Raw genomic sequence first — 133,999 nt, 5'->3', positions numbered from 1 at the left:
GTACACTAATCGTAATATATTCAATCCAAGTGACCCGGCAAATAATAATATAACATAATCTAAACCAAGCCTTCATAAATCACATTCAAAGCAAAACTTACGACTGAATATTTAGTGACTACGAAACCCTGCGTTGGAATTGAATGAAGCCATTTCTGTCTCATTACATCCTTTTTAGGAAACTTGTTTCCTGCTGTGTGATTTCCATTACCTTTGGTGCCCAACACTTTATAACTACAATGAAGATGAAACTACATAAACGTATATTATGTACATAAACGTATATTATGTAAATAACGTATATTATGTGCATAAACGAATGTTTTGTACATAAACGTATATTATGTTATGCTATATTATGTTATGTTCACACAAACACAGCTTAGTAACACACAACATGATTTTTATATACTTAAATAATAATCTGGTAACGATCACATTCCGCAACGAGATTTTTTATATCCAACACGTTGTTAATATAACGCACGACACCTGTTAACTTTCGCCGCTTCTCGATACCACAACTTCGAGTTCTCCAAGTTGTTCGACCTTCTCTTCTAGTTGGTGAAGCTGGAGCGCCAGTTCTTTGACAGCTCATGTAAACCGAGACCGAGTAGTTTTTTCGTTTTATGATTCGATAAGATAGTTCAGCGTAGAAAAACCTTGAAGAAGGATGTGTCTGATAGGCCGGAAACGTATGCGATCTAACATTATAGCCCGTTCTTTAGTGCAGAACGTTGTAGTCTTAGGACTGCGTGTGTTTATGTTCTCTCTCTTACCAATACCTTCCAGGTACCGATCCTAGACTCTAGAACAATACTTTAGAGTTGATAGCTTGGATGATTTACGTAAAAATGTGTCGAACTCAGTTCATCTGGAACTCCATCGCGTGTAAAAATCAGTCTTTTCTTGTTCTTCTTAACTATATGCTATTGCATTACGGCACTTTGAAATCTGTTACTATACATTGATAAGGAGTGCTAAGCTCCTCGACCTGGTCACATCTCGAGCACTTGGACGGGTTAGGACTTGGAAAGCTCTATTCATTCACAAGGCGTGGAGTGTAGCGGTCTTCTTTTGATCGGTTGGAGATTAATTCTCTAACGGTGCTGCAGGACGGATTGGTCAATGACTATGTGAGGATGGTCTTTTACCCTAAGACGGTGAGAATACTCTGTGAACCCATAAGCAGAGAGATGGGTCGGAAATTAAGTCCTATGCTCGAGGCCTTAGAAATATGTAGAGCTATGTCTTATGTGTTCGAGAATTAACTGTGAATGGGAGTACTTAGTAGTCATCTATTCATGTTCGCAGTGATACTCGCAAAGTAGAGGATGGATGGTTTAGCTATGATACTGAAATTGGGGAAACATGCTTTCACGTGATTGGCCAGTGTTGGAGTTACTGTAAAATTCTTCGCGCTATCAAGTGTGTTGCTTAATATTACAGTACATCGGCGGCGTCTTTCCCATCCCATCCATGCATTGGTGCACTGTTGGTTACCAGATAATGACTGACTGACAACGCTTGTTTGAGTTGGGAAAAAGTTTTGTGGATAGGTGACAACTTCTGAGGGTTGCTAGCAGTGAAACAGTGATCACGTACATGAGTGCAAAATGAGGAATCACTCGAAATGGAACGTGGAGCCATCATCTGTTCCGCCACTGTGACATATGAGTTTAAATGTAGCGGTCGTGAATCCCTTCTGGACGGTAGTTTGGAAGCTCTCCACAACGCAGCCAAACTCTTCTACTTTCCTTATATTGTAATTGTCTTTTATTTAAAATCATCAAGTGTTATGCTATGCGCGGTAAGTATATGATATAGACCATGCGATGTCTAGTTTTCTATGAGAGGCCGTGGATCGGAGCGTCTTAATGTCAATTTAGAACCTAACACAGGAATCGAAATCGTGGTAGAAAAAAAGTAAATCTACATCTACATCCATACTCTGCAAGCCACCTGACGGTGTGTGGCGGAGGGTACCCTGAGTACCTCTATCGGTTCTCCCTTCTATTCCAGTCTCGTATTGTTCGTGGAAAGAACGATTGTCGGTATGCTTCTGCGTGGGCTATAATCTCTCTGATTTTATCCTCATGGTCTCTTCGCGAGATATACGTAGGAGGGAGCAATATACTGCTTGACTCTTCGGTGAAGGTATGTTCTCGAAACTTTAACAAAAACCCGTACCGAGCTACTGAGCGTCTCTCCTGCAGAGTCTTCCACTGGAGTTTATCTATCATCTCCGTAACGCTTTCGCGATTACTAAATGATACTGTAACGAAGCGCGCTGCTCTCCGTTGGATCTTCTCTATCTTTTCCATCAACCCTATCTGGTACGGATCCCACACTGCTGAGCTGTATTCAAGCAGTGGGCGAACAAGCGTACTGTAACCTACTTCCTTTGTTTTCGGATTGCATTTCCTTAGGATTCTTCCAATGAATCTCAGTGTGGCATCTGCTTTACCGACGATCAACATTATATGATCATTCCATTTTAAATCACTCCTAATGCGTACTCCCAGATAATTTATGGTATTAACTGCTTCCAGTTGCTTACCTGCTATTTTGTAGCTAAATGATAAAGGATCTATCTTTCCGTGTATTCGCAGCACATTACACTTGTCTAAATTGAGACTGAATTGCCATTCCCTGCATCATGCGTCAATTCGCTGTGGATCCTCCTGCATTTCAGTACAATTTTCCATTGTTATAACCTCTCGATACACCACAGCATCATCTGCAAAAAGCCTCAGTGAACTTCCGATGTCATCCAGAAGTTCATTTATGTATATTGTGAATAGCAACGGTCCTATGGCACTCCCCTGCGGCACACCTGAAATCACTCTTACTTCGGAAGACTTCTCTCCATTGAGAATGACATGCTGCGTTCTGTTATCTAGGAACTCTTCAATCCAATCACACAATTGGTCTGATAGTCCATACGCTCTTACTTTGTTCATTACACGACTGTGGGGAACTGTATCGAACGCCTTGCGGAAGTCAAGAAACACGGCATCTACCTGGGAACCCGTGTCTATGGCCCTCTGAGTCTCGTGGACGAATAGCGCGAGCTGGGTTTCACACGACTGTCTTTTTCGAAACCCATGCTGATTCCTACAGAGTAGATTTCTGGTCTCCAGAAAAGTCATTATACTCGAACATAATACGTGTTCCAAAATTCTACAACTGATCGACGTTAGAGATATAGGTCTATAGTTCTGCACATCTGTTCGACGTCCCTTCTTGAAAACGGGGATGACCTGTGCCCTTTTCCAATCCTTTGGACCGCTACGCACTTCTAGAGACCTACGGTACACCGCTGCAAGAAGGGGGGCAAGTTCCTTCGCGTACTCTGTGTAAAATCGAACTGGTATCCCATCAGGTCCAGCGGCCTTTCCTCTTTTGAGCGATTTTATTTGTTTCTCTATCCCTCTGTCGTCTATTTCGATATCTACCATTTTGTCATCTGTGCGTCAAATGTTTGGTGATCTACAAAAGCGTGTTTGAAAACAGTGTTTGAAACAACTAAAGAGGACAAGAGGGAGCGTCTCATACGATCATTCGCCTAGAGTATATGTGATCAGGCTTTGAAGTGGCCTCTGCAGTGTCTGTACGTATTTAATAGGATCGTGTCCACATAGGCATCTGATGTAGCAGTTTGAGGTGAGGAATTGGGAACACCATTAGGAATGCTTGGATGGCTGCAGTCTGCACTATTCTGGGGAAGTATTGTAAAATCTGTTTCTCCGCGCTGGAGGTCCGCCGCAGTTATGCGTCATTGCATCCGCATCGATGCCTAGGAGACTTGCAAATTGTAAGATAAAGAGGACAAGAGGGAGCGTCTCATACGATCATTCGCCTAGAGTATATGTGATCAGGCTTTGAAGTGGCCTCTGCAGTGTCTGTACGTATTTAATAGGATCGTGTCCACATAGGCATCTGATGTAGCAGTTTGAGGTGAGGAATTGGGAACACCATTAGGAATGCTTGGATGGCTGCAGTCTGCACTATTCTGGGGAAGTATTGTAAAATCTGTTTCTCCGCGCTGGAGGTCCGCCGCAGTTATGCGTCATTGCATCCGCATCGATGCCTAGGAGACTTGCAAATTGTATGAGCTTTTACAGTGCGTAATTTTTCTATGTTGGGAGGCTAGAGAATAACTATGACAGCATGTTGGGCTGATTGATTTGAATGGACAGGGATCCGTAGTACTTGTATCTACTTTGGGGACGTACCACATTGCGCGCATTTTCATCGAGTGTTCAAAATACGTTCCTGTTGCAGTAAGTCAGATCGTTCTGTTTCTACACGGGTTGCAGAAGGTGGTGGATGTGTCTTTCTCTGGTTTCTGCTCAGTTCCGACTTAAATTGGAACGAACACTTGTGGAAAGCTGTAGAAATGGGTGCGACTGTGAGATGTGCAGGGTGTGACTAAAACCAGGTTGTAATTTTACTGTAACAGACAGGTTCGAGGAAGGTGCCTCGTTTAGAGATATGAGAGTGCCAGAATTCACTTGTGGGTGTGAGCCTATGGAAGGATGTGCTTGAATGGAAAACCTGATTCCAAATGATGGACATAATTTCTAACATATAGTGTAACATTAGAGATCTGGGAAGCTAGTGTACATTTTTTCTCCTTAGGACCTCAATCGGCACATCATCTGCTACTACTGTTTGTGCTCCTTCTCAATCAGTCATCGCCTATAACTAGGCAGATACATCGCAGAACTTCTGGTATGTTCTCGAGACAGTATGCTTTGCAAATACTAAAGAATTTTCTAGTTAGGGTGGTGTGAAGGAGTCGCAAATACCTCTTACATACCATGTTCCTTATCAGAATCACTTTGAAAGTTCATTGATTTTATGACGAGGTTGCATCGTTGGCTGATAATATGAATTTGTACAATCGCCATCACGGTATTTGTTCAGAAAACACCGCCTCATTCAGTGGTAATGTCGTACTTCGATTTGTAAAGAGAATATAGCAATTAACATGGATACTTGTGTGCACCTGTAGAAAAAAGACCGCTTGTGACAGTAACATGCAGTAGTTGTTGGGATCGTGTTTTTTCTTTGACATCTGGTCGATTACGTCTATGTCAGGGTGGTAGGACTCACAGGAAGAACGTAAGAGACATGCTCACCGATCGTTGATTTTCGGTCAGTATCGTAGGCAAACAGTTATTGACGAAGTATTATACGTAGTATTAGTGCTGGGTGCGTGATATGTTCGCATTTGAGCATGAGGTTTATAAAGTTTGTTTTTATGTAAAGGAAATGTCTATGTCCTGTCGTAAGGTGGGTATGGATTTGACTTGGAGTACTGTGATGGCAAAGGGAAGAGTATATCCAGTAGTAAGGAAGGCACAGATATTTCCATTTCCAGAACAACAGCCATCAGTGGGGTGTATTTCCGATACTTTGCTCATTGCCGAATGCCATTCAATTGAGACCACGATCATAACATTTAATTGTAAGTACAATGATAGAAGATATATATGTGGTCGGTTTTCTAGAGTTTTTCGGTGTATGCAAAGTCTGTGGTGGTGTTGATTCACGTTCGCCGTATCAAAGGTGAATTATCTGGCACAGCATCAGTTCTTGATGAGTAAACGCATATGCACCGCACTCACAATGGAAAACAACGCCACAGCAAAATTACTCGACGGATGATACGACACTCAGTGTGAAAATGACATTGAAAGCGTGAGTGGAAGCACGAACGACCGTACACAATAATGCGTGGAGCATTAACGGCTCAGACAACAAATATATTTTGTTCGCATGAGCACAGAGGTTGGCAATGTTGCCAAAAGGACAAGTGGCCGCTCTTGCAGCGTTCTCATGTAAATACTTAATGAATTATCATTCCGTATGTAAGCCATGTATTTCCTGTAATATAAGGTATAAGCAAGACAAGCTGACATCTCCAACCCAATATAAAAACAAAAATAGGCCGACAAATAAAGGCAATTGTACTCCTTTTGGAAAAATTTTAATTTAAGCTGTATGAATGTACTTAAAACACTGTACGCCTCCATTACATGTCACCGCACAGTGTGGGGGCAATTGTATACATAAGGAAAATCCCCAACACGCTACGACAAAAGTTAAAAACCTGTGATAATAAACACTAGCGAGAGCGCTGTAAGTGTCAGAAAAGATGTACCGGAAGGCGAATGACAAATGATGGAAATTTCATTAAATTTTTTTGTCAATTATTTAATAGACTTTGTCTTTAGTTCTCGTAGGGAGAAGACGTATTCTTGTGAGAAGTGTGTAGTAGATATTGTATTAACTGAATAATAATTTTTATGAAAATATGAAGTCTAAGGATTCTTGTTAGTGCAAAACCACGAAAGTTTTCATTTCCTTCCGCGCATTATGCTAACATCATGTCATTGTAGCTGCCTGCATCTGAAGAGGAAGTCCGATAAAAATTAGCATTGTATTCATGGTCAAAAATGAGAAGTACTTAGGGCGGAAGAAGAAATATATATATATATATATATATATATATATATATATATATATATATATATATATATATATATATATATATATATATATATAACTAATTTACGGAAATCTCAATGGCGTAGAGAACGCAAAAATCGACGTAAGTTCACACTACTACTGACTTACATTTTACAAGAGTTGTGAATTAAGATCGAAAGATAATCCATTTAATTCAGTTCATTCACTTCAAAATTTATAAAAATCAAATTTGGTACGGTTGTAAATTAATTTGCACATCGGCTAACAATGTACATCGGTTTCAGTTCGATTTCACATGATCGATGTTTTCGGAATCCATGCTGATTGACATATAGGACGTCATTTTATTCAAAATCGCTCATTATATTTGAGGTCAGAATACGTTCCAAGATTCTACAACAAATCGATACAATGAAATTAGACGGTAGTTTTGCAGATCACTTCTACTGCCATTCTTGTAAACGGGTGTGACCTGTGCTTTCTTCCAAATACTGGAGACAGTTCTTTGTCCGAGGGATCTGCGATAGATGAAGTTAGAATAGAAGCTAGCTTAGCCGCAAATTCAGTATAGAATCTGATAGCGATTCCACCGGACCCTGGAGCGTTGTTCAATTTTAACCATTTCAGCTGTTTCTCAACTCCACTGACACTAACACATATTTAACTCATCTTTTCGATGATACGTCTATCAAATTGGGGAAATTCTCCCAGGTTTTCTTTTGTAAAGGAACATTTGAAGACAGAGTTAAGCATTTCTTGTTTTGCTTTCCTATAGTGAGTTTAATTTCCTGACTCATTCGCGAGTACTAGACACTGTAACTGCCCTGTTAAATTGTTAAAAGCTTAGTCAGCCGGTGTCGTAATTTTGAAATGAGAGTTCGTATGAATGTCACGTAATAAACATTTCATGTGAAGCGCTGTTGCGACAGAGGCAAAGGTTAATTGTGGAAACTAAGCCACTGAATAACGTTATCAAGGAATGCACTCGACTGACTACACAAAATAAGGGCACATACATTCGCGAGTGAGCGGTTCAAAATAAGAATCAATACTGTAAAGGAAATAGGTCATAAGTATAGTTACATTGGTACACACTCAGTTGTATGCGAACGTACATTCAAAGTATTATCATTCCTTGTGGCCTGGGCAAAAATAACTGTAGTTAAAATGCATTTATTCGTCTAAGAAAGGAAATAATTGGACTTTGTAATTAAATGATAAGAAAGATTGCAGTTTCTGAATGTCGCAGAAAATACGAGCTAAATATTGAAACTGACACGGGGGGCCACGAAGGGAAAGAGGTGAACATATTCAGGTACCTCTGTTGTTAACCAGCGCTGTCGTCAAGATCGTCGTCTCCATCTAAATTCTCCATTCAAAATTAAAATAATAATAACCTTCCAGAGTTACAGGACCTGGGATCCATAGTACCATAAATGAGAAATTGCTTTCATTATTTAGCGGAATTGCACCAGAAATTACACAGCACTTCGTTTGTACATATTCTCACCAGGACATGAGAACAGCACAAGGTAACTATTACTAAAACTAATAAATGAAGACCATAAATCTTCTTTTGTCCATCAGTGTTGAATACTTTTCAAATGAATCTTTGGTATGAGAGTCGAATAATTATCTGTACCTTTTGTCAATAAGAAAAAAATATTAAGTTCTTTTATAACACTAACATCGGTGTCACAACAGGCTCTACATAAGACCAGAATTTCTTTGGGTTTCGGGAAAGCTCATTTGACAAGGTTCTGCTATGGTACTCATTGAAGGCTTCCCACAATCCTCTCTTGACAGCCAAAAGCGTTTCGTTCAGTATCTCTCTGTCTATAGGCCTAAGCTTTGTTTTACATCTGTTATGCAGTAATCTCTGTTTCTTTAGAAGTTTCTTTACAATGATTGTTACCATGGAGGGTCTCTCCTGCTCCCTCCTCCCCTATTATGAACTGTTGTACTAGGCAGGCTACATATCTATCCAGTGCATGGTCAACTGCTCTTTTCACCCTTGACGTTCCATATGCGGTCTCACAGATCACTAAAGTTTATTGTTACTCTATTGCTAATGTATAATGGTGGGGTAGGAGATTGCAGCGTTGTGGAGTTGCTCTTTCCTGAAGCTGCTGTGGTTTCTTTTGTCAGTAGCCACTTGAATATGGCGTGGACTTGTACCATTACTGCTTCCCTTGTGCTAGAGGTCTCTGGGATCATACCTGGGATGATGTGTTAGAGATTAGATTAGATTTACTTTCATTCCAATTGCTAATAAGTGAGGAGGTCCTCCAGGATGTAGAACATGTCAGAAAAACAATAATACATGATAAATATTTACAGCTAAAGCAAATAAGTTAATATACCTTCCACAGGTCGCAAGTGGAATGATCGTCTTTTTTTTTTTAATGAACACTGTATGAAACGATCATTTTACAATACTCATTTACTATTATCAGATTAATACACTGAATTTAAAATTTTTAAAATATGTTTTTATTTATAAGGTAATAAACATATAATAAAACTACTACAATACTTATTTACAATGAACACATTACTGCACTGAAATGGTGCAGTAGTTAGATTATATATATACACAAATCAGTTGATTCTACTGACAAACACATCAATGGAGTAGAGGGAGTTGGCCACCAATAAATCCTTTAGGCTTCTCTTAAACTGAATTTCATTGGTTGTTAAGCTCTTTATGGCTGCTGGCATGTTATTGAAAATGTGTGTTTCTGAATAATGGACACCTTTTTGTACAAGAGTGACTTTAAATCCTTGTGAAGATTATTCTTATTTCTAGTATTGATTCCATGAACTGAGCTGTTAGTTTCAAAAAATGATATATTTTTAATGAAAAATTTCTTTAAGGAATAAATATATTTTGGGAGCAGTAGTTAGTATCCCTAGTTCCCTAAACAGGCCTCGGTGGGATGTTCTTGAGTTCACACCACATATAATCTATTGTACGTTTTTGTGCCAGGAAAACTTTAGTTTGGCTTGATGAACTACCCAAAAAATAATCCCCTATGACATTATGGGGTAAAAGTAAGCACAGTATGCCAGCTTTTTCATTTTTATATCCCCTATGTCTGACAGAATTCGCATTGCAAATAGAGATTTGTTTAAACGCTTCAGAAATTCTGTGGTGTGCTCCACCCAGTTGAATTTATTGTATATATATATATATATATATATATATATATATATATATATATATATATATATATATATATATATGTATATATGTATGTATGTATTTATTTATTTATTATCAAGCTGTAATACCAAGTATTTAACACTGTCCACTTCTTCTATCTGCTTGTCATCATATGTTATGCATATACTCGTGGGACACCCCTGACAACTTCTGAACTGCATTCAGTAACCCGGTCTACATCTACTATTCATGCTATGGACAAAATGGTTTGAGGTATGTTTCGGAAGTGATGCTGGATCAGATACTGACAACGAAATTGAACGAGTTTGTCCTTCACAATACTATAAAGACAATAATCAGGTGAACTGCTTTAAGTGTTGAAGAAGGTTGTAAACTCGTTTGTGACACCACAGATAAAAAGCGAGACAACTAGTTTCACATACCTTGTGAACTTCATGCATCCTTCACCATGTTTTGGGTGTAGCAGACCCAGGAGTACATGTTGTAGAACGATTGGAAAAACTAAAAACATGCTCCAAATATGGCCCAATACAGAAGAGAAAAAACTCTTATATTTGCCATTGTTGCAAGTAATCGACCTGACTTGAAATCTGCACAAAAATTTCCAGCGAGTGCAAAGAGAACCCCTGAGAAGGAAACTAAATACCTAAAAAGTAATAGTATAATTTTCATTTTTTGAATGTTTTGTGGGAGTTTTTATGTTTTTATTATTACTTGAATAATAAACAATAAAATTACTGCAAGAAGTAGAATTTGGAATGCAAAAATTTGGGTTTTCACAGTATTAATGTTATCATGTAATATTGTTTTAATTTTGTGCCGTTTTTTAGTACGACTGATGACCTCAGAAGTAAAGTTGCATAGTGCTCAGAGCCAGTTTTTTAGTAAAAATTGACTTTAAAATTTATTTGAATGTATTTTTGGATGGTATTAATGCAAACTTTTACATAAATTCTGAACTGTTCCACTGAAATTTCTGAATGCAACTTTTATGGCTATTTAAGTATAGCACTCACTCAGACCACACCTGAGACAGTGTGTTTTAAACTTGAGCCATAGTTCCCCTAAACCTCCTGTTCTGTGCTGAAAGCTTCAAGTTCCTCATTGAAATATGACACTATGGCTTTTTTTATGTAGTTTACTGAACATACATATCTTTCTACTTGTTTTAGTTGTCTTACGTACTTTGACAATCATTGTTGCCACAACCACCTCACGGTCACTGACACCATTTTCGATATGGACAACCGCAAAGGTGTCTGGTCTATTTCTTGCCATTAGGTCTAATATATTTCCATTATGAATGGGATTCTGATCTAACTGTTCTAGGTAGAAGACATTTAGTAATGTTTCGTAGGATGTAGATTTCAAGGAGCTTAGAAAAGCAACTAAATTCCATGGTTGACTTGCTGTGTAGTGTATGATCTTAGAAATTGTCACATTAAATTCAAACAGTGTCACCAAGCCATGGGATTTCTCCTATATTGTGGGACATTTTGACAAGTATTTTTCAGGAAGGGGCAAGGGATTTTTTTTGCAAAAAGGGAGATAAATATGGGACCTTTAACCGCTGCCTCTAATGTAGTGTAGTAATCGTTATGGCACACAGCAAAGATAAACATTTCACAGAAGTTAAGTACGCAACACCCGCCAGCTGTCGTTTGTACAACTAGCAGTCAGCATTATCACTGTGGACAGAATAGGTTTACATACACAAAGGTAACACACATACACTGTTGTAGGTAAGACTGTCACATACCGCGAAAGTACGGTAAAACAACACATGGAAGTAATTATGTGACACCTGTTCAACCAGCAGTCTGCACTCCCTTTGTAGGAGCTATGGTTAGTTCAAATTTCCTTTCGTAAGCATCACTTAAATGCACCATTATTTATGAATGAGTGACACTTGTGAAACATTGTCGAATTTCAGAATAAACGATGCATCTCAGAATGCAAGTTAGACAGGAGACTAAGTCAAGCTGAAGTGGTTTAATTTGCTCAGTTCATTGTCACCTGAAGGTATTACCTGTTGGTTGCCTCTTGGACTTAGAGTCTAGTGTGTGAATCTTGATGTTATTAAATAATATTTTTCTGAGTGACTTGTTTTGTACACGTCTGAGAGTGTCGGACTGTGATCCTTCTAGTGCAAAGAAATCGAAATCCGGGTGCAGTGAATTAGATCTGGAAAAACATACCAAAACTTTCTATTATTTGAACTGACAGATTTGAAGGGTGTTTGGAGGCTGCTGAAGTCGACAACAGACAGGCGTGGTGTAAAGCGATTAACGTGATTGTTACTTGTGGTAATACGAACTCGAAAAACATGCTTCTCGAGTTAAACACATTCAGACGTTACACCTGTGCAAAGTAACAGAACTTTTGTCTATTTATTTACGAAAATGTGTGATCAAAGCAAACATGCAGAAAAAGTGAAGACAGCTGAAATAAGAAACTTTCTGGCAAATTAAAACTGTGTAATGGACACAGGCTCGAACTCTGAACATTTCTCTTCTGCAGGCAAGGCAAAGGTCTCGAGTTCGAGTCTCAGTCCCCTAGTTTGCCTTGCCTGCGCAAGGAAAAGGTCTCGAGTTCTAGTCTCGGTCCAGCACACAGTTTTAATCTGCCAGGAAGTTTCATATCAGCGCAAACTCTGATGCAGAGTGAAAATTTCATTCTGGAAACATCCCCCAGGCTGTGGCTAAGCCATTTCACCGGAGTATTCTTTCTTTCAGAAGTGTTAGTTTTCAAGATTCGCAGGAGAGCTTCTGTGAAGTTTGGAAGGTAGGAAGCTAGGTACTGACAAAAGTAAAGCTGTGAGGAGAGGACGTTGGTCGTGCTTGGGCAACTCAGTTGGTAGAGCCCTTGCCTGTAAAAGGTAAAGGTTCTGAATTCGAGTCTCGATCCGACACAGTTTTAATCCAGGAACTCTCATACCAGCACACAGTCCACTGCAAAGTGAAAATTTCATTTGGGAAGCTGAAAGAAGATTATCAACTTTCTTCGCAGGGCATAATATTTCGTTTTCAACAATGTAGCATCTTGTTCCTTGTTACTGGTAAAATATGTTTTTATTGACTCCGACATTGTTTCAGAGATGACTTTACGCAGTATAAAGTGTACTAATATAGTGAAAAATGTTATTGCAGAGGTGGAAACTGGTAAAAAGGTTCAGTTACTAAAGGACATTAAATTTTCTATTCTGGTGGACGACGGTATGGATGTATCAAATAGCAAACATAAGTGTATTATAGTGAAATAATTGTCGCCAATTGACGGTTGTGTGAAAACACAACTTCTGGAATTGATCCCCATGGATGCCAAAGACTGCTTGGCAGAAAACCTATTCATAGCTCAGGAGATTATGTTGAAAGAGAAGGATATTCCAGTTGCAAATTTAATTGGCATGGGTTTGACAGTGCGTCTGTAATTGTGGTAAGCCGTACTTCTGTCATAACAAGACTTAGAAATGTTGTACCAAATCTGATTGTTCTCTACTGTATATGCCATTCATCTGCTTTAGTTGCAAGGAAAGCATGTGAGAAGCTTCGTAGATCCTGTGAAGAGTTAATAAGCTCTGTGGCGAGCTACACATTTGGCAGTGCAAAGTAATGTGCAATTTTACAAAAATTTCAAGAATTGTTTGGAGTCAAACGTAAAAAGGTGCTGAATTATGGGGTACATGATAGCTTGTTTTACATGCGTGTCTTGTTCATCTGCTGGAAAACTGAGATGTATTTTTCCATTACTTCCAGTTAGCAACTGTTGAAGATAAATTAAAGTCTGCAGAAATGATTCATTGGGAAGAGAAAATTTGTACACTAAATCTTAGATGTCGTTTCTAAAGTATGTTCTGGTTTACTTCAACAATTTTAACGTCCTTTTACAATTGAGGGAAATATTGATTCACAAGGTTTTGGAAGATTCTTTGCGTCTATTTCAAAACACTGGTCAGAACTTTCTAGCCCGTGTGTCATCACTGACATGCACAAGGTTAATAAACTTCAGCCATGCCATTGTCTCACATTAGAATCAGTGTATCTTGGCCCGAATATGAGCAGTTAGTACAAACTCTCCCTAGAGAATGTAAAAAGTGAATTCATCAACTAAGACTTAAATGTCTTGACTTCTATATCACAGCAACCGAAGAAATGTCTACCTACACATGATTTTTTTGAAAACTTGAAATTCATGGAGCCAAATATTACATTAATAGTAGACAGATCGTCCCAGATAAATGATGTATTGTTTGTTGCATCAAAGTTTGAAGGATTTGATCTAAATCCCTGAGCAGTTGAATGGAGAAGTCTTCCATTTGTGCCTGAGGGAAGGAAGAAGGAACTTTCAGAAATCGACTTGGATTATATGTGGAGTGAAATCTCAAAGTTGAAAGAGTTCCACAATCAGCTGCTTATTCAAAATATCAGTTAACTTGCTAAGCTGTTTCGTTCACTTCCACAATCTAATGCTGTAGCTCAAAGAATATTTTCTATTGTAAGTGATGTAAAAACAAGAAAACGGAACAGAATTGAAACAGAGAATTTAAATTCCATATGTGTTGTGAGATCTTCATTTTAAGCAAACGGAATAGATTGCTCAACTTATCAAGTGGAACAAAAACATCTCAATTTTCACACTAAAAAAGGCTTGTATGAAGTGACAGCACAGTCTAACATAACAGTCGCGACACTCACTGCTGTAAAAGTTGTTGCCGTTTGACAGATGGATCGACATTAGCGCTCCAAGCGGCAGGTAAGGTGAACGTCAGACGCATTGTAAGTATAATGTTTGTTTACATCCATTTCCTACGTAATTTCCGAATTATTCGAGTTATTTTCTTGCCTCCAGGAGTTTGTTTAGTATCGGAAGGCATATATGTTTCTATTAATGATTCTAAAATAAGCGCAAGTATGGACAAAAACCATGAATAGAGTGGCAAGCTACAACACATTCGTGAAGAAACACTTGTGACATTGGACAGAATTGCAGCTTACCACGTTGATATCAAAAGAATATAAACACACAGATTCACATGTAAGAAGCACAGACATGTATCTCTACATGCAAAAGCGATCGACAGCTCGTTTATCGTTCTGTAGGCCTACTGTTGCCTGTGTGTCACTGTTGCCTGTTGCCACAAGTACGACCCTAATCTTTATATTATTCAAAGTGGGTAAAGCAACTGCCAAATAGTGGCAGAAATATGCTGAAAACATTATAATGAGCTGATTACATTACATTTCACGAAAAACCAAATATTTGATAATTTTCAAACAATCTGTCTGTTGGCACTTTCCTTGTCCCGTAATAGTTTCGCTCGATCTGCACATTCTGACACTTCACACGCTTTTGTAAGACATGAACAGCTGCACTTAATCTAAGCACTTTATCGTCAAAGCACGTCTGTGGTGACGATTCGCACGAATCTGGCACTGATACATGGAGAGCTGAACTGGCTGCTTCTGTGTCATACGACTGTTTTACAGCTTTAGATTGACTGTCGAATCTTTGTGGCAGTTTCCTCTTCATCGTCAGTTGAGGTGGCTTATTTAGGATGTCAAACAGTGTGGGTACTGCATTTCACACGAGTTTGTTATTGTCTGCGTTCATGAACTGTTTTCTTCGAAATGTAGCGGACAAAACCTAATATTATTATGCGGATAAACTGGGTCTTTCTTCATAAGGTCTTCTCGTCTGCTATTAACAAGCCATTTTCTGCTCCTAAAACGATACATTCATCATTTATACACATATAGTTTGCAAGTGAATCCTGACGATACAGTTTAGTAACATGATGGTATATACGTCTCAGGATCCTTAGGAAACCTAAAAAGAGACAGCTGTGGTGTCTTCTTCCTGTTGCTGCAATTTATTGCGCTACAAACGCTCCCGATGGTATAAACCATTGTATAAATCAAAATAATCAATCACTATTCGCTTTCACGATCGCGCCGAACTCACAGCTCAACCTACAAGCCGCTTGGGGCGCTGCTGGCGCTGTAGGCAACAAAATCGAGGCGAAGTGTCGCGACCATGGAGGTATTCTTATCTCCATGGTCGAGACTGTTATGTTAGACTGTGGTGACAGTTTAAGTGTGCGATGGGGACTAAATGAGGAAAACTTCTGTGTTTCGGGAATAATATTTCTACAAAGGGAAAACTGTATCAACTGAAACGAGAAGCAACCAGTTCAATAACGCAAATGCTGAATTTACATTATATTATGTAGTGTTGCAAGGGCTTTAGTAAATATGGTAGTTGTGCACCCTAAACACTACTACTAGTTTATATTCCTCCTTGTGGAATCGTAGTCCATTATTTCTCTCTCTCTCTCCTTTTTTTAGGCATCAGATGTCTTTCTTTAAGGCCCGTCCACACGCAACGATCTGTCTGCGCAAATGTCTGCGCACATCACATCTGCGCAGACAGATCGTTGCGTGTGGACAGATGATTTGCACCAACCTCAGGTGTGTGCAAACCTGGGAGTTGGAGTTGGAGGTTTGAGCGAAACCTCTCAAATCTGTGGGTTCAAACCACATCTGCGCAGACAAGTTGGAGCGTGTGGACAGGAGATCGCCGCAAATCTGGCGCGAAACAGCTGTTTGCTCAGTCTAGTGTTTGTATTTGTGCGCACAGGGCATTAAAATGGCTGATACTCGTCAGTCTTCTCGGGAGTTTGTAAGTGAATTCATTGAAATATATAGAAACCACCCATGTCTGTGGAAGATTAAAGTAAAGAATATAGTGACTGAGACAAAAAGACAACAGCATACAATGCTCTAATTGAAAAATTGCGGGTATTATTTCACTGAACTCTTGTTTCGATATTGCAGTTGAAAAATTTTGTAGCTCCTTCCTGTTGCTAGGAATCTTAATGTTACCGCCAGGCGTTCATGAGGAGAAATTGCCCTTCTCTATACAAGTATTTTTTCTCATAAGCAAATAATTTCGCCAGTCGTTAGGTTCGCCCTGCAACTCTCGCAGTAAATTTACGTGAGAAAACTGCTTTCGCTTTAGCAGCCACTGTCTATACCTTTTGACCACTTTCTCTGTTTCCTGCGGTTGGTCTGAATGTTTTTTACAACACAAGTTGCGAACACAGACCACGACAGAACTTCCTCCATTTCTATATTTCAAAATAACGGAATTAAATTTTTGACGTTTACGGGGAGCGTAGTCGCTTGCCACTGATATTTCTTTTCTACACCGACAGATGGCGGGCGAGTAATAGATTGGGGTTTGTGTCGTGTGAACACATCACATTTGCAGCGATCTTTTGCATGTACAGACATCTGCGCCGATGTCTGCGCAGACAGATCGTTGCGTGTGGACCGGGCTTTACCACGGGACAGAGACGGGACATTTTCAGTACCCGGTTGAGATTTTTGAGCTTCAGTAGTTGGCATGACGGAATTCAAATAGATTGAGCGCGAAGTCACAAATGCCAGAAAAAAAATTGTTTACGAAGACGGTGTGTGATGTCGTTGGGACGTAGTGAATTGTAAAAAGAATAATGTTGGAGAACAACGTGGTAGATGTGAAAAACATGTCTGGTTCGTATGAAATTTAATTCGGTAATTAATGACTGTTTTTAAGATATCTGCATCCGTCATGCATGAAGCTTTCCTGGGCGTATGATATTTTTGAAGTTGGGTGTTCTACTTCTCGTAGGATGTACGTATGATGTGGAACCTATTAAATGTTTGCTAAGATGTTTTGTTAACACCAGTTCACATACGAATACGATATAACCAGTGTTGTTGTACAGTGAATAAATAAACTTCGAAATATGAATTTTTGTTAGGCCTAGTTAAAAGACAATTTAGTATGTGGTACAACCGTACTGTTGACCCTTTCGCTAAGAGTCACACAGTCACCACATACTTCTAGGTCGTGAAGATTTGGCACCAATAACAATTGACGCAGTGTCATCATCTTCATATTCTTTATCTGTGAACAGAATGAAAGGAAGCTACAGTAAATAGTATGTCACACACATTAAAGAAACATATGAAGTTAACATATTTCTTTTAGTTTCTACTTGCAGTACTCGCGATTTCAAAGATTACTCTGGTTACAAATATTAGATGACACAAAAGCTAGTAAAAATGGAAGTTTAATGGCCACAAATGGGAAATATTTTCAGTGTAAGTGGCACTGCGCCATCTCTTTGCAAAATAGCAATCTACTATTTCAGAGTGGACTATACTATAGCTCTTGTGGTCTAGTCTTACATGTTATGACAATGGTGAATCCTCAGTTTGGACATGCCACATCCTCACAATTGCTACAGTGTTCACATGAAGTTACTTCTGTCAAAACCGAACGAGGTGGCGCAGTGGTTAGCACACTGGACTCGCATTCGGGAGGACGACGGTTCAATCCCACGTCCGGCCATCCTGATTTAGGTTTTCCGTGATTTGCCTAAATCGCTTCAGGCAAACGCCGGGATGGTTCCTTTGAAAGGGCATGGCCGATTTTCCTTCCTCATCCTTCCCTCACCCGAGCTTGCGCTCCGTCTCTAATGACTTCGTTGTCGACGGGACGTTAAACACTAATATCCTCCTCCTCCTTCTGTCAAGGCATCGTGATCATTGGGAAGATGGTCTTCCTTGTGTCAGAAACTAGAATTATGATAAGGCTTATGGTGAAGAACATAGATGGCATCCATATGCTTTTGTCTCCTTCATTTAGGATAAACATGCTTCATCTCATAGGTAATGTGTAGTGAGGTGTAGGATTCAATGAAAGTGAACATTGTACTTTAGTAGTGTATTCTCATTTGTCGATTTGGGAACCTACGAAAAATAGAATTTGGCCCAGAAGCAACAAAAAACACGGGAATGCAACATAGGTATACAGCCCGCCCCACCCCCTGATCTCAGGCTCTACTTTTGTTATGTTATCACAATATCCAATCAATAAATAACAAACAGAAGTTGAAGTCGGTCAGTCAACAGTTTCAGGGTTGATGTTACTTATTTCACAGAGCACTGGCTCAAAACTCAGAACATGTCATTCTTCAGCTTTCCAAATTATGGAGTTGGTAATGGATTCTGCAGGTCTGACAGCAGGGAAGGGGGGGGGGGGGGGCTGGTTTGGAGGCTGTCTAATACTTGTTGAGGAGGACATAGTATTCAGCATATGCAACAAAGCTGACCACCTAAATATTTAAAAAACATTTTGAGCATTATGGTGTAGAAATCAAGCATCTGAATGTAATAATAGTCTGTACTTGCCATTCTCCTGATGACAGCATATCCCAGTTTCTGAACACATTTTAAACTTGTGTATTTTTACAGATTCAAAAGTAAGAACATATTGTGTGGTGATTTTAACATGAATTTTGGTAACATTTTACGTGCAGCAAATCATGTCGTTAACCTACTAACAACTTTCGATATCCAGAACATAGTATAGGGTCCAACTAGAATAAGAAAGCAATTCAAGCAGCTGTATAAATGCAATAGTCTTATACCCATAATCTTTCCCATTTATTGAAGTCCTGAGCTGGTCTAATTTACTCTATCAGCGGAGCGTGTTATGGCTGAGTTTAGAACAAATAGAAGAAAAGTCATTACCTACTTTCATCTGCAGAAGGCAGATAAGAAACCCTAGCAGTATTGACATGTTTAAGAATGTCCTTCAATCTCAGTCCTGGGATATTATTTGCAAGGATGAAAATGAAGGTTAGATTAGATTCGGATTTCTCTCTGTAGACCCAAAAAGAGATGATTTTCATGGGTGTGGAACATGTCAGAAAGTATAACATAAAAAAACATAAAACATTTTAATATAATACTTATGACTCTGATCATTTGCCAGATTGTCAAAATGGGTGAATACATTACAGTAAACTGGAACTGCTAATATCTACAGAATTAATACACTTGTCAGAATGAAACTTTGTTAAGCACATTTATCATACACAAAATGCCTAATCTTTCCAGTTGCGACAAAGTGCCATCAAAACTGAAATCTGACAACTTTACTGAAGCTTGCCTGACAGTCCCTGTTAAGATATTCATCTATAGAGTAGGAGGAGTTGCCTATCAAAAAGTCTTCCAAACTCTGCTTCTACTGTACTTTATTTGAAACCAAGCTTTTAATGATTGCTGGCAATTTATTGAAAATATTTGTTCCTGAATTTTTGGTCCCCTTTCTGGACCAAGGTAAGTGATTGTAACTCTTTATGTAGGTTGCTCTTATTCCTACAACTGATACTGTGTATTAAGCTATTTATTAGAAATAGAGATATATTACTTGCAACAAATTTCATCAAGGAATAATTATACTGAGAAGCAGTGGTTAGAATACAAAGTTCCATCAACAGGTTCCTACATGATATTATTGAATTTACACCACAAATGATTTTTATTACATGCCTTTACTTGCTAAAATCATTTGGGCAGTTTGATGAGTTATGCAGAATAATACCCTGTATGACAAACAGAATGAAAGCAAGCATAGTATACTAGTTTTTTTGTATTTATATCTCCTTCATCTTTCATCATTCTCACTGAAAAACAGACTTGTTTAGCTGCTTCAGCAATTCTGTGGTATGCCCTTCCCAACTGAATCTATTATTGAGTTGTAATCCAAGAAATTTAACACTGTCAACCTCTTCTATTTGCAAGTCTTCTTATGTTATATACATGCTGGAAGGAATACTCTTACAGGTTCTGAACTGCATATAGTGGGTCTTTTCAGAGTTCAGTGAGAGCGAATTAGCTTTAAACCATTTATTAATGTTGGTGTATATTTGATTAGCAGCCATTTCTAATTCTGTACTTGGCTTGCTACTTGTTGCAATGTTTGTATCATCTGCAATTAAAACAAACTTAGCACCTGGCAAAGTAACAGGCAAGAGGTCATTCTTGTACACAAGAAAGAGCAGTGGGGCCTTGAGTGACACCATATGTAATTAATTCCCAATCAGATGAAGACTGGCAACTTACTGTACAGATATTTTACGACAACACCCTTTGTTTCCTGTTAGTTAGATAAAACTCTAATCATTTCGCAGCATTGCTGGTAACACTGTATTCTTATTTACTTCCCAAGAGAATGCTGTGGTTCACACAGTTGAAGGCTTTTGACGGGTCACAGAAAATGCCAGTGGCCTCTGATTTATTATCTAATGAATTAAGTACATTCTCACTGTAAATGTAAATAGCTTTCTCTATATGAGGACCCTTAAGAACCCCAAACTGTGACTTGGACACTATATTATTTACCATGTGCGTGAACTGTTCCAGCCCACATTCTGCTCGATCTATTAAAAAGGAAAGGATGATTCAGCAGTTCAAAATTCTTGACAGTCTAGCCTACTCTGAGGCCCGACAGTAATTTGACCATCTCCACCTTTGCTTCTGTTGGATCCTTTCCTCCTCCGTAGCTCTGTCATGTTCCCTTACCTCCTCCCAGGTGTTCCTGTTCCCTCTTTCTCTTCAGCTGGAGAAGAAACTATCTTCCCTGGCACCCACTGGGGCTGGGGCTCTATAAGACAAGAAGCCTGTTACTTCGTCAGATGCGGGGACCCATGCTGTGGGGGCCTCAAGGTCATTCATTCTCTTTTATTATCCTGAGACTACTGCGACTCTTGCCTAATGGCTGGGGTGGCCAAGATTTAAGGCCTACGCCTGATTGCCAAAGCACTCAGCCTTGCTTCGCATTTCCCCCGCTGCTCCACCACACTGTGCATGAGGAGGGGGAAGATGGGGAAACAGAAAACTTGCCACATTTAAATGGCTGTATAGTGGTACTGCGTATGGCTGGATCTTAGGTTTCTCATTTCTCAACAGTATAGATCACAAAAAAAACAAGGTGTCAGTATTAATTATGATTGGTGCGCTGAAGACATGACTTTTATCTGGTACGATCTGTCGGCTTATGGACAGATGCAGACAGTTTCAGAGTTTTAAACTCAAGTTGCCATGTAATTGTGACTTATTTAGTTTCATAATCGAAAAAGGTCTTTCTTGTAAACAGATGTGACATTGACAGCGTCTTCAAAATTTTGATGAAAATTTTGTTGTAATTCTTGCAAGGACACAATGAATTCTTCAAACCTCATGCTTCCTTTAACACCAGTGAGCTTAGCAAACTGGATTGCCTTTGTCAGAATTTGTTCCTTCTAAAATTCGATTTTCTTTTTAAATGGCCCTCCATCAAATCAGAAAGAAGTTACCGTGTAATGTAGTGTGCAGTCAAGGCCACTTAAAACGTGAAGTCTTCAATACATACTGAATGTTCTAATTTTCGTTCCTGCACTCCTTTTTTCTTCGTAAATTCAACAACAATGAGATATAACTGGAAAAATTATTCCAGTCATGCTCCTTGACTTTGCACTTTGCAGTAATGTACTGTTCATTTGCATTGAAAACTGTTGCAACTGACGGTGGAATCATGGGTGTCGTTTCAGAAATTTTACTGTATGTACCACCAATTTCTTCAAGTGCTGTGTCTGCAAATTTAGTACAAAGTGCTTCTTGACGTCCAGAACAATGGATCCTGTCTGTCGATCGTTGTAGTTTTTGCCTTTTTTCATTGTCAGCTAAAAGTTTTAATTCCTTTGACATTGTACGAAACTGTCATTTTGTAGCATATAAGCAGCACCTGTTGCATACGAGAATTGAGAATTCTCATCCCTCTCTTCTGTTATTACCATTTTTAAAGGATTGTGATGATAGTTCACTAGACCACTTCCTTCTGTGCAAACAGTCTGACACCGCTATTCTGTCAAACTCAAAGAGTTGTGTAGACTGCAAAATTCTGCACTGCAATGATAAATGAAATGTCACGCTGCTTTGTGTGCTTCAGACACGGACCAAGCAAACCTGAGTGACTGGCCAGGCCTTGGCCCACACACACTGCTCACGTGAAGTTTGGCATGTTGTGGCTGGCCCTGGCCTAATGTGCAAGTCTCAGGACAACCACCCACCCGCGATTTCCAGCAGGTGTGATGGACGCTGATTCCACACAATGACTGATTCTGGCACATTTAATGTTCATCTGGCCTCTTATATTACTTTCCTCCAATGGAACTGTAATAGTGTTAATTGTCTCCTTCTGGAACTGCAGTACCTTGTTTATATATACTCTGTAGCTTGTGTTGTATTACAAGAATCTCCATTTTGTGGATACTCAGTTCCCGACTCTTCATGGTTTCCAAGTATTCTGCCGGAACCTGGTCGGGTCTTTGTGAGCATCTGGTGATGCCTATACGTTGGTCAGCACTGACATTGTTAGTTCCTAGGTTTCTTGTCATACTGCACTGGAAACTATGACCATTTTGGATCCATTTATACTCTGCGGTATAGATATGCAACCTTCATCTCCCCCCTCCGACTGGCCTTCTATGCTTTCTGCTCAAGTGAAATGTAGGGCAAAATGGTCAGTGAAAAGTCATTTAAGAGCCACTGATAATTACTGAAGCATTTTGTTGTGCACCCAGTCCAGCACAGTAGTCATGTTGATGCAGATAGCAAGGGCACTGGAGAGCTCCCATTTGTTAAATGGGACATTACAAGGCTCCGGGCAATGTGGAACAGAGATAAAAGAAGTCATTCCAAATGATGTTAAAGAAGACTGAATGCAGATGCATAGTGGGCCAAAACATCCCAAAGGTGTTCTTTGGGATTCAGGTCAGGACTCTGTGCAGGCCAGTCCATTACATTGATGTTCTTGTTGTATAACCACTCTGCAACAGGTCGTGCATTATGAACAGTTGCTTGATCATGTTGAAAGGTGCAATCGCCATCCCTGAATTGTTCAATTGTGGGAAGCAAGAAGGTTCTTAAAACATCAATGTAGGCCTGTGCTGTGATAGTGCCATGGAAAACAACAAGGGGTGCAAGCCTCCTCCGTGAAAAACACAATGCACCCTGACACCACCATCTCTGAATTTTACTGTTGGCACTACACACGCTGGCAGATGACCTCCACCGGGCATTCGCCATACCCACACCCTGCCATCAGATCGCCACATTGTGTCTTGTGATTTGTAACTCCACACAACATTTTCCCATTGTTCAATCATCCAATGTTTACACCCCTTAAACCAAGTGAGGTGTCGTTTGGCATTTACTGGTGTGATGTATGCCTTATGAGGGATCCCACCTGTCGGCTTTGACCCGTGACATAAGGCTGTTGTGGTGCATGACGTCACGATGGCGCGGAATTTAGTTTGTGAGAGTGCCGTGTTTGTAGGTGTCATTTTGATGCGATCAGTGGTGCTCTCTGGTGGTGTGTTATGTGATGGTTTTGGTTTAGTTTGCGAGTGTGGCGTCGTGTGTGAATTTTGGTAAATTGCTGTTTTTATGTCTTTGGTAGGTATGGATATGACTGACAGGGTCAACAGTTTTCGGTTGTCAGCTATGGAGGGGGACAGTGCGTTGTCTCTAATACAATTTCTCCAACTATTCGGATTTTTGGATGAAGTCGTGAAGTGTTCAGTATGATGTGAAGAAATGAGGCTTACTTAAAGTTCCGGCGTCTCGGACCAGGGACAGCTGTATGTGGAGATGTCGTAAGGATAACAGGTTAAGGGAAGTGTTCGATCCCAATGTGTGGCTGTGAACGTTGGTATTGCTATCGGGAGATGTTTTTGAGCCACATAGGTCAAGGGAAGTGTTAGGTCCTAATTTTTCGGATCGGGCGCTGCTATTGAGATATATAGGTTAATGGAAGTATCAGTTTCCAGATGATGTGTGTTTAGTGGTATTTGGGGAGTTTTGTGATGTCGGTTTTTTTCGTCGTTTTGTATGGGGGTGGGTGTCTAAATCTGTTTATATTTAGTTTGTCCCCACCCAGAAAACCGCTATTTCTCGCGCTTGTCCTGTTAGTGTCGTTAGGCTTTTTGTGGAACGTGTGTGTGTGTGTGTGTGTGTGTGTGTGTGTGTGTGTGTGTGTGTGTGTGTGAACTGCATGTTATATGAAAAATATTTGTTTGAGGGTGTCCAGATAATTTTGATCACATAGTGTGCATAACAACTTGTATTAATTTGGACACAGTTGGCTTCTGGAGTTTCCATTGATCTGAAAAGGCATTTGATCTAGTCCAGTGGCTATCAAACTTTTTTGCTCAGGAGTCAACATTGACATTGTGGGGTTTCAGTTGGTACCGCATATATAGTGGGTAATATTATTAGTTGGTAATCTACATAAATTAGTGCGTAATTAACCCAAAATAGAATAGCAGTAATAAGAGCACAAAAAGTTGGACAAAAGCCCCAAAAGCACTGATCTTTGCGTTTTGGCACCATTCAGAACAAGTAGTGTTGACTGTGCCCTCTTTCAGATTGCTGCCAAACTCAACAATCTAACAGTTGTGACACTATAGCTGTGTGATAAGAGTTGTTGGTTTTACTATATATGTGAATGACTGATTGACAGCAGTATTTGTAGTTAAATTTGAATGCTCTGTTCAATATTAGACACAATCACAAAAGTGTGCTAAATTATTTAAATGCCAATTTTTGTCTACACATGCCATTATATTAAACAGCTTTAATTAATTTAATGTTACTTTCTACAAATAAGTACTGCATTTGAGAATGATATTTTGTGTAGTGAACATGTTACTTCCGTGTCAATAGTGGCTGATTGGTACGACTTGTGCATGCCCATGAGTTGTCATAACTGGAAGTTAACCAAGAAAACATCCCCTCACTACGTCCTCTAACACCACAGACGTCACCCTAGTTATCCCTCTGCCTCTGAGGTAAGTGTCCAGTTTAGTGTAGCTAATGGCTGAATTCACCAATGTCCATTACAATTAAGCACATCTAAAAAAATTTGTTGGTTACTGAGCAGAAAGCTACAGTCTTCGGAAGCTCTTTTTGGATTCAGCTGTTAGTTGCTAGACGCTCATTATTGTCAAATGAGGCTTGTAACTGCTGGCCACATAAATACTTGAGTTGGGCCAGAGTTTCACAACCACTGATCTAGTAAATCACACAGTGCTCCTACATAAACTGGATGCTTAAATTATAAGAGAAGTCTGTAGTGAATGGTTTGTCATATCTATCAGACAGAGAGCAGCTGGTAGAAATAACAACACATGATATAAGAACAAGCTATTCAGATACAATACCTGTTACATCAGAAGTCCCACAGGGCTCAATCTTAACCCCTTCTTCTTTGTCTCTATTAATGACCTCCTGGAACACCTATCCACAACACCTGTGTCATTTTGCCAATGATACAAACAATCTATCTTGTAACAGTTCTCCACAGTAGATAAGAGCCAACTTTGTTGACAGCTGTGAAAGGCTTCTATACTGGCTCTTTGAAGACAACCTCTTAATATAGGGAAAAAAAAGCTCATACATTATTTTGTCCATCAAAGATCCATACACCACACGTAGAATCCTCGAAAGAGCCATACCTAAAGACTGAAAGTAGCACACACAAGTCACACCAGTTCCCAAGAAAGGAAATAACTTATCCTCTGAATTACAGACCCATATCAGTAATGTTGATTTGCAGTAGTATTTTGGGACCCTTGCTATGTTTGAACTTTATGAATTACCTCGAAGAAAATGATTTTTTGACAAATAGCTAACAAAGATCCAGAAAATGTTGTTCTTGTGAAACACAACTAGTTCTTTATTCTAACAAAGTAATGAATGCTGCCAATAGATCTCAAATTGATTCCATATTTTTAGATTTCTAGAAGGCTTTTGACACTGATATTCACAAGCAACTTCTAATCAAATTGCATGCCTGTGGGTTATCACTACAGTTGTGCAACTGTGTTTGTGATTTCCTGGCAGAAAGATCACAGTCCGTAGTGATTGATGGAAAGTCATTGATTAAAACAGAAACAATATCTGGCATTGCCCAAGGGAGTGTTACAGGCTCTCTGCTGTTCCTCATCCATCTAAACGATTCAGAAGACAATCTAAACAGCTCCATTACATTGTTTGCGAATGATACTCTCATTTTCCACCTAGTAAAGTCATCAGGTGATCAAAATCCATTGCAAAACAATTTAGGCATAATATATGTATGGTGCAGAAAGTGGCAGTTAACTCTAAATAATGAAAACTGTTAAGTCGTCCACATGAGGACTAAAAGGAATCTGCTAAATTTCTGTTACAAGATAAATCACACAAACCTAAAGGCTCTAAATTCAGCTAAATACTCAAGGATTACAATTACGAATAATTTAAATTGGAACAATCACAAAGATAATGTTGTTGGGAAAGCAAACCAGACTGTGATGTATTGGCAGAACACACAGATAATGCAACAGGTTTACCGAAGGGACTGCTTACATTACACTTTTCTGTCCTCTTCTGGAGTACTACTGTGCAGTGGGGGTCCACATCAGACAGGAGTGACGGAGGACATTGAAAAAATTCAGGACAACTCGTTTTGTATTATTGCAAAGTAGAGGATAACGAGCCATTGGTACAATAAGTGAATTGGGGTGGCAATAATTAAAACAAAGGAATTTTTTTGTTGTGGCAGGATCTTCTTATGATGCCTCACACTTGTTTTCTCCTCAGTGTTAAAATATTTTGTTGGTGCCCACCTACAAAGGAATAAATCATCATAAAATAAGAGAAATTGGAGCTTGCATGGAAAGATTTAAGTATTCATCTCTCCTGTGCACTGTTAGAGAGTGGGATGATAAAGAAATAGCTCGAAGGTCTTTGATGAACCCTCTGCTAGACATTTAATTGTGAATTTCAGAGTAACCATGTAGATATAGATGTTAATTATGAAGGATTGAAGGGTATTGCTGGAGCCTTGAAGTGTTAGATGACTTCATAATGGAATACTTCTAACAAGGGAAACTTCTCATTGCACCCCTCTCCCCCTCGGATTTAGTGGTAAGAGGACCCAGTGGGCAGCCCATCAAAATCTGAACACTGATCAAGCATGGAAACAGGAAGAAGTTGTACTGGACTCTGAAGAAAGAGGGGGTGGGGGTGGGGAATGGAAACAGTGAATGGTCCAAGAAGTAGCAGTGCAATATAGAGCATCTGGGGAAAGAAGTGGCATCGCGGTTACAATGTTGGACAGCAATGGACGAGCCATTTTCAAACCTCCCTCGTACCTCTTTTTGTTCCTCTTGCTGTTCATCCTATTCAAATTTGTGTCTGTATTGTGGTGTAACATCCATTTGCAATAACGAGGTTTAAGGTAGGGACCTGTGATAACAGTTGATTCTCCACAACTATTCTGTTAGTCAAAAGGAAGCAGCTTTTGAATGGGAACCGCAAACATTTGATGACAAGGTGACAAGTCAGTCAAATCCTCCACCAGGAAACATGTCTGGCTACGAGTGGGAGCCTCGCTAGTTCACGACAGTTAGTCTTAGCCCTGATGACGACCATGGAGGTAGTGGTCGAAAGCTTGGAGTTTTATCCTGAATTGACGCGGCATGTACACGGAGAGATTTTTATTCAGGAAACATGTCTGTTGTCATATACGGCATTAGTGACAGTATGTGGGTCATACAATAGGAATCTCTTATCGACGCACGTAATTTGTACGACTGGTAAATGATCGAGGTATGTCATTGCCCGATATAGGTGTTTGTGTGAGCGTGATCACTCCCAATGGCACAGTTTCTGTGTACTGTGAAAACACATGCTTTTAACGTTTTTGGAGTTGTGTTCCGTTTTGGAAATCTTGACTCTTATTAAATACCTTCGTTGTAACATAGTTCACACCCGTTTGTATGTTGTTTCAATTTCTGTGATACGTCTATGTGGTATCTTGGCTGCTCTCACTATTCACCCCATTTACTTGTGACGTCAACGTATTCTTACCACGACTCATTTTCAGTAATCAATGTACAGTATGACAACTGCCAAGACTACAGAAAAAGGACAAATGTTTCAATGACCAGAGGGACAGTTCATAATGTTGAGGAAGGGCACGAGATAGTTTTTAATACTGCTCACCCGCGTGGTGGTAATGCAATGCCGTAACCACTTAACCAACACGCCATTTTTTTTCCAGCTACTCTATAAGCACTTCTTGTTCTTGGACCATTCAGTTTACATTTTGCTTTTTTTCCATAGTTCAGTACATCATCTTCTTGTTTTCATGCTTGATCTGTGTTCAGTTTTCGACAGGTTATCCACTGGGCCATCTTACCACTAAATCAGAGAGGGGCTGCGATGGGGAGTTTCCCTTGTAAATGAAACTCACAATTCGCCTAAATTATCTAAACTGTGGAGATGCAAGGCCTTAGAGGACTATCCTATTGTGGCTGAATTGCATAATATTTTTAACTTATGTGAAGGCATGGTTACATACTCTGTTGTGATGGATACGGATCCTGAGGAATTGTGGGAGAAATGGAAAACCATGGGTGTCATGAAAGTGTAGAACTACATGCGGAGAGTTGGTGACATGCTCAGTCATCTGTGCCCCGGAGCTAAAGGCAAGCTCCTGTCTTGGTTCAGTCAAGTCTTGTTTGATGGACAGTAGTTCACCACTTGGAAGGAGGCAATATTAATTCCATTCTGGGAAACGGGCAATTATCTTGTGTGGGTAAGACCCTAGAGACTTAGTGTAAGAAACCACCAGAGAAGACCACATTTCAGTTTCAGCCAACTAGAGCTGTTTGAAATTGTAAGTACAATATGCACTTTTTAGGCCTTCTGATTGACATTAAATTAACCTGGTTCCTGTACCTGAAAGACCAGTGAACAAAGAACTTCAGATCATTGAACAGTTTGAAATACCTCAGTGGAAATGCATGGAGAGCCGACAGTCTGGCCTCTTGCAGTTTTGTAGTATGTCTGTCAGACTGGCTCGTCATATCCCGAGATCATCTGTGCTGCTGCTAGTGCAGTTTCAGTGCAACCATTCTGCTCTTCACAGTTTAATTCCAGAGATGTCTATACAACAGTCTTTGTTACACGGAAACCAGTTGGATGATGTGATTTTTTAACTTGAAAAAGTGTAAGAAACCATTTTGAGGTACAACATCCTGCACCAACTACATGAATGGCAGCTACCTGGACATCTGCCACTTATCGAATTCTTCCTCGAGAACTGATGCTTTTGGTATTGCGTTGGTGGTGCCTTGTATGACCATTACATTCAGGAAACTTGGTGTCCCCCAAGACCGTATACTCAGTTTTGCACTGTTTGTGATAGTTATCAGTGGCATCTCCTCCACACAGGAGCCATGTAAGTGATCTATGTTGGTGGGTGATTTCGCAGTCTTCTTCTACTCTTCCTCCGATCTTGCAAAGACAATAAGGGATGAGCATCAGGAGGCTGGAAGCTTGGGCCATTAAAAATGGTTCTGTGTTCACACCAGAGAAGACCACATTTCAGTTTCAGCCAACTAGAGCTGTTTGAAATTGTAAGTACAATATGCACTTTTTAGGCCTTCTGATTGACATTAAATTAACCTGGTTCCTGTACCTGAAAGACCAGTGAACAAAGAACTTCAGATCATTGAACAGTTTGAAATACCTCAGTGGAAATGCATGGAGAGCCGACAGTCCGGCCTCTTGCAGTTTTGTAGTATGTCTGTCAGACCACGATTAGATTATGGCAGCGTGGGTTATGTATCAGCATGTACTTCCTACCCCAAGACGTTAGATGCTGTCCACCATGAGAAGAGTAGGTTATCGATTAGTCTCTCAGACCAGACCAGTTCAGAGTTTGTGTGCAGAAGCTGGTAAACGACCACTCTGGATTTGGCGGCACCTCTTTCTGACTTGACAGGCCATTAAAATCTTAACATTGCCTCAGTCATTAGCCCACACTAACTTTGAGTGGTTGTTCAGGAATTGGTCCCATGTGGCCAAGTCATTCAGTACATGTGCTACTGACTGTCTCACAGATCTGGCTGTATCAGACCTCAGAGTATGTGGCCAGGACTCGAACAGATTGCCAACTTAGTGTCTTCATAGGCCCAAAGTGATCTTAAGCTTGACAAAGTAGAAGGAAACTTTTACATCACACTACTTTTTTTTACGAATCTGTTTTCTTCAGTTTTAAGTAAGTACCATAGTTTTATCATTGTATGTGTGGATGGCTTCTAGCATCACACTACTTTTTTTACGAATCTGTTTTCTTCAGTTTTAAGTAAGTACCATAGTTTTATCATTGTATGTGTGGATGGCTTCTAGCAAGGGAATGCTATTGGTTGTTCAGCTGTTTTGCCAGATAGGATTTTCCATCTACACATTCCCGAACTCTACAAATTATGATGTGAGGCTATATGCATTATTTTATGTGGTAATTCCACGTCAGTCCAACACAGAAATGTAATGGTTTCAACCTCGAATTTGTAGATGTATGGTGCCATTGTGAAGTCAGTCACAGACGAACTAAATTCAAAAATTATGTGAAATTTGCTCATGTCAGCCTCAACATAATAGTCTTGTTGTTTCTAATCCAGATACATCAATGACACTTACCATTGAAAAAGTGATGAGTAGGTGTGCCTTGTGAGAGAAAGAGTTCACGTTGCTTGAAAGAGATTGTCGTGAAAGTAGATCTGCCTTTGTCAGCAATACCTTTCAACAAATTAAGTATCTGATCAACACATGACTTCAGGATACTCATACTTTCGCAATAATACTGACCATCTCATCATTTGCGTAGCCTGTTGTATAGTTAGTTTATTAATACTGATAATGTGTATGCAACCATTGAAATGCTTTCTCTTGTCACGACGAGTCAATTAAAACATTGTTATTTGTGAGGGCTTCTCGACTGTCTCTAGCTTGCAGTGGAAATGTGATATCCACTTGTACTTAGTATAATGGCTCTTATTACATCCATACCCAAGCAATGACAGTGAAACTTATGTACTTCAGATCTTGGACACTTTTTACCAGGAGCACAAAGGGGTCATACTCATGGAAATGACCCCTTTTTGACTTTTTGTAATGTATCTTAGAGATACGCCAGGATAACAGGCAGCAAGTAGATAACCTTGTTTTATTTTCCTGCCGTTCTTTTAGATCATGTGATTTTATAATATTCCTTTCTTCCTTATTCACTAACCTCACGATGAATCGTCTGTCCCTTCTTATGATTTGAAAACATGTAGAGGCAGAAGCTATAATCCGAGTTGGTAATGGCTCACCAGTTACTGAACCGTTCATTGTTCTGGACAAAAAAATAAACAAAAAACATACACTGATATATGAAACTGAAAACTATTATGTACTAATGAAAAGAGATGGAGCACTTAAACGATAAAAACTGCAACACTACTCAGTGACAATAAAATTCTGTAAGGCTGTATTTTTCGGATGGGGAATTCTTCCACTGTGCATATGCATCTTACCAAAGCGAGCATATGGCAGGACTGTCTTCCCACTCCCTGCCTCATCCCACCACACCCGCAGTGCTCGCATGGTGTAAGTCGCATGAAACTGTGCCACAACCACGCAAGCGCATGGAAGGGCGTCGTGCTCATCAAATAGTGCATAGGACATTGCTCATTAATGCATAGTTTCCTCCCCTGTATGCTCATCTTTTTAGAGATGGTTGTGGGACGTGGCTGTTCAATACAGGATCTCAAATTAAACATCTTTCAGCCATCTAGTTTCCAACCTTATTTTATTTGGCAACCGGTTTCAGCTTTTTACTACACGATCTTCAGGCATATCGCAGCTGAGGTAGTCTTTCTACACGTTGATCAGGGGCCTGAAGATGGTGTAGTAAAATGCTGAAACTGTTTGCCAAATAAAATAAGGTTGAAAACTAGATGGCTGAAAGGTGTTTAATTTGACATCCTGTTTCAGTTTTATTTACTGACATTAGAGAAACCCTCAGTTTATCTGGAGATCTGCCCACCACCCTTGCCGACACTGCCACCAGTGTTACATGGATTTTGAAATTTCGGAAACTGTTGGGCCTTATCCCTGATGTGCTGAGCAGGGGTGTTCAGCATGCTGTGCCAAAGCAGTTAGGCATTTTTGATTGGTTTTCAGTGTAATAGTTCAGTACATCGTGATGGCAGTTTGTCATTGCTAGGTGACTCTCCTGCATTATAAGCAGCTCTGCCTGTGGGGACACACGTGGTCTTCCCAAGCAAATAGCAAGCTGACACTTAGTAATGGTGCTGATGACCTTGCTGCTGAATACCTCACTCTTCTTCTTCTTCTTCTTCTTCTTCTTCTGTTTTTAGTTCTAAATGCCTTCAGCCACTTAGATTCGGAAGCAGTGGGAAATAGTATGTGCTATAACAGTGAACTGTTTGTCAAAAGAAAACCCTAATAAGTTATTTCTCATTAATGAAAGCAAAACATTAAAATAATAATGTTCTGGCACTTGACTTATTTAGTGTCTTGCTCTTGCTTCCAAATACAGTGTTGTTAAGACTGAACTACAATCACTTAATTTTGTAAACTCTAAAATGTTCTTTGTTCATGATTGGTTCATTCTTATACCACAGATCCTATGCATATGGGTGGCCAAACAGTCATGTCTAGTATAAAAGTAAAATACACACATCAAAAAACGTTTTGCACCCCCGGTTCCTAGAACTCCGAAAGATAGACGTTGACTAGGGATATTGTATCACAGACACATTCTCTTTGACTGTGCCGGCCGGAGTGGCCGTGCGGTTCTGGGCGCTACAGTCTGGAACCGAGCGACCTCTACGGTCGCAGGTTCGAATCCTGCCTCGGGCATGGATGTGTGTGAAGTCCTTAGGTTAGTTAGGTTTAATTAGTTCTAAGTTCTAGGACCTCAGAAGTTAAGTCACATAGTGCTCAGAGCCATTTGAACTATTTTTCTTTGACTGTTCAGAGATGTCACTAAACCCGCCCAAAGATGTAAACAACTATGCATGAGTAGCGCCTATTACATGGAGGGGGTCCGACAGCTGATCAGTTCCAGTCATTCCACCAGAAAGGCTTGTGTTGTCAGTAGTTCGACCATGCCTAGACAGTCAGTACTGCGGTTTGATCGTGTCCGCATTGTTACTTTGTGCCAGGAAGGGCTCTCAACAAGGGAAGTGTCCAGGTGTCTCAGAGTGAACCAAAATGATGTTAGGACGTGGAGGAGATATAGACAGGAACTTTCGATGACATGTCTCGCTCCGGCTGCCCAAGGGCTACTACTGCAGCGGATGACTGCTACCTACAGATTATGGCTTGGAGGAACCCTGACAGCAATGCCACCAATTTGAATAATGCTTTTCGTGCAGCCACAAGACTTCGTATTAAGACTCAGATTGTGTGCAATTGGTTGCATGTTGTGCAGCTTCACTCCAGATGTCCATGATGAGGTCCAGCTTTGCAACCACAACACCATGCAGTGCAGAACAGATGGGCCCAACTACATGCTGAATGGATCGCTCAGAATTGGCATCATGTTCTCATCACTGATGCGTGTCGCATATGCCTTCAACCAGACAATCATCGGAGACGTGTTTGGAGGCAACCTGGTCAAGCTGAATGCCTTAGACACACTGTCTAGCAAGTGCAGCAAGGTGGAGGTTTCCTGCTGTTTTGGGGTGGCATTATGTGGGGCCGACATACGCTGCTGGTGGTCATGGAAGGTGCCGTAATGGCTGTACAATACTTGAATGCCATCCTCCAACCAATAGTGCAACCATATGGGCAGCATATTGGCGAGGCATTTGTCTTCATGGAGGATAATTCGTGTCCCATTGTGCTCATCTTGTGATTGGCTTCCTTTTGGATAACGTAGCTCGACTAGAGTGGCCAGCATCTTCTCTAGACATGAACTCTATCAAACATGCTTGGGATAGACTGAAAAGCTCTGTTTATAGACAACGTGACCCACCAACCACTCTGAGGGATCTACGCCGAATTGCCTCTGAGGAGTTGGACAATCTGGACCAACAGTGCCTTGATGAACTTGTGGATGCCATAACAAATACAGGCATGCATTAATGCAAGAGAACGTGCTACCGGGTATTAGAGTTACCGGTGTGCACAGCAATCTGGACCACCACCTCCGAAGGTCGCGTAGTATGGTGGTACAACATGCAGTGTGTGGTTCCCATGAGCAATTAAAAGGGTGGAAATGATGTTTATCTTGATCTCTCTTTCAATTTTCTGTACAGGTTTCGGACTCTCGGAATTGAGGTGATGCAAAACTTTTTTTGATGTGTGTATTTCTGACATAACTTTTTGGGTAAGAGATTTGGAGCAGACACTATGTACACATGAGAAATTTGTTCGCTTACTCATTCTTACAGCTTCTTGAATCATCCCTTTCTATAAAGCAGATGAGGAAATAATTGAATAAAAATAGGAAATGATATAAAGCCTGACATTGAAACGTTTAATCAGTAAGAGCTTTTTGTTTAATTCAGAGTGCACTCTATATCAGAGATTGAAAACTTAATTTTGAAACATTCTACAGTCTGTTATGGAAAAGAAGTAGGGCCTATGTGCAAAAAATTAATATTGAAAAAACAATTCAAAAACCATGTGTAATATGGAAGTAAAAAAATAAAGGGAGAAAGTTTCCAGGTAAGAGCTTTGGCCAGAATGACATGCTGGAAGCTCTGTTCACCAAATTCAATAAATACTTCCTTAATACAGTGGTGATGGATAAAGAAATTTCTGTAGTTACACATAAATGTTTTCAAACCAGTCTGTGTATATAATTAGTTCTTTGCACACAAGAGTGCTTGGATGCCATGTTCCTCCATGAACAGCGGAGGTGTAAGAGTAGCACATTGAACAGGGCCGATTTATTGTTAAATTTTGTTCATGAAGCTGGGATTGGTTAACAGCTGGTAACTTTTTAACGAAACTGACCACACAGTAATCCTTGTAGTGGTTATGGGGAAAAATAACTTATACATACTTACTATCTCCAGATTGTTTGCTTTTAGAGGACTGAGTGTTGTGTTGTTCTCATCATTTCATCACTGACTTGGAAATCACCTAAATGATGTCACATAAAGACTTGCACTTGGCAGCGAGCTGTCGCACAAGAGAGAGTTATCCATATTACCATAATTTTCTCGCAGGTGAAACTAGTGCTCTTACTGTGTGTGTTGAATGTAAGAAACAACTTCATTTCCCTCCTTGCCCACCTTGCTTCTCTTTGTCACATATTTTCCTGTAATGGAACCCAGATATCTTCTCTGGAGTGTGAGGAGCAGCTATAATTGGATTGTGGCTTTCCCCATCCACTTGTGAGCAGCTTGTCCACCTTTGCTTCTTTCCCTCCCTTCCTGATACTCCATGATTTTATTTCTGTCTTATTGTATCATCTTAGTATCAGGCTTCTGAGGATTTGCCTTTTGCATCCTCCTGAGGGTTTTTCCTGGTCCAGTACATACAGTATGAAGGGACGGATGACCTTGCAGTTTGGACCCTTTAACTCCAGCAACTAAACAACCAACCTCCACTTGTCTCTGTGTAATGGCAGTCATACTTTTTTAAAATGAATATAGCTGTATACCTCTAATATCTAAGACCACCCGTCTCCAGCCATCCTGATTTAGATTTTCTGTGATTTCCCTAAATCATTTCAGGCAAATGCCGGGATGGTTCCTTTGAAAGGGCACAGCCGATTTCCTTCCCAATCCTTCCCTAACCCGAGCTTGTGCTCCGTCTCTAATGACCTCGTTGTCGACGGGACGTTAAACACTAACCACCACCACCACCATCTAAGACCACCCAGAATCACAAGAACCAACAAGAGTATAGTGTCATGAATATGTCTTTACTTACCCTCTCTCATCATGAATGTCTACTGTCTAACTAGCAGATTTATGGTCTTCCTTTCTTGTAATTGGAAGTCTTACAGTATCACCATATCTCAGAACCTTCCTAGTGATAAACCCTACCTTAAGTCACACGTAGAACTGTTTTGGTCACAATTCTAGCATGATCAACTTCTATCCTCATAGAGCCCTCTGTACAGATGTTGCAGAAACATCACTCACCATAGCTTGCCCTATTGTGGACTATTAAACAACTAGTAGGTGCTGCCTCCACTCATATTTCTTACAGAGCAATTCATAGTGGTTCCACTGGAATCACATTTGGGAGGATGGCAGTTCAAATCTGTCTGGACATCCAGATTTAGGTTTGATAAGGTTTCCCTAGATGGAATGAGGGTAGTAGCTGGTTGGTTGCTTTGAACTGGACGTGGTCAATTTCTATCCCCAAATAAAGGTTTGCTCTGTCTCTATGACCTCATTGTTGGTGGGGTGTTTAACGCTAATGTTCCTTCCTTTTTCATATTTCTGGGGCTGAATAAAATCTTATTAAACTGCCACTCAGTAGTTTGCCAAACACAATTGTGGTAAACTCCTACATGTATTATGTCCCAATCCACCACAGTTGTCTTGTCAGTGATTGCCAGTGTGAATTCAGATTTGACTTTATTCCCTGTGTGTTTAGACATTTCCATACTCAGCTTGTAAATTTCTAGCTAGATTAATATTTGGAAGAAACTGGGCAAATCTGAAGACACCATGGATGAAGATAACTTTGGCATCACAAAAGTAAACATACTCGTGAAGCATTTCTGAATTCCATCTACACTCCTGGAAATTGAAATAAGAACACCGTGAATTCATTGTCCCAGGAAGGGGAAACTTTATTGACACATTCCTGGGGTCAGATACATCACATGATCGCACTGACAGAACCACAGGCACATAGACACAGGCAACAGAGCATGCACAATGTCTGCACTAGTACAGTGTATATCCACCTTTTGCAGCAATGCAGGCTGCTATTCTCCCATGGAGACGATCGTAGAGATGCTGGATGTAGTCCTGTGGAACAGCTTGCCATGCCATTTCCACCTGGCGCCTCAGTTGGACCAGCGTTCGTGCTGGACGTGCAGACCGCGTGAGACGACACTTCATCCAGTCCCAAACATGCTCAATGGGGGACAGATCCGGAGATCTTGCTGGCCAGGGTAGTTGACTTACACCTTCTAGAGCAAGTTGGGTGGCACGGGATACATGCGGACGTGCATTGTCCTGTTGGAACAGCAAGTTCCCTTGCCGGTCTAGGAATGGTAGAACGATGGGTTCGATGACGGTTTGGATGTACCGTGCACTATTCAGTGTCCCCTCGACGATCACCAGTGGTGTACGGCCAGTGTAGGAGATCGCTCCCCACACCATGATGCCGGGTGTTGGCCCTGTGTGCCTCGGTCGTATGCAGTCCTGATTGTGGCGCTCACCTGCACGGCGCCAAACACGCATACGACCATCATTGGCACCAAGGCAGAAGCGACTCTCATCGCTGAAGACGACACGTCTCCATTCGTCCCTCCATTCACGCCTGTCGCGACACCACTGGAGGCGGGCTGCACGATGTTGGGGCGTGAGCGGAAGACGGCCTAACGGTGTGCGGGACCGTAGCCCAGCTTCATGGAGACGGTTGCGAATGGTCCTCGCCGATACCCCAGGAGCAACAGTGTCCCTAATTTGCTGGGAAGTGGCGGTGCGGTCCCCTATGGCACTGCGTAGGATCCTACGGTCTTGGTGTGCATCCTTGCGTCGCTGCAGTCCGGTCCCAGGTCGACGGGCACGTGCACCTTCCGCCGACCACTGGCGACAACATCGATGTACTGTGGAGACCTCACGCCCCACGTGTTGAGCAATTTGGCGGTACGTCCACCCGGCCTCCCGCATGCCCACTATACGCCCTCGCTCAAAGTCCGTCAACTGCACATACGGTTCACGTCCACGCTGTCGCGGCATGCTACCAGTGTTAAAGACTGCGATGGAGCTCCGTATGCCACGGCAAACTGGCTGACACTGACGGCGGCGGTGCACAAATGCTGCGCAGCTAGCGCCATTCGACGGCCAACACCGTGGTTCCTGGTGTGTCCTCTGTGCCGTGCGTGTGATCATTGCTTGTACAGCCCTCTCGCAGTGTCCGGAGCAAGTATGGTGGGTCTGACGCACCGGTGTCAATGTCTTCTTTTTTCCATTTCCAGGAGTGTAGTTATGGAAGGAAATAAGAAGAACAATAATAACAAAGATGATGTGACTTACTATACGAAAGCGCTGGCAGGTCGATAGATACACAAACAAACACATACATACACACAAAATTCAAGCTTTCGCAACCAATGGTTGCTTCATCAGGAAAGAGGGAAGGAGAGGGAAAGATGAAAGGATGTGGGTTTTAAGGGAGAGGGTAAGAAGTCATTCCAATCCCGGGAGCGAAAAGACTTACCTTAGGGGGAAAAAAGGACAGGTATCCATTCGCGCGCGCTTGCGTGCGCGCACGCGCGCACACACACACACACACACACACACACACACACACACACACACACACACACACACATTTCCATCCACACATATACAGACACAAGCAGACATATTTAACGGCAAAGAGTTTGGGCAGAGATGTCAGTCGAGGCGGAAGTGCAGAGGCAAAGATGTTGTTGAATGACAGGTGAGGTATGAGTGGCGGCAACTTGAAATTAGTGGAGATTGAGGCCTGGTGGATAACGGGAAGAGAGGATATATTGAAGGGCAAGTTCTCATCTCTGGAGTTCGGATAGGATGGTGTTAGTGGAAAGTATCCAGATAACCCGGACGGTGTAACACTGTGCCAAGATGTGCTGGCCGTGCACCAAGGCATGTTTAGCCACAGGGTGATCCTCATTACCAACAAACACTGTCTGCCTGTGTCCATTCATGCAAATGGACAGTTTGTTGCTGGTCATTCCCACACAGAAAGCGTCACAGTGTAGGCGGGTCAGTTGGTAAATCACGTGGGTGCTTTCACACGTGGCTCTGCCTTTGATCGTGTACACCTTCCGGGTTACAGGACTGGAGTAGGTGGTGGTGGGAGGGCGCATGGGACAGGTTTTACACCGGGGGCGGTTACAAGGGTAGGAGCCAGAGGGTAGGGAAGGTGGTTTGGGGATTTCATAGGGATGAATCAAGAGGTTACGAAGGTTAGGTGGACGGCGGAAAGACACTCTTGGTGGAGTGGGGAGGATTTCATGAAGGATGTATCTCATTTCGGGGCAGGATTTGAGGAAGTCGTATCCCTGCTGGAGAGCCACATTCAGAGTCTGATCCAGTCCCGGGAAGTATCCTGTCACAAGTGGGGCACTTTCCCATGTGGAATGTTTCTTTCGCCCCTGGTGTAAAACCTGTCCAATGCACCCTCCCACCACCACCTACTCCAGTCCTGTAACCCGGAAGGTGTACACGATCAAAGGCAGAGCCACGTGTGAAAGCACCCACGTGATTTACCAACTGACCTGCCTACACTGTGAAGCTTTCTATGTGGGAATGACCAGCAACAAACTGTCCATTCGCATGAATGGACACAGGCAGACAGCGTTTGTTGGTAATGAGGATCACCCTGTGGCTAAACATGCCTTGGTGCACGGCCAGTACATCTTGGCACAGTGTTACACCGTCCGGGTGATCTGGATACTTCCCACTAACACCAACCTGTCAGAACTCCAGAGATGGGAACTTGCCCTTCAGTATATCCTCTCTTATCGTTATCCGCCAGGCCTCAACCTCCGCTAATTTCAAGTTGCCGCCGCTCATACCTCACCTGTCTTTCACCAACTTCTTTGCCTCTGTACTTCTGCCTCGACTGACATCTCTGCCCAAACTCTTTGCCTTTACAAATGTCTGCTTGTGTCTGTGTATGTGCGGATGGATATGTGTTTGTGTGCGCAAGTGTATACCTGTCCTTTTTTCCACCTAAGGTAAGTCTTTCCGCTCCCGGGATTGGAATGACTCCTTACCCTCTCCCTTAAAACCCACATCCTTTCATCTTTCCCTCTCCTTCCCGCTTTCCTGACGAAGCAACCATTGGTTGTGAAAGCTTGAATTTTGTGTGTATGTATGTGTGTGTTTATGTATCTATCGACCTGCCAGTGCTTTCGTATGGTAAGTCACATCATCTTTGTTTTTTTATATATATATATATATATATATATATATATATATATATATATATATATATATATATATTTTTTTTTTTTCTGAGGTGTCATCATAAAGGTTTAAATACAATGACAAAAAATCAACCTGCAACCATGAAACTTGATTATGTTAATCCTCCTATATATATTCGCTCTTCAATGTGACAATTTTTTTGCAATGATGGATGACTTGGCAAAGACCTTGATAGTAAAAGTCTGTATTTTCTCTGTTCACGAAAGATCCACCTCGAAAATCACCTCATATCAGAAAAATTTGTGAATAAGGCAGAATTAAAGCCCAAAGAAGTATGACTATATCCTGTGCAGAATGACCTGGTGCATTATCCTGGAGTGCAAACACACCCCTTTGTGAAACTTCCGGCCATGCTTTATCCTGTCATCCTCCCACAGTATCTTCATAATATTTCAGGGATTTGGTGAGGTGGTGGTAGCAGTGCCCTTTGTCTCTCTCTATAAGGGCTCCTGTAGATTATAAGTTCAGATGTAGTAGCTGTTTATTCTAATTGTACTCCTGAGTATTGAACATTCTTTACACAAGTAATATATACCATGCCTAAGCAGATATTTTTCTGAAATTTTGCTTGGTGGATTTCTTTACATTTAACATAATATTACCTGCTCTAAGAGTATGAGAACATAAAATCAAGACCCTATACCAGGGGTCTCCAAAATACGGCCCGCGGGCCGAAACCGGCCCGAGAGGGCCGGCAAACCGGCCCGCGTTAGCTGGTTGGATGTCCCCGCCCGCAGACTAAAAAGTTTGGAGACCCCTGCACTATACTAAGGGTAAACACAGTGGTCAAAGACTGTCACCCTCCCAGCAGATTTGACACTGCATATAGTCCTGGTATTGACCACAGTTTGGCACAAGTTTATTAAGTCGAACCTAATTAGTGATGATTAGATCCCATAAAACTACCAAATTGTAGGGATGTTAATTGCTGTGTTTCATCCGTTGGCAATTTAGTGGCACAGTTGATGTGCAGAAAGGTGCTTCAGTGTTCATCATTTCAGAAAAGTATGCATACAGCCCTGTGAATACAGCTGTCTTTGAAGGGAGAATTGTCCACAGCATATTCATTGTGATGTTGAAGAAAGGGCAACACTAGATCACCGAGAATGTTTAAATAAGCCTCATGGTCCATGCCCTTGTAATGTGAATGAGTGGGCTTAAGTCATGGTTAAAAAAAAATGCTGCGGCCAAAACTTTACTGAACCACCTCTGACTCAAACTACATCTTTCAATCATTGTGGTTTAAATGCCTCATTGGGCCATTACTGCACTTAATACCTTACATTATTTGAAAACTGGCAAAATTATGACTCGGCAGACTGCACTATGTGCCTACAGCCACCTACTGGCCAGTTTGTCGTTTGGCCAAATGAAGATTGTAATTGATAAGTCATGGCACTTGTCTCTGGTCCATCCCTGGTAGGATATTTTCATGACTGCTGTCCTTTCACTGTGTTACATGGCTGCAAGTGGTACCCCAATCCCTGAAGATTCATTAGACTGTGCACCTTTTACACAATTGAATTGAGCAACTTCATTCACTGTGTGATCATGGATGAGTCTAAACTAAAGGTCTGCAAAGTAAGGATTTTGCTCACATATACTCATTCGAGCACACCACACTCAGGCACAGCTTGTTAGGTAATGAATGCTTGAAGCGACAAGGGTACAGAATAAAGAAGTGCTGTGGGGCAAAGGCCACCCAGGCTGGCACACTCGCCACTCCGATGGTGTAGCCATCATAGCAGCTCTGAGTGCAGGCTGGGCTTGCTTCTGTTATAGTCCCACCAAGTGGTGGAACTAAACTCATATCATTTTAGTTGTGCTGTACACCTATGTTCCTATGAGGTAGCATTTAATGCTGTAAACAACAAATAAAGTTTGTAAATGGCAAAAATCTTGCAGACCACATCAGTTGTTTGTGCCAGAGTTTGTAGCTCTCCTCAAAGCAGTGAAGCTCACATAACACAAGGTGGGGGGAGAGAGAGAGAGAGAGAGAGAGAGAGAGAGAGAGAGAGAGAGAGAGAGAGAGAGAGAGAGAGAGAGCTGATTGAAATGAGAAATTTACAGCAGTGCTATTTTTAAGGAAAATTTAAGTGCATATGGAAAGGATAGGTAAATGGGAGGTGGAGGTGGCATATTTGTTGCAGTAGACAAGCAACTCCAGTCCTCAGAGACAGAAATTCCAGCTGCATGTGAAATGGTATCAGGGTAGGCAAAAAATAATTGGATCATTCTATCACCCGTCAGACTCATCTCCTGATGTAACTGAAAACTTTAGAGGAAAATTCAGTTCACTTGGACCTAAGTTCCCCAATCATAATGTAATCATCAGTGGAGACTTCAATCATTCCACCATCAGTTGGATAAACAAGATTTTTGTAGTGTGTGTTGCAAGACATCCTGTGAAACATCACTAAATGCCTCCTCTGAAAACTACATAGAACAGATAATTCGGAGCCCCACTTATGATGGAAATACATTGAATCTACTGGAAAGAAACAGACCAGACATATTTGAGAATGTTCACGTCAAAACTCACATTGGAAATGACATCAGTGACTATGACACTGTTGTGGCAACAATGTTTGCCAAAGTACAAAGGACAACTAAAACAAGCAAAGATATATATGTGTTCAGTAATCAGACAATGGCAACTTCAAGTAGCAATATCAATAGTTTTGCAAAAGACACGTTGCTACGTACCGTAAAGAAGGCGCGTCAAGTTGCAGATAGGCACAAGTGAGGCGCTCCTATAAAGCTTTCAGCCACAACCTTAATCAGTAAAACACACACACACACACACACACACACACACACACATACACACACACACACAATGCCGACTCTAGCATCTCAGCCCGAGATGTTGGAGTTGGCGATAGCACGCATGCGCATTTTACTGATGAAGGCTGTGGCTGAAAGCTTTGAGTGTCTTTTAATTGTACCTGTGTGCAACTTTACAGTGAGTAGCAATACATTCAGTAAACTAGATAAAAATCAATAGTGTCAGATCTCTAGGAGGAACTTGAAACTTTCAGCACAGGACAGGAGCCTATATAGGAACTATGGCTCAAGTTTAAAAGAATAATTGACCATGCACTGGATAGATATGTATTCAGTGGAACAGTTCTTAATGGGAGGGACCCTCCATGGCATACAGTCACTGTAAAGGAACGGACATTACTGCATAACAGGTGTGAAACAAAGTATGGGGCTACAGATAGAGAGATGCTGAATGAAATGCATTGGCAGTCAAGAGTGTAAAGTGTGAAGCCTTCAGTGACTACTGTAGGAGAATATTTTCAAATGATCTTTCACAAAACCCAAAGAAATTCTGGTCATATTTAAAGGTTGTTAGTGGCACCAAAGTTTGTGTCCAATCCCTAGTGAATGAGACAGGAACTGAAATAGAGGGCAACAAAGCAAAACTTGAAACGCTTATCTCTATTTTGAAATGTCCCTTTACAAAGGAAAGCTGAGGAGAATTGCCTCAATTCAGTCCTTGTACCACTGAAAAGATGAATGAAATAAGTATTAGTGTCAGTGGTCTCGAGAAACTGCTGAAATCATTAAAAGCGAACAAAGCTCCAGGATCCAGTGGAATCCCTATCAGATTCTGTGCTGAATTTGCAGCTAGCCCCTCTTCTAACTATAATTGGTCATAGATCCCTCAAACAAAAAGTACAGTTCACACCTGTCTACAAAAATGGTGGTAGAAGTGATCCACAAAACTACTGTCCAATATCCTTGACATCAGTTTGTTGTAGAATCTTATAACTTTTGATTTCAAACATAATGAAGTGTCTTGAACAGCATGACCTCCTTCATGCCAATCAGCAACAATTCCGAATACATTGATCATGTGAAACCAAACTCTCATGTCGCTTACATGACACGCTGTAATGTTTGGATCAGGGCATCACATAGATGCAGTGTTTCTTGATTTCCAAAAAGCATTTGATTCCGCACCACACCTACACTTATTGTCGAAAGTACTATTGTATAGGGAAACAAGTAAAGTTTTTGACTGGATTGAGGACTTTTTGGTAGGTAGGACACAGCATGTTATCTTAGTTGGAGAGTCATTGTCAGGTGTAGAAGTAACTTTAGGTGTGCCTCAGGGAAGTGTGTTGGGACCCTTGCTGTTCATATTTTATATTAATGACCTTGCAGACAATCTTAATAGTAACTAGAGACTTTTTGCAGATGATGCAGTTATCTATAATGATGTACTGTGTGAAAGAAAAGCTGCATAAATATTCAGGGAGATCTTGATAAGATTTCCAAGTGGTACAAAGACTGGCAACTTGCTTTAAATGTTCACAAATGTAAAAAATTGTGTACTTCATAAAATGAAAAAAAAACACAGTATCGTATGCCTAATATCAAAGTCACTGTTTGAATCGGACGGTTCATACAAATACCTATGTAAAACACTTTGTAGGACATGAAATGGGACGATCACATACGTCTTAGTCATGGGTAAAGCAGGAGGTAGACTTCGGTTTATTGGTAGAGTGCTCGGGAGTGCAATCAGTCTATAATGAAGATTGCTATAAAATCATTTGTGCGACCAGTTCTAGAATAATGTTAAAGTGTGTGGGATCCATACCAAATAGGACTAACAGGGGATATTGACATATTGCAGAGGAGGGACAGCACAAATGGTCACAGGTTCATTTGATCCATGGTAGAGTGTCTCAGAGATTCTGAAGAAACTGAACTGGCAGACTCCTGATGACAGACGCAAACTATCCTGAGAAAGACAACTAGAAGTTTCAAGAACTGGCTTTAAATGATGACTCTAGGAATATACTATAACCTCTACATATTTTTGACATAAAGAATCACGAGGATTCAATAAATCATTCTTCCCACATTCCATATGTGCATGGAACAGGAAGAAACCCTAATAACTGGTACAATGGGATGTATCCTCTGCCATGCACTGCTCAGTGGTTTCCAGAGTGTAGATGTTGGTGTTCTGTAAAACTTCCATGTCGGTTCATTGTTACACGCAATTGTAGCCAACATAAATTCAAGTGTAAGCTGGTATGCATTTGTTGTATCCATCAGTGAACATCAATATATAGGGTTGGTGCATAATTTTGTAGCATTTTTCCACAGGTTTTAATAAACGCAACAGATACACATAACAGAGAATTTAGACGTCAATAATGTATTCTCCTTTACTATTTACAACAGTCTGCCAGTGTTGGCATAATTTTCCTATTCTGCAACTGAAGAAAACGGTAGTTTTGAGACAAAGAACTTGTTGAGACATGCTCGGTGCGGATTTTCATCCGGAAACGAAGTTCTGTGAAGGTTGTTAGAGAGCAGAAAAGGTGAAAATCTGAGGCCACAAGATCAGATGAATTAGGTGGGTGTGGAATGATTTCCCAATCCAACTTCTGTATAGTGTATTTTGTCATTCTATCATAATGCCGGTGGGTGCCATCATGGATCAGCACCGCTTCACGCAGTCTTCCTGGTCGTTGTTTTTAGATTGAATCTGCAAGACATTGCATGTTGTTGACAATAAATGTCAGCAGTGATAGTTATGCCTTGGAGAAGCAATTCGTAGTGTACCACAACATACATATAGATGTGAAGAAGGAAAAAGAAATCTGTTCCACCAAATGCATAACATAATATTTTACGGATTCATGCAGGTTTTTATATGGCGAGTTGCTACTTTGTTTGGGCTCAACCATGCCTTTCTTTTCCTTAAGTCAGCATAAAGACACAATTTCTCATCACCAGTAACAATACAAGACAGCAATGATTGTTGTTGTTGTTGTTCATGAGCCAATTAATAATGAACAAGCAGAGATGCACCTGTGGCCACCTGCTGATTTTTGTGATTTTGGCTTAGAGCGTGCAGCTTGCATACACCAGATTTTTGAATCTTCCCCACTGCATGGAAATGTTGCACAATGATGGGATGATCACAGTTCATAACATTTGGCAGTTCTTCAGTACACTGATGTGGATGATTGTGGTTTAATGTGTTCAAACAGTCTTCATCAAACCCCAAAGGTCTTCCTTAATGTGGGGACTAACTAATGTTGTAATGATTCTCCTTAAAATGAGAAAACCATTTTCTTGCCATGCTGTGACCAGTTGCATTGTGCACATACGATACAAATGTTTCTGGTTGCCACTGCTGCTGAATATGTTGGAAACCGAAGAATGTCAGAAATGTTCAGATTTCTCCACTTGGCACTCAATTTTCTAGTGTCCACAGCTCCACTCACTATCTTCAAATGACAAAATGACAATATGTAAACACAAAATAGCTACAGTGGATTACAAATAAAAAATGAGAATGGATAAATGAACCTGTAGCAACTTGAATAACAACATGCAAACTAAAAATGGTATGAACTTGTGCATCAACCTAATAGGAACGCAGGTGGGCAGGTGTAGTGGAGCTGCAAAGCCTGGTGCTGTAGATATCTGGAACAAGAGCAAATAATTGATCTGCACAAAGAATCTTTATATTTATGTGTACCCAACTTTGATCAATCTAGAAGTACACTATGTAATCATTGTCCATTATTCACAATAACAGACTCAACACACAGTTGGAATGTCACAATTCTACGCCGTCTGCTCTCTAGCTTACGAGAAACTGCCCCTGGCTCCTGTGGGGCTGTCATATCTCCATTTGCAGAGGTCACTCTTTATCAGCATCCGGTGGAGGCAGGCCCAGTGTACACACATCATTGGCTGCGGTGGTCTCTCGCATGATCACTATTGGCATCCGACGAAATCTCTCAGTGTGTTACCAACTGTCACTAGGTGCTACCTGCAATGCTTTCAATGGCAGTGACAATACAGCATTCATTATTTTTTGTTAGTTTCTGTGTTTGAGTAGTCTTCTCTCCAGCATATTGTGTTAAGGATAATCTTAGCTTTCAGAATAACTTTAGTGTTAATAGCTACTCTCTTTTTCGTTTTGTAGTTAACCTAAATATTACTGGGCCATTACATATTTTTTGAATATGGGCTTTTGCCAGACTTTTGGGCCATTTTGTCAATGTGACTAACATGAACTGTTTTCATTATAGAATGCCAAGTACAAACCCAAAATATATGCCACATGAGTAAAGAAAGAAATGGAAATAAATAAATATGACAATGGCGATTCCTGCAGTTGGAAATGAAACTGTAATGAAGGCTGCTAGAATATTTAATGTACTAAAATTGATGTTGCAAGCATTTAGCAAGTCTGAAGTATCTCCTTCAAAACTAATCTCACAGAAAACTGGGAGAAAACTTGTACTTACTGAATAATTGGAAAAGAAACTAGTTTCTTACTTAATTCACATGAAATGGAAATTTTGTGACTTTGGGCGTGGTGACTTACGTCAAATGGCTTACCAGTTAGCAACATGGATTGGCCTAAGACATGCGTTTAAGAAGGGATAAACAGGAAGAGCTTGGACTCTATTTTTCAGCATCATAAGAAATGTACAAGAATCAGTTGCTTTATTGTTAGCAGAGTAGTTTGCTGGCAGCATCAGATGTAACTATAAGATTTATTGTACGCATTAACAAGCTAAACAGAGTTACACAAACTATTGCAGTATGCAGTCCATGGAATAAAGAAGACAACATGCAGTGCAACACAAAAGATATTGACACAACCAAGGCATAGATTCTAAATTCTCAGACCCCACTAGAATCCTGCATGCAAAAAAAGACAAAAAGATGTACATTTCCATTTCAAACCCTTGTAGCAACAGATAATGGTGAGACTTTGTCACAGATTTTGGCATCATATCTGCCAGCTTTTGGTCTGAAGATATGTGCTCTTTTATTGTCAATTTTTTTAAATTCTGGGGTAAAGCCCCTGAACCCCCATACCCAATTCTCTTGTCTCCATTACTAGTAGCTTCTTTTCAAATTTCTGTATGTATCTTTGTCATATTCAGACTTAATCGGATCTTAAAAAGTTAGAATATTTCATTACCAACTAAGACTTTCTTGGGGTCTTTTTCCATAAATTTTTTTTTATTTTTCCTGCTATCTCAAGGTTATATATATTCTACCTAACAAATTTCTTATTGTAGGTCCTCTTTTTTGGCAAAAAGATGTATGAGAATACCCATTTTTTATTGCAGAATCAGATTCTACATAAAAACCTACATGCATTTTGTCTTAAACATTTGTTTTGATTCTTGGTAGTTCGCACTGTAATTCAAGAAAATCCATGTTCATTTTTGCGTGGAAAAAGTGCCTTACCCAGTCGCTCACAAGTTATTGGATAATCGCAAACACTTCATCCTCCCGCCTGGCACCTATAGTTCTGTTCTTGTTACTCGTCGTTCCATGAAGGACATTGCCACATAGGCATGCAACCTCAAATTCAGCTCTTGAGGTTGTGAAATCACCCAGCATGAAGGTAACATTGCCATCCCCCTGTCCAGCTGTGCGAAGAGACATCAAACTCTCACCTCAAGGGGCAAAGCCACCAGCTACACAACCAGTAGGCCAGAAAGGACAGAAGGAGTACTTCTGTGAAGACTTCCTATGTCCCTCCAGCCAACCAACACCCCGAGTCTTCCTCTAAGCAGAACGAAGTAGTCCACTGAAGGCAAATGTTCTTCTCCTTTGTCGACTCAAAGATCCTCTTCAATGGTGTTGCCACGTGGTTCTTTAGCCCGATAGGCCTCCGTATCGCCAATGTATACCACCAACCATTTTTCAGCATTGGATTCTGCGGACCGTCTGCATAAACAAGCTGATGCTTCTGTGGACCCCATGGAGCAGGATCATCCTACTTCTGTGCCCTGTAGTAGAACTCTTCACAGGCTGTCACTTGGCATCTGCTGAGGTGACACCCCTACATCTCTTCCTCATTACGATTCTCCTCCAATGGAATGTTTGCGGCCTTCAGTCACACAAAGAGGATTTATGGCTGCTTTTAGCTTCACAGTGTCCCCTTGTACTCTGCCTTCAGGAAACAAAATTGCGCCCTCACGATTGCTTTGAGCTTTCACATTTCCTCCCAGTTCGTTTTGACTTCCCCTCTGAGGTCGGCATCCCATCTCATGGGGTCGTCATACTGTTCATATGGGATGACATTCATAGTCAACCCATCTCCCTGACTGTCTTCAAGCTGTTGCAGTTTGCCTTTTCCTTCCTCGCTTGATCTTTTCCCTTTGTACCATTTACTTCCCTCCATTACTTGATGTCACAAGGGCAGACTTCCTTCAGCTTATTGGGAAGCAGCCTCCCACATTTCTGTTACTCTGTGACTTTAATGCACATCATCCCCTTTGGGGTTCTCCCAGGACCTGTCAGTCAGGTGCCGTCTTGGCTGATCTTCTTAACCAACTCAACCTCTTCTGCCTAAACACTGGAGCACCCACTTTCCTTTCAGACTCTTCGAACACCATTTGGACCTCTCCTCCATTGCCTAGCTTGACCGTAGTCTTGAATGGTATGTTCTTTCTGACTCCTACTTCAGCAACCATTTCCCATGTGCTATGGGTTTGTTGACTCCTACCCCACCTGTGTGCACACTCAGATGGCAGCTTACTAAGGCTGACTGGCGGGTTTACTCCTCCATGGTGACCTTCGAAGCACAAGATTTTCCCAGTTGTGATGACCAGGTGGAATATTTCTGAAACATTATCCTTACTGCTGCAGAATGTTCCATTCCTCGCACTTCCTCTTTAGCATGCCCCATTCCTCGCACTTCCTCTTTAGCATGCCCCATTCCTCACACTTCCTCTTTAGCATTCTGCATCTCAGTCCGTTGGTGGACTGCGTCATCCCACGACACAATTCGCTCACGGAGATGTCCTCTCCATGTTTTTAACTGTAATCCTACGATGGCAAACTGCATTCATTATAGCATAATGCGTGCAAAGTGTTGTCACATTCTTCGGGATAACAAAAAAGCTAGCTGGATTTTATTCACTAGTTCTTTTAACAGTTCCACTCCTGCCTCTGTCGTGTGGGCCAACATCCAACAGCTCTCTGAGACCAAGTGGGACCAAGATCCATTCGCCAATTTCCATCCTGACAGTAGCAGATGTTGTTACTGTGAACCCTATTGCTATCTCCAACACATCTTGCGGAAGTTCCGAGCTCTTCCCACTAGCACCCTACCTTCCTTCATCGAAAACAAGTGGAGGAGACTCTGGTGTTACAGTTCTTGTGAGTGCTGCAATGCCTCCTTTACTATGAGGGAGCTAGTTCATTCTCTCAGTTCATCCCAATCCTCCGCCCCAAGGCCAGATGCCATTCACATTCAGATGTTGCAGCACCTTCCTCGTGCAGGTAAGTACTTTCTGCTTAACACATACAACCGCATCTGGGCAGAGTGCACATTTCCCGGACTTTGGTGTGAAGCCACTCTCGTACCCATACCTAAGCCCGGTAAGGACACGAACCCTCCTGCTAGCTACTGCCGTATCTCTCACCACCTGCATTTGCAAGGTGATGGAACAGATGATTCATGTCTCGCTGGTATGGTGGTTAGTCGCATAGTTTACTAATGAATGCACAGTGTGGATTTCGAGCTCGGCGTTATGCAGTTGACCATCTCGTTATTTTGTCAACCCGTGTCATGAGTGGTTTTCTGTGGAAATCTCAGACTGTGGCCGTGTTCTTCGATTTGGCGAATGCCTAAAACACCTGATGGAAAACTGGTATCCTTTGTACTCTTTACACGTGGGGCTACTGTGGCCACTTGCCCTGTTTCCTTCAAGTTGTGTGTGGGTTCTGCCTTGTCAGACACCTTTATCCAGGAAAACAGTGTGCCTCAGGGTTCCATCTTGAGCGTCGTCCTCTTCACTATCACCATTAACCCTATCATGGCCTGTCTCCTGCCGGGCATCTCCGGCTCTCATTTTTTTGACGATTTTGCCATATATTGCAGTTCTCCACAGACCTGTCTCAGTGAGCGCAATCTTCAGATATGTCTTAATTGTCTTTACTCCTGGAGCATTGACAATGGCTCTCATTTTTCCACTGACAAAACTGTCTGTATCAATTTCTGGAAGTGCAAATGGTTTCTCCCACCATATTTACATCTTGGGCCTGTTGCCCTTTTGTTTGTTGAAACTATGAAATTCCTGGGGCTCATGCTTGATAGGAAACTCTTGGTCCTCCCATATGGCTTACCTGGCAGCCTGCTGCATGCAGTTCCTCAATGTCCTACCTGTCCTCAGTGGTACTTCCTGGGGTGCCGATTGAACCACCCTCCCCCATTTGTACCAGTCCTTTGTCTGTTGAAACTAGACTATGGGTGCTGTGTTTATGCATCTGCACATCCATCCCTCTTACGCTGTCTCAGCACTATCCACCATCGTGGCATCCATCTGGCCACAGGTGCCTTTTACACTAGCCCAGTTGAGTGTCTGTGTGCTGAAGCTGCCGAACTATCACTATCCTACAGCCTTGACTTTCTCCTCTGCAAGTATGCATGCCATTTGTTTGCCATGCCTGGCCACCCATCCTGTACCTCCTTCTTTGACGACTCCTTTGATTGCCAGAATGGGACTCGTCCCTCTTCTCTGTTACCTCCTGGTGTCTGCTTTCGGCACTTGCTGCGGTGGCTTAACTTCACACTACCTGCAACTTTCCTGGTGGGTGTGAACCCTTGACCACCTTGGCTTCGTGAAGTGGCCCATTCATTTGTTTCCTAAGGTCACTACTCTAGCCTCGGTTTATCGCCTTCAGTTTCACGATCTTTGCATGGAACTTCGCAGTTGTACCTTTGTGTACAGTGATGGCACTTGAATTGACCGTGGGGTCAGGTGTGCCTTTGTCATTGGGGCTGTGTCTTTTGATATTGGCCTCCAGCACACTGCTCAGTATTTACAACCGAGCTCTTCGCCCTGTATCGGGCCATGAAGTACATCCAGCGACACGGACTTTTCAGTTGTGTCCTCTACTCAGACTCGTTCAGCGCCCTTCAAAGTCTATGTGCTGTACACTGCCCATCCCTTAGTGCAGTGAGTTGAGGAAAGCTGTCACTTGTTCAGTCTTGGTGGAGCCCATATGATATTTATGTGGTTTCCTGGTTATGTCAGTCTGCCAGGAAACGAGGCTGCTGACAAGGCTGCAGTCCTCGTAACTCAGCCTCCTAGTTCCTATATTCCCTCTGATGATCTCTGTCTGTCAAGAGGGTGTCCCTTTGGCATCGCCAGTGGTCCTCCCTTCACGGGAATAAGCTCCTCTGGTAGGAGGTCATTTTAAGTAGGCTGTGTGTTGGGCACTGCCTTTTTAGCCATCGTCATTTCCTTTTTAGCCATCGTCATTTGATGAGTGGCGCTACCCCACCACTTTGCACACGTTGTGCCCAAGTTTTAACTGTCCGCCACTTCCTAATGGAACGTCCACTTTTTGACTGTTTACGTTCCCGCTTGGTTTTGTCGTCTGATTTATCGGCCGTTTTAGCAAATGATGCTTTTTATTTTTTACCTGCCAAAGCAGTATAGCGAAGGCCATTTAATTTCAGTTTTGGACCTCCGTTTCTGTATGGTGCCTTTTTAGCCCTTTCTCCATGTCCCTGTTTTTAGTTGTCTTCTATTATTTCAGTTGGGACTGTCCTGGTGTTTTATAATTTCGACTTGAACGCTTATGACCCAGTTGTTTTTTTGGGCCCTAAAGCAAAACAAAACAATACAAAGTAATGCATAACCTTTTATTTCATCATTCTCCACAGATGACATTTATTAAAGTCATCAAAAGCCTTTATAGTCCATGAATACTAAGGAATTTAAGGTATTTTATAAAATGGAATGAGGATGAGAAAAATAGAAAGTTAGAGGGAGACAGTTTTAAATTGAACAATTCCATAATGGCTAAAGAAACAAACTTGTTAGTTTTGTAAACACCATAGCTGGTGTAGCAGAAAATCTGGAAGTCCTGTTAGGATAGTTAACAAATTGGACAAACTATGCAGCACAGGATGTACATTAAGAATAAACTAAACTAAAAATGCAAGTGATAAGTAGCAGAAGAGAAAATACAAGTTGTGGAATGTTAAAATTAGAGAGGACACAATGGAAGTAACAATAAATTCTAGCATAAACGGGTCTGCTGGTTTTTTTGTTGCAAATATTGGCAAACATACTCTGTCTTGTAACAGAATAAAGGGGATTCGTGACATGTCTATAATGTTTGTAAGCTACTTACACTTTCTAGTTGATGATTTCCAAACAGGCGTGACACCTGACAAAATCATTCAACTGCTATTGATTTAACATTAGTGATTTTGAGGAAAAAGCGCAAATTGGACCCAGAATTGTTTGAAATACTCGCAAATCAGATTTGGAATAATCTTTTATTGAAACTAAATACATGCAGTCCGATTTTGCTCTCATCAAAGTAACCTCCTTTGGCTTTAATCACTACTCTACATATGCAAGGCACTCTCGCTGTCAGCTTCATCTGGGTTTCGTTCATGAGATACCGCCATTCCTCTTGTAGTCTGGTCTGCAAGTGATGAACTTTAGTAAGAGGCCTTGATTTAAGTGCTCTTTCCAAGTGATCCCAAAGCAGTTCGCTAGAATTACAGTCAGGGGATTGGGATGGCCAGATAATACTTTTCAGTACCTTCCCTTTTTTCTAAATTTGCCAAATGCTCTTTACACAGTTATGAAGTGTGCTAAAGGTAGTTACCTTGCTGTGCCCCCCAGGGGATCCACAACTCTTTTGTGGATATGTGCGTGGCGAGCATGGGGCCCCGAGCTATTGCAGCCTTCCTTCCTTTTCAGGGCTGAATTTCCTTCCCCTTCCCCTTGCTCCTTTCCCCTTCTTGCTCCTTTCCCCTCCTTGCTCCTTTCCCCTCCTTGCTCCTTTCCCCTCCTTGCTCCTTTCCCCTCCTTGCTCCTTTCCCCTCCTTGCTCCTTTCCCCTCCTTGCTCCTTTCCCCTCCTTGCTCCTTTCCCCTCCTTGCTACTCTCCCCTCCTTGCTACTCTCCCCTCCTTGCTACTCTCCCCTCCTTGCTACTCTCCCCTCCTTGCTACTCTCCCCTCCTTGCTACTCTCCCCTCCTTGCTACTCTCCCCTCCTTGCTACTCTCCCCTCCTTGCTACTCTCCCCTCCTTGCTACTCTCCCCTCCTTGGTGTCCTTGCTTATGTTTGCCCCCGCTATCCTCCTGGTTCTGTTGGTTTTACAGTTTGGCTTTGTTGCATAATCACCTCCTCCTTTTGGCACTCCGTGGTCCCCCTCTGGGGTTTGACCTCCATTACTAAATTTCTCTTCCGTAGTGTGAGCCATTTGGAGAAGAGCACCTTACCTAGTGTCTCCGACGTGTGCCCTCCTAGTACATTCCACCTTTTCTTTCACGTTGTTGTCTGATGCTGGGGTGCATAGCCAGCACGGTAGCCAGCCCGTCTGGTGGGGTCGCTATGTACCCTTTTGGTTGAGCCCCCTGAACACACAGGGATCACACTTCTGATACCTGAGCTGTGACCTCCTCATGCAAGCCTTGGAGTGGTTGCTCGTCATCCTGGAGCATCGGAACTCCCGGCAATGGCTGCCGTGGCTGGGTGGCGCCCGTGAGGAGAGCCCCTGATCGGAGTGGGTGGTATCAGGGCGGACGCTATGCAAATGAAACGCATACGGGTCCAGAACTCTGGCCGTTCTTCTGCGGCCGTCTCTCTGCGTTGAACTGATTCTTCGAGTGCTGCTTCTCTTGCGCCTTCGGCCTTCCCTTTCATGGCTTCCCTGGGAAGCGGGTCAGGACCATCAGCTAGGGGCGAAACCTTTCCCCCATTCTCTAGTTTGCACCAGGACTGATGGAGATACTTTCACCAATACTAAACCTTTATTCTTTGTGGAACACATTGAAGACAAGTTTGGCGAAGTGGACTCCCTGAGCAAGATGCGGTCGGGTTCGTTGCTGATCAAAACTGCTTCAGCTGTCCAATCTGCGGCTCTTCGTGCTTGTGCCCATCTTGGCACCATTCCTGTAACCATTACCCCCCACCAGTCTTTAAATATGGTCCAAGGTGTGATTTTTCACAGGGACCTCATCCTTCAAACCGATGAGGAACTTCGGGACAATCTCGGACGGCGGGGTGTTCACTTTGTTCGGCGTGTTCAGAAGGGTCCTAAGGACAATTGCATTGATACTGGTGCCTTTATCCTGGCCTTTGAAGGGGATACCCTCCCTGAAAATTAAAGATTATGATTTATCGATGTGATGTTAAGCCGTACATCCCACCTCCTATGAGGTGTTTTAAGTGCTTGCGTTTTGGACACACGTCTTCCCGCTGTTCACAGGCCCCTCTCTGTGGTGACTGTGGACGTCCACTCCATGAGGGGAGTCCCTGTGTTCCCCCTCCTGTGTGTGTTAATTGTCATGGAAATCATTCTCCACGTTCACCGGATTGCCCAGTATATAAGAAGGAAAAGAAGATACAGGAGTATAAGTCCCTCGATCGTAAGAAGTATACACGTCTTCACCCTGTGTCCATGTCATCTAGTTATGCTTCAGTTACATCTTCACCCCTTCCTCCCACTTCCTTACCCCAATCCCGGACCCCTCTCCTCCCCCCCTCCCTTGCGGCTCCCACACCTTCTCCTCTGAACCTTGCTCCCCCTCCCCAGTTGAAGAAGTTTCCCACTCCTTTGGCGTCTGCCAGTCAAGGGTGCCCCTCCCGGGATGCCCCTTCCCGGCACCTTCCAGGCCAAAGGTCTGCTGCCACGCGACGACCGCGGAAGCCGCGTTGTCGGCCCCATGTCCCCCGGTCTCTTTCTGTTCCCAATCTTGCTGCAGCTGGCTCCTTTATGCCACACAGCCCTCCTCGATCTCAGCCTGAAAAGAAGAAGAAACATAAGTCCCGGGACAAAGAGCCTCTGGTGTCACCAGCGGTCCCATCCCAAGCTTCACAACCGGATTCTGACCTGTCGTTCATGGATGTCGCCCCCTCCTTGTCGGTGATGGGTGGTGACCTGGCGGTATGACTGGCTTTAGTGTGTTCAGCCCCCATTTAAATAATCGTTCAGTGGTTATCCAATGGAATTGTAATGGATACTATCGTCACCTTCCGGAACTGAAATCCCTCCTTTCGTCTTACTCTGCAGCTTGTGTGGTTCTACAGGAATCTCATTTTGCTGATGCTCACTCACCGACCCTCTGTGGGTTCCGTGTTTTCTGTTGAAATCGGGTCGGACCCCTGCGGGCTTCTGGTGGCGTTTGTACGTTGGTCTGTACAGACATTGCTAGCACATGGATTCCTCTTCAAACTACATTGGAAGCGGTTGCTGTTAGGGTCCACCTGGACTCTGAGGTCACGGTTTGCAATCTTTATCTCCCTCTTGACAGGACTCTTACACCTGCTGCCTTAACTGCCATTCTTCAGCAACTTCCTCCTCCTTTCCTCCTCCTTGGGGATTTTAATGCTCATCATCCCTTGTGGGGCAGTGCATTTCCATCTAGACGAGCTCTTCTTATAGACCAGTTTATTGCAGACCACAACTTGTGCCTTCTTAATGATGGCTCCCCTACACATTTCAGTGCCGGTCATGGTACCTTTTCTGCCATTGATCTTTCTCTTTCTTCTCCCTCTCTCCTCCCTTCATTACATTGGTCGCCAGACGACGACCTTTGTGATAGTGACCATTTCCCGTTGATTCTCTCTCTCCCTTCCCGCTCCCCGATGGACAGGTTACCTCATTGGTCTTTCCACCACGCCGATTGGCCTGTATACACTGCACAGGTCACGTTTTCTCCTTCTTTGTCGGGTTGTATTGATGACGTCCTACGTGACATGTCTGACGCGATTGTTCACGCTGCTAGCCTTGCTGTCCTGCGCTCACCTGGACCATTTCGTCGCCGGCAAGTCCCGTGGTGGAGTACGGCCATTGCCATTGCTATCCGTGATTGCCGTCGAGCTTTGCAACACTTTAAGAGGCACCCATCCGTAGCCAGTCTTACTACCTTTAAACGCCTTCGTGCTAAAGCCTGTTATTTAATCAAACAGAGCAAGTGGATATGTTGGGAATGATTTATGTCTTCCCTCAGTTCTACTGTCCCTCTGTCACGGGTATGGGCTACACTTCGCTCTCTCCAAGGTTGCCATCGGCAGTCCACCCTCCCAGGCCTTCACCTCCCAGATGGCCTTTGTACGGACCCGTTAGTTCTTGCGGAACATCTTGCAACCCATTTTGCAATGGCATCAGCATCAGCCTCCTATCCGGCTGCTTTCCTTCACCGGAAACAGCAGGCCGAAGCTTCCATCTTATGTTTTACCCCTTGTGAGTCAGAATCTTACAACGAACCTTTTACTGAATGGGAATTTCTTTCTGCACTTTCTTCTTCTCAGGGTATGGCCCCTGGCCCAGACTCCATACATAACCAACTGCTTCAACATCTCTGTGCTCCACAACGGCAACATCTTCTTCAGGTGTTTAACCATATGTGGCTCCAGGGTGACTTCTCTTCTCAGTGGAGGGATAGCATCGTGGTTCCTGTCCTTAAGCCTGGTAAGAACCCCCTATTTGTTGACAGCTATCGGCCAATTAGTCTGACCACTGTTGTTTGTAAGTTACTTGAATGGATGGTAGCCTGTCGGCTCAATTGGGTCCTCGAATCTCGGGATCTGTTGTCCCCTTACCTGTGTGGCTTCCAAGAAGGACGGTCTCCAATCGATCATTTACTTCACTTGGAATCCGCAGTTCGGCAGGCTTTTTCCCAGCGCCGCCATTTGGTTGCAGTATTTTTTGACCTTCGCAAGGCCTATGACACGGCCTGGTGCCATCACATCTTACTTACCCTTCATCAGTGGGGTCTTTGGGGCCCACTCCAGATTTTTATCTGCCAGTTCCTGTTCCATCGGTCATTCAGGGTTCGGGTTGGTACTGTTTTTAGTTCTCCACGGACCCAGGAGACGGGCATCCCACAGGGTTCTGTCTTGAGTGTCCTTCTTTTCCTCATTGCTATCGATGGACTTGTGGCCTCTGTCGGTCTGTATGTGGATGATTTCTGCATTTGGGTTAGTTCCTCTTTGATGGCCTCTGCAGAGTGGCAGCTCCAGGGAGCTATACGGCGTGCCTCTGCATGGACCCTCTCACAAGGGTTTCAATTCTCTCCTCTAAAATCGCGGGTGGTAGACTTCTGTCGCCATACTACGATCCACCCTGATCCAGAGCTCTATCTCGATGCACAACGATTGCCTGTGGTCCCACAGTTTCGTTTCCTGGGTCTTCTTTTCGACAACAAGCTCACTTGGCTGCCCCATATCAGACTTCTGAAGGTAGGATGTCTCTGTAAACTCAATGTCCTTCGCTTCCTTGCCCACTCCTTTTGGGGTCCGGACCGTTCCCTCCTTCTCCGTCTTTATCATCCTCTAGTTCTGTCTCGCTTGGACTATGCTTGTCAAGTTTATGGTTAAGCTGCTCCTTCCACACTGCACGTGCTGGATACAGTCCACCATCGTGGTATCCGTTTGGCCACCGGTGCCTTCCCTACTAGCCCTGTTGATAGTCTCCTGGTTGAAGCTGGAATCCCCCACTTTCTGTTCGGCGGTCCCAGCTTCTGGTGTCTTATGCACTCGCTATCCGTTCCTCTCCCACTCATCCTTCCTATTCTATCCTGTTCCCAGTCCATGGACGTCGCGCACCCGATTCCCGCCCTCGGGCGGGTTTACCGGTTGGGCTCCGCCTTGCGTCTCTTTGCCGTGATTTTCAGCTTCCTTCTTTGTCCTGTCTTCCTCGCTCCCTCCCCTCCATCCCCCCTTGTTTAGTTCCTCGGCCTCGAATTCGGATGGACCTCCGCCCCAAGGTCCGAAAGATTCCATCCCCCCGATGGTGTTCTGTTCCTTTTTCAGCCAAATTTTGTGGGAGTTTCGGAATGCTGTTGTTTTTTACACTGATGGCTTTAAATCTGCTGATCATGTGGGGTTTGCCTTCACAGCCTCTGTTGGAACGGAAAATCATCTGCTGCCACCTGCATGTGGGGTGTTTACTGCGGAATTGATGGGAATTTCCCAGGCCCTTACCTTTATTAAACAGTCCCAACACAACCGCGTTTTGTTATGTACGGACTCAATGAGTGGCCTTCTGGCTATTGACCGGTGTTTTTCGCGCCATCCCTTGGTCTCTGCCGTCCATGACCATCTCGCTGATCTTCACCACGCTGCTTGTTCCATTGACTTTCTTTGGGTGCCTGGCCATGTGGGTATCCCAGGTAATGAGCTTGCTGATCGTTTGGCTGAGGGAGCAGTCACTTACCCATCCTTCTCTGTAACCCCTCCTGCAGCGGATTTACGGCTTCACATCAAATCCCACTTCGCACAGTCGTGGGCCAACTCTTGGGAGGCTACTCCCCTGTCATATAAACTTCGTGCGATTAAGGTGACACCAGGCCCATGGAGTTCTTCCTTTCGCCTCTCCCGAAAGGACTCGACCACACTGTGTCGTCTCCGCATTGGCCATACCAGGCTGACCCATGGTTTTCTTTTGCGTGATGAGCCACCCCCACTTTGTGGTTGTGGAGCCTTCCAGTCAGTAGCCCACATTTTGGTTGAATGCCCCCTTCTTTGGGCCCTACGTACTAAGTACAGACTCCACCGCACTTTACCTTTGATGTTGGCTGACGATTCCCGGATGGTCTCTCTGGTTCTCGGTTTCCTCCGGGAAAGTGGATTTTATTCTCAGTTTTAAGGTTTTTAATCTCTCTCTGGTGTTGGGGCAGGGCTGTGAGTGCTGGGGTATCTCCCACTGTAAGCCGTGTTTGGAGATTCCCGACTCACCTCCCTGACTGAGATCCTCTTTTCTTCCCCTTTTACTCTGTTTTTAACTTTTTTTTTTTTTTTAAAAAAAAGGATTGGTTAGTCTCCTTTTCCCAAATGTACTTCTACATTCTAGTGGTTGCACCTTTTAAGTCGCAGGTGGTCTTGCCTCTGCTGCTTCAGCATAGCGTTGGGTTTGTTCTCTTGCTGACTTCCCTCATTTTGTTTTTACCATTGACAACATGACTGCCCTTTTACATTTTTAGCCTTTTCCCTTTTATTGTTCTGACTTTCCTGAGATATCACACTCGCGGAATGGACCACATTTGAAACAAGGGACTGATGACCTTGCTGTTTGGTCCCTTAAACCTCAAACAACCAACCAACCAACCTTGCTGTGGGACAATCCCTTGCCTATCAGACGTCTTCCACAAGGCTTTGCTCACTACTGTAGAATGTGATGGTAATCCTCTTTCTTCATTGATCCTTTTATTTGTACAAGATCACCAGTCTTATCATCTCCAAAACATCCCCAGACCATGAGGAAGCCCTTCCATGTTTTAATGTTGGAGATACACATTGGGGTAACATTTGTTCACTTGGCTACTGGCGAACGAACCTATCGCTTTGTGCCAAAGACCTCAAATTTGGATTTGTTGGTGAAAAGTACCTTTTCCACTGATTTACTGCCCAACTTTCATGTTATCTTGCCCAGTTAGCCTCTTCTGCCTATCAGTAGCTGTCAGTAATGGTTTCTTAGCTGCCACATGCCTGTTTAGGTTCACTGCCTGAATAAGTCTTTTCACAGTACTCACTCACCGGCTTTGCCCTGTTATAGTTGAGTTCTGCTGTTAAAACTGGCACTGTTTCAATGCGATCATGTTTACTTGTGAGTACTATGTATTTTTCATCACTTTTTGATGTGACTTATGACATACGTTTTCGAGGTCGGTACATATTCTGGCTAGTATCTGCATGCCCCTGCAAAGTGTAGTGGACACATCCCAAGAAAATACGAGGGGAGACCCAAAAGAAACCGGATTGTGGTCATAAAAAATTTATTGATGAACCTTTTTACAAAATTACTTCAGTCACCTTCAAAATACTCTCCATTACATGCAATGCACTTGTCAAGTCTCTTTTCCCACTGTTGGAAGCATGTTTGGAACTCTTCAAGTTTGATATTGTCCAGTGCCCTTTGCGAAGCTGTTTTTACCGCCTCCACATCGTCATAATGCTCCCCTTTTAGCGTTCTTTTCATTTGTGGAAATAGGAAAAAGTCGCACGGGGCTAGGTCTGGCGAATACGGAGCGTGGGGAATGTCAGACCACCTCTGAGATGCCAAATAGTGGGTCATGTGTGCTGGAGCGTTGTCGTGATGCAGAAACCAGTCACCTGATCGCCAAAGTTCCAGGCGTTTTCTCCTCACATCCTCTCATAGATGCCTTAAAACGTCCAAGTAAAAGAGCTGGTTAACAGTCTGGCCAGGGGGTATGAATTCCCGATGCACATCAAAAAAGACAATGATCATCGTCTTCACATTTGACCTCAAATGCCTTGCTTTTTTTTGTCTGGGAGAGTTAGGAGTGCTCCACTGGCTTGACGCTTGCTTGGTTTCTGGGTCATACCCATAACACCAACTCTCATCCCCTGTAATGACTTTGTTCAAGAAGTTTGGATCACGTGCAGTCTCTGTTTTCAAATCCTGACACACATTAATGCAGATTCTGGCATGCAGATTGTTTTTTGCTCCTGTGTGAGAAGGTGGGGAACAAATTTAGCAGCAACATGTCTCGTGCAAATCCTCACTCAAAATCCGCTGGCACGAGCTCCAAGTGTTACCTGTCTCTGCTGAAACTTGGTCGATTGTTTGGCGACGTTTGGCGAACCTTTTCAATGTTCTCCTCATTTCCCGATGTTGAAGGGCGTCTAGAACGAGCTTGGTCTTCAACACACATCTCACCATGTTTAAAGTGCCCAAATCAGTCGAAAACCTGTGTGCGGCTCATAGCATCCTCCTGGAAAGCTTCCTGAAGCATTTGGTGTGTCTGAATTGTAGTTTTTTTTTAAGCAGGAAACAAAATTTCACACACACTCTTTGTTCTTTTAAGGTGCCATAACGACTTCGCAGAGGTAACCCGCCAACAGTCTGAGAAACACAATGCCACACTTGCACGTTCAGCTCTATACTGACGCCGTGGCGCTGTCTGCACAGCTGTTTCATGAAGGTCTCGACTAACACCATGTAGTGTGAAAACCCTGCACTACGTGTACCAGTGGCAGCATCCTTGGAGTCCGGTTTCCTTTGGTCCCCCCCCCCCCCCCCCCCCTCGTATGTTCTTGATGTGCTATTTGTTGCATAGTAAGGCCGGAAGCGTGTAGACACTATTGCAGAATATTTTTCAGTTGAAAGCTCCATGCTCCATGCTACATTTCATTATCACTGAGCACTCACTGAAGTTCACTCTTTGCTATCTCGTGCTTAACTGATTGTATTATGCCACCACAATACAAAATTAGTGGCATGAAATGTTTGGAACGTGAACAGCATAACAACGGAAGGTTATGTTTTGAACAACTTCATTTTAAGAAATGTGGAATCTACTCTCAAACATTGTATTGAGCACTACACTAGGGAAACAATATAGCTAATATGTATTTGAATCTGATAACTAGCTTTTTTATCTTACTTTCAGGGCTTTCAAAAACTTCTGAGCTATAGTGTACATAATAAATTCGGTGATAGGCATAAGTCATCAAAAACTGTCCTGAATGGTTTCTCTGAAAATTAAATAGAACAATTAGTTCGGGAACTAATTTGATATGTAAATAGTTTAAAACTATACTTAACCCCTTAGCAACAAATAATCCTGAGCAAATAGGGAGTATAATGAGTGTTACAGGGATTAGTGGCTGCAAAGCCATTGAAGTGAGCTTGAATACATTAACACCCAAATCCACCAAAAATAAACTCAAAATGTATCTGTTTTCAAAACCACATAAAACTTTGCTTGATGCTGTCCTAAGAGGTGGTGTTCATTCCTTCCAAACTAACCATTTATATGTAGACTAGCCATTACTTAAATACAAAGAAATTGTATTTACAGCAATTGAGAGGTTTGTTGTAAACTAATAAGAGATGCAACTGATTCTCCCCCCCCCCCTCCCCCCCCCTCCCCCTCCTCCCACCATGATCCACAAAATGGGCCAGAACACTGTTGTAGACGCACTGGGAAAAGCATGTCAAATTTAAAGGGAAGCAAAGTCTCCAAGATTCGCGATGTTTAACTGAAACTTGAAATTTAGCTTGCACTTCACTGCTAAATGCTTTTAGTAGTTTCCACAATAAAACTGTCTCATATCTGTAGAAAATCCAGAGATATTCTGGTAGTATGTAAAGTACACCAGTGCAAGACACCATGAATACCTTTACTGTGTGATAGCAATGCTAAAGTTTCCAGTGATAGTGCCACTGTAGTGGAGTTACTAACACAGTTTTCTGGAAGTCCTTCATCAAAGAAGACGAAGTAAATACAGCAGAATTCGAATAGAGACCAGCTCCCATCACAAGTAACTTAGAAGTGATATCCTCGGTGCAATGAAGCGGTTTAAATCACTTAAAAAGTGGAAGTCCTCCAGTCCAGATGGTATACCAGTTAGATTCCTTTCAGAGTATGCTTATATAATAGCTACATACTTAGCAGTCATGTACAACTGCTTGCTTGATGAAAGATCCGTTCCTAAAAACTGGAAAGTTGCACATACCATACCAATACTCGAGAAAGGATATAAGAGTAGTCTGTGGAATGTATGACTGGCTTTGGTTTGCAGTAAGACTTTGGAACATACACTTAGTTCAAACATTATGAATTAGCCCGAAGAAAATGATCTGTTGACTGTCAGTACACAGAAAAAAAAAATAATGTTCTTGTGAAATGAGACTAGCTCTTTATTCACGTGAACTAATAAGTGTTATTGCCAGAGCATCTCAAGTTAATTCCATATTTCTAGGTTTCTAAAAGGCTTTTGACACTGTTTATCTCAAGCAACTTCTAACCAAAGTGCATGCCTATGGAGTATTATCTCAATTTTTTGACTGGACTCTTGATTTCCTGGCAGAAAAGTAACTGATAAGTCATAGATTAAAACAAGAAGTGATATTTTGGGTTCTCCAGGGAAGTGTTACAGACCCTCTGCTTTTCCTAATCTACATAAACAATTTAGATGACCTGATGAAATATGGCATCCCGGCTATTACACAAGTTGAAAATATGGTCATTATTTTTTATAAACTTAAATTTGCCATATTTCGTGACAGTACCTTTTCCATTAGATGTTTGCAAGCAAATATAAGTCTTGGCTTCAGTTGTCTAAGTATGATTCCACAATGCATCGTTGTCGGCTGCAGAAAATGACGTGGTTCAGCGTGTTTCTCTCATTTTGGTGTTTCAAATACAGTTTCTTCCAATGTAGTTTCTTCTTTTCAGATAATACAAAAATAATAGTAACATAATTCAAAATTATTTATGACAGCGACCTTCACATTGTTCTTCCGTCAACACACACCAAGAGTTAGCTTCCGACTCGGACTGACTATAGTCAAAGACTACTCCAACGTCAAAGATATTTTACACAATCAGTTTCTTTGCTATTCTTCGATACATTTTCTAATAGTAATCAATATGCTTTTACTCTCAAAAACAGAAGTAAATTAACATATAATAAGACAAATTATAATAAATTCTGACAAAAATATAAGAAAACATTTTCAATTCAGTATCGACAAATACGGTAAAAAAAATAACATCTCCCAGATCCATTACAACTGCTCCCCAGGGCTTTTGTTGTTATGGACATATACAACAAAATCCCAACAACACTCAGTGATGGATCTGTATTACACAATTAGTACACTAATAATGCAGTCTGATAACCTCTTCCAAATTTGGACTCTTTGAATCTGTGGACTTGTTACTGGCTGTTGTTGCAATGATACTTCCCCATCAATCTCATACACAAAAATAAATTCAAGTAAAGAAATTATTTGACATGACAAATATACATGGTATAAAACATACATGAGAAATATTCTAACATACAGCATACAGATTGAAAATAATAGAAAGGTAAAACTCATTTCCTAGAATAAGATATCTACAACCACTTCTTTGGTCACACTGTGCCAACTGGCTCATGAACATATATAGTGTAGTGTTTTTTTTATATTTGCCTTATATATATATATATATATATATATATATATATATATATATATATAAACTTCTGATTTTTTAAAATTTTTATATTTTTTTTAATCAGTCAAGGTTTTTTTTGTATAATTTTTTTTGCTTATGATTTTCTTTTTAATTTTTTTTTACTCATGTTTTTTTTATTTTGTATTTTTTTTTCTTATGATTTTCTTCTTTTAGTACAGCTAAAGATACATCAGTATTATCTAAATTTTTTGCAATTATTTATGTACACTTTCCTCTCTACTACAATATTACTACAAGTCACATTTTTATGAAGAATACTTTTGCTCCCCACAACATCAGTATAAACAACAATAAACTGCTCATATATCATGAGGCTTTATCTAAAATTGGTTTTGAAACTTATACCTTTGCATGCATGTCCTCACATGCATGCCTTCACCCACAGGGAAGACTTAGCTTCCAAAATTAGAAAAATTCAGAAATGCTCACTAGGGAGACTTTTTTTGTAAAAAAAGTAAAAATAAATCTTTCTCTCATTCTTTGTTACATCAGTGTTTTTTTTTTCATCAGTTTCAATTAACATGTGACTTCAAATTATTAATTTATACATGCAAATATACATACTTGGTTGTACAGGTAGTTTTGTTCTAACAAGCATATTCCAGTGGAGGACTTTTGTTTTAGATGATAATAGATTATTTAAATTTTGAAATTATGATTTCTGTTTATACAGTTTTAAAGAGACAACATTCCTGAGACCAAATAATTTCTTTGACTTAGGATACACCAAACGATAAGCATTAGGGTGTGGATTTTCTATGACTTCAAAAGGCCCAATGAATTGCCAAAAGTTCCTTCTCTGTGACTGTATAATTTTTCTCATGCTTGAGCAACATTCTGCTTGCAAATGCTATGGTACAATGTATCTTAACTCCATTCTCTACTCTTTCTTGAAATAACTCTGCTCCAAGCCCATAATTACTGCTATCAGTGTTCAAACAAAATGGTAAATTAAAATCAGGTCTGTGTAATAAGTGTTGCTTCCTCAACTCTTGCTTAATTTTATCAAACTCTTCCTGACAACTTTTATCCCAAACCCAAACAGTGTTTTTCTTAAGTAACTGACTTAAACATGGTGCATTCAGACTCTGATCACTTATATGTTTTCGGTAATAACCGCATAACCCAAAGAACGACTTTAATTGTTTTTTTAGTCTTAGGAATAGGAATTTCAGAAATTGCTTTAATTTTTTCTGGATCTCCCAAAATTCTCTTGTCTGTGACAACATGACCCAAAAATTTTAATTCAGAAACTGCAAATTTACATTTCTCTAATTTCAATGTCATCCCCCCTTTTCTAAGTTTTTCACAAACTGACTTCAAAATCAAAAAATGTTCCTCCCAATTTTTCCCTGTAACCAAAATGTCATCTACATAGATTATCAGTTTAGATGCAAGTTCTTGCCCCAGTACATGATCCAAAGCTCTTATAAATTCGGAAACAGAAGAATTTAACCCAAATGGCACAACACAATATTGGTAACTCTTACCATTATACAAGAAAGCAGTATATTTTCTAGAATTAACCGAAAGTGGTACTTGATGAAAACCCGAAGTTAGATCCAAACTTGACATATATTTTATATCTGTAAATTTATAGAGTAACTCATCAATATTTTCAGGATGGTCTGTCTGTCTGAACAAAATTTTGTTTAAGTGTCTAGAGTCCAAAACCAATCTTACTCCACCATCTTTTTTCGAAACTACTACTAGAGGATTATTATATGCACTGATACTCCTTTCTATTATATTACATCCTTCCATCTTTTTCAGCTCTTTCTCAACAGCAGGTCTTTTTGATATTGCAATAGTGTATGGTTTTATGAAAAATGGTTCGTGAGGTTTTACCTGAAGCTCACACTGGTAACCCTTTACCCTACCAGGCATGTCACTAAAAACATCACTGTATTCCCACAGCAGATTTTCTAACTGTTGTTTTTGCTCCCCAGATAAATTTTGTGTTTCTGAAATTTTCAAATTTACTACATTCCCAAATTCAACTTCATCAGTATCAAATCTATGAATTTCAATATTCTCCAATCTATTTTCTTTTAGTAAATTAATACTGTCAAAATTTCCATTACTCTGATCACCAAGTGTGTTCACAAAATTTGTCTGAATGTATTCCCTTTCACTAGTTTCTATCAAAAGTTTTCTTCCAACCCAATCAAATGCTGTATTTACTTTTACTACCCAATTCATACCCAAAAGAAAATCCTCATTAAATTCCTGAATTACAAAACATCCATGTGTGAACAACTTGCCTTCAATTAAAAATGTCACTAAAGCCTGGCTTTTTACCAATTTACTGCTCTTCGCAGTAGCACCTTTTATCTTTACCCCAACAACTGGCAGTTCAACATAATCTTTCCCCACTTTCAATTTCTTGCTTAACCTTTCAGATATTTCCGAGATCTCACTTCCTGTATCGATTAAACATTTACCAATCCATGACCCAATTTGAACTTTTATACAAGGACTGTTAAATTGATCACTTTTCTCAGAACCTGTATCCTCATGTAATAAATCACTTTCAATTTCCCCAAACCTATACTTATCAGAATCATATGGCATACCATTATATGTATTATTTGTCACAGTTATAAAATTTGCACAAGATACAAAATTGTCATTAGTACTCTCTATTATCTCAAATGGCCAAGAATTTTCATCCAAATCACATTGTATACTATTGAAGTACTTATCCTTCAGCTTTTCAAAAATAAAATATCTCATCTTTTTCCACCACTCAGGACATACAGTTTCACATACATTAATAAGCATCTTTCTAAAGTTCTTGTCAAAAGAAATAGTTTCACTGTTCAGTCATATATTCATAAGAAATGTGTGTGTATCATTCGTATCTATAAAAGTTTCACTTAGGTAAGAAGTTCTACATGTGTCATCGTTATTTGTGTAGTCAGATTCTTTACCAGCAACATCTAAATTCACACTTTTACATAAACCCAGATTGCGAGTATTATTCATCCTGGTAACATCCCTGGGAATTTCTATAATATTCTCACTATTTAATCCATTTTCAACCATGTGTATACCCAACTCCCTATTTAAACTAATGAAATACCTTTCCTCAACATCATCATCAATACCATTACCATCATTATCAACTTTATCAACAACATCATTATCATTACACATATTCAGGTCATACACATTCAAATTATTCCCCAAAATATTATTTCCCCTTTCTAAAGTTACCAGATCCCTTTCACCAACATTTTCATTCTCACAGCATGCATTCTCTCTTTCATTCACACACATCTCTGAACTACTGCAAATTACATCATCCGACAAAGTGTTTTTCTTTTCTGCCCAAGTGTAAAACTCTGTTAAATTAAATGAATCACAATTACTTTTATCTACTGTATGTTCTTGTGTATTGAAAATGTTATCTTTATCATTATTATTTTCCTCTTGAAATTTCTTCAATAAGTAACAACTAATGACCTCATGTGATAGCTTAGGTTTGGAACTGACCTGTTTGGGTTTATGATAGTCACATCCATTGGTCCTTTCATCATGCTCACCTTCTGCCTCAACCTTGCGGACCTTCAAGGGGGCGTCTACTCGTTTTTTATTTCCGGTTCCTGTTTGAACTGCTGATTATGGTTCTGCCAATGTCTCTGATCAACATTTCTGATCCCATTCCTATGCCATCCATTACCTGATTGTTCGTAGTTTCTATTGTACTGACCTCTATCAAAATTTCTGTGATTTTGATCCCTAAAGTGTTCTCTATTTTGTTGATTATTAACGCGAAAATGTTGTTCTTGTTTTGGATAAAAATTACGGTCCTTCTTTACAAAATTGTTATATCTCCCTGAATTTTGACTGACACCATGATAATTGTTTTGTTCCCTTTTTTGAAAGTTGTCATTTCCCCAATTTTGACCATTACCTTTCTGAGTAAACCCACTGTGTGTTCTTGTTGTTACCCTATCCAACTTTTCAATATAATTGAGAAACTGCTCTACATTACTATCAGGACAATGAACTAAACTCAACTGCATTGCTGATGGCAATCTTCTCTTTAAGGTATCAATTTTGATCAAGTCATCCAAAGGTTTTGTTAAATGAATAAGTTTTTGAAGTTCACTCTTTCAAAATTGTTTCATGTTCCCATCTGATTCTCTATAGTTTCGCCCATTCAAAAATTCACTTTTGATTCTAGTTTGTTTAAGATCATCCCAAAATTTTTCCAAAAATTTTGATCCAAATTCTGAAAAGGTCATCCCCAAAGTTACAATCTGATTTGCCCAAGTCAAAGATTCCCCTTCCAAGAATTTTTTCACAAATTTAATTTTTATTTCATCTGGTGAGTGAGGTAAAAAACAATCCTTACAATACTGCATAAAATCAACGGGATGTAAGGGTCCATCTATCGAAAAGTGCTTCACTGGAATATTAGATATAAGATTACACGTGTTGACATTGTAATTTTTGCTTTGAAATTCAATGTCAAAACTTTCAATTTTTTCGCTAAGTTCTTTAACAGATTTTTTGTTTTCCAAATCATTGCATTCTACTTTTTCTTCTAGAGTAACCAAACGATTGTCAGTTTCTTGTTGTACATTTTTAACTAAAACTTTTGTATTCTCATCCAAATTTTTAATTTCCCCTTTTATCTCATTAAAATCAATTAAATTTCTTTCCCTATCTACCAGTAACTCATTTTTTACAGTATTAATTTCACCGCTCAATTTAGCATCAATTTCATTTACTTTTGCTTCCACAGATTCAATTTTTTCCTCAACACTGCCAACTCTGTTCGAAAGCTCACCCACTTGGGTATTGACTGCTTGGACTTGCAACAAAATGTTATCAATTTTTTCATCCCAGTATGTCTTATTGTCGTCAACTGATTGTTTAATTTCTTTCGTGAAATTTACAAGAAAACTTTTTAAATCAAATTGATCAGTTCTTTCTGTTTCATTTGACCTGTCCTGATGTTCGAAGTCCATTAAATTACTACTTTCTACTTTAGGCACAATACTCTCGAAAATCTCATAAGTCATTGTGAAGAACAAAAATTTATACACAACAATACAAAACAAGATAAAAATATTGTTTTAACAAAATACAAGGGATTCGTGACTTATCTGGAACACTCTTCTACTTTTGCAAAACCATGTTTTCCATCCATGTGATTGTTGACCAAAATTCTTGAAGTATTTTCTTCTGTCGAAAATTGTATTTTTTGCTGAAACATTTCTTCTCCAAAACTTTTACTTCCCGATGAACACAAACACTGTAACACACATTCTGAAGAAACTGGTATTAACATACAAAAATTTTCTTCCTCGTAGCACTGTTGAAGATCTCGTGAACACAATATCCCGGCTACAGTCCCCAGTTGAAATATGGCATCCCGGCTATTACACAAGTTGAAAATATGGTCACTATTTTTTATAAACTTAAATTTGCCATATTTCGTGACAGTACCTTTTCCATTAGACGTTTGCAAGCAAATATAAGTCTTGGCTTCAGTTGTCTAAGTATGATTCCACAATGCATCGTTGTCGGCTGCAGAAAATGGCGTGGTTCAGCGTGTTTCTCTCATTTTGGTGTTTCAAATACAGTTTCTTCCAATGTAGTTTCTTCTTTTCAGATAATACAAAAATAATAGTAACATAATTCAAAATTATGTATGACGGCGACCTTCACATTGTTCTTCCGTCAACACACACCAAGAGTTAGCTTCCGACTCGGACTGACTATAGTCAAAGACTACTCCAACGTCAAAGATATTTTACACAATCAGTTTCTTTGCTATTCTTCGATACATTTTCTAATTCTTCACAATAAAGGATGGCAGCCAAAAACAGTTGCAGGATAGAATTTTTTTATTAAAATTCTTGACCAAGGTTTCGGTACATATAAATATACCTTCATCAGAAGTACATTTCCTAAATAGAAAGACACATTCATTAGAAAAGCCATATCAACGAAAGTGAGAAACAGAAGCTTAAATAACGGTGAAATTGCTAAAGTAATACAGGCACACAATCTTTAGTACTTACTAAAATTACATCATGCACTGGAGAATAATGAAACAATTATGCCAAAAGGCGTCGTCAGTAATTAAAATATCATCTCCATTTGTACAACATGTGTAATGGGTACAGGATCAAAGCGAACAGTTTAACAATGTTACTTCGCCTATGAACTGTTGAGACACGAGTGTGAAGGCACTAAGGTAGATTGTTTCGCCGAGAGAGGGCACTTGCATGTGCCAGACTCGCGCATATTACAATCCATAAATACATACATAAGCGCATCAAAATTATTAAAGGTTGTGTTAATTCAAACTTTGTCTTAATAAATAAAGCGTATCACGCCAATTAAAGACATTTATGTAAACTAGAAATATAGAACCAAATTTACCTGTGTCCTAGTGTCAAATGGATAAAGCTTGCGCTTGGAACATCTAACGAGAGAGGGCACTACTGTAATGCGCGAGAGTCTCGCGTAACGTAGGCAGTGAAATACATACTAGCGAAACAACCAAAATGTTATAATAAAACAAAACCATCTGTCTGTATGAATAAAACATAGTAGTCATTTAACCACACGTCCACATTGAAATTCATAATTAACAAACATCACAATATGTAGATCCCAACAAGATAGGAAAAGCGCATTTCACCGGCATCAACAAGCAAGAAAATAACTCCTAGTCAGCCAGACTATATTACATTAAGGCAATGAGGGGTTTGAAACTGTCTAAAAAATTTTTGTTTCGAAGCTGCACCTGTTCATTAAGAACAAAACCATCTTTTAGAGACAGATGCTTGAAAATCTCTAATTCTTCGAGCAAGTCTAGTTTGTCACCTTTATCAGCTTCATGAAGCAGCTCTACGTCGTCCAGTTCTCTTGGCGTGTGCTGTAAGAGCCATAGATGTTCAGCAAAGGTGGAATTATATACGTTTTCCCCATTTTTACCTAACTTGTGTTCTTTATACCTAACTTTAATGGGTCTACCTGTCTGCCCTATGTAATAGTTTGGGCAGTCGTTACAAGTAATTTTGTATACACCGGACTTAGTGCTGAGTTCTTCTCGTGCTCCAATATTGTGATGTTTGTTAATTATGAATTTCAATGTGGACGTGTGGTTAAATGACTACTATGTTTTATTCATACAGACAGATGGTTTTGTTTTATTATAACATTTTGGTTGTTTCGCTAGTATGTATTTCACTGCCTACGTTACGCGAGACTCTCGCGCATTACAGTAGTGCCCTCTCTCGTTAGATGTTCCAAGCGCAAGCTTTATCCGTTTGACACTAGGACACAGGTAAATTTGGTTCTATATTTCTAGTTTACATAAATGTCTTTAATTGGCGTGATACGCTTTATTTATTAAGACAAAGCTTGAATTAACACAACCTTTAATAATTTTGATGTGCTTATGTATGTATTTATGGATTGTAATATGCGCGAGTCTGGCACATGCAAGTGCCCTCTCTCGGCGAAACAATCTACCTTAGTGCCTTCACACTCGTGTCTCAACAGTTCATAGGCGAAGTAACATTGTTAAACTGTTCGCTTTGATCCTGTACCCATTACACATGTTGTACAAATGGAGATGATATTTTAATTACTGACGACGCCTTTTGGCATAATTGTTTCATTATTCTCCAGTGCATGATGTAATTTTAGTAAGTACTAAAGATTGTGTGCCTGTATTACTTTAGCAATTTCACCGTTATTTAAGCTTCTGTTTCTCACTTTCGTTGATATGGCTTTTCTAATGAATGTGTCTTTCTATTCAGGAAATGTACTTCTGATGAAGGTATATTTATATGTACCGAAACCTTGGTCAAGAATTTTAATAAAAAAATTCTATCCTGCAACTGTTTTTGGCTGCCATCCTTTATTGTGAAGAATTTTAACAGTTGCTGCTGCAGCCATGTTTAAAATCTTGTGACATTTTCTAATAGTAATCAATATGCTTTTACTCTCAAAAACAGAAGTAAATTAACATATAATAAGACAAATTATAATAAATTCTGACAAAAATATAAGAAAACATTTTCAATTCAGTATCGACAAATACGGTAAAAAAAATAACATCTCCCAGATCCATTACACTGAGCACTCGACTTATATTGTTTGCAGGTGATGCTGTCATTTACCATCTAGGGAAGTCATCAGAAGATAAAATCCAATTGCAATATGATTTAGATAAGATACTTGTATGCTGTGCAAAGTAGCAGTTGAGTCCAAATAATGAAAAGTGAGATCATCCACATGAGTACTAAATGGAATCTGTTACAATTCACTTACATGATAAATTGAACAAATCAAAAATCTGTCAATTCAACTATATACCTAGGAATTACAATTATGAACAACTTGAATTGGAGTGATGAATAGGTAATGTTGTGGGCAAGGCGAACCAAAGACTGCATTTTATTGGCAGAACACTTAAAAGGTACAACAGGTCTGTTAAAGAGACTGCATGCACCATGCTTGTCAGTCCTCTTCTGGATTATTGCTGCCCAGTATGGGGTCTTTATCAGATAGGGCTAACGGAGGATGTTAAAGTTCAAAGAAGGGCAACTGGTTCTGTATTATCGTGAAATAGGGGAGAGTTTGTCACAGAAATAATACGCAATTTGGGGTGGCAATCATTGAAACAGACGTTTTCTGTTGTGCTGAAATCTCCTCCGAAATTTTAACTGCCAACTTTCTCTTCTGAATGCAGTAATATTTTGTTGGCACTCACCTACATAGGGAGACATGATCTTCATAATAAAGTAAGGAAAATCAGAGTGCATATAAAAAGATTGTGTTCATTTTTCCTTCACACTGTTGGAGAATGGAACCGTAGAGAAATAGTCTGAAGGTGATTTGATGAACCCTGTGTTTAATGTGAATTACAGAGTAGTGATGTAGATGAAGTTCAGATAGCCACTGAACTAATTAACAACAACACAGCAGCTACACCGGATGATATACAGATAGAGAAGATAAACAATTCTTGGTCAAAAACAACCCAGTGCCTGCAGAAATAAACAATTGCATCATTACCAAGGTGTGTGTGTGGAGGGGGGGGGGGGAGGAGGAGATGTGTGGTTGTCATTGTTGATTCTTTAGATAAAGACTTAGTGTGTTCTTCTCCGCTGTGCTGTAGGACAGATGATGGATGTGGAAGCCTTACCATACACCATTAAATGCACTTTCATGACAGGTTCAGTCTTGGTAACTATATGAAACATGGTTAATAGACTAATTGAGGCAAGATGGATAACATGAATCTTTAGAAATAACAACCTTACCACCACTGCTGATAAGTGACAATGTTTTTCTAGTTCAAGATATAATTGATACAAATCCCTCTAAAAGTTGTCTGCTTCCTTCCTGCCCGTTTTGTGTTCTCTCTCTCATTTTTATTTGTGAAAATAGAATATGTTATGGAGAGTGTAAATTTGATTTAATAATTGAACAAAAGTGACAAAATATTCTTCAGTATATTAATATCTTTCTAGATGGTGGGGTTGAAGAAATGTCCCAAACTGCATTTGAAATTGATGACATACTACTCAACAAACAATTTATTTGTGAAGCTGTAACAAAGGTGAAAGAAATGAAAAAAGACACAGATTTGGAACTATCAGATTTTGTGTAAGTATACCATATGTTAGCAAATAATAGTACGTTCATTTAAAAAATTAGGGATATTATTACAGTTTTGTATAATACAAACTCTGGTTCTCACAAGTTGGTACAGGAGTGAACAAATCTTTTAGTTACTTTCTTGTCATAATAAATTTATGAAGTTGATTGTGAGCTGGGTTGAACCTTGTGATTAAACACTTCCAGAGCAGGTAGGGCCTCTTGACATCCTGTGCTCACATTTCTCTCATTGTATCTGCTCAAAACAAAACTGTGGCATGCGTACAGTGAGTATTATTTACATGCTAACTACCTAAACGTTTTTATCCAAACATCTTTCATTTGATTGTGAGGAAGAGGTGGAACAACTTGTTACATCACAGATCTCCCCCACGAAGATGAAAGATGTCATGTAAAATAAATTAACTAACTAATTACAACTTTTATTAGCACACCATGCTTTCTAATAAATCATTAATAATACCGAAATAAATGTGTCTGGCTCAATTCAATTTCTCCATGGAACATGAAGGATCATACATGAAGGTAGCCAATTTTTTAGTTAATAATTGTTTTCTTTACCAAGTATAAGTATCAAAGCTTATTTTTCCATTTTCGGATATGTATGTAACGTATATTCATGCTTACTTAGTGCCTTGCCCCTGCTGTTAAATCACTATATCTGCACCATCTGTACACATCACAGATTGGGACACACACAATATATTTTTCACGCTACATAAAATGTTTAACCGTCTTGTCACTAGCATGATGGCCTTTAGTGGAATGTAGGTTATTCTCATGAACAGCCCATATTATACTAGTGTGTGTGTGTGTGTGTGTGTGTGTGTGTGTGTGTGTGTGTGTGTGTGTGTGACCATTGCCATAGTCTGCTGCTCAGCTGCTTCGGTGTGAAGCGCTGCTGCACTGCCATCGTTGGTTGACTGTTCAATGTCATCAACATAATGTTTCTTGCAGTTATTTCAACACATGACTATTTCTTGTTGTTCATGTGGTTGTTATTATCAAGTAATCTCATTTATGCATTCTGTTGTGCTAAATCACACTTCATTGGTTTTATAGTCACCACATAACTACTACTTAAATATAACAATTATATTGGGTGACACTTCTGCATAGTTTTGCCTATATCTTCTTCGTTGTTTACCTCGGTTACTCTTGGGAAAATTTTTGTTATTTCTTGAAAATTCCTTTTTGTATCTCACAACCTCTCCTATTTCAGCACTTCTTGTGTGTCTCTTTCACCTTGGCTCCAAATGTAATGTCTAAACAGTGGCTGTAGTTATGAGTTGTAAAGAAATTATCACTTCTTGATTGGTCTGTCACCTCAGTGTTGTTAAAGAGTGTTTCTAACTTACTAATGATTTACAGTCGCCTTCTCGTTCTTTCTTATTGTAGTGGACCTGCTATGCAGTGGTACTGATTCTGCCGTGGAACTTCATTTGCAGCTACAGAGGGTGGAGAGCTGTAAGAGAGCTCACAACTATGCCAACTCATTATGAAATGACCTAATTGTCTTTTAGGGAATTTCAACAGTGTAGGAAAAAACAGATTGCTACTTATCATAAAGACACATTAAGCTGCAGACAGGCACAATTAAGACACTTACACAAAGCTTTTGGCCACAGCCTTCATCAGCAAAAGGGAAATAAAGAAACACACACCCATTCATACACACAAGCAAGCACACCTCGTGCACACGACTGTCAACTGCGGCAGCTCAGGCCAGAATCATTTTTGTTTGCTATTGCTTGTAATATAAGAGCTATTGACACTAATTTAATTGCACCTAAGTTGAAGGGAAGGAAGTGCCTGAAGGGAAATGGATATGTTAAAATTAGATGTAGTGGAAATTAGTGAAGTTCGATGGCAGGAGGAGCGGATTTTTGGTTAGTTGATGACAGGGTTATTAATACAAAATCAAATAGGGGTAGTACAGAAGTAAGCTTAATAATGCATAGGAAAGTAGGAATGCGGGTGAGCTACTGTGAACAGCATAGTGAACAAATTATTGTAGCCAAGATAAATACTAGCCCACACCTTAAATGTTTATATGCCAACTAGCTCCACAGTTGAAGAGATTGAAGAAATGTATGAATTAATTCAGATAGTTAATGGAGATAAAAATTTAATAGTGATGGGGGACTGGAATTGTAGTAGGAAAAGGAAGAGAAGGAAAAATTGTAGGGGAATATGGACTGGAAGAAAGAAATGAAAGAGGAAGCCATTTGGTAGAATTTTGCACAGGACATAATTTAGTCATTGCTAACACTTAGTTTAAGAATCTTGAAAGGAAACTGTATACGTGGAAGAGACCTGAAGACACTGGGAGGTTTCAGTTTAATTTTATAATGGTAGGATAGAGATTTCAGAACCAGATTTTAAATTCTAAGACATTTTCAGGAACACATGTGGATTCCAACAACAGTTTATCAGTTATGCACTGTAGATTAAAACTAAAGAAATTGCAACAAGTTAGGAAATTAAGGAGATGAGGCCTGGATGTGTTGAAAGAACCAGACATTTAGTGTTTCAGAGGGAGCATGGGGCAGTGATTGACTACAACAGGGAAAAGGAATCCAGTAGAAGATGAATGACTAGCTGTGAGAGATGAAATAGTGAAGTCAGCAGGGGATCAATAGGTAAAAAAATAAGGGCTTGTAGAAATCCTTGGATGTCACAGGATTGAAGATGTATCCTTACTCCATCTGTGAAGAGACTCCATGCTTCTGCCATGATTGATGTTTAATCTGTTACTCATTGTCCACATTCTGCATGATTGGTCAAAGGCAGCAGGTTTCTTTCTTATGTTCTTATGCAAGGAAAGTTCTGGCAATGTGGAACACAAGCCTCTGCCCAGTCTCGTTCCCATGATTCCATTGACTTGGTTGGATACATGTGTAGTTCCATGGATGGTTGTTTTCTTGATTAAAGCAGTTTCTTTCTAGGATAACCATGTCTTGATGGATAGGGAGATGGAATGCCTTGTATGCTTTTAAACTTGTAGGGTAGAGCTGCTTTTCATTGAAGTGCTAAGGGCGGACTGTGGCTCAATATGGACAGCCATTTGATGGGGTCGATAGGAGGGTACTACTGAAGATTCTCATTGTATTGTTCAGCAGTGCATCGAGAGTTTGTATGCATGTGCTGTTGAGCGTACGGGAACACCATATTTAGCAGAAGAGTACACAAGTCCAAGTGCTGAAGTGCACAGTGTTTCAGCAGTGGAGCCCCAAGTTGTATCGCACAGCTTATGCAGGAAATGGTTTCTAGTTAGTATCTTCACGGAAGTGTTTCTCAGATGATTCTGGTCGGGTAGTGTATGGTGGAACATAACGCCTAGACATTTTTGGTGCTGATTGTGGTGAAGCAGTCTGTCACCAAAATAGACCTGGAGCTGTGTATCCGTTGCTACGCTGCACAAATGAAAGTAAGCTGTATCTGCTCTCTTTGGAGTTTGGCTTCAGTCTCCATCTCCGAAAGTAGATTCCCATTGTCGCCAAACAAGATGTTAACATGACTTCCATTTCTTCTATGTCCCATTGCCAGCATACAGTCATCAGTGTGTTCAAACTTAAAGAGATCTAGTTTCAGGCATATCGGAGATCTGCAGATTGAGCAGGAGTGGGGCAAGGATGGATTCCTGAGGTCATCCATAATTTAGTCTTTCAAGCACTTACCCTGTTGGCCAGTATGACCCAGAATGACTTTCCAGCAGACATTCTATTAATATATTGGGCTGTTTTTCTGCATGGGGTTATTTGAATGAGGTTGTAGAGAAGACTGTTTATCCATACTGTGTCATAAGCTGCTGAGAGATCTATAAATGTAGTTGATGTTTTTAAATTCTTGTGAACACCTGCTTTTATGCAGGCCATGAGTGACATTATTTGGTGTGTATGGCTTTTTTTGGGCAAAAAAAAAGCTTGTTCAATCAGAATTTTCTATATTATTATATCAGAAATTCTTTTGTAGATGACTCTTTCAAGAAGGTTGTACATTCAGTTAACAAAGACTATTGGGCAGTAGCTTCTTGGCTCATTGCTTGATTTTTGTGGCTTAAGGATAGCAATGACATTAGAATTTTTCTATCTCTTCATGACTCCCCCTCTCATCAGGATACCAGTAAACAACTCTGCTAGTCATTTTTGATATATTTACCACAGTTCAGGAGGAACTCAGGATGAACTACATCAGGCCCTGGTGCCTTTCCTGCTTTGACTTCTTCGACTGACATTGTTGTTTCCTTGACACCAAATGCCTGAGAAAATACGGTCAGGACTAGATGTCTTTGAACCTGTGAATTCATGTTTGATATGGGTGACATGTGCTTTGTCCCATGGGGTACTTGAAGTAGTCATAACATGATTCACAGTCCTGTGTAGGTGCAAGGCCATTTCACCTCTTGCGTTGTTAGCATTTTGCCTTTTTACTTTAAAAGTGCCCAGGCTTCTCTGCCAGATCTTTTCAGGTCCAAGTTCATGACTGTCTCTGTTCATTTCTTATGACGAGCCATGTCCATTGTACTTATCAGGTCATCAGCTACCTGTCTGTCTCCTCCTTGGAGGAACTCGCATATGAATAGTTCTTCACACTAAATGTATGAATAGTTCTTAACATCCTATTCAATCCTGATATGTACTCCTTACTGAAACGTCTAGGGATGGTCTTCTTTGCTGTCTGTCACTGCTCCTGTGAACCTCTGGTAGCTTTTGATAGTGGGTGGAGTCCAGCCTAAGCATTTGTCAAGGTGGCTGGAGAAGTTCCTCCAGCCTGCCTTCTAAAAATTCCATCTTGGACAGGGATAGGACCTTATCAAGGAGACACTTACTCCTATTTCAATTAGAACTGGTCTATGTTGGCTAGGTAGGAAGTCTTGAAGTATTCTGTGGGTCCCTTGTAGCAGTATGTTCTCATCGTCTTTGCTTACGAAGTCCAAACCATGGTTGTATACTAGGTTTCTAGCAGCTGATTTAAAAGATCCCTTCACTTTTGCATCAAAAAGCAGTAATAGATTATTATCAGCCCAGCTTGTTAGTGTTTCGCCATTGCTATTGTTGGTCCTCTATTTCCATTGTGTGTGGTGACTGTTTGTCTCCAGCATAGACTGCTCGGTGGAGCACTAGAGGAAAGCTTTTGGATGTTGAGTTGGTGGTGGGAGTTTTATATATTACTCGTAGCTATTTCCCTTAATTTGATGGCAACTTCGTGAGTGGTGTTGGTGATGGATGTCTTAATCAGGAAAGTTCATGTAAGAGTGAACATACATAGTGATTGTAAGTATGATGGTATGTGGCTCCTAACAAGTCATATCCCGGTATTTTATCTCTTTTGTTAAGCGGTCTTTACTGTCAATATGGGTTTTGTGAAAGGGTGAGACATCAAATTATCTACCAGAATTTTATGCAGGACCTGGCATTTAGCTGGATTATCACTTCTGCAGTGAGGTGGCAGATCTCGATACATGGTCAAAGACTTGTCAGGTGGCCCTGAGAAGGGCCTGTTAAATTTGCTGTATTGTAAGGCATCATGTGCTTTAGCCAAGAGATCCAAAGATTGTCTGGCAACCTCTATTTGTAACCTCTTTATTGTTATCCGGAGTGCACCATGCGAAGTTGACAGGATATTACACCACACTTCACTACTTTCTGGAGTTACAGTGGCTGTACCACTAGATGAAAAAGTAATCATTTTACAGTGCTGGCAGAATTTAATTCATCATGCTTGAGCAAATTTCCACAAAATATTTATAAATTATGCACACAAACCTTTCTTATGAGTCAATCCAGCAGTCAAAACTGGTTCAGATTCCCTGTAGTTTCTGAGATTACATCATTATACAGACAGAAGCAAGGAGGGAACTTCAGTTTTTTGTTCAGTAACAAATAAAAATACTTCACAGACAGAGTGATATTTTAAGATGTGCTTGATTTTAACTGACATTCGTGAATGTGGCCGTGAGCTAAGTGAAGTTGGCCACTTACCTTGGAGGGTGGCAACTCACAGGCCTGCACGACTTGTATGGATCAGGTACTATGGTATAAATTTTGACATGGAAGTACCATGAATTCATAACTGCACGTTATAGAGATGGTCACCCACAAATTTGGTAAATATTTGTAGCAAGAAATATGAAATTAAGGCTGTTCTAATACAAAGCAATGAGAAGAAGAAAAATGGCAATCAGAATGGATACTAAACATTTGCCATTGTCTCTCATACCGTATAATACATGTAAATGTAATTACAATTAATCACCCACTCACCAAGATGACAATTCATCAGGCAATTAGTGTAACAGTTGTAGGATGGGGGAGGGAGGCAGTAATCTAAAATAGAATTAAATATGAAGTATGTTGAATAGAGTAAGACTTTTAACATTTATTACTTTGTCAGTGGAACCTATTACTCCCTTACTACAGGTAGTCTATTGGTGGCTCATGACATACTAATTTATATAGGTTATCCATTAATATTATGATCAGTTCATATTTAGCCCAAGGTGCCGCCCCCCGCCCCCCTCCCCCCATCAGTCTTCTGACTGGTTTGATGCAGCCTTCCACGAATTCCTCTCCTGTGCTAACCTCTTCATCTCAGAGTAGCACTTGCAACCTACAGCCTCAATTATTTGCTGGGTGTATTCAAAATCTGTCTTCCACTACAGTTTTCGCCCTCTGCAGCTCCATCTAGTACCATGGAAGTCATTCCCTGATGTCTTAACATATGTCCTATCATCCTGTCTCTTCTCCCTATCAGTGTTTTCCACATATTCCTTTCTTCTCAGATTCTGTGTAGAACCTCCTCATTACTTACCTTATCAGTCCACCTAATTTTCAACATTCGCTTCCATTGCTTCGATTCTCTTCTGTTCCAGTTTTTCCACTGTCCATGTTTCACTACCAAACATACATTCTCAGAAATTTATTCCTCAAATTAAGACCGATATTTGATATTAGTAGATTTCTCTTGGCCAGGAATGCCCTTTTTGCCATTGCTAGTCTGCTTTTGATGTCTTCCTTGCTCTGTCCGTCATTGGTCATTTTACTACCTAGGTAGCAGAATTCCTTAACTTCATCTACTTCGTGACCATCAATCCTGATGTTAAGTTTCTCACTATTCTCATTTCTACTACTTCTCATTACCTTTGTCTTTCTTTGATTTACTCTCAGTGCATACTCTGTACTCATTAGACTGTTCATTCCATTCAGCAGATAATGTAATTCTTCTTCACTTTCACTCAGGATAGCAATCTCATCAGCGAATCGTATCACTGATATCCTTTCACCTTGAATTTTAATTCCACTCCTGAACCTTTGTTTATTTCAATCATTGCTTCTTTGATGTGCAGATTGACCAGTAGGGTGAAAGCCTATATCCTTGTCTTACACCCTTTTTAATACGAGCACTTCGTTCTTGGTTGTTCACTCTTATTATTCCCTCATGGCTGTTGTAAATATTGTATATGAGCCGTCTCTCCCTATAGCTTACCCCCTATTTTTTTCAGAATTTCAAGCATCTTGCGCCATTTTACATTGTTGAATGCTTTTTCCATGTTGACAAATCCTATGAATGTGTCTTAGTCTTGCTTCCATTATGAACTGCAATATTAGAATTGCCTCTCTCATGCCTTTACCTTTCCTAAAGCCAAAATTCCGCCCTACAATTTCGATATTGACTTTTGGGCAAAAAAGTTTGAGCCCCACTGGATTAGGCGAAGACCGTGCTGTATAGGGAAATACCATGAAATCTGTTGGGAATTAATGAAGATACCATAAAGTACGTGACTGATGGAAAACTGATTTTGATGGTGACTAGAGGGAGACTTCTATAGCACAGATTTGAATGGTCCTAATTTTACTTAATAAACTAAAATACTGGAGGAGTCTTTAACACAAAATAAGTATTCTTTCCTCTATTTATCCTAACACTGGATTAAACAAGAACAAATAGAATACTATAAACAAGGAGGTTATAAATACGCATCAGTTTTTGCAGATCTCGAAACGAAAAGGATGGTACTGTGATCTACGTTTCCAGTGACTTAGACCTCAGAACACGTGATTTCAGATGGACGTGTGTTGAAACACTTCAATTAAATCACATATGATACCCGTAATTTCAAAGTTAAATTAGCATATAATTACAGAGCCCCCTAACTCAGATGAAATACTTGTCTAAATAACTTAGACAGGGTACTCGGCCACATAATCTACAGATCAATTAAAATTTTAAGAATAATAATTACGATGGAAATTTGCTGGTGCCATACAAAAGGTGCAACAATAGTTAGTTTGCTGGGGACCGTGTGTCTCAGCTAATTTACGAACAGGAATGCACACTCCAGACAGTCAAGCTTGTGATTTTTTGTAAACACAAAAAATCTTTAACATGTAATTTTAGATTATTAGATATTTCTTCTAGCCGTTAAGTGATTTGCCTCCTCTTCTTTGAAGGCAGTAAGGTGTCAAGCCTTCTTATGCTTAAATTTCTTGCTTCTCTATAGTGTTTCAAGTACTGATGATGCAGACAAATAGGTCATTTAAAATAAAAAACTAATAAGCGGAATGGGCTTTCCGCTTATTACTATAAGAATTAATATATTTCACATTATTAGTGAACTAAACAGAAATTCACGTCCTCTCTGTCATGGATGGGTAAAAGCAGATAGTACAAGACCAATGAAACATCTGACAGTTTTTTCAAAACTTAAGAAAATTAATCTTCATTTTTTTCTCACTATCTCTACAGATTTGATTGCTGTTGGTATACTGCATTTTAATTTTTGCTGTCACCTACTTAAGTGAAAGAGTGTGTAACAAACCTTGGTTTAAAAACTTACTGAATATCCTAAATTCACACAATTTCCATTACATTAATTCAAAACGTACTAGACCTAAAGCACGCTTAGATAACGTCTTTGTCAACTGTCTTCATGTTATGTATATAGTCAGTGTGAAAGAATTTGTTTTCTCAGACCACATCATGTTAACAATACATTTAAATCTTTGTATAAAAGTGGACCGGAACAAGTCCCAACATAAGTTAACTAAGTCTATAAATACCTTAGTACTAACAAAATACAATCTGAAAAAGACTAGTGCACCTGATCAGCATAACAGACTGGAACAAATTACTTCTAAAACGTGGTACAAAGCCGAACTTGATTATGAAGTCTTCCACAGTTAATTAATTACTATCTTCAGTGTTCATATAGTACTAAAGTAAAAACTTATAACTAGAAAGGGAAAACCATGGTTCACCCTAGAATGCGAGAATGTAAAGAATAAACTATTGCTATTACAAAGCTTAAGCAAAGTTAATAATTCTGATGAAATTAAAGCCCTGAAAAAAATTACCAAGAAACTGTACAAGAAAGAGTTACAATTGGCTTAACAAAGATCCAACACTAATTTCATAAAAAAATAGTTAAAACCAATGCAAAGCAGCCTGGTCACTAATAATACTAAAGGTGTAGTCAAAAACTTGATAACACAGTTACAATAACAGCAGATATATTTAACCAGTGCTTGATTTGTGATGGTACGCACTGGTACTCTACAACCATATATCTCCTACACCCATATATCTTTGAAAGGAAATCGTACCCACAGATTTTGAGATGTGGTATAATAGAACTTTGTTTTACTAGTACAAGTACTTAAAAAATCCTCAGAAAAGTATTCAGATAATGTTTTTAAATGTCTAAATTTCAACCCCCCTCCCCCTCTCCAGAAGGTCACAGTACTGGAACCTCTTTTTATACAAATCAAGCACTACATTCACCCATTACTTTGTAAGCTGTGCAAAGGAAGTGTAAAAGTTAATAAGAAAACCTAATGAAACATATAGGGATTACCGTAAGAACACAAACCTATATCATTACCAAGCTGGACCTTCATCAACCCTGCAGCGGGCGCGTGGCGGCATACAGTGCCGCCAATTTCGTTTTCATTCAAAAATTACATCAGCGTGCTGAGCACACAACAGTTGTGCTAGATATGCTTAGTGTTTAGTCACACGCCAAACTGCATTACTTCTCCGTCATTATACCCACCATAACAGCTGTGACTCACCTGTGAAATGGACGACTGCACTGAGACGGCACTGCGTACCGCACGCGCCTGGTAATGTAAGTACATGTAGCCATACCACTGTCGAATGTTCTGATGATTATTAGCTTTGTTTTACAACTCTGTGGGTGAATGATGGTTTAGTTATTAACATTGCTTTGGTGTTAGAATTATTTTACTGTCTCCCAGGTCCGCACAAAGGAAAGGACTAACACCAGAAGAAATTGAGCGTCTTCTTCTGCAATCATCTGACAAAGAAGATTATGCAGGTTTCTCTGACAGCGATGAGGAAGCAGAAATAATTGAAAGTGCAGATCATTCCAGCGAATCTGAGCAGTCATGTGTTGACGGGAATGAAGTGAAAGGAATGCCACATGATGACTGCCATTTTTATATTGGTAAGGACCAAGAAACTTTGTGGATAAATAATCCATTAGCACTACCAGGGAAACCAAAACGTAAGAATATAATCAAAGTCCTGCCTGGCCCGAAACGCAATGGTAGAGAAGCTAAAACTTAAATTGAAAGTTTTCTCAAATTGTTTGATCCTGAGATAATTGATTATGTCATTGCAAACACAAACAAGTACGTAAATAACAAGAGATCATCTGTGAATTACTCGAGGGCTAGAGATTGCAAAACTACTACTGCTTCTGAAGTAACGGCTCTTTTAGGAGAACTGTTTCTCATTGCTGTACAAAAAGGACGCACAAATGTATTAGGACTGTGGGCATCAAATGGAACAGGAATGATTATTCTAAGGGCAGCATTTAGCTACAAGCGCTTTTTGTTCTTGCTCCGGTCACTCAGGTTTGACAATACTTTACAAGAAAAGAATGACTAGCAACTAATAAACCTACTGCCATCTGCAATCTCCACTCAGCATTTCTGAACAACTGCAGAAATAACTACAGTCCAGGGGAGTTCACAGCCATAGACGAAATGCTTGTCCCATTTCGCAGATGTTGTGGTTTTGTTCAGTACATGCCCAATGAGCCCACTAAGCATGGATTGAAGTTGTATGCATTGTGCGATAGCAGGACATTTTATACTTTTAATTTTGAAGTATACTGCGGCAGACAGAATCGTGGACCATATGTTGCGTCTAACCAGCCAATGGATATTGTGAATAGATTGGTTGAGCCAATCAAGGGAACTCACAGGAATGTAACTACAGACAACTGCTACAGTAGTTACCCTGTAGCCCAGCATCATTTAGAAAATGGGCTAACGTTCACTGGAACATTGAAAAAGAACAAGAAGGAAATTCCTCCGGAATTTTTGCCCAACAGATCGCGAGAAATTGGAAATCGTCTTTTCAGATTTCAAGATGACTTCTGTCTTGTGTCGTGTCAAACAAAAAGGAATAAGGCTGCGCTTTTCCTGTTGTCAATGCATGAATCTGCTGAAATCGACACAGCTACAGGCAAATCTGTTGTAAATTTGGACTACAATGCAACAAAAGGTGGAGTCGATACTGTGGATTGTGTGTGTACATCCTACTCTACACAAAGGACCACAAAAGATGGCCCTTAGCGTTGTTTTTTCATTATCTGGATATTGCTGGGATAAAATTCCGGGTCTTGTTTTTTGCAAACGATCCAGAGAAAAGATTCAGAAGAAGAACCTACCTAACAAACCTGGCCTTGGCTCTGATGGACTGCCATTTGAAAGAAAGGGCGCAGCTCTCTACTCTACCATGAGATATTCAAGGATTTCTGTCACCTCATCAATCAATTCCCGCCAATCACAATGAGACTGTAAGGTGGTGTGGGAGGTGCCATCTTTGTGGTGGAAATAAATAAATAAAACTGTCACTTGCAATAGCTGCAAAAGATTCGTTTGCAAGCAACGTTGCCACAATGTTGTCACATGTAATGATTGCAGAGCTTCTCCGGAGGAAGAAAGTGTGTGATTCTTGATATGTGTTTACTGACTGCCTTATTCTTTATTATTACTACAAAGTTTTTATACATATTACACGTTTTTGTAAAATTTGCTTTAACAATGGTAAACAATTGAATCATATCTGTGGTTATAATTTATTTAGAATTGTTATTAAGGTAGCACTTAGGAAATATCCTGGAAATGTATGTCAGATATTCTGTAACAATTTCAATTTTCCCATGCACCTTGGATATATGTATACAGATCATATTAAAAGTTGCTGTTAAGAATGATGCTATAAACAATAAATAATTAATTCCACCAAAGAATTTTAAAAAAACTGGTTTTTTATGTATTTAAATGTAGGCGGCACCGAGTGCCGCACGCGCCCGCTGATGCAACAATCTTAAGCGCGTCTGGTGCAGGGTTAAGCAGCTTTAGGAAGGTAAATTGAGAGGCAGTTCTTGAAATTGTTGAAGACTTGAAAAAATTCATTTGATACAGATATTTTTAATATATCAAATAACCTACTAAAAGAAACAATACATTACATTGTAGCTTGATTCACATACTCCATAAACTTGTCATACAGAGGGTGTTTTTCCTTATCCCCTCAGATTATGCATGGTGACTCTGGTCCTTTGAGAAGGGAAGCAAATCTGAACCCGCAAACTACAGGCCAATTTCACTAATCTCAGTACTAACTAAAGTCTTCGAAAACATTATGTATAAACTAATGTATGAGTACCTAGCACTAATGTGCACTTTGTGCAACTGTTTCAGCATCATGATTGGCCTTGTATTAATGCTGCTGTTATGCATGTTTTATGGGGCTGGAGAAGGCACTGATGGCGGAGGGTGTGGCTCACATTGCAGTGGTGCCAGTTGAATCTGTCAATAAATCTGGTTTCACTGGGTATGGCCTGCACCTCAACAGTGTGGGAAAGGGAGGATGGCAAAACTTATAAGTGACAGTGTAGTGGGCAGTGGTGAGACCTCTCATAGAAGAATTCCTGTAGTAGTTAGTGTCAGAGCTGCACCTTTCTTAGATTGAAGTCAGCTGATAGGTATCCCAGCTTAAAGGAAGTCCCTCTAACAAAGCAATCAGCTTCAAAGGTCAGGTATTCAAATAGAGAAGGAATTAGCATATTTCATCAAAATATGAGGTATTGGAGATAAAGTAAGTGAACTGCTTATAGATGTTGACTTTGACACAATTGCTATTTCAGAACACTGCTTAAATAATTCGACAATTCAGAGGCTTCCTTTACCAGGATACAGATTAGCTGCCTGTTTTTTAAAGAGTTATTTGCTGGGGTAGTGGCCTTGTACATAAAAAGAGTATTCCATTTGAGTCCGTACATGTCATGGCACTGCAGGAATAGGTATTTGAATGTTGTGCAGGGCAGTTGAATTTAGTGAAACTATATTTCTATTATATGTGGTGACTTCAACACTAATTTTGTATGTGATTGTGCAAGAAAGAGGGTGTAGGAAGATCTCCTAAAATCATATTATCTGATGCAGATTGTGTATTTTTCCAGCCAGGGTACAAGGGAACAGCAGCACAGCCATAGACAATATTTTTATTCATTCTTCATTAGTAGATGTGCATTCTGTTAGTAAGGGGGTCAATGGCCTTTCAGACCTTGATGCACAAATTTTAACATTAAAAGATTTTTGCGCTCAAACCAATGTTATATATGATTACAAAGTATATAGAAGAGCTAATCCAACAGCAATAAAGAGTTTTTTAAAGCTCATTAAGGAACAAGAGTGGCAGGATGTTTATAGTGCTATTAACATAAATGACAAAAATAATGCTTTTGTTAGCACATTTCTCATGCTCTTTGAGAGTTGCTTTCCATTAGAATGTTCTAAACAGGGTACAAGCAGTAAAAGGCAGTGTGAGTGGCTGACTAGTGAGATAACGATATCATGTAGAACAAAGTGGGAATTATATCAAAATGTTAGAAGTAGTCACAATCAAGCTACAGTAGTACATTACAAACAGTATTGTAAGGTGCTTAAAAATGTTATTAGGAAGGCAAAGATACGTTGAATGCAAATAGAATAGCTAATTCACAGGGTAAAATTAAAACCATAGGGTCAGTCGTGAAGGAAGAGTCTGGTCAGCAGTGCAAGGTCGACAATAGAAAGTCAGTTCATAGTAAAAATATTTCTTTTACTGATAAGTTAGATTTATGTACAGTATTTAATAATCACTTTCTGAGCATTGCTGGTGAAATAAAAAAAACTTAGTTTCTACAGGAAATTGTATAACTCTCTTGATGTCTGAAATACTCCTTTGTGATACTGACAAGGGCGAGATTTAATTATTGGCTCAATCACTGAAGAGTAATGACTGTCATTAATATGATTGAGTGCCTAGCAGAATATTAAGTACTGTGCTGCACATATTAGCCCTGTACTAAGCCAGATTTGTAATTTTTCCTTTAAGAATGGTCAGTTTCCTGAACGATTAAAGTGCTCAGTAATACAGCTGCTTTATAAAGGGGGAAAGAGATAATGTAGACAATTTTAGACCTATTTCTATGCTATGAGTGTTTGCCAAAGTTACTGAAAAGGCTGTGTGTACGAGGATAATAGACCATTTTTTTTAGCATAATTTGCTATCAAGTTTACGGTTCAGTTTTAGGAATCGTTTAACAGCTGAAAATGCTATATTCTCTTTCCTCTGTGAGGTACGGGATGGATTAAACAAAAGGTTTCGAATGCTAGGCATCTTTTTTTGATTTAACTAAGGTGTTGGATTCTGTTGATGACAAAATATTGCTCCAGAAGTTGGACCATTATGGAATACGGGAAGTAGCTCAGAACTGCGTCACCTCTTACTTTAAAAATAGACAGCATAAGATAACTATCCAGTGTTAAGAACGGCTATGATTTGGCGTCTGAGTGGGGCATTGTCAAATGGAGGGGTGCCCCAGGGACCAGTCCTGGGGCCACTCCTGTTCCTTTTTTATATAACTGATATGCCCTCTAATATTACATGTAATTCTAAAATATTTCTGTTTGCTGATGACACTAGCTTGGTTGTAAAGGATATTGTGTGCAACATCGGCACTGTTTCAAATAATGCAGTTTGACATAAGTTTGTGGCTTGTAGAAAACAAACTAACACTAAATCACAGTAAGAATAAGTTTCAAATTTCTAGCACGTAATTCAACAAAACCCAAAGTTTTAATTTCACAGAATGAGAATATGATTAGTGAAACTGAACAGTTCAAATTTCTAGGTGTTCAGAGACTTAATGCTGCCAGTTTTATTGTTCGAACGGTATCTGAAGTAAGTGATAGGCATGGAAAAGTAGTGCACTATGCATATTTTGATGCGCTTATGACATATGGTATAGTATTTTGGGGCAATTTTTCCCACTCTCTAAGGATATTTTTGGCTCAAAAACGGGCGGTTCGGCCAATAAGTGGTGTAAGCTCGCAAACATCTTGTCAACCCCTGTTCATTAGTCCGGGTATTCTGACATTTCTTGTTTACAATATCAGCTTATTCCCAAGAATTAGCAGCTTTCACTCGGTTAATATTGGGCAGAAATCCAATCTGCATTTAGATCGCACTTCCTTGACTCTTGTGCAGGAAGGTGTGCAGTATATTGCTACAGCCATTTTCAATTAGATATTACATGTATTCAAAAATCTTAGCAGTAATGAAATCAAAACTGAAGAGTTTCCTCATGAGGCCACTCCTTCTATTCTGTCGAGGAGTTCCTTGAAAATTTAAGCTGATTCTTGTGTTATATTGTTGATTGTGTTTACATAAACTTACAGCTTGTCTTCCTTTTGGGTTCATAAACATTTTATTTTATCTGTTATAACTTTTATGTTGTAATATCATGTACGGACACATTCCGTGACCTTGGAGATTTGTTCCTCAATTTGGTCATACGGAAGTAGATGTGCAAAATAAATTAAAAAAGAGGAAAAGAAAAACTGGAAAACATGTTAAGTACGTCACAGTTTGGTTACAAGAAAGGAATGTCACGTATGTAAGCTATAAGGTGTAAAACTACTAGACATTTTCTCAGCATTAGAGGACCATGCTCACACACAGGTAATACCTGTGATCTGAGTAAGTCCTTTGACTGTGTTGATCTCCATGTTTTGCTCCCCAAACTACACTCACACTCATAAATTAAAGATAATTGCAGAATGTGGTGGCACACAACATGGCACTGCACAAAAGTGGCGCTAATAGCATAGGCACATAGGGAACATACACGACACAGATCTGTAAGTCCACAGTATTGGTGATAAGTTGAGAAAACCATCCCGAAACACATGTGCTACAAAACGCCACTGTTTCCTGGGCATGTACGCCAACATCAATATGGGATATGATAACCATGTGCACGTACACTGGCCGTACAACGGATTGGCATACTCTGGATCAGGTGGTTGAGCAGCTGCTGGGGTATAGCCTCCCATTCTTGCACCAGTGCCGGTTGGAGCTCCTGAAGTGTCGTAGGGGTTTGAAAATGTGCAGCGATATGTCGACCGAGAGCATCCCAGACGTGTTCGATGGGGTTTGGGTCTGGAGAACAGGCAGGCCACTCCGTTCACCTGATATCTTCTGTTTCAACATATTCCTCCACGATGGCAGCTCGGTGGGGCCATGCGATATCATCCATCAGGAGGGAGGTGGGACCCACTGCACCCCTGAAAAGGCAGTGCAAAATGAGTCCTGATACACCTGACCTGTTACAGTTCCTCTGTCAAAGACTTGTAGGGGTGTACATGTTCCAATAATAATCCCACCCCACACCATCAAACCACGACCCCCATACATGTCCCTTTCAAGGACATTAAGGGATTTGTATCTGGCACCAGATGAAAACCCGGCAAGGATCACTGTTAAGACTATATCTGGACTCGTTTGTGAACATAACCTGGGACCACTGTTCTAATGACCATGTACTGTGTTATTTACGGGCTCTCCTGTGACCAGGGATCAGTAGAATGGACCTTGCAGGTCTGCGGGCGACTAAACCATGTCTGTTCAGTCATCTGTAGACTGTGTGTTTGGAGACAACTGTTCCAGTGGCTGCGGTAAGGTCCCGAGCAAGGCTACCTGCAGTACTCTATGGCGGTGTGCGGGCACCGATGGTGAGATATCGGTCTTCTTGTGGTGTTGTACACTGTGGACGTCCCATACTGTGGTGCCTGGACACGTTTCCTGTCTGCTGGAACCATTGCCATAATCTTGATCACATTTTTTGGCACATGGAGGGTCCATGCTGCGGCTTGCTGTGTTTGACCAGCCTCCAGTCGCCCTAGTATTCAACCCCTCATAACATCATCAATATGTGTTCTTTGAGCCATTTTCAACACAGTCACTATTAGCACATCTGAAAACGTCTGCACACTTACTCACTGCACCATACTCTGACATGCACCAACACATCTCTGCGTATGTGGACTGCCGCCAGCACCACCGTGTGACGACCGCAGGTCAGATGCACTGCATGGTCATATCCCGAGGTGATTTAAACCCACAAACTGCCCACCAGAGGGTTGTTTCACCATGTATCAGCATTATTCTTAACTTATGAGTGTGAGTGTAGAATACTATCGAATTTGTGATGAAAGTCTAAAACTGGTGGAATCATACCTCCAGAAAAGGATGCAGGTGGTGAATTCAGGTGGTCAGTTATGAAACATGTTTAGGTTCAACATGGAGTGCCACATGGATCAAAATTTGTTACATATAAATGACATACTGGATAATACAGATATAAAGGCATATATGTACGCAGATTGCACTGCTTTTCTGTCTGTATATTATGTATTGGAAGACCTTGTCAAAATAATGAATTTAGGGAAAGTAAGTGCAACATCCTGGTTCAGTGCACATGTTTAATAATAAAACAAAATTATCATGTGTTGGAAGACCTTGTCAAAATAATGAATTTAGGGAAAGTAAGTGCAACATCCTGGTTCAATGCACATGTTTAATAGTAAAACGAAATTATTATGTATTGGAAGACCTTGTCAAAATAATGAATTTAGGGAAAGTAAGTGCAACATCCTGGTTCAATGCACATGTTTAATAGTAAAACAGAATGAGAGACACAACAGATATAAAGGCATATATGTACGCAGATTGCACTGCTTTTCTGTCTGTATATTATGTATTGGAAGACCTTGTCAAAATAATGAATTTAGGGAAAGTAAGTGCAACATCCTGGTTCAATACACATGTTTAATAGTAAAACAAAATGAGAGACACAATATGTGGTTCAGTCTATCAGAGACTGCAAAAATAGAACAACAAAATGTAAAATTTCTGGGCAGTACACTTGACAACAAACTGACATTGAACACCCATGTGGAACAATGACAGTTCAGTTATCAAGAGTATTATATTTGCTGAAGAGACTGATGTCAAGTGTCACCTCTGAATACGTAAGGGCAGCATTTTTGTCTTTTTTCAATCTGTCTTGGAATGTGGTTTCATACTCTGAGAAAACAGCAAAAGAAAAAGAAAAAAGAAAAAATAAATTCTTTTAATTCAGAAGTAGGCAATTAGAGTAATGGCTAGAGCAGATAGCAAAACTCGTTGCAAGCCTTTGTTCACCAAGTATAAGATTTTAACCTCCTTAGTCAAACAATGGAAAATCCAGGATGGAATGTAACAAAGGAAATTTGCCACTCACAATGTAGTGGAGATGCTGAGTCACGGTAGGCACAACAAAAGACTGTCACAAATGAAACTTTTGACCCATAAGGCCTTCATCAAAAACACACACACACACACACACACACACACACACACACACACACACACACACACACACACACACACACACACACGACGGTCACTATATCCAACTGCTCTGGCCAGAGTCCAGAGTGCAACTGTTGCGTTGAATGGAAGCAGCAATCCAGAGTGGCGTGGGCAACTCACACACACAACTGCAGTCGTGTGTGTGTGTGTGTGTGTGTGTGTGTGTGTGTGTGTGTCTGTGGTGAAAGCCTTATGGGCCAAAAGGTTTATTTGTGAGAACCTTACTTAATTTATATATTCTAGAAAACTAAACTACCAAATTTAAGTGTAACAGATTGGACAGGATTAAAATACAACCAGTACTACTCCGGTCTTATCACAAAATAGTCATACATTCATGGAATTCAAAAGATATAGCAAACAGTGTAAACATATCATAAGCGTACCAATCAAACCACTTAAGGAAAAACTGCTTATTACCTAACACATTTTATTCTTTAGAAGAATTTTGAGAAATGCCAAATACAACATTGTAAATATGTATTTTGTAATATTAATGAGTAAATGTATGACAGTCATACTACATGTACAAATGCAGAGTGAGTAATAAAGAATCTAACATATAGTAATGGTGGTCTTGAAAAATGCCTTGAGTTTCTTTTTTTGCAAAGGTTATACAGTCCATAAGGACCAGTTACTTAAGAGGTGAAAGAGGCTCAAGAAATAGATATGGCCAATGTTATGAAAAGCTGTTAAGAAATTGTCTTTACTTGCTGAATGTTTCAAACAGGAGTACTGTTGCAAATAGTATTACTATCATTCGTGTTATAATGTAGTAAATTGTACTCATTATATGTTGCTGGCCTCTGAAATTTTTGAAGCTGAATGCATCTTTCCCCTTGGTACGGGCACTGCCTTGTCTTGTGACAGCCAGAGCGACAGCACCAGCAGCAGCGAGTAGTGTCTGTATAAAGCGTTTATTTTGCATTTTGTTTACGACCTTCCACTAAGGAAGGGGTTCTATTTGTGTTTATCTGCTCTGCATAGTAACTAACAGTTCTTGATAAAACTTTACGTAGTTTTCGTGTTAGATTTCTTAGTGTTTTCTTGATCGTTTAGAACAGAAAGCGCCCTAAAACCGTCTTTTGTTTGTTTCGCGGCCGTTAGCCACTAGTCACTTGAATCAGCAGTTGTCTTGTGACAGCCAGAGCGACAGCACCAGCAGCAGCGAGTACTGTTTGTATAAAGCGTTTTTGTACTTATTTGCTGCGCTTAGCTTTTAAATAGTTTTTCTGGGAAAACCTAGCGTAGTTTTCGCGTCTCGTATTTCAGTGAGTGTTTCTTGATTATCAGAGTAGCTCATCAGAAGATTATCTTGGGAATTTGTCACCGTATAGAGTAGGGTAAACATAGTCATGTGTAGGGGCTGTGGTTGTTGTGAGCGGACGCAAGGAGAATTGGCCACTCTTCGGGGGCAGGTGGAGGCTTTGTCTGTTAGGCTCATCGAGCTCGAGGCGCAGGCGTCGGCTCGTAGTGCCGTTGGGGCAACTGTGGTGAGACCTATGCCTACTTCGGTGGCCTTGGAATCACATGGAACCCCTGATATCGCTGCGTCTTCCGGCAGTGAGCATCTTACCGGTCAGCCATCACTCCAGGGTGAATGGCGGACAGTGGTGGGCTCGCGCGTGCCTGGCCGAAAGGCGAAGGTGGGATCTGGCCGCGTGGCAGCTGCCTTACCCCTTTCCAACAGGTACGGGGTGCTTCCTAGTGGTGATGACATCGTTTCCGAGCCACCACAGGGTGCCTCGCCTGTTGGGCCAGTGGCCGATTCTCCGGCAAGGTCCCGACAGTCACAGAGGGCGGGCCTATTAGTTATAGGGAGCTCCAACGTTAGGCGGGTTATGGAGCCCCTCAGGAAAATAGCGGGTAGGTCGGGGAAGAATGCCAGTGTGCACTCGGTGTGCTTGCCGGGGGGTCTCGTCCGTAATGTGGAGGAGGCCCTTCCGGCAGCTATTGAACGCACTGGGTGTGACCGGCTGCAGATAGTAGCACATGTCGGAACGAATGACGCCTGCCGCTTGGGTTCTGAGGCCATCCTTGGTTCCTTCCGGCGGCTGGCTGATTTGGTGAAGACAACCAGCATCGCACGCGGAGTGCAAGCTGAGCTTAATATCTGCAGCATAGTGCCCAGAGTCGATCGCGGTCCTCTGGTTTGGAGCCGTGTGGAGGGTCTAAACCAGAGGCTCAGACGACTCTGCGACTATAATGGTTGCAAATTCATCGACCTCCGTTATTGGGTGGAGAACTGTAGGGCCCCCCTAGACAGGTCAGGCGTGCACTACACACCGGAAGCAGCTACTAGGGTAGCAGAGTACGTGTGGCGTGCACACGGGGGTTTTTTAGGTTAGAGGGACCCCCCCTTGGGCGAAACGATAAAATACCTGACGGCTTACCAGAGAGGACATTATCATCGTTGATAAAGAATGTCCGTCCTCAGAGACCAAAAACAGGAAAAGTTAACGTAATATTGGTAAACTGCAGGAGTATCCAGGGCAAGGTTCCTGAATTAGTATCTCTTATTGAAGGAAATAGTGCGCATATAGTATTAGGAACGGAAAGTTGGTTAAAACCGGAAGTGAACAGTAACGAAATTCTAGACACAGAATGGAATATATACCGCAAGGATAGGATAAACGCCAATGGTGGAGGAGTATTTATAGCAGTAAAGAATTCAATAATATCCAGTGAAGTTATTAGCGAATGCGAATGTGAAATAATCTGGGTTAAGTTACGTATCAAAGGTGGGTCAGATATGATAGTCGGATGCTTCTATAGACCACCTGCATCAGCAACCGTAGTAGTTGAGCGCCTCAGAGAGAACCTGCAGAACGTCGTGAAGAAGTTTCGTGATCATACTATTGTAATAGGGGGAGACTTCAATCTACCAGGTATAGAATGGGATAGTCACACTATCAGAACTGGAGCCAGGGACAGAGACTCTTGTGACATTATCCTGACTGCCTTGTCCGAGAATTACTTCGAGCAGATAGTTAGAGAACCAACTCGTGAAGCTAACGTTTTAGACCTCATAGCAACAAATAGACCGGAACTTTTCGACTCCGTGAATGTAGAAGAGGGTATCAGTGATCATAAGTCAGTGGTTGCATCAATGACTACAAGTGTAATAAGAAATGCCAAGAAAGGAAGGAAAATATATTTGCTTAACAAGAGTGATAGGGCACAAATCGCAGAATATCTGAGTGACCACCATCAAACGTTCATTTCTGAGGAAGAGGATGTGGAACAAAAATGGAAAAAATTCAGAAACATCGTCCAGTACGCCTTAGATAAGTTCGTACCGACTAAGGTCCAAAGCGAGGGGAAAGATCCACCGTGGTATAACAATCATGTACGAAAGGTACTACGGAAACAAAGAAAGCTTCATCATAGGTTTAAGAGTAGTCGAATCATAGCTGATAAGGAAAAGCTGAACGAAGCGAAAAAGAGCGTAAAGAGAGCAATGAGAGAAGCATTCAACGAATTCGAACATAAAACATTGGCAAACAATCTAAACAAGAACCCTAAAAAGTTTTGGTCATACGTAAAATCGGTAAGCGGATCTAAATCCCCTATTCAGTCACTCGTTGACCACGATGGAACCGAAACAGAGGACGACCGAAGAAAGGCAGAAATACTGAATTCAGTGTTCCGAAACTGTTTCACTGCGGAAAATCGTAACACGGTCCCTGACTTCAGCCGTCGCACGGACGCCAAAATGGAAAATATTGAAATAAACGATATCGGAATTGAAAAACAACTGCTATCACTTAGTAGCGGAAAAGCATCCGGACCAGACGAGATACCCTTAAGATTCTACAGTGATTATGCTAAAGAACTTGCCCCCTTTCTATCAGCAATTTATCGTAGATCGCTGGAAGAACGTAAAGTACCTAGCGACTGGAAGAAAGCGCAGGTCGTTCCCATTTTCAAGAAGGGTCATAAATCAGATGCGAATAATTATAGGCCTATTTCGCTTACGTCAATCTGTTGTAGAATAATGGAACATGTTTTGTGTTCTCGTATTATGACGTTCTTAGATAATACAAATCTCCTTCATCATAACCAACATGGATTCCGCAAACAGAGATCATGTGAAACTCAGCTCGCCCTATTTGCCCAAGAAATTCACAGTGCCGTAGACACTGGCGAGCAGATTGATGCCGTATTCCTGGACTTCAGGAAGGCATTTGATACGGTTCCGCACTTACGTTTAGTGAAAAAAATACGAGCTTACGGAATATCGGACCAGGTTTGTGATTGGATTCAGGATTTCCTAGAAGAAAGAACACAACATGTCATTCTTAACGGTTCAAAATCTGCAGATGTAGAGGTAATTTCGGGAGTACCGCAGGGAAGCGTGATAGGACCTTTATTGTTTACAATATACATAAATGACTTAGTTGACAACATCGGTAGCTCCGTGAGGCTATTTGCAGATGACACGGTTGTCTACAAGAAAGTAGCAACATCAGAAGACTCGTACGTACTCCAGGAGGACCTGCAGAGGATTAATGCATGGTGCGACAGCTGGCAGCTTTCCCTAAACGTAGATAAATGTAATATAATGCGCATACATAGGGGCAGAAATCCATTCCAGTACGATTATGCCATAGGTGGTAAATCATTGGAAGCGGTAACGACCGTAAAATACTTAGGAGTTACTATCCGGAGCGATCTGAAGTGGAATGATCACATAAAACAAATAGTGGGAAAAGCAGGCGCCAGGTTGAGATTCATAGGAAGAATTCTAAGAAAATGTGACTCATCGACGAAAGAAGTAGCTTACAAAACGCTTGTTCGTCCGATTCTTGAGTATTGCTCATCAGTATGGGACCCTTACCAGGTTGGATTAATAGAAGAGATAGACATGATCCAGCGAAAAGCAGCGCGATTCGTCATGGGGACATTTAGTCAGCGCGAGAGCGTTACGGAGATGCTGAACAAGCTCCAGTGGCGGACACTTCAAGAAAGGCGTTACGCAATACGGAGAGGTTTATTATCGAAATTACGAGAGAGCACATTCCGGGAAGAGATGGGCAACATATTACTACCGCCCACATATATCTCGCGTAATGATCACAAAGAAAAGATCCGAGAAATTAGAGCAAATACGGAGACTTACAAGCAGTCGTTCTTTCCACGCACAATTCGTGAATGGAACAGGGAAGGGGGGATCAGATAGTGGTACAATAAGTACCCTCCGCCACACACCGTAAGGTGGCTCGCGGAGTATAGATGTAGATGTAGATGTACTAGGTTCATTTGAGCAGTTGCTAGAGAGCACCAGAAAACAAGCATTACTGTGCATGTGCAGCTATGATGACGTAGAAAGCCTGTGCTCAGTGTTTGCTCTGTTCGTATCCTATCCAAATAAGGAATGGAAAATAAGAAAGCAGTTCTTGGCATAATATTCATTTCAAAACTAACCTCCCGGGGCTCGCCACTCTTTGGTGGGTTCGTAGTTGGCTACCACGGGGCCCTAGCCTTTGCAGCATTTTTTTTTTCTCCCCCCCCCCACCTTCTGTGCTGTATTTCTGTACTCTTGCTATTCTTTTTCCCCTCCCTTAGGGAACATGTCTGGGATGTTATTGGGAATGTTCTGCATTGTCTGTCGATGTCGTAAGAACAGACTCACCTTTGTTTATCACTCCCTTATCCTTTCTTTGTTTCCCTCCTCCTCTCGTTCCTCCGCTTCAGTGTTTGAGGTTCCTCTTTTTCTGTTTCCTCCCTGTGCACTCCTGAAGGCCAGGCCATGCATCTAATGCATAACAGGTGACTGGGTAATACGTAATTTCCAGCTCTGGGTCGACAGGTAGAGTTCGCATGTACCCCCTGGTACAGGCCAGTCTCAGGGAGGGATGATTGCCTGAGCTGCGACCTTCACAAATTGCCGAGTGGTCCCTCTGTCAGGTGTGACCTGAGGTGTGAACAATCACCTAAGGTGGGTGCGCACCCTTGTGAAGGTCCCCCCCAGTTGGAAGGAGCGTGCCATCTGAGACGCTGGCAATCATGGGAGAGTTCCATCAAGTTTCGGGTGTGCAGCCTCAAGAATTCTCCTTCTAATATTTCGGCTGTATAACGTTCAGTCATCTTCAGAGTGAGCCACAAGACTGCCGCTCCAGTGCTAGCTTCGTCCCTTTATACTCCTGTACCGTGTGACTGCGCATGCGGCCACAGATGCAAATGTGCCAGAGACGTTGGTCGGTGGCAGAGACGTGCACAATGCGCGAGTTGCATCTATGACTCCGCAGTCGATCTGTGTTGGCATGTCGATATATCATTGTGAGCTGCGCTGTGACGATGATTTATGAAAGTTGAAACCACTATCTCTGTTAATTAAATTTGTCGTCAAGTTAATTTTGATTGCCTCCTTCACAATCGAGTCCCAAAAGGATGATGTAGTTGGCAAAATTTCGACGTTGTCGTACAAAATACTGTGACCAGTGTCAATACAGTGTTCTGCCACTGCTGCCTTGTTGCATTGTAAAAGTCGTGTGCAAATAGCTGCCACCATCCTGCCCAGTTGATGAGTGTTCTCCGAACTTTGACCCACAGAGTGCATATTATTTCTGACGAAAGCAGTATGCAAGATCAACTTACCCACTTACAAATAGTGTTTGAAGACAATGGGTATGCCCCACAGCAAATAAAGAAAGCACTGAAAATGAAAGTGAGAAAGGCCACAAAGAAAACAGAAGAAGATGAAGGCCTTCCTGCCCTGTGTGGGTAGCCTCTCATCAAAAATAGGATGGAGTGTCAGCAGGCAGAAAGTAAAAGTGATTTTTCGTCCTCCACCCAAAACAGCTGCGCTGGTGGGCTCCGTCAAAGATGATTCGCTGCTCGGAAAATCTGGAGTTAATTCCATGTGAATGTGGCTATTCTTACATCGGATGAACAACTCGTACTGTCCAAGAAAGATGTACAGAACACTTTTACAATCTAACAAGTCAGCAGTGCACTCTATTGACACTGGCCACAGTATGTTGTATGAGAACGTCGAAATTTTGGCAACTTCATCTTTTTGGGACTCGATTGTGAAGGAGGCGATCCAGGTTCACTTGACGACAAATTTAATTAATAGAGATAGTGGCTTCAACCTTCATAAATCATGGAATCCGGCACTTGCTGTAATAAACTCACAAAGACAGCGTCACAGTGCAGCTCACAATGATATATCAACACGCCAACACAGATCGGCTGCGGAGTCATAGATGCAACTCACGCATTGTGCACGTTCTGCCACAGACCAATGTCTCTGCATTTGCATTGTGGCCACATGCGCAGTCGCGCAGTACACGAGTACAAAGGGATGAAGCTAGCACTGGAGCGGCAGTCTTGCGGCTCACGCTGAAGATGACTGAACGTTATACAGCCGAAATATTAGAAGGAGAATTCTTGCTGCTGCCCACCCGAAAGTTAATGGAATAATCTTTGCACCGCCAAAACCTGAAGATTCAAATCGTGGGAGATTTTCTCACAATGAGTCAATCATCTTCCCAGTCAACGTCTACGAAACATAAACGATGTGAGGCTAATGATTCAAAGACCCTTCCCACTGCACCACGGTTCCTCGTGGTTTCACGTACTGAAGACAGTCAGTCCTTCGCCATGGTAAATCCGTTTATTATTCAGAAAGGTGTTGATGCAATTGCTGGCCCTGTGAGGTCCTGCTTTCATTTACCAGAATGGTACTTTGCTTGCGGAGACTAATTCTGATTCTCGAGCACAACAATTGCTTGCCGCCTTGCTTTTGCATGGCTACACTGTTCATGTCAAGGCCCATAGAACTTTCAATTCTTCCCGTGGTGTAATTTACACCAGACTGCTAGGCGGTCTAACAGAGGCCGAAATCCAATCTTATCTGATCAGGGTGTCATTGCCATCCATCGTATAATGAAAAAGGTAGATTCCTATGCCCACACGCACTCTTTTCATCACCTTTGATAGAGTGGTGCTGCCGTCCAAGATCAAAGCAAGCATCGCAGTCCGGCCGTACATTCCGAACCCGTTGCGCTGCTACCAGTGTCATCATTTCAACCACACCAGAACATCTTGTCGACACCAACCTAATGTGTAACCTGTGGTGGGACGCACACGAGGACAATTGTCCACCTCCTTCTCCCCACTGTATCAACTCCAATGGTGGCCATGCCGCTTCCTCTTGGGATTGTCCCGTGTATCTTGATGAGTGGACTGCCCAAGAGATTCGGGTATAGGAAAGAGTGCCATAACCATTCTTTAACGAGTTACTAGCTAGTCACAAACCCTGTGTTCTGCTGTCTGGCACCCATAGTTCTGTTCTTGTTACCCCTCGCTCCATGAAGGACATGGCCATGCAGACATATGACCTCAAATTCAGCTCTCAGGTTGTGAAATTGCCCAGCCAAACAACACACAAGTCTTCCTCCAACTGGAAAGGCTTGAAGAAGTTCACCAAAGGCAAACGGTCTTCTGCTTCGCCAACTCGAAGATCTTCTTAAACGGTGTCACCACGTGGTTCCTTAGCCCGACCTGCCTCCATATCGCCGATGTGCACCACCAACTGTTTTCCAGTGTTGGACTCCATGGACCAACCGCATAAGCAAGCCGATGCTTCTGTGGACACCATGGAGCAGGATCCTTATGCTCCTGTGCTTTGTAGTAGTGACTCAACACCCCAAGTAGACACCCCTACATCTCTTTATCATGACTGTCCTCCAATGGAATGTTCGCGGTCTTCGGTCTCACAAAGAGGATTTACAGCTGCTTAGGATTGCAGCATTTCCTTGTACTCTGTCTTCAGGAAACGAAATTGCACCCTCACAACCACTTTGAGCTTTCACATTACTTACGGATTTGTTTTGACCTTCCCCCTGATGTCGGCATTCCATCTCATGGGGGCATCAAACTGCTCATAAGGGATGACATTCATAGTCAGCCCGTCTCCCTGACTACCCATCTTAAAGTTGTTGCAGTTTGTCTTTTCCTTCCTCACTTGATCTTTTCCCTTTGTACCACTCGATATCACCAGGGCAGACTTCCTTCAGCTTTTGGGTCAGCTAACTCCCCAATTTTTGCTTCTTGGTGACTTTAATGTGCATCATCCCCTTTGAGGTTCTCCCAGGACCTGTCAGAGAGGTGCCCTCTTGGCCAACCTTCTTAACCAACTTAACCTCTTCTGCCCTAACACTGGAGCACCCACTTTTCTTTCCGACTCCTCACACACCTATTGCCATTTGGACCTATCCTCCTGCACTGCTCAGCTTGCCCGTCGTATTGAGTGGTCCGTTCTTTCTGACAATTACTCGAATGACAATTTCGCGTGTGCTATCCCTTGGCCGACTCCTCCCCCATCTGCATGCACCCAAATGGCAGCTTACTAAGGCTGACTGGCAGCTTTACTCCTCCCTGGAGACCTTTGAAGAAAAAGATTTCCCCAGTTGTGATGACAAGGTGGAATATCTCTCAAACGTTACCCTTACTGCTGAGGAACGACCATTCCTCGCACTGCCTCTTTCCACGTCGTGTCCCAGTCCCTTGGTGGACTGTAGTATGCCACGGCGCAATTTGCGCACGGAGATGTGCTCTCCGCATTTTTAACCATTATCCTACAATGGCAAATTTCATTCATTATAAACAGATGCATGCAAAGTGTCATGGTGTTCTTCAGGATAGCAAAAGAGCTGGATTTAATTCACCAGTCTTTTAACAGTTCCACCCCTTCCTCTGTTGTGTGGGCCAACCTCTGATCGCTCTCCAGGACAAAGATCCATTCCCCAATCTCTGGCCTTAGAGTAGCAGACGATGTTATCATGGACCCTATTGCTATCTTCAACACCTTGGACCACAATTTTGCGGAAGTTTCAACGTCTTCCCACTGTCACCCTACGTTCCTCCATCGGAAACAAGTGGAGGCGGCTCAGGTGCTACCCTTCTCTTGTCTGAATCGTGAGTGCTACAATGCCACCTTTACTATGAGGGAGCTAGATCATGCTCTCAGTTCATCCCAATCCTCTGCTCCAGGGCCAGATGCCATCCACATTCAGATGTTGCAGCACCTTTCACTTGTGGGTAAGCACTTTCTGCTTAATACATACACCCGCATCTGGGCAGAGGGCACATTTCCTGGATGTTAGCTTGAAGCCACTGTCGTACCTATACCTAAGCCTGGTAAGGACAAAAACCTTTCTTCTAGCTACTGCCTTTTCTCTCTTACCAGCTGCGTTTGCAACTTCATGGAACGTATGATTCATGCCTGGCTGGTATGGTGGCTTGAGACTCTCAATTTACTGACTAATCCACAGTGTGGATTTAGAGCGCGGCGTTCTGCAGTTGACCATCTTGTTATTTTGTCTACCAATGGTTTTCTGCGGAAATCCCAGACCGGCCATGTTCTTAGATTTGGAGAAGGCCTACGACACCTGCTGGAGAACTGGTATCCTCCGTAGTCTTTACACGTGGGGCTTCTGTGGCTGCCTGCCCTGTTCCCTTCAGGCATTTTTAAAAGATCGAGTTTTCAAGGTGTCTGTGGGATCTGCCTTGTCAGACACCTTTATCCAGGAAAACAGTGTGCCTCAGGGTTCCATCCTGAGCGTCGTCCTCTTCACTATCTCCATGAACCCTAAGATGGCCTGTCTCCCGCCGGGTATCTCCGGCTCTAATTTTTTTTTGACGATTTTGCCATCTATTGCAGTTATCCACGGACCTGTCTCACTGAGCAGTATATTCCGAGATGTCTTGGTTGTCTTTACTCCTGGATCATTGACAATGGCTTTCATTTTTCCACTGACAAAACTGTCTGTATCGATTTTTGGCAGCGCAAATGGTTTCTCCCACCATATTTACATCTTGGGCCTATTGCCCTTTCGTTTGTTGAAACTATGAAATTCCTAGGGCTCATGCTCGATAGGAAACTTTCTTGGTCCTCCCATTTTTCTTACCTGGCAGCCTGCTGTACATGGTTCCTCAATGTCCTACCTGTCCTCAGTGGTACTTCCTGGGGTGCCAATCAAACCACGCTCCCTGTTTGTACCATTTCCTTGTCCGTTGAAACTCGACTTGGGTGCTGTGTTTATGCATCTGCACATCCATCCCTCTTACGCTGTCTCAGCACTATCCACCATCGTGGCATCCGTCTCGCCACTGGTGCCTTTTACACTAGCCCAGTTGAGAGTCTGTGTGCTGAAGCTGTTGCACTATCACTGTCCTACCGCTGTGACTTCTTCTCAGCAGGTATGCATGCCATTTGTCTGCCAGGCGTGGCCTCCCATCCTATGCCGTCTCCTTTGATGACTCCTTTGATCACCAGAATGGGACGTGTCCCTCTTCTCTGTTACCTCCTGGAGTCTGCATTTGGCACTTGCTACAGTGGCTTAACCTATTACCTGCAACTTCCCCGGTGGTTGTGAACCCTTTGCCACCTTGGCTTCATGAAGCAGCCCATGGTGGCCTTGACATTCATTTGCTTCCTAAGCATACTACTGCAGCCTCGGGCTATCGCCTTCAGTTTCGCGGCCTTCGCATGGAACTTCGCAATAATTCCTTTGTATACGCTGATGGCTCTTTGGCTGACCGTGGGGTCGGGTGTGCCTTTAGATATCTGCTTCTGGCACACTCCTCAGTATTTACAGCCGAGCTCTTAGCCCTGTATCAGGCCACGGAGTACATCCATTGACACAGCCTTTTCAATTGCATCCTCTGCTCAGACTCACCCAGTGCCCTTCAAAGTCTATGTGCGCTGCCCATCCCTTAGTGCAGCAGGTCCAGGAAAACTGTCACTTGCTCACTCTTGGTGGAGCCAGTGTGACGTTTCTGTGCACTCCTGGGCATGTCAGCCTGCCAGGAAACGAGGCTGCTGACACTGCTGCCAAGGCTGCAGTTCTTGTACCTCAGCTTGCAGCTTGCCTCCGATCACTGTGTCGCTGTCTGTCAGGAGGTCATGTCCATTTGGCATCGCCAATGGTCCTCCTTTCACGGGAATAAACTCGGTCTTATTAAGCCTCTCCCAGTGGCTTGGACGACCTCCTCTTGGCCCTCCCGCCAGGAGGAGGTACTTTTAACTAAGTTGCATATTGGGCACTGCCCTTTTAGTGATAGTCATTTGATAAGTGTTGCTATCCCACCCCTTTGTGCACATTTTGCCCAGATTTTAACTGTCTTCCACTTCCTGATGGAATGCCCATTTTTTAACCATTTACATTCCTGCATGGGTTTGCGATCTGATTTATTGGTTGTTTTAGCAAATGACATGTGGGTTGTCGACCATGTTTTACTTTTTATCTGCGAAAGCAGTGTGGCAAAAGCCATGTAATTTTTAGTTGTGGGCTTCTTTTTCTGTATGCAGTCTTTTTTAGCCCTTTTATCCCATGCCTGTTTTTAGCTGTATTCTATTATGTCAATTGGGATTGATGTAGAGTCGTTTTTTAACTCCTCTCTGTCTTCGTGTTCTATCGTTTTGACTTGGGCACGTATGACCCCAGTTGTTTTTTGTGCCCTAAAGCAAAGCAAAACTAAACAAAACCAAAACCAGTTTCAAATATAGACAGTACAGCTAAGAGCACCCTAATATTTTGTTGTATGGTAACTTATACATAGATTTTCTTTTATTCTTAATCTGCAATAATGTTTGTACCATTTCCAATGAGGTTTACATCCACACAGCACTACAGAAAGTTAGTAAGAAAGATGAAATAAATTTTCCTTGACTGTTTCAAACTGTGTAAAAAATTAACAAGGTTCTCTGTGAAGCCAAAAAACTCCACAAATGGCAGTTTATATTTGATTGGATTCAATATACCCAAAAATGAGAAGATTCTCGTGGGCGTGGAACATGTCCATAAGTATAATACAAAACATTTGAACATAATACTCACTACCCTGATCATTTGTCAGGAGATCATCGAAATTGGTGAATATGTTAAAATAGACAGGAACTTCTAATATTTACAGTATTAGTACAATGTGAGAATGAGACATAGCTATGAACTTTAATAAATTCATCATACACAAAATACCTAATCTTGACTGTTGTGACAAAGTGCTGTTAAAACTGAAATAATGTTGTTGTGGCCCTCAGTCCTGAGACTGGTTTGATGCAGCTTTCCATGCTACTCTATCCTGTGCAAGCTTCTTCATCTCCCAGTACCTACTGCAACCTACATCCTTCTGAATCTGCTTGGTGTATTCATCTCTTGGTCTCCCTCTACGATTTTTACCCTCCACGCTGCCCTCCAATACTAAATTGGTGATCCCTTGATGCCTCAGAACATGTCCTACCAACCGATCCCTTCTTCTAGTCAAGTTGTGCCACAAACTTCTCCCCAATCCTCTGCAACACCTCCTTATTAGTTATGTGATCTACCCATCTAACCTTCAGCATTCTTCTGTAGCACCACATTTCGAAAGCTTCTATTCTCTTCTTGTCTAAACTATTTATCGTCCATGTTTCACTTCCATACATGGCTACACCACATACAAATACTTTCAGAAACGACTTCCTGACACTTAAATCTATACTCGATGTTAACAAATTTCTCTTCTTCAGAAACGCTTTCCTTCCCATTGCCAGTCTACATTTTATATCCTCTCTACTTCGACCATCATCAGTTATTTTGCTCCCCAAACAGCAAAACTCCTTTACTACTTTTACTACTGAAATCTAACAGACATTTTTACTTGAGCTGGTGTGACAGTCCCTGTTAAGGTATTCATCTATAGAGCAGAAGGAATTGCCTATCAAAAAGTCTTTCGAACTCTGTTTAAACTGTGCTTTATCTGAAACCAAATTTTGAATGGTTGCTCCCAATTTATTGAAAATTGTTTGTTCCGGAATATTGGACCCGTTTTTTCTACCTCGGTAAGTGATTGTAGGTCCTTACGTAGATTGTTCCTATTCCTAGTATTGATACTAGGTATTAAGCTGTTCGTTGGAAAGAGAGAGATATTACTTGGAACAGATTTCATTAAGGAATAATTGTACTGAGAAGCAGTGGTTAGAGTACAAAGTTCCTTAAACAGGTTTCTGCAAGACGTTCTTGAATTTACACCACTAATGATTCTTAGTACACACTTTCACACACTAAACTTTTGCTTTTGATGAGTTACCCCAGAACATGATCCTGTATGACATAATAGAATGGAAGTAAGCAAAGTATGCAAGTTTTTTATATTTATATGTTCTACATCTGACATAATTCTCACTGCAAATACAGACTTGTTTCGGCACTTCACCAATTCTGTGATATGTCCTTCCCAGCTGAATTTATTGTCGTGCTGTAATCCCAGAAATTTAACACTACCAGCCTCTTCAATCCCCCCTCCTCCAAGGTGTCCACAACTCTTTTGTGGATATGTGCGTGGCGAGCACGGGGCCCCGAGCTGGTGCAGTTCTCCTTCCTTTCAGGGCTGCCCTACACCCCCCCCCCTCCCCCATCCCTCCTCATCCCCAATCCTTCCCCCCCTGCCCCCCTTACCTCCCCTTCGCACTCCCTCTTCTTGGGAGGAAAGTATTGAGCCTTTGTCCAGAGACGGACGTTTGAAAATGCCAGGATCCTGTTTCCTTTGTTTTTCTCCATCCTTATGCTTTCTTCCTCTATTGGTCTTTCCCTACGTTCACTCTTCTCCTTGCTTTCATGCTCTTACTTCTATCTCTGCCTCATTCTCCTTGCCCTATTCTCCTTGTCTTCTTTTCAGTGTATTATTCTCCACTTTGGTGTTTGAGATTCTTTCTTCTATCCCTCTCTTTCCTCTCTTCTTTCCTCCCTGTGCATGTCTGAAGGCCGACCCACGCGTTCGCGCATGTAGCCGGTGACGGGGAATGCGTAATTCCCTGCCCTGGGTAGACAAGTAAGGCACGCAAGTACCCCCTGGTAAAGGCCAGGCCCAAGAAGGGGTGATTGCCAGAGCTGTTACCTTCCGAACGTGCCAATTGGTCCCTCCGTCCGTTTCTCGGGAGGTGTGACCTGAGGTGTGGACAATCACCTAAGGCGGGAGTGCCCTCTGAAAGGGTCCCCATAAGAAAGGAGCGCGCCATCGGGGACGCTGTAAATCATGAGGGATACATCCGCAATGGATTTCTCCTCCTCCTCCTCCTCCTCCTCCTCTTCTTCTTCTTCTTCTTCTTCTTCTTCTTCTTCTTCTTCTTCCCCCCTGTCTTCTGCCCAAAAAAGAAAGCTAGATGAAACTCCTGTTCCAAAAATTCTACCATCAGCACCGAAGTTTCTTGTTGTCACAAGATCTGACGGTCACGATTTCTCAACAGTCAACCCTTTCGTCATTCAGAAGGGTGTAGAGCGATTGCAGGACCAGTGAAATCTTGTACTCGGTTGCGCAATGGTACCTTGCTGTTGGAGACAGAGTGCACCTTCCAGGCCCAAAAATTACTTCGAGCCCCTCTCTTACACACATTTACTGTACGAGTGGAGGCCCACCACACCTTGAATTCGTCGTGTTGCGTGGTGTATACCAGGTCACTCGACGGACTAACTGATGAGGAGATTCTGTCTTTCCTTTCTGATCAGGGAGTGACGGCCGTCCACCAGGTCATGAAATGGGTCGACTAGGACCTCATACTGACCTGAACCATATTCCTGACATTTGACAATGTCCAGTTGCCTTCACGAATTAAAGTGGGTTATGAGATCATTACTGTTCGGCCGTATGTACCCAGCCCTACTAGGCGTTATCAATGTCAGTGGTTTAACCATACACGGCAGTCTTGTAAAAGTGCGGCTAAAAGCATTACCTGTGTCAGGGATGCCCATGAGGGTGACTGTCCCCCTCCGTCCCCTCGTTGCATCAACTGCATGGGCGACCATGCTGCCTCCTCTCGCAACTGCCCCGTCTACAAAGATGAGAAAAGTATATAGGAAATTCGAGTGAAAGAGAAGCTGTCGACCTCGGCATCTCGCAAGTTATTCAATAGCAGAAAGCCCACTGTGCTTCCGGCAGGTCAATACAGTACCGTTCTTGCCTCTCCTCGGCCTACCAGGGAGGTAGCTACACAGACATGCGATCTAACATTTAGCGATTCGGTTGCCAGATAGGCCAGTGCTAAGATCGCCCGATCAGCGTCTCCTCTTCCTCCCACCAACCCTAAGGCTCAAACATAATTATCTGCTACTGCTAAGACGAGGACCTCTAAATCAGATGATCGGACCTTCAAAAAAGAACCGACATGTGAAGATTTCTTGCGTACACAAACTTCACAGCCATCAACTGTTCTTTCGACAAAACGTAATTCTTCAAAGAAGGCTCATAGAAAGAAGAGTTCTCCATCTCCGACGAGGCGCGTTTCTTCTCCTGTGCCACCCAGCGGTTGCCGTCCTCAGCCATCTTCAATTTCGCCAGGCCGCACCGCTGGTAGCTGATCAGCTGGCCTTGCACCAGTGGAGGAAGCTGCCCCTCCTGACCAGCTCAGGGAGGTGGCAGATGCAACTATTGAGTTGATGGACCATGACTCACCCCGATTGCAGCAGCAGTGCTCCCTCGAAGCCAGCCCCTCAGTGGCCATCGAGGTGACCCTTTCTTGTTTCTTCTTCTTCTTTTTTTACCCTTTCTTCTTTCTTCTTCTTCTTCTTCTTCTTCTTCTTCTTCTTCTTCTTTTCTTTTTTTTTTTTTTTTTTTTTTTTTTTTTTTTTTTTTTTTTTTTTTTCCCCCCCCCCCCCATAATGGCACTTCTTCAATGGAATACTCGCAGCATTCGGTCCAACCGAGAGGAACTAAAATTGTTCCTTCGAATGCACTGCCCACTTGTCGTAGGTCTCCAAGAAACGAAGTTACACCCATGGGATCATAGTGACCTGGCACACTATACCTCCATGCGTTTTGACCTATCCCCTGTGGCAGGCATTCTGGCTCATGGAAGAGTCATTTTGCTGGTTCGGGATGATGTCTACTACAATCCAATCACATTGCACACAGATCTGCAGGCAGTTGCTGCCCGAATTACTCTCCCCACTTTCACATTTTCCACTTGTACCGTTAACACTCCATCATCGTCTGCCTTTACTAGGGCAGACATGATGCAACTGATTGCTCAGCTTCCTACACCATTTTTGTTGATTGGAGACTTTAATGCCCACCATCCCCTTTCGGGCTCTCCAGCATCCTGCCCGAGAGGCTCCCTCTTGGCAGACCTTTTCAACCACCTCAATCTAGTCTGCTTAAATACCGGTGCACTTACCTTTCTTTCGGACGCAACACATATCCATTCCCGCTTGCACCTTTCACTATGCACTATCCAACTTGCACGTCGGTTCGAGTGGTATGCTCTGTCTGACACATACTTGAGCGACAATTTCCCCTGCGTAATCCACCTCCTGCATCACACCCCTTCTCCACGTTCCACTAGCTGGAACATCTCCAAAGCTGACTGGGGGCTTTTCACCTCTCTGGCGGCCTTCCATGATCAAACCTTCTCCAGCTGCTATAGTCAGGTTGCATACCTCACGGACGTTATTCTCGCTGCTGCTGAATATTCCATCTCTTGTACTTCCTCTTCTCTATGTCGAGTCCCAGTCCCCTGGTGGACTAAAGCATGCAGCGACGCTATTCGTGCTTGGTGACGTGCTTTACGCACCTTCCAATGCCACCCTACGATGGCGAACTGTATCAGTTACAAACGACTCCATGCACAATGTCGTCGTGTTATCAAAGAAAGCAAAAAGGCTTGCTGGGTGGCTTTCACCAGCTCATTCAACAGTTTTACTCCTTCAGTTGTCTGGGATAGCCTGCGCCGGCTATCTGGCACCAAGGTCCACTCCCCGATTTCTGGCCTGACTGTGGCGAATGAAGTCCTTGTGAATCCTGAGGATGTCACAAATGTCTTCAGCTGCTTTTTCGCGGAGGTTTTGAGCTCTGCCCATTACCACCCTGCCTTCCTCCCCTGAGAAAAATCAGAGGAGGCATGCCCACCTCCTTTCCAGTCTTTGAATTTTTGAAAGTGACAATGCCACCTTCACCGTGCGGGAACTCGAAAGTGCACTCGCCCGGTCCCTATCCTCTGCTCTGGGGCCCGATGGTATCCATATTAAGATGCTGAAGAACCTTTCTCTTGCAGGTAAAGGCTTTCTTCTTTGTGCCTATAATCACATCTGGACTGAAGGTCATGTTCCCAAATGCTGGCATGAAGCAATTGTTGCTCCCATACCCAAACCAGAGAAGGACAAACACCTTCCTTCCAGTTATCGCCCCATCTCCCTTACCAGCTGCGTCTGCAAGGTGATGGAGCGCATGGTAAATTCTCGATTGTTTTGGCTCCTTGAATCTCGACGCCTCCTTACCAATCTCCAATGTGGCTTTCGTAGGCGCCGCTGTGCTGTTGACCACCTAGTTACCTTGTCGACCTTCATTATGAACAGCTTTTTGTGTAAGCGCTAGACGGTGGCTGTGTTCTTCGATTTGGAGGCCTCTCTTTTTATTAATGCATTTTTATGGATCGAATGTTCAGGGTATGTTTGGGTTCTGTTTTGTCAGATGCCTTTCGCCAGGAGAATGGGGTGCCCCAGGGCTTTGTTTTGAGCGTGGCCCTTTTTGCCATAGCTATCAATCCAATAGTGGATTGCCTTCCAGCTGACGTTTCAGGCTCCCTTTTCGTGGACGACTTTACGATCTACTGCAGCGCTCAGAGAACTTGTCTCCTGGAGCGCTGTCTTCAGTGTTGTCTAGACCATCTATATTCCTGGAGTGTCGCTAATGGTTTCCGTTTTTCTGGGAAGAAACAGCTTCTTCTACCATCCTTACATCTCGGTCCCGTTGCTCTCCCATTCGTGGAGACAACAATATTTTTAGGTCTTACATTTGACAGGTAACTTTGCTGGTCTCCACATGTGTCTTACTTGGCTGCTTGCTGTACCCGTTCCCTGAATGTCCTCAGTGTTCTTAGCGGTACGTCATGGGGAGCAGATCAAATCGTCCTGCTTCGCTTATATCGGTTCATTGTCCGATCAAAGCTGGATTATAGGAGCTTTGTCTACTCTTCTGCCCGGCCGTCCATCTGATGCCGTCTAAACTCTATCCACCATCGGGGGTTATGTCTGGCGTCTGGAGCATTCTACACCAGCCCTTTTGAGAGTCCGTATGCCGAAGCTGCCGCATTACCGCTAAACTACCATGCGATATGTTGCTTTTCGGTGCGCCTGCCAACTGATGTCAATGCCCGAACACCCGTCATATTTATCCTTCTTTGACGACTCTCTCGACCGCCGATGCGGACGTCTCTGCCCTGTTACCTCCTGGAGTTCGCTTTCGTTGCCTGCTTCAGCAACTTGATTTTACCCTCCCTACGACTTTTCGAGTGGGTGAGAGCCTGAAGCCACCTTGGCTCCAGGCTCAGGTTCATGTTCACCTTGAACTCAGCTCGCTCCCAAAGGAGAGGACTGCGGATTCGATATACCGCTCGGGGTTTGTCGAACTTTGTTAGAGGCTCGCTAATAACGTCTTTATTTACACAGATGGCTCCAAGACTACTGCTGGCGTCGGATGTCCCTTTGTCGTTGGGGATGATACCTTTCAATACCGGCTCGTTGACCAGTGTTCAAGCTTTTTGCTCTCTGTCAGGCTGTTCAGTATATCCGCCACCGCCATCATCATTCTCCCTATGCCATCTGCTCTGATTTTTTTTTTTTTTTTTTTTTTTGGATTCCTGGCCACGTTGGTGTGCCTGGGAATGAAGCTGCTGCTGCGGCCAAGGCTGCTGTCCTCGTGCCTCGGACAGCTTCCTTTTGTGTCCCATCATCTAATATTAGTGGGGTTCTTTGTCGGCGTGTTTCATCATTGTGGCATGAGGCTTGTTGGTCCTCTCTCCATGAAAATAAGCTTAGGGCCATCAAACTTATCCCGACTGCTTGGACGACCTCCCCACGCCCTTCCCGGCGAGCGGAGGTCATTTTGACCAGGTTGCGGATTGGGCATTGCCGATTTAGCCACCGCTACCTGTTGTCTGATGACCCCGCCCCGTAGTGCCCCTGTGGTCATCCGTTGACAGTGCGCCATGTTTTATTGTCCTGTCCGCGTTTTCTTCACTCTTGTGTTGTCCTGTGTCTGCCGTCTACCTTACAGGAACTTTTAGCTGATGATGCTCGCGCAGCTGCTCGTGTCCTTAGTTTTATTACATTGACGGACTTGTGCAAAGATATCTAACTCCTTTATTTTGTTTATCTGCGTCTTTGTAAGTACTTTCTGGTGTTGCCCCCTTGCGTTTTTCTATGCTATTAGTGCACTAACTTTTTTGACTGAGCGCTAATGACCTTAGTAGTTGAGCGCCCAAAAAATAAAAAAAATAAATCTTAAATCAGCATGTCTTCGTACGTTATACACATTTTGGAAGGAAATCTCTTACGGGCTCTGAACTGCATATAGTGAGTCTTTTCAAAGTTTAGTGACAGTGAATTAGCTTCAATCCATTTACACTCCTGGAAATGGAAAAAAGAACACATTGACACCGGTGTGTCAGACCCACCATACTTGCTCCGGACACTGCGAGAGGGCTGTACAAGCAATGATCACACGCACGGCACAGCGGACACACCAGGAACCGCGGTGTTGGCCGTCAAATGGCGCTAGCTGCGCAGCATTTGTGCACCGCCGCCGTCAGTGTCAGCCAGTTTGCCGTGGCATACGGAGCTCCATCGCAGTCTTTAACACTGGTAGCATGCCGCGACAGCGTGGACGTGAACCGTATGTGCAGTTGACGGACTTTGAGCGAGGGCGTATAGTGGGCATGCGGGAGGCCGGGTGGACGTACCGCCGAATTGCTCAACACGTGGGGCGTGAGGTCTCCACAGTACATCGATGTTGTCGCCAGTGGTCGGCGGAAGGTGCACGTGCCCGTCGACCTGGGACCGGACCGCAGCGACGCACGGATGCACGCCAAGACCGTAGGATCCTACGCAGTGCCGTAGGGGACCGCACCGCCACTTCCCAGCAAATTAGGGACACTGTTGCTCCTGGGGTATCGGCGAGGACCATTCGCAACCGTCTCCATGAAGCTGGGCTACGGTCCGGCACACTGTTAGGCCGTCTTCCCCTCACGCCCCAACATCGTGCAGCCCGCCTCCAGTGGTGTCGCGACAGGCGTGAATGGAGGGACGAATGGAGACGTGTCGTCTTCAGCGATGAGAGTCGCTTCTGCCTTGGTGCCAATGATGGTCTTATGCGTGTTTGGCGCCGTGCAGGTGAGCGCCACAATCAGGACTGCATACGACCGAGGCACACAGGGCCAACACCCGGCATCATGGTGTGGGGAGCGATCTCCTACACTGGCCGTACACCACTGGTGATCGTCGAGGGGTGCACGGTACATCCAAACCGTCATCGAACCCATCGTTCTACCATTCCTAGACCGGCAAGGGAACTTGCTGTTCCAACAGGACAATGCACGTCCGCATGTATCCCGTGCCACCCAACGTGCTCTAGAAGGTGTAAGTCAACTACCCTGGCCAGCAAGATCTCCGGATCTGTCCCCCATTGAGCATGTTTGGGACTGGATGAAGCGTCGTCTCACGCGGTTTGCACGTCCAGCACGAACACTGGTCCAACTGAGGCGCCAGGTGGAAATGGCATGGCAAGCCGTTCCACAGGACTACATCCAGCATCTCTACGATCGTCTCCATGGGAGAATAGCAGCCTGCATTGCTGCGAAAGGTGGATATACACTGTACTAGTGCCGACATTGTGCATGCTCTGTTGCCTGTGTCTATGTGCCTGTGGTTCTGTCAGTGTGATCATGTGATGTATCTGACCCCAGGAATGTGTCAATAAAGTTTCCCCTTCCTGGGACAATGAATTCACGGTGTTCTTATTTCAATTTCCTGGAGTGTATTATGGCCAGTGAAAATTTGATTATCAACTTATTGCGATGTTTGTATCATCTGCAAACAAAACAAACTTAGCACCTGGCAGTGTAACCGACGGAAGGTCATTAATGTGCACAAGAAAAAGCAAATCACTCGAGATGGAACGTTGAGGAACACCACAAGGAATTAATTCCCAATCAGATGAAGACTGCTTACTGCACAGGTATTTCGCTATGACACCCTTTGTTTCGTGTTCATTCGATAAGATTCAAACCATTTCGCAACATTGACGGTTACCCATAATATTTTAATTTACTTAAAAGAATGTTGTGATTCAGAGTCAAAGGCTTTTGACAGTTCACAGAAAAAATGCCAGTAGCCTCTAATTTGTTATCTAATGAATTAAGCACATTCTCACTGTACATGCAAATAGCTTTGTAAATGTCAGTAACTTTACTGATTGAGGTGGTGCAGTGTTTAGCACACTGGACTCGCATTCAGGACGATGGTGATTCAAACCCACATCTGGTCTCCTAACTTAAGTTTTCCATGATTTCCCTAAATCGGTTCAGGCAGACGCCAGGATGGTTCCTTTGAATGGGCATGGTCAACTTCTTTCCCCACCCTTCCTTAATCCGATGGGACCCTTGACCTCACTGTTTGGTCTGGTCTTCCCCCCAAAACAACCAACCTAATTAGCTTTCTCTAGATCAGAACCCTTACGAAACCCAAACTGTAATTTGAACAATATATAATTTGCAGTCAGATGCTCAAGGAGATGCTTGAACACAAGCTTTTCAAATATTTTTGAAAAAGTGAAATTTGTCAATAGCTTGATGGTATTTCTTTATCCCCCTTCTTGTAGAGAGGCTTTCCAGTCAGGAAATCTTCTGCTAAGAGATTGATTACACAAATAACTTAAGATAGAACTCAACTTGCATGAGCACTCTTTGCTTAACTTAATTGATATGCTATCACATTCACTAGAATACTAAGGTTTTAAGGATTTTATGATGGACGCTACTTCTTTGGGAGACGGAGTGTCATTTCCATTTTACTGAACTTATTTTTAATCGTTGGTCTCAGATACTCCATTGCACTGGTCACTGAACCTAAAACCCCAAGCTGCCAGTAACAGAAACAAAGTATTTCTTTAGCAGGTTTCCAGCACTACGTTCACTTGTTACCAATGTCTCATTTATTTTTAGAGCTCTCTGCTCCTATCCCTCTTCCTTTTCGGCTCCTACCTATCTCTGTCTTCACTATATCCCAAACAGTTTTTATTTTGTTGGGTGATGTAATTATCTTTTTCCCATAATACAGTTGCTTTGATTTCTGGATCACGTGCTTCAATATTTTGCAGTATTCTTTGTAATGCATGAAAATGATAATGTCAGAGCTGTTCTTAGATAGTAGACACAGTTTCTACTCTAGGAATAAATATAAAGCCATGTAGGGACTTGCACGATGAAACACAGTGTGTGTCCAGTCAATAATTTACCAAGGATGTCATTCTCTTAATTTAAGAGGTAAACAATACAAATTAAGAAATAATGTAAAGCGTGGAAGATGTACCAGAGAAGTGCTGAAACATATCATATGATCAAAAAACTGTGTTTCACGGAAGGCAGATTTGTAAAATTTTGTTAAAACTGTAAATATATTTGAAACAAAACATTTTATTCAGTATCACTGACCAAATTTCCCTGCTTATTAATCTTCAAGTGAACATTTACCAGTATTCATAAGCATTAAGAGATAGTACAGTATGTCACAAAACAAACAGGGTATCAGGGTATACTCAAAGAGCATCAGAATTTTGTAAACCATATCAGAATGCATAATTTGGCCTGAAGTGCATGTTTGTATGACTAAATTCACCCTGAAGTACCTGGTGTTAAGCTTTTCAGTGTGGTTTACAGTATGCTGATTTTCGTGGTGTACCAGTATTATGTTATCTCATGTTTGGTTCTTATTTTGGGATACGGCCGCATGTGACAGGAAATGAAACTATGCAGTTGTAATTGAGTAAATACTTGAAACTGGGCAACAGTGTGGAGTGAAATGCTTTGTTTTAAATGGACTGTCTCTGGAAAAGATTAATAAAAGCCAAAATTGTTTAGCAAACCAACAAAAATAACTTTATTGTTGCGCAAGGCAATTATTGGTTGCTTGCTGGAAATAAAATGAAATCAGAAAACGGAAACTAATAGCATATTTTAGTTGTCTGTGATTATGTGAATATATTTTAATTCACAGAAACCCATTTTGTTTTCATTTGACCTGAAAGCTGTAAACAGAGATTAAATGGCACACACGAAACATTCACACCCGGGTCATGTAGAGAGTACCTCCCACTACAGCTCTGAATGTGCTAGAGTCTGTCAGCTTGGGCGCGCCACAAAAATTTTTCCAGGTAGCACCTGGGTACTTGTCGCTTCCGTTCGTACAGCCACACACCAAATAGGGCTGTGTGTCACACCAGAAAAATGCCTGGTGGCACTGACATTACAGACCGGAAATTGACATCACGTGACCATACACACCCGGCTTTAGAGAACACTTGGCTGTGTGTGTTTCACCATTCTGAAAGTAGGTATTAGAACGTGTGCTATGCTTGCCTACTCCCATATCGCTTGCTTATTCTCATTTCGCTTGCATTCTTTATTTTTTGTTTGTTGCCCTTATTTAGTTATTTTTTTGTATCTCTTATGATATTAGAGAGATGAATACAGTAAGCAGGTTCGAAATGATGTAGGTTGCAGTAGTTGTTTGGAGATTAGGGGGCTTTCAAGGTATAGAGTAGTGTGGAAAGTTGCATCGAAACAGTCTCTGAACTGAAGGAGAAGACGACGACGATGGCAACAACATTATTATGGTGACGATTGTCACAGGTTAAATAGTTTGTTCTTGAAAAACAGTTGCTTACATGCTAAACATTCTTATGTTAAAATTTTCTTTATTGTATTAGTCTCTGTGGAAGCTACTGTACACCAACAGTATTCTTGTTCAAAGAAAACAACCGAAACTATCAAAGAAATATTGAATACGTGACTAAATAGAATGAGCCACACTACAGACATTTTGCTTTTTGACTGAATAAGTCTTAAGAGTTTTAACTCCGCTGGGATGAAGATGTGAATGAACTACTTTTACCAGATAAGCAGCTGTGAGAATGTCGTGTCATAAATCAAATACTAACAAAAAAGTGTTTGCAAAATTTGAAAGTTGTTTATTCGATTTAGACAAACAGTTATACAGTGACGGCTCGTAAGTATTCATTCTAGATGCTCACAGATTTTTTGATTCTGGTAAAAAGAGTGTGTGAAATTAATAGCATCTGACACACAAGTTACGCTTACCAACATATTTATACAATTACAGCTACTGCCAATATTAATAATAATAACACTACTAGTTTAAAAAATTTGAACTTTTTTTCTGGGTCTTGGTTGTAACTGGGTGGATTTTCCTAATTTTGGGGTGCTGAATACACTGGTAAAATCAGTTTCTCTCTATGATGTCACATTTCCTAGATACACAGTAGAATAACAAATGGTAACAGTGAAAACTGACACAATTAAGTCAAACAAAAATACAAATTCAGAACACTTTAAATCAATACTATTTTGTATTTATATGTGGGCATGATGCCGTTAAAAGGTCCATATTAGTCCAGAAGATATTTTCCCATTTAATCGTTTTTTTGTTTTTGAAAAATGTGACGACGGAGCTCTTCTTTTGTTTGCCATTTCATCACTCTCCCTAACAAGACCCCAGCAGTAGTCACCCATTGTCGAAGGGTTCCAATGGTCTTCGTAACAGTGTTCCATGGTAAGAATCTCTTGGTGAAAGCGTTCACCATGCTCGTAGCTTACGGCTCCCAAATTTTCCGAGAAGAAATCAAGGTGCGAATGTAAAAAGTGAATTTTAAGTGACACTCTACATCCCATGTTCTTATAGTTGTCCAACAGGTCATTCACAATGGTAACATAGTTTTTGCCTTTTCTGTTACCCAAAAAGCCCTTCGCAATTGTTTTAAAAGAAGACTAAGCAGCTAATTGGATGCCTGTGAGTTTGGTATCAAAGGTTGGATCTTTCAGCAATTTTCTTATTTGTGGTCCAACAAATATACTCTTTCAGCTTTGCCTCACTTAATTTGGGAGCTTTTCTTTTAAGTGGTTGAAAGCCTCACCACCTTTATCCAGAGCTTTTACAAAGTTCTTGATAAGACCCAACTTGATATGAAGGGGAGGCAAAATAATTTTATCGGGCCCAACCAATGAGGTGGTGTTCACATTTATGTTTCCAGGAACATATGACTTCCTTATAGGCCAATCGTTGCCTGTATAGTGGTTCTTGGTGTCATGGCTGTCCCAAAGGCACAAAAAGCAGCAGTATTTCGTGAATCCGGCCTGTAAACGTGTAAGGAGTACAACAACTTTTAAATCACAGCAAAGCTGCCATTCATGATCCTTATATTTGATTGCCTCTAGCAGCAAAGCCATGGTTTTGTAAGTTTGTTTCTTGTCTACTGCATAAGCCATGCAGTAGTACTGCCATTATGCAGTAGTACTGCTTTCAAGCTGATTTTACTGGAGTCAATAAATAGTCACCACTCCTGTGGATTATGTTGTACATCTAACTGCATCATCAGACCGTTGACATCTCTACATACACACATTGAATTCTACATATCAAAATAGTGAGCGAAGGAAGCACCTCCTGATCTGAAAGAGGAAATTTTTGTTCCTGGAGCTAGCAGGTTCCATTGTTGCAGTCTCGACCCCAAGAGTTCAGCTTGCTCTTTCGAAAGTTTTAGATAGTGAACCAAATCGTTCAATTCCTTTCGATTAAAGAACTGAGGTGAAATCTCATGATATTGGGAGCAGTACTCTTCTATGTGTTCAATACTTTCTGATTCACTTCACATGGTGTCTGGTTCTGTGGCTTTCAAGTTACAGACAGGAACAGGCAACCCCTCATCATGGGGCACAGGCAGATTCACTGAAGATACATTTGGATACTTTATTTTATGTCTAGTTTTGCTTGAATATCCCGAAATGTTTGTAAGACTGAAGTAACAGTCTGAATAATGGTCATTTGGCTCACACCACACCATTGAAACAGTGAATGGCATGGCTTGGCGTTTTCCTTCCAACCACTCGGTTAAAGTTGTAGTACAAGTTATGCAGGCAATGTGAGGTGCAAAATTTTTATCTTGATCACCAACAGGACGATCAAAATAAAATTTATATGCCTTCTTAACCAAATCAGTGATTGGTTTTCTTTGGGCTTTTGGAGTGAATTTCTCACACACATAACAAAAGTTGTTGGGGAGGTTTAGACAGCAACGAGATTTATTAGTTGCCATTTTTCTTAGTGCAAACTTTGTGTGTTTGAAACTTTGAAACTTACACTATCTTTCACAGGAAACACTCACTGAGGATCTCTTTCACACCACTGGATTACCACACCAACCATTTACTGACAATCTGCAGATCTTCTAGCTCTCCCCTGCAAATCAAAAACAATTAAACATCAAAACAGAACAGCAGCAAAAAGTAAAATTTTGGATATGAAAAATAAAAAACATTTAAAAACTCAAAAATGGTACATGCTAGACCATTTTAAAAGGTGTATTCGGATTCTGCACACCAAAATACATACTAGTTGATGTATCACATCCCAGATGCAAAATGGCTGTTGACTAGTGTAATAATAATAATAATAATAATAATAATAATAACTTGTCTGAAAAAGGACAGAATTGTTTTGGGGATTTTTGTTGTTCTATACATAATTAAGTACAGTTTAGGGCAAGAAAGAAATAATGTTTAAGCTTTCATTACACTCAGTTTCACATGTTTGTGTGTATGGGAGATTTCGTGCTTTTTTTTGTATTTTCAGACAAATGTACAAGATTGCTAACACATGTATCACTTACTGAATTAACTTGCAGGCTGAAAATCGGACATTCTTGTGCTGTACCCACACAACAACTTACGCTTATTATACTCTTCATTGTTCGCTTGTAGTCAAGCTTATTTGAGTTCGTCACTTTTCCGGACGATAGAAGACCTAGTTCCTTCGCAACTAACTTTTCCTTGTAGTTTCTTTGCTGTTAGCACATAAAAACAGATTCAATGGAGTTCATGTTGACACTTCACATGAAAGCAGATTCCTGCTAAGTAAACAATCAATTCCAAACACAAATTGTCATTTGTGGAAATGATTAAATTCAAGTAGTACTGTCTATGAACATGATCACTTGACTGGGATAGAAATGAGGTGCTGAGAACCATAAGGGCCAAAAGCATATTTAAGTGAATATCCAAAAAACCTGAGAGACAGCTTTTTGTTAATGTTTCATATATACATTGTGGGCCTTTAGCACAGGTAAACCTTATCCACCATAAGATAAACAGGTATGAGAAGCATGAATAAGTCACAATCAACAGTGATGTACTTCTTGGTTCTCAGCGCCTCAAATTGATTACTGTGTGAGAAAATCCAAAACTTAGATGTAGATTCTGAATGAGATATAGTATACTACGTACATACTCTGCAATCCACCATACGGTGTGTGGCGGAGGGTACCTCGTACCACAACTGGCATCTTCTCTCCCTGTTCCACTCCCAAACAGAAGGAAGGAAAAATGACTGCCTATATGCCTCTGTACGAGCCTTAATCTCTCTTATCTTATCTTTGTGGTATTTCCACAAAATATAAGTTGGCAGCAGTAAAATTGTACTGCAGTCAGCCTCAAATGCTGGTTGTCTAAATTTCCTCAGTAGCGATTCACGAAAAGAACGCCTCCTTTCCTGTAGAGACTATCACCAGAGTTCCTGAAGCATTTCTGTAACACTTGCGTGATGATCAAACCTACCAGTAACAAATCCAGCAGCCTGCCTCTGAATTGCTTCTATGTCCTCCCTCAATCCGACCTGATGGGGATCCCAAACGCTTGAGCAGTACTCAAGAATAGGTCATATTAGTGTTTTATTAGCGGTTTCCTTTACAGATTAACCACATCTTCCCAAAATTCTACCAATGAACCGAAGACAACTATCCGCCTACCCCACAACTGCCTTTACATGATTGTCCCACTTCATATCGCTCTGCAATGTTACGCCGAAATATTTAATCAATGTGACTGTGCCAAGTGCTACACTACTAATAGAGTATTCAAACATTATGGGATTCTTTTTCCTACTCGTCTGCATTAATTTACATTTATCTATATTTAGAGTTAGCTGCCATTCTTTACACTAATCACAAATCCTGTCCAAGTCATCTTGTATCCTCCTACGGTCACTCAACAACGACACCTTCCCGTACACCACAGCATCATCAGCAAACAGCTGCACATTGCTATCCACCCTACCCAAAAGATCATTTATGTAGATAGAAAACAACAGCGGACCTACCACACTTCCCTGGGGCACTCTAGATGATACCCTCACCTCCAATGAACACTCACCATTGAGGACAACGTACTGGGTTCTATTACTTAAGAAGTCTTCGAGCCACTCACATATTTGGGAACCAATCCCATATGCTCGTACCTTAGTTAGAAGTCTGCAGTGGGGCACCAAGTCAAACGCTTTCCGGAAGTCAAGGAATATGGCATCCGTCTGATACCCTTCATCTATGGTTCGCAAGATATCATGTGAGAAGAGGACGAGTTGCGTTTCGCAGGAGCAATGCTTTCTAAAGCCGTGCTGATGCATGGAAATTCATTCGAACTAAGAATATGTTCGAGAATCCTGCAACAAACCGATGTTAAGGATATTGGTCTATAATTTTGAGGATCTGTCCTACTACCCTTCTTATATACAGGCGTCACCTGCTCTTTTTTCCAGTCACTCGGGACTTTATGTTGAGCAAGAGATTCACGATAAATGCAAACTAAGCAAGAAGCCAATGCAGTAGAATACTCCCATAACATAGGTCTTTCTATCAGGATAACTATAACGTATATTGATGTCCAATCTAATTTTACCATATAGTGAGTTAACTGTCATACCTGAGTAGTGCACTACCATCTAGCGCAATTTATCCTAAGTGGATGGGGATGAAAGTCTGGTGGAGTGTGCTACCACCAGGAGGCACTGGCATGAACTTATAGTGGTAAGGGCTAGCTGTGCATGCCATGAACCATTCACTTTATTTATCAAATTCGTGTGTATTTGGCCCATAAGGCAATTATGTCACACCAGTTGTGCATGCAAAAAAGCTCCTTAAAACATGCACAACTGGAGGTGCGCTTGCAACCCAGATGCCAAGTTTCACAGAGGGGTAGCAATGTAGCGTAACATTGTAGACTTTGTGCTGTGTATTTCAGATTACTGCATCTACATTATGTTTAACAGTATTCAAAGAAAAATTACCAATAAATCCGAAAGGTGTCAAAAGTTAGGGTGTTCACATGCTCTTGTTCTCTTAAACAGCTGCCACTGCAGTTATACAGGGTTACTTCATGGGCATAAAATAATAATTAAATTCAAAATATTCATATAAGTGTATTTAAAGTAATCCCCAGTGTACCAGTGGTGTATGGTATGGCCTTCTTGTAGTAATTTTGCGAGAAAATCTCCAATACCATAAGAAAATAATTGACTAATGTTCAATATTTAGTCTACCTCTACAACAGGGTCACATACTGTATTTCAAAAATAACAGTCACATGCTTTCTATGTCAGGCGAAAGTTCTTCTGCACAACTGAAATGTAACTAGCACCATACTTTTTCCCCCTTTTATAGCAGCTATTTTAGTATACTTGGTAATTTGTTTAGTGTGTATATCTGAGTGATCAAAATGAGGCAAAGTACTCGAATTTTATAGATAAGAATACACAAACATATTCCACTTGCAGCTAGAAGTGGAAAAAGCTTCTAGGTTCATTCGAGGTAAAGTTGCAACCATTAGAACCACATGAATGCATTTGATGCAGGTATTGTCAGAGTTCCTGCGGTTTGTGACTGGGTGAAGGCTGTTAGTTGCAGCCAAAGGACGACTGCAACTAGTTTCAACAACCAGTGAGATTTTTGGGGAACATTTAAGAGTATATCAATAGGACAGGCAAATAGAAAATAGTGGTGGCGTATTTGTCGCTGTAAACAAGGAATTCAAATCCATTGAGACAGAAATTGAAGATGCGTTTGAGATTGATAGGGCAAGACAAGAGTATCAGGGGTCGGCTGGAATTAACTGAATTCTTCTATCGTCCAACAGACTCATCTCCTGATGTAACTGAAAACTTTAGAGACCTTCTAAGTTCACTTGAACGAAAGTTCCCAAACTATACTGTAATAGTCAGTGGAGACTTTAATCATCCAACAATTAATTGGGGAAATTCCAGTTTTGTTAGTGATGGGCGTGATAGGACATCCTGCAAAACTTTACTAAATGTCTTCTCTGAAAACTACCCAGAACAGATAGTTTGGAAACCTACTTGTGATGGAAATATATTGGATCTAATGTCCGCCTCCTTAGTGCAGCAGTAGCGTTACTGCCCACCACAAAGGGGGCCCGGGTTCGATTCCCGGCAGGGGACTGGGTATTGTGTGTTCATCATCATTGACACGCAAGTCTCCGAACTGGCGTTGACTAAGACTTGCAATATGGCGGCCGAACCCTAAAAGGGATATCCCAGCCAATAAATGCCATATGATCAATTCATTTCATTGGATCTAATGGGAACAGATAGACCTGACCTCTTTTGAGGATGTCCGCACTGAAACTGGTATGAGTGAACACAACGCGGGTGTGGCAACAAACAGATTGTTGCAGAATTGGTGTAAAACAGTGTAGGGCTTTGGGTAGAGAGATGCTGAATGAAATGCATTTATTTGTCAATAGAACCATGCCTGATGTTTTCAATGACTACTGTAGCAGAATACTGTCAAATGATATTTCACAAAACCCAAATAAATTCTGATCATATTTATAAGCTGTTAGTGACACCAAAGTTCATGTTCAGTCCCTAGTGAATGAGACGGAAACTCTGAGGGTAACAAAGCAAAAATTGAAATGCTTAACTCTGGTTTCAAACGTCCCTTTACAAAGGAAAACCCAGGAGAATTTCCCAAATTTAATTCTTATACCATCGAGATGATGAGTGAAATGTGTTAGAGTCAATGGTGTTAAGAAACAGCCAAAATCATTAAAATTGAACAAAGCTCTAGGGCCCAATGGAACACTGTCAGGCTCTATACTGTATTTGCGGCTGGTTAGTCCCTCTTCTAACTATAATCTATCATAGATCCCTTGAACTAAAAAAGCATTCCCAATTCTTCGAAAAAGCACAAGTCACATCGATCTACATGAAGGGTCGTAGAAGTGATCCACAAAACTACTATCTAATATCCTTGACATTGATTTGTTGTAGAACGTTGGAACATATTATGAGCTCTAACATGAAAGGTATTTTGAACAGAATGACTTCCATGCTAACCAGCATGAATTCCGAAAACATCAGTCATGTGAAACCCATGTGACATACTGAAAGCTTTGGACCAAGGCAGTCCGATAGATATAGTATTTCTTGATTTCTGAAAAACATTTGACTCAGTATGACATACTTATCGTCAAAAGTACAGTCATAAGGGGTATAAAGTGAAATTTCGGATTGGATTGAGGCCTTCTTAGTAGTGAGGACACAGCATTTTATCTTGAGTAGTGTGTCATTGTCAGATGTAGAAGAAACTTCAGGGGTGTCCCAAGGAAGTGTGTTAGTACTCTAGCTGTTGATGTTGCATATTAATGACCTTGCAGACAATATTAATAGAAACCTCAGACTTTAGACAGATGATACAGTTAGAAATAAGGAAGTACTGTCTGATAGAAGCTGCATAAATATTCAGTCATATATTAAGAGTCGAAAGTGGTGCAAAGATTGGCAAATTACTTCAAATGCTCAAAAATGTAGTATCATATGACTAATATCATTGCGTCACTGTTGGAATCGACCAACTGATGCAAATATCTGTGTGTAACACTTTGTAGGGATATGAACTGAAATTCTCACTCCGACTCAATCATCAGTAATGCTGGTGGTGGTCTTCAGTTTATTGGAAGAATACTGGGGAAGTGCGATCAGTCTACAAAGGAGATAGCTTACAAACAACTCGTGCAACCAGTTCTAGATTACAAAACAAGAGTAACGGGATATTGAACATAGACAGAGAAGGGCAGCACGAATGGCCACAGGTTTGTTTTATCTGTGGGTGAGTGTCACAGAGATACTGAAGAAACTGAACTTGCAGAATATTGAAGATGGGTGTAAACTATCCTGAAATAGCCTGTTAACAAAGTTTCAAGAACCAGCTTTAAATGATGAATCTAGAATTATACTACAATCCCTTACTTATCCGCTCACTTAGGGATCGTGAGGATAAGATCATAATAGTTCTTCCTGCACTTTATGCGTGAATGGAACAGGAAGGAACCCGATTAACTGGTACAGTGGTATGTGCTGTCTGGCATGCACCTCAGGGTTGTTAACGGAGTATATATGTAGCTCTGGTAGATCAGAATAATTTTGCTTGCTCCAAAGCCTTTAGACACTTGCTCCAAAGAGATCAGTGCGTGCATGCACATAACTTTTTGCGTTCAGTCTCATAGCATTCTTGTTGCTAGCCATGTAAAGGAACTATAGCTCAACCTTTTGAAAATGTCATACCCCTTCATATATTTTTATGCCCTTGATGGATTTTTATGTGGAAAAGCGTTGCATATTTAAAGTCTGGTGTATCAAAAGCAAAAGGATCTCACTATCCTCTGTTAACACCACTTCCAAAACAAATAAATTCTCTATCTTCCTACATGGATCCGTAACAAGAGCTGGTAACTGGGTATTGCATACAATTCTCATTGCTATAAATGGCATGCATGCACTAAGTTGGGTCTCTTTAGAGGGGAGGTGGCGTAGGTAGAAATAATCATGCTTTGCTGTTACACATATATTATTGAAATTAAGCTGCATACCAGATTCATAACCAGTGGACACATGGAAGCTACTACCTAACAAACTAAACCGAGGATCATTTTTCTTAAGATTAGATAACTTCCAGCATTGTTATGTATAGGTATTTACTACATTGTAATTTATTAACATTGGCACTAATTATCTGCAATGCATTGTCATTGAGCAACAAAATCTGTGTGTCCAAAATAAAGGAGATAATTTTATTGAATTTATCATCATATGCATAAAATCAAAATACTTGAAAGGAAATTGGATGTAGATGAGGAAATTTATGTTAGGAATAATTATTAACGTATTCAGTTAATGTTTTGTATCACTGCTTCTTCAAGAAGTGCTGACCACAGGTGTGAATCAGTTACGTTGGACTCATTTTCATTGATCACAATCAATGTTTTTGCAAAGTCTGCAACTGCCATTCATTCTTTAAATAACGAAACACTGCACAACTTGCGTATTTTTTCATGCTGGGCTCGATGCATTTCAAGAATTTCTCATTATTGTGATCAAGTATTTACTCTAGTATCACACACACACACACACACACACACACACACACACACACACACACACACACACAGAGTTAGTGAGCTGGGCACATCTGTGGGCCGATTTGAATCCATGGCTGGCTTAGTGCTGTCTTTGTGCGTAGCCTGGCCAGCCAGCTCAGGGACATGACACACCAATTAGAGAGTTGAAGCCAGTTTTGCTGTGCTGAATTCTGGGCCCCATTTGCAACCGGCTAGCTTCAGCTTCAATTCGTGAACTTCAGTTAAGTTCTTGATTTTGAGATCTGAACTGTTATTTTCAAATTGATACCGATAGGTGTGCTGCAATCATTGTGGTTTCTTAGCTGATCTACTTCACCACCAGTTGGTTCCTTCAGTTGTGGCTGTTGTTTGCTTTTCTGAATCAATACTGCCCTTGGTTGTTTCTAAACAGGACATCTTAAACTGTGTGAGCCCATGGTGTTTCCTGAACCAGAGTGATAGATAACATCTTACTTCCATGCTGTGGCTGGACCATCACCCCACTCCCACGCTACCTGTTGTCACGTGGTACGTAGATGGTTGGGTTTTCGCCGACCTCCCGGCCAAACGTGTTCGAATATCAGAGAAGTACCTTTGTCCTGTAATACGGCCTGTTGCTGTTTTAGAGATATCTTCGCCCATTGCAGACATCGTGGCTTTGTTAATTATATTGACTTATGTGGTGCTGCGGTCTCAAAATTTGCAGTTGCTGAGGCTATGTGATTGGTTTTGGTAGCCTGGTATTCTTTCCAGCATTTTGCCGTGGTTGTAGAGGCGGTATCTTGCAGTGATGCGGGTACACATTTTGTCTAGTAATTTTTGCTTTCACGTAATTAACCTTGCTGTGTTAGTATTTCATTTGCTGGTCTGTACCCAACGAAAAGGGCCCTGGAAGGCCAGTCCTCTTGTTATATCCTTTCTTGGCCCTCCTGTTTGGTGTACCTTCTGCTCCTTGTTTGTAAGCCTGCTGGCAAACCCCTTTTTAGAAGGCAATTCAAACTCAAGTACTTAACTGTAGCTGTTATTAAAGGCCGGGCTGTTTTCTATTTGGTAATTGTACTTAACTGAAGCTGGTATTGTTGAAGGCCTGCCTGTTCCTTTTAATTACATTAGGAGCTACACTCCTGGAAATGGGAAAAAGAACACATTGACACCGGTGTGTCAGACCCACCATACTTGCTCCGGACACTGCGAGAGGGCTGTACAAGCAATGATCACACGCACGGCACAGCGGACACACCAGGAACCGCGGTGTTGGCCGTCGAATGGCACTAGCTGCGCAGCATTTGTGCACCGCCGCCGTCAGTGTCAGCCAGTTTGCCGTGGCATACGGAGCTCCATCGCAGTCTTTAACACTGGTAGCATGCCGCGTGTGTGTGTGTGTGTGTGTGTTGGGGTTTATGGGCGCTCAACATCGAGGTCATCAGCGCCCTGACACACATTAAAAGGAACGAATGTGGAGAGACCGAATAAAACTGAAAAACACACTCAAAGAAAACAGGAAAAGAGGGAAATTACTACATAAGAAAGTATAACCGAAGGGAAGGGAAAACAGAGCAACAAGAATGACACAGGAATGTGTCATTGGCTGGCCACTTACAGAAAAGATGGGCGAGCTTGTCACACAGTGAGCAAATTAAAATCCGCTCCCTAAAATCTTTGTAAAAACATTTGACAAGGCACAGAACTTTAAAACTTTAACCACATTCGTCCGAGTGTTGCCTAAAAGAGTTGGCAGGTCCGCTGGCAAATCAGCCGAGGCCCGCTGGTCAGAAAATAAAACACAATCCAGTAAAATGTGGCTCACAGTGACCTGGACGCCGCAAGCACCACACAATGGAGGGTCTTCTCGCCGGAGCAGGAAGCCATGCGTCATAGGGCTGTGGCCTATTCGAAGCCGAGTGAGGAGAACCTCGTCCCGTCGATGGGGCTGAAAGGAAGTACACCACACACGCGTTGTGGGCTTGACTAAACGGAGCTTATTGTCAGTCACTTCCAGCCACTCATCCTCCCACCGACACATGACTCTGGAGCTCAACAGCGAGGTGAGTGCGTGCAACGGGGTAGGACACTGAGATACGTGTGGATCAAGACACGCCTCCTTGGCTGCGAGATCTGCCCGTTCATTCCCAGCAATGCCGACATGCCCCGGAACCCAGCAGAAAGCTACAACCTTCCCTAGTCGCTGTAGTCGGAGGAGGGCATCCTGGATGGTCTGGACTACTTTATTCGCCGGATACAAACGGTGCAAGGATTGAAGGGCACTGAGTGAATCGGAACAGACAAGAAATTTAAGAGGGGAAGAAAGTCTCATCGGCTCCAGTGCCCGCAAGATCGCAGACAATTCTGCATCAAAGACAGTAAAAGTCTGAGGCAGGCGGACCTTGAGGACACGATCCGGAAAAACAACTGAGCAACCCACGGAATCCCCTTGTTTCGACCCATCCGTAAAAACAGCTACATAGTCGTGGTGCTCAGATAAAATAGCAGAAAATGCTACATTAAAAACGGTGGCAGGAGTGCAATCTCTCTTGTACTGCAATAAATCTAAAATCACACGTGGCCTCGTCAGTAACCAGGGTGGCAGGCGGTTAAAACCCAGGATTTGGGGTTGTACAGACTCCACACCGAGGTACTCAAGCACACGGTGCACTCTGATCCCAAACGGCAATGTAGCCCGGGGACGGCGGGAAAAAAGGCGATCCAGAGGTGGATGGGCAACAAGATGGTGAGCAGGCGAGCTGGGAGCTGCAAGAAACTTACAAGCTTGGCGCACCAGCAGGAGCTGCCGCCGGATGGTAAGTGGCGGTTCGCCAGCCTCAGCACAGAGGCTGGGTACGGGACTGGTCCGATAAGCACCCGTAGCCAGTCGAATCCCAGCATGGTGAACAGCGTCAAGGATCCGCAAATAAGACGGCCTCGCTGACCCATATACTGTGCAGCCATAGTCCAGCCGTGAGCGCACGAAAGCTCGATAAAACTGAAGGAGACGCGCCCTGTCCGCTCCCCAAGACCTGTGGCTGAGGCACTTGAGGATGTTCAGTGCCTTCAGCGTTCTGGCTTTCAAGTCACGTAGGTGTGGCAACCACGACAACCTGGAGTCAAAAATTAGGCCGAGAAACCGCACTGTGTCTTCAAACTGTAGGACAGTATCCCCCATATGCAAGGCAGGCAACGTAAAAAGACGATGAGAACGATTAAAATGAACACAAACACACTTATCGGCAGAAAACCTAAAACCCGTCTTTGCAGCCCACTCCTCTAACCGCCGCACCGTTAGTTGCAATTGACGGCTCGCGGATGCAACACTAGAGGAGGAACAGAAAACAGCAAAGTCGTCCACAAACAAGGAGCACTGTACTGGACTCCGCACTGTAGACGTTATACTGTTGATTGCTATGGCAAAGAGGGTAACGCTTAAAACACTGCCCTGGGGGACACCGTTCTCTTGCTCAAAGCGATCAGACAGTGTGTTACCAACGCGGGTCCGAAAAAACCGCTGAGACAGGAAAGACCGAATGAAAATAGGGAGGCGGCCACGAAAGCCCCATTGATGCAGTTGTGCAAGAATACAGTGTCTCCAAGTAGTATCATATGCCTTACTGATATCAAAGAAGATACCGATACAGTGATGCTGACGGAGGAAAGCCTGCTGAATAGCCGCCTCGAGGAGGGTCAGGTTGTCAACTGTGGATCGAAATTTTCGGAATCCACACTGAAAGCGGCTAAGAAGCTGTCTGGTCTCTAGCAGCCAGACCAGACGACGGTTAACCATCCGTTCCAGGGTCTTTCCGACACAGCTTGTCAAGGCGATACTACGATAACTACTGGGACATGTGCGGTCCTTTCCTGGTTTGAGGAGAGGGATGAGGATTGCCTCCCTCCACGAGGTTGGGAACACTCCCGTGTGCCATATGAGATTAAAACATTCAAGGAGGATTTCCTTTGACGCCGCTGGAAGATGTCTAAGCATGGAGTACCGGATGCGGTCGTAACCTGGTGCAGTGTCAGAAGTCTCAGTAAGAGCCGACTCAAGTTCCCACATGGAGAAAGGGGAGTTGTAGGCCTCAGAACCGTTCGACCGAAAGTTCAAATTCGCTCTTTCGACAGTCGCACGGTAGCGACGAAACGCCGGATCCTGGGTTGCAGTGGCAGTACTTTGTGCAAAATGCTCTGCCAGCGACTGAGCTATGGCGCTGGGTGTCGTTTGGAGGCATCCCTGGTTCAGGACTGCAGCTATTGGTAAACGGCTGCGTTTACCGGAAATCCTCCGGATGGCTTCCCATACCTTTGTGGAACAAGTGGAACGGTTGATGGAGTCCAGAAACTCCTGCCATGACCTTTTCTTGCTCTCTTTAATGACACGGCGTGCCCTGGCTCTCGCGATACGAAAGGCGGTAAGATTGACCGTTGTTGGGCGGCATTTAAATCGGCGAAGAGCTGCACGCCTGTCACGGATGGCTGAACGGCACTCTTCTGTCCACCAAGGCACAAGGCGCCGCTTAAGAGTGCCAGAAGACTGTGGGATGGACAGGTCAGCAGCATGGTGGATCACAAGCGTGATGTGATCCACCCATTCCTGTACGCTGGTGTGGCGGTCAAAGACAGCCAACCGAGTGAACAGTGGCCAGTTAGCCCTGCCAATCATCCACGATGGTGGCCGCTGCTCCAGCAATACACCATCCAGGAGATGAATGCGGATAGGGAAGTGATCGCTGGAATGTAGGTCGTCAATGACCTCCCAGTGAACGGAGTCAGTGAGGGTTGGAGAGCAGAAAGATAGGTCAATGGCTGAGAATGACCCCGTAGCACTAGAGAAATGAGTCGGAGTACCTGTGTTGAGGATGCACAACACTTGAGATGTTAGGAGGCCCTCCAAAATTCGACCTCGAGCGCAAAGAGAAGTGGAGCCCCACAGGACATGATGGGCATTGAAGTCTCCCAGGAGGAGAAATGGGCGGGGGAGTTGGTCGATAAGGTGTGTGAGAGCCTCTAAGTTCACTGCATCCAGAGGAGGTAAATAAAGGGAGCAAACGGTAAGCCTCCGACCGGAATAAATTGCAACTGCAACTGCTTGCAGGTCAGTATCCAGGGGGAGAGCAGAGGAGTGGTGGTCATTATCGACAAACACGGCGACTCCGCCTTTGGCCCTGTCTCCAGTCAGGTCATCTTTGCGATACAACCTATAGCCCCTGAGTACAGGAGCATCAGATTGTTTGAGATGTGTTTCCTGTAAACACAAGCACAGGGGGCGTTGCTGTGCTAGGAGGTGCAGTTCCTCCACATGTGCCCGGAATCCATTCATGTTCCACTGAATAATGGGAGCCATCTATCAGGGCGGGAGTACCTTCAGTCGCACTTTCTGTCGGGGAGGAGAGCCCACAACAGGTGGAGGCTCAGTTTTGGGGCGAGACGATTGCCCCAGTCTGACATCTACCTCCATCGCCTCAGAAGAGGAGTCGAGAGAGACGTCAGAGAGAATGACATCCACATCAGCAGACTGTAGAACTTCAGTCTCCTTTAGTGGGCGAGTCTTCACCTTTGTCTTTGGCTTCGATTTTCTGGCCTGAGGTGGCATTGGAGCCAAAACCTCAGAAGCAGTAGGGGGTGTACCAGCACTAGGCAGTACACAAGACTGGACCCGGGAAGGGGCAGGAAGTTCCTTGATGTCAGCTACCACAGCCTGGTCAG

The 133,999-nt window shown here is 41.8% G+C and overlaps 1 protein-coding gene across 1 annotated transcript; it reads left to right on the top strand.

Annotated features, from left to right (window-relative positions):
* Positions 1-17,011: 17,011 nt before the first annotated feature.
* On the top strand, positions 17,012-87,601 carry LOC126456500 (uncharacterized). Its single transcript, XM_050092250.1, has 4 exons — positions 17,012-17,241; positions 75,087-75,222; positions 85,494-85,762; positions 87,558-87,601. The coding sequence occupies exons 1-4, from the start codon at positions 17,202-17,204 to the stop codon at positions 87,599-87,601; spliced, it is 489 nt and encodes a 162-aa protein (XP_049948207.1). The 5' UTR covers positions 17,012-17,201.
* Positions 87,602-133,999: the final 46,398 nt, after the last annotated feature.

Source organism: Schistocerca serialis, chromosome 2 (genome assembly GCF_023864345.2).
Source record: "Schistocerca serialis cubense isolate TAMUIC-IGC-003099 chromosome 2, iqSchSeri2.2, whole genome shotgun sequence".
In the NCBI taxonomy this organism is placed as follows: Eukaryota; Metazoa; Arthropoda; class Insecta; order Orthoptera; family Acrididae; genus Schistocerca; species Schistocerca serialis.
Note: the sequence above shows the minus strand (reverse complement) of the source record. Positions and strands in the feature narration are given on the sequence as shown.

Excerpts from the sequence above, each read along its gene's own strand:
- LOC126456500 (XM_050092250.1), top strand. The coding sequence starts at position 17,202 with ATGTTGGAGAACAACGTGGTAGATGTGAAAAACATGTCTG. Across the intron at positions 17,242-75,086 it reads AGATGTGAAAAACATGTCTG|ATGGTGGGGTTGAAGAAATG; the intron begins GTTCGTATGAAA and ends ATATCTTTCTAG. Across the intron at positions 75,223-85,493 it reads TTGGAACTATCAGATTTTGT|GTCCGCACAAAGGAAAGGAC; the intron begins GTAAGTATACCA and ends ACTGTCTCCCAG.